Source organism: Talpa occidentalis, unplaced genomic scaffold, assembly GCF_014898055.3.
Source record: "Talpa occidentalis isolate TD23 unplaced genomic scaffold, MPIMG_talOcc4v2.1, whole genome shotgun sequence".
NCBI lineage: Eukaryota > Metazoa > Chordata > Mammalia > Eulipotyphla > Talpidae > Talpa > Talpa occidentalis.
Window position 1 is genome coordinate 45,335,166 of NW_026555331.1, and position 120,586 is coordinate 45,455,751.

The following is a 120,586-nucleotide window of genomic DNA, read 5'->3' on the forward strand; positions in this document are numbered from 1 at the left end:
ATACTTTAGCTCATTGTAAGTCTCAAATAGTGGTTACTTTACTATAATTTACTTCCCCAAGAAAACCTCCCGAGGAAGCACAATAGATGAAGAGTCACACTGAAGTTTCTTTCTCTGTCATAGAGAAGGCAGATTCCCAATACCCACATCAACCCAAGGAAGATTCCTCCTGAACAGCCAAGACTTTCTTTGATCAATTCATAGGACTAGGCCATAAATTTAGATTTAAAAGATTTCACTTCTGACCAAATGTCAAGAAACAAAAGAGCAATTTTTTAAATCAATTTCTCCAAGGATTTGTGTTGATTATTAAATTCCCATTGTTTATATTTTTTGTCAGTAAAAAAAAAAAAAACAAAACATAAAATACCAAACAAACATTTCATTTTGGGCAGTGACACATGAGAATAATACATTTTGTTTTTCACTCATAGTTTTTATGGACTGTCTTTACATAAGAGAAGAGTGCTTCACAAACCAGGCAGTGGCTATTCCCCAGTGGCTGGTGCAGAGACAAAGATAAATCTTCTCAAAGGAAAGTAAATGAAGTTAGTGGACCATTAGTTAATATTTTTGGAACATTTTATCCCAGTCATACAGAGAAGGGACTGAAAGATGAACATTTACTATCTGGCAAGATACATGAGGTAATCGTGCAAAGAAAAGCTTTTTGCTATATCGCATCTTTTTTTCAGTAGTTAACATGTTACTACTTAATTATATGAAAAGCTAAGCAAAAATTTCACCAGACATAAACACCTTAATTGAATCATAACTATCAAATTGCATCATAAGATATAAGTAAACAGGAGCATCATGTAGAGGCTGGCATCTGGGCATTATTTCCAGAGCCATAAATGGGGAAAGGAAGCTTCAAATTGACTGGATGAACAACAACAAATAATGGTCTCATTACTTGTAGTGTACATGGATGGAGTACTTTCCCTGACTCCTGCCTCTGAGATATAATGTTTATTCAATCCTCCCTAAATGACACTGCTAGCAAATTTGGGGTAACCCAATGATATTTCCAGGACCCCACAGGGCTTTTAGGGACTCAGTTTTTCTCTCTGGTCAAGGCTCTGTTTCCTTTTTGCCTGAGTGATACATGGTTTCAGAGTCCCAGGTCAAAGGTACATTTTCATCCACATCTACACATATTTCATGCACTTTTGAATTTGCAAACGCAAACTGAACATCCCAGAAACAGACACAGGAAACATGATGTGAGTTGTTCTACAAAGGTCAAAGGCTACTCAGCCAGCTCAGCAACTGAAGTTACCCCAGCAAGGCAGAGCCCTTTCTTTTCTCCCTCCCTCACTTCCTCCTTTTTCTTTCTTTCCATCCCTCCCTCCTTCCAAAAATACTCTCATCTAGTTTGTAGGAGCTAGAGACCAGTCTGGGAGAAGTCAGTTAGCATGTATTAGCAGTGACAAACAGGTTTCTAGAGTCTTAAGATCTGAGCACCTAAAATATCTTGTACCAGTTCCACCTAAATTAAAAAAAATCAAAAGTGCTCAAAAAAGGAGCAACACTGTGATCCCTTTATTATCACAGAAGTCAGCAGTTACTGCATGCTGTAGATTTCCTCTAATGCTTTCCACACATGGGACCACTTTCTTCCTTCTTCTTTTCTCTCATTTCCCTCTCTCTTCTCCAGTTATTTGCCTTTCCTGAGTTCCCACAGCTGCTGAAATCTCAAATTCCTGTGTATTACCCCTCCTCCACACACACACCAGTTTCCTCCCTACAAAATGTAAGTAATATCAACAATTTTACAAGAAGAAAGCGGCTTTAAAATGTGACAAGAACAAGCTACGAAAGAGCTAATATTTAAAAGAGAGTAAACTCATTACTGGAGGACTTTATATATCCCTATAAACTGCAGTCCTAGTGAAATGTTTTTATTCAATTTCTCGTGAAGAAATCTCAGTATTATCTGCCTGAGCAAAACTCGTATCTGTAGCAGCCATTGCTTGAATTCCTACCAAGAGGCTTAACTCTATGTTTTATTTTATTTTTTTTTTAAAGATTTATTTATTTTTGCACACAAGAGCTGGGATACAGGCCAGAGACCGGGGGGGGGGGTAGGGTGGGGGTGAGAGGATTCACCAGAGATAGAGTGGGGAGCAGAACAGGCAGACTGACAAAAATACACTGCTGAGGGGAGCAGCCGGCAAGTCAGGAGAGGTCTGCTGCGCCATATGGGTTTCTCCCTGGCCAGCCGGGGATCGAACTCATGCTGCAGAGGCTGCGGATTGTTTCATAGTGTGGTGCTTATCCCCTTGTGCCACCAGGGAGGCCCTTAACTCTATGCTTTAAATGTTAAAGTAAGGGTTTAACCTCAATCAGTATTTTCACTGAAGTGAAGAAGATAGTGAATACTCAGAGCAACTCATCAACCCTGTTACAAAAGACCTACAAAACCATATAAAACAATAGCAGATTAGTGAATGTGCCTATTGTCCTTCCCAGTTGGTTGGTATAAGCAATCCCTACTGGTCTTCAGTCTGACACATATACTTTCGTATTTTTATATTGTTTATCTTGGAAATTCCCTCAGGGACAATGAATTGGGTCTTTGTTTAATTCTCTGTAATGACTGGTATAATACCGACTAGGCACCAAATTTTTCTTGAAGGTCATCATTTTAATGGTACATGATCAGATTGATGGTGATAGTAAATATAGCAGAGGCTTAAGACAGAGCATGAAATATATAAATTCATGCCCCATCCTTATGGATCAAATGTTACCTCAATCAATAGACTACCCACATCCAAAATGAATCACATCTGTTCATTGTAAATGGCAGTCTGTGCTTTGGTTACATAAAAAAGGGTAGATGTTGTCAATACTGAGAACCTGGGTTCCGATTTATAAAGTACATGATCTGAGAAATCTCAACTCTTTCTTTTGTTAAATAGACTTGTGTGGTAGATAGAATAAAGAGACTTCAAAGATGTCCTTATCCTAATCCCCCATAACCATGGTTATTTTGCCTTGCACAGTGAACAGAACTTTGCAGTTGTGAATAAGGACGATAAAGGGGAAATTGTCCAGGTGGGTGCAATGTAATCACAAGGTTACTTAGAAAAAGAGGAAAGAGAGAAGCAGGAAAACATGATACACAGCCCATGAGCCCAAGATGGCATGTAATCCAGAGGCTGGAAAAGGTAAGGAAAGGCTCCAGAAGGAATACAGTCCTACAGAGTCATTATACACTTCTGAGCTCCAAAACTGTGAGAGAAAAAAACCTGTGTTGCTTTAAGCCTGTAAATTTGTAGCTATTTGCTCTACTATCAATAGGAAATGAATACAGTATGTCAATACCTTCCCTGCAAAGCTATGCAAGGATCAAATAAATTATAGTAATATTAGAGGTAATAGCAATGATTCACTTATTAGATCTGTAATACAATTTTTATAGCATAAAAAAATACTTTAAAAATATACCTTGAGGGCCTCCCTGGTGGCACAAGGGGATAAGCACCACACTATGAAGCAATCCACAGCCTCAGCAGCATGAGTTCGATCCCCAGCCGGCCAAGAGAAACCAACATGGTGCAGCAGACCTCTTCTGTCTCGCCCACTGCTCCCCTCAGCAGTGTATTTCAGTCAGTCTGCCTGTTCTGTTCCCCGCTCTGTCTCTGGTGAATCCTCTCACCTCTCCTCCACCCACATCTGGCCTACACCCCAGCTCTTGTATGCGTAAATAAATCTTTCAAAATATAATAAATACATAAATAAATAAATAAATAAATAAATATATACTTTGATCCTTTCAGGAATATTTTGACTCTTGAAGGCACATTTTGTTATTCCCTCCTGTTGATGAGAACTCTGAGGTTCACAGGCTACTCTGCACCTGTCTAGGTGACATAGCACAGAAATCTGTCTCTTGATAAAAATTTCATCTAATATCCATTACACTGGCATTTGGAACTGTCCTTCCCATCATGGCCTAAAAAGTGATTTGCAAACTATTTCCAGTAGAGTGCCTCAGCTGTGGTCAGTGTGCACAAGGCAAGTGAGTCCAGAAACATGTACTGAGCTCTGGAGCTACTTTTGAGGTCAAAGACCAGATCTTCTTGGTTATGTGCACCCCATATTCACTGCAGCATTGTTGATAATAACTAAGAACTGGAAACAACCTAACTGCCCACTGCAGGAGGTTGGATAAAGAAGATGTAGTATTCACAATGGAACACTAGTCAGTTATTAAAAAAATACATGAAATCCTGCCAATTCCAACTCCATGGATGGACCTAGAGGATAATATGCTTACTGAAATGAGTCAGCTGGGGAAAGGCAAACACCACATGATTACACTCATATGTGGAAGTTAAAGAAACAAAACAAACAAGTGAACTAAATAAAACAACAACAAAAAAAATCCCTTTACACTGTAAGACCTAATCAGTGGTTACCAGAAGGGGAGAGGGAAAGGGGATGGATAAAAGAGATCAAGTATATGGTGAAGGATAGAATTAGAATTTTAGTGCAGAATATAATGGAGCATATATACATGACACCTGAAACTCGTATGATTTTATAAACCAATGTTACTTTAAAAAAAAAAAAAAAGCCAGGTCTTCTTACGTTGCACATCAAACTTCTACTGAGGCAACTGGAGATCTGGAGTTTTGGAGTATATTCCTGTAAGGGAGTAAAGTTTTGCCGAAAATCATTGTATTTTATACCCTACTTAAAGTTCTACATCTTGTGTAATAGCCATAAACTCTTCTTATAATTATGGTAGCCTCTTAGATTTTATTTTTAGTTGCAATGGTTTAAGAAAGAAAATAAACCATCTTTCCCTTTGAAGTTCTTTTGTACAAACACAGAAGTTTCTCTTCTCTCTCCAAGTTTAATAGCCTTTATTCATTTGTTTCCAGGAATTCTTTATATAATATAAATTCATTCCCACAGCCTTGAGATAATCGCACTTCAGCCAATTCCCTTCCTTTGTAATGGTTTGCCAGTTCCCTATCCTTTTCTGAGGACACACATAATGAGTCACTTTTCATGTAAATTTACATGTGTCTCTAAAATGTTCAGAGAACTCTCAATTTTGCATTCCTTTGCTTATGATTCTAAGTGTTATTGTCAGGTTCCATTGATGTTTTGTATATGTTTAAAACTTCGTTAAAAAAATAAAAAAACTATTTTGAGGGCCTCCCTGGCTACCTGGTGGCGCAGGAGTTAAAAACAGCACTATCAAGCAACTGGCAGCCACTGTAGCATGAGTTTGATCCCCAGCCAGGGAGCTACCCACATGGCACAGCAGACCTCTCCCGTCTCACTCGCTGCTCCCCTCAGCAGTGTATTTCAGTGGATCTGCCTGTTTTGCTCCCCACTCCCTCTGGTGAATCCTCTCACCCCCCCCACACCACTGGCCTGTGCCTGAGTTCTTGTATGCATAAATAAATAAATCTTAAAAAAAAACTATTTTGAAATTCAAAGCTCATTGCGTTTTGTGTTAGGTTTTATTTTGAAAAAAGTCATATTTTCATTCTTCTCCTCCCCTCCTGCTTATATGCTGCACATTCATTGATTCAAAACAACTTATTTGTCAGCACTTTTATTGCTATAAATTTTTAATAAATTGATGATAAAAATGGTTGAACAAAGCAAATGGTATTTTTAATAACACACACACGTATTTTGGTTAGTCCTAGTGATAATATACTATTAGTGAAGTATGTTATAAGCACACTACTGTACTCCATTAATTCAAAGACAATTTTTTTCGTCATATTTTCCCTTCTCTCTAATTGAGATATGCCTTACAATTGATGCAGTAAGGAATGTAGTTTAATTAATAGTTTTTCTTTCTTGACTTAAAATAAATCTGCATCTTCAACTTAGTATTATCTTAGATTCAATTAAATGCAACATATAACAAGACTGTTGTATATGTTTTAAAGTTCTTTTAACCCTCTAAGTAATCTCATAATATAGGTACAATTATTCTGCACATTTCTTAGAAAAAGAAAATAGATTAAGGAAACTATGTCTTGCTTGTTAGCTACACCATGGTATGGTGGGGCAAAAGCTTTAATTTGTAACATTTGCTAATTTCCAGTGTCAATATACTCAGTCTGGTCATCTTCATGCTGTCAACATGAGGTCACTGAACATGGAATTAGGAAGATACACACAAAATTGGCTGCCGTGAGCAGGTGTGAGATGACTCCAGCACACTATTTATATAATCTATTTTCCCTGTGAAACTTTTCCAAATCCATATCTTTAATAATATTGATAAGCCAAACACTACAATAGTCAACTCTTTATGGGTCTTCTACACTTGCATGCCCTACTAGTTCCTCCAAATCAATGGATAAATAGTACCTTTCTTTTTATTGGTGATCTCCTTGAGAACCAGTATTTTTTTTTGAAAGATTTATCTTTTCATGTATACAAGAGCTGGGGCACAGGCCAGAGTTGCAGGGAGGTGAAAGGATTCACCAGAGACAGAGTGGGGAGCAGAACAGTTGGATCGACATAGACACACTGCTGAGGGGAGCAGCGGGCAACACAAGAGAGGTCTGCTCCACCGTGTGAGTTGCCTCCCTGGCCGGGGATCAGACTCACACCCCAGTAGCTGTGGACAGCCCCATAGTGCTGCCGCTTAATCCCTTGCGCCACCAGGGAGGCCTGAGAACCAGTATTAAATAGAGAAGGAAGGAAATCTAGATATCTGATAGTATGATGGTTAAGAACTGTGAAGGGTGTGAGACTTTATATTACTTACAAGCTAATAAATTAGTCTTCAAGAATTTCATGGATGTTGTCACAATATTCCTGACTCAGACTCAGAGAACTTTATTACTCATAACAAAAACAGTAGCCATCGTATTGACATTTTTTTCCCTTTTTGCAACAGCAGTCTGCGTCCTAATTCCTACTGAATGATGTCAAGAATCTGCATATAGAATGGTTGGCATTCCAGGAGAAGGGATCTGAGTTCTTCTCCTGCATTCCAGGAGAAGGGACTTGAGTTCAGGACACCAGAATGTTTTATAATGGGCAGTGACCTGACTGACTTTTGCCTTGGGGGGGGGGTGGGTCACACTATTCATCTTACAAATGGCAAGCAAACCTATGCTTTGTTCCAAAGGAAGCACCATCTCCATCTTCCAAGAATGTTCACTATACAATCATCCTTGAAGAGATAGCCTGCATAAAGATTCAAGGCCCTGCTCCTAAGATGTGTAAAACAATGAGAAAGCCACAGAGAAATTTCCCATGAGTATGAGACTGTCATCTGTGATGATTTATCACATTCATGGAAATAGGGATTCTGCTTCAGTCAACTCTTGGATCACTATTTCTGAAGTGCATGAGGTGCTGCTCTGAAGCAAACAGGTTAGGTATCCTTCCTACAAAAGAATAGCATCTGGTAATGGCCCATGGAGACATAGGAAAAAAAATTGTTTGTGAGACTGGAGTTTGAATCCCTATTACTCCCTTCTAGGCTGCAAATATTTGCCCTGTTGCCCTATGAAGTTTGTTGAATTCAAATTTAGAATTACCTGGGGCCTGATTAATACATTGCAATAATTGATTTTTGTTTGTTTTTTTGGGCTAGAGGGACACTAATGAAGTCACAGATTGGTTTGTTTAAGGTTCTTTTACCACGAAGGTGCAAATAAAGACACGATCAGCTATATGTAGTCTTATTTAATAAGACCAGAACAATCCAGAAGTTTATATCATGGGTGGGTCAGTGACTTATTCAGGAGTCAAAAAATTGAGACAAGTGGCTCCTATTTGGACTGATCTCGGGATGACAATCAGAATGAGTAAGGTCTTACTTAGTAATTATAATAAAGAGGAAAGAAAAGGAAAAAAAGGGTCATTGTGGGTGGATGATAGCCAGGGGTCTATAGAAAATGAGAAGAATGGTTATAAACAGCAGGTAAAAAATAAAACAAACAGGAATTGAAGGGGTCTTGCTTACAACATGTGTGGACGCTGTCCACTATCTGAGGTCACCAGCTTGTCCTAAGGGTGTTTGCTCTAACTATTGCCTTTCACAGACAGACTGCTTCTGGTGGGTCCCTGGTGGATCTTTGAGTTCCCCTAATGTAATAGCGTGATAATTATCTGGGGAATTCTGGATTGCTTCTTCAGTCACTGCTCTAATTGTTGCTTATAGAAGCCTTCTTCTGATGAGTCTCCTGGTTGAAGATGAAGAAATTTAAGCTGTGGGAAGGTGATCTTAATCTCTTGGTGACAGGACTTAGTGTAGTACATGAACCTATTGCAATATTTGATCACATCTGCTGGCAGCAAGGGAGAGAGAGGTCAGTCTTGGAAGTGAAATTTCTTTTTTTTTTTTAAGATTTATTTATCCATGCATACAAGAGCTGGGATGTAGGTCAGAGGTGTGGGGGAGTGAGAGGATTCACCAGAGACAGAGTGGGGAGCAGAACAGGAAGACTGACTGAAATACACTGCTGAGGGGAGTAGTGGGCAAGACAGGAGAGGTCTGCTGTGCCATGTGCATAGCTCCCTCGCTGGGGTTTGTACTCGTGCTGTAGATGCTGCGATAGCATCATAGTGCTGGACTTAACTCCTAGTGCCACCAGGGAGACCCTTGGAAGTGAATTTCTAACTGCATGGGTCATAGGTCCAGTGGGAACACATTTGACCAAGGGAGCATTTCTAAAATTTCTGTGTATTTTAATTTAAGAACACCATTGTTTCTGCCAACTTTTCCAGAAAATTGTGAGTAGGAAAGGAAATGTAGTTTGTAAGTAAAGAGTAAACCACTGAAAAATCCATTGAATGTATGCCTCATTCATTTAATCTAAGCCTTGGTTTGAAATCCTGGGTTGGGTATCAAATAGCTTTTTAGCAAATATACCGACTGTATCTTTTTCAGCATGGAAGTTCTTCAACCCATCCCAAATAGACATATAATAATGAAAACATATTCAAGTCCTTTGGAGAGGATGAAATAAATGCAGGGAAAAATCCACCTAAATATATTCAAAGGGCCCATGAAGATTTGGTTTCTGGCCATGACCCACCTTTACAGTTGTTCCAAGATTATGTTGGTGACTGGAACATCTCACTGACCTGAAAATAACCTCAGCTGTTTTTTTAGTGTTTCTGCACTAAGATTGATTTAAAATGATAACCAATTTTTCTGTATCATAATAAGTAACTTCATGAAGAAATTTGGCTAATGTCCTTTGAAATCATCTAGCACTATACAGTAGTGCCCTTGCAGAACCAGAAATTATCTGTGTGAATAGTACAACTAGATTTTTTCCATTCTCCCTTTTCAGAATGGCTATTGGGAGACCAAAGTCATCCTTGGTCAAGTATGCCATTTGGAAAGAAATCACAAAAGGCTAGGATTGTAATGAAAGTACCAATAAGAAAAAAGGAGTTTTTCCTGGCAGAAGAGAAGGTTTGGACTTAGATGAGCCTATGAGAGTTGGCATTAGTCAAGTGAAACTTTGTCTCTCAGGTCAGCCACCAAACTGACAGATGCTAATACAAAGCCTGCAAGGTATGCCTCCAAGTAGGCAGAAAGCCAGAGAGATCATCTTTGTATGAAGGTCAAGCTCTCAGGACAAAAAAATCAAGACAGACAAGAGAGAAGAAGAACCTTATCCAGTTTCATTGTTGACTTATAATAAAGTTTGCCTGAAAGATGACAGTAAAGTGAGAACCGTAAACTTAATAGTCTATGAGGCTATGTTGAAACACGGGATAATAGAATCTATGCCTGTATTCTACCTTTTGAATCTCCTTTTATGACGGACAAGTAAGACAGCACAACACAAATCAGACACACACAAATAAGCAAGAAGGATGAAAAGAAATGGGCCTGATTTCACAAAGGAAGCCACAGACATAGAATAAATAGCTGCGACACTCAATGTAAAAAGAGTGGCTTTTAGAGTTACTGTTGATTTTCTGTGTCATCAGGGATTCAAAAGCCACAAGTAGCAAGAGACAAGGGGCCTTTGTGGAATGGCCTCTGATTGAAGACTGGGGTCTGTATCAACACACAGGGCAGATCATGACTTTGTGGAGGTTCCGGGAAAATTCTGGAAATAAACGATGACCATCCAAATGAGAACTACCAGAGGCTATTTATTCAGAACTTGCAATAGTAATAGAGCCAGTCATCATCGTTTGCCTTGGGCAGAGACTCAAAGACAAATAGGGAAATGGGAAGATTTATAGTGAATAAAAAAATTAATTACTAAAAAGATAAGTTTAAATAAATAAACACATTAGATAATCTTTTTTTTTTTTTTTAGGGAGAAGTTATTTTATATTTCCCTTAAAGTATATTGGCCTGTAGTAACCTGTAAAATCTCTGTGTTTGTTCTGTATGGAAAGCACTCAAATGCTTACCATTTACAGATACAGGGGCCCTAATGACTATATTTCCAACTTTTCTTTCAGGTTTAAAGATATATGATACTTAGGAAATGGAACAGAATGTGTTTTGGGATGAAAAACAAGCAGATTGCAATTGCATTTTTGGAAAAGTGAAATTGAATGTCCCATCTTACGCATAAAAAGTTATCTGATAAAATATCAAAGAAGTATTAACAACAATTACTCTTAAAGGTAGGCTCAAATTATTCTCTTTGAATTATTCTCTTTGCTGTTGGTATTTTCTAAATACTGAGCTTGTAAAAAAAAAGCTATTTTTGTTAAAGAAAAAAATCTAAGGACTCAATGACCAAAATATTTATATTAACTCTCTATGTACAAAAGGCTTTGAACATCCAGTAGAGATTCAAAATACTAATCTACAATCACCCAGCTTCCCATTGGCAATCAAAGATATAAGTTCATCAGAATCATCTGGTGTTTCTGCCCAATCTCTTTTCCCCAAACTCAACTTTTTAGATGGAAAAGAACTACAGAGTTCAGCTTAAGATAAGGAAAATGTTCTGGAGATGGTTGTAGAGCAATGTAAATGAACTTAATGTCACGGAACTGTTAATTTAAAATGTTACTTTTATGTTATGTATATTTTACCACAATAGGAAAAAAAGAAGAATCCAACACTTGCCCTCTATTCAATTCTAATTAATCATTATATATTAATAATAAGCCATTATATATGAACAATCCATTATATATTAATCCAATTAATAATATTTCAATATTTGGAAGGGACAGAAAAAATGTTGAGCAAGCTCAAGAAAGATGCTAAATGCTATAAAGTCTTTTAATCCTTTATATGCTCTAGCTTCAAAGTTTCTATTATGAAATAAGGTTTTTATTGTTCATACTTTAGGTAAATACGTTTAAGAGATGTTCTATTCTAAAGGAGGGAATGAGGAAAGGAAAGTGATAGGGCTCCCCTATGCAAAAATGTTCTGGTTATTGTTACAGAAAGATTCCCTCTGTGGTGGAGATTTGTGTTCAGGAAGCTTATTGATGAGTTTGCTGAGAGGCAAACCTGTGTGCAAGCAAACACGACTGGGTTGAGGAGAAAACAGTGATGCAGTCACAACAGAGGCCTTATCCCCACCCTCTGCAGCTGTGATCTCCCTTTAGAGTGTCCCAAAGCAAAGCAGAAGGCCCCGCCTTTATTCCCCCTGTTCATCTTCTCTAGGAAATTGGTCGTCCTCAGGAAATGATCCAGGAGAAGGTAGCTTTCTCCACTAAGGGCAAGTCTTCGAATGGAACTTAGCTAAGAGGTATAGCTACTCATGCTCCCAGTCCTGAAGGGAGGATCTGTGTGGCACCACTTAGCATCCACTCAATCAGATTCTACAATCTTCTTGGGCTTTTCTAACTACATTATGAATTATTAATGCAAATCAGAATAGAACTAAGTAGTGTTAAGCAAGGAAATAAAAATTAAAGCTACTTTGCAATGAGACTGGAATTCAAGGAAAGTACTAGACTGCTTAGATGACAGGCCCTTGACCTGGAATATTCCTTAAAGGGCCAAAATTGTACTCCTGATGAGACTATCATGATTTATTATGACATTATCACTAAAATCTTTTCAAAGAAGCTCCAAAGAAAGCTTTACTCATTGTGTATTTTAGCCTAGTTCTCCCTCTCAACCCCCAAAAGTGAAAAAGGGAAAAAGAGAGAAGAAAAGAAAAACATCTAAGCCACTTCGTGTACTTTGTCCTAATGTTCAAGATACACAACAGTAAGTGTCCCTCCCTCACAAATACACAAAAATTAAAATGATGGATCATTTAAAAGAATCTTTCCATCACTTATATTATTGCTTATGTTTTCCCCAGGGAAAACATTAAAGAAGCAGGAGGCTTGGTAAGAAAACCATTAGATGCAGATATGAAATTACCTACCAGAGAGCTACTCCTCTGACACAGGAAAGAAAAATATTCTCTCTTCAGTTTCAGCTAATAAACCATCAGAGGGTTCTCCATTAATCAAGGGACTCATGGTCTCCTACTTGCTAGCCTATGGATGAAGTAGATTTTTTTTTCAACTTTTTTATCTTTAATATACATGCATCTATAAGTACACCTTCCATTTTTAGGCATTATCCATCGAATTTCCACTATGAATAATTGTTAGTGGGCAGAATAAAGGGCACCCCAGGATGTCCAAACCAGCAAGCTCTAACTGGGTTCTATCATTTGCTGCACAAAGATAAAACATACTCTAGTGCCTAAGACCTTAAATAGAAAAGAATTTTAATACAAATAGTGTGCAACAGAGAGATAATGATTGTGAAACAGAAGAGAGAAAATATAGTTAAAATAGTTTCTCCATGAAACACCCAAAGTTAGCCATTCCTTCATGGGTAAATGCCCAGCCAAACAGGAATGGCCCAAAGTGGGGCCACTGAGGCCCAAAAGCTTGCCACAAGTCTAAGGAACCTTCTGGTGGGACCCATAGGAAAAGGGCAGAAGGGGCCAGACCAGCCTGGAGGGAAAAGAGCAAAATAAAAGCACAAGTCAAGATAAAGGCTGCCATTGCCAACCTCTCCCCACAGGTCTCTCACCCCATCTGTCTCTTCCAAATGTCTCCTTCCATGTCCCCCAAGTTCAAGGCTGAGAAACAAGTGTGGCTCCTTCTCCACATGTCTCTCTGCTCCATGTGCTTCCTGCAGCTCTCCTAGTGTTTTTTCCTCTCCTTTTTTTTAAGCTTCTCCTCACTACTCAGTTCCACCCCTCCTTCCCTGGGACAGGGAACCTAAAATCTCCCCTTTCTATGGAGATTACGTTGTTAACATAGTAAGGACTTAGCCCTTCATTCACCCTTCACTATCAAGCATCATTAACTTTTTTAACGTATTCCTTTATCTCCACGCCCCCCATACAAGGAAAAAGTAAGGTGGAAATAATTTTTTCTTCAGCAAATTGAGGGTGAGATTTCAATGTCCTTTAGTCTGTTTCAAAAGTCAGAAGTTATTCCTTTTATTTTGAATGTGACCAATTCTTTTTGGCTTCTCCATTGTCAGCTTAGCAATTGGCTTTCTCAGATCTGCAAGGTCAATTCACATTATATAGCCTTTTCACATGCTCTTTGTCTTTGTGGGTTTATCCCTTTAGTGTAATTTTGGAGTGTTGGGAGGAAATACAAATGAATGATTGTTGTAATTGTACTAAGAATGACTGGATTGTCTACTTTAAAAAGCTAAATTCTATGGCATGTGAATTATATCTCAGTAAATTTTTAAAAATGAATGAATGTGTATGACAACCATCTTTGTCCCAAAATATGCCTCCTACTTTTAGAGATGAGGACAGTGAACCAGAGAAGCTTAAGTGAGAAGCCCAGGATTGTGATGGTTTTAAGTGATCACTATTTTCAAGTATAGTTTAACTATTCCTGCATGCATCTGAGTTATATCTGGTGTTGCAAGCTTGCAGCGGTGACAATGGCACAGTCTGGCTTGCCAGCCCTGACCCTGGGCACCTGATGTTTTAACCTATATCATTTCTGTAAGAGAAACACTGGCACTCTGAAAAATAAAGCATCCATGCAGGGATGAAATGACCTGCAGGACGTTGACTAAACCACCAGTTTAAAAATTCACAGATGTTGTTATTCACTTACTATATAATTTTTTTAAGATTTATTTATGCATGCATATAAGAGCTGGGGTACAGGCCAGAGGTGTGGGGGAGGGGGTAAGAGGATTCACTACAGACAGAGTGGGTAGCAGAACAGGCAGCGGCAGAGGCGGAGCCATGTGGGTCACCTCCCTGGCCGGGCATAGAACTCACGCTGCAGTGGCTGCAGATAGCTTCATAGTGCTGATGCTTAACCTCCTGTGCCACCGGGTAGGCCCCTGAACTTACACATAATTAATGCAGTTTATACCATATGGTAGTTTTAAAGATAGATGAAGTGTTTCAGAACAGTAATGGTGGAGACTCCAGGAGAGAAGCACTGTGGCTCTGCCTATACTTCCTTCTTTACCCAGCTCGCATGATCAATTTGATAATCACACAGAATTCTAAGTGACTTGAAAAACAAGAGAGATTAAGTGGTCTATGACTTTTCTTAACATAGCCAAAAATCAATAATGTGAGATTGCTTCCTGTTAACGTTTAGGGATTTAAATGTCTAACTTCCATTAGTATTAAGTGCTCTTTCCTGCTGATACCCATTTTTACACATTCTAAAGGTTGTTTATTTCATATTCATAATTAGTCTTTGACATAGCTGAGAGTATACAAGATGGCTATAACACCTTGCTGTGCAATTAAATGTTAATTAGCTGACATTAAATCAATATTTCCCCAAAATTTGTTCTTGATTTCCTGGACCTCCTAAACCTTACCCAGTATATATGTATCTAGTTTACTTCCCCCTGTTAAAGCATCAAAAGTTTGTCTTTCTCCTGGACTTTATAACTTTTTCAAAATTGTGGTATCTTGTGCCTCCAATTATTTGACTAATCACAGAGCCCTTAGAAACAGGTAAGATAGAAAAAGAGAGTACATTGGCCTCCCTGGCGGTGCAAGGGGATGAGCATAGCACTATGAGGCGATCGGCAGCCTCTGCAGAACGAGTTCAATCCCCAGCCAGCCAGGGAGAAACACATGGCAAAGTAGACCTCTCCTGTCTCGCCCACTGCTCTCCTTAGCAGTGTACTTTGGTCGATCTGCCTGTTCTGTTCCCCACTCTGTCTCTGGTGAATCCTCTCATCCCCCCATCCCCCACATCTCTGGCTGGTGCCCCAGTTCTTGTATGCATAAATAAATGAATCTTTAAAAAAATAAGAAAAAAAGAGTAAATTAAAACAGAGGACTCTGGGGGAAAATTTCAGACAAGCAGTAAACAGAGTTTCAGTATAAGTATGTCACAAATATTGCAGGGGATGTATTTATAAAAAAAAAAAACAACAAAAAAACCAACTATTTGTTGCCTATTTGAAATTCAAATTGAACTGGGTGTCCCATATCTTGTCATGCAACCCTGCACCTGGGAAACCTGGGGCGCTGTCTGGACCCTGGACTTTAAAGACCATCTGCCAGCACCTCTCCTCAGGGTGAGGAGAACTTGGCACAAAATGGACATACCCTCTTTAGAGACCATGTACTGGGTAACTGCAATCTTCAAATATCTCACTTTAACAGGCCTGAATGTACTTTCAGGTAACCAGGACAATCCTTTTGAGTACATTCCTAGGCTAAGTTATAGCCAAGGGGTGACCGATGGGAAAAGGCAGATAGAGATGAGATATGTGGCTAAGGTGTCCACACAAAACAGCATGCCAGTCCCATATGGATGGCAGAGCCCACGGTGAAAGGACATATCCAGAAAGAAAGCTAGGGCTTCCATTCGTACTTTTGCCTCAGGTGCCACAAACGCAAGGGATAGGCCTGCAGAGGAGACCCCAATATTGACACATTTTGTGTGCTTCTGGTTATCAGTTGGGAGGTGGGTACAATGAAGGAAGAATATAGAAGTTTCTGCTTAAAATGTCTAGTTTCTATTCAATAATTTCATTTGCTTCAAATCATCTGCTTTGGGGGAAAATTCCTTGTGGAAATTTTGAAAAAGAAACCAAAAAAAATCCATGCCACCATTAACAACAATAGCACTAAAAGTAAATCTAGTCTCTCTCTTTGTACTCTGCCTTTTAATGGATGATTCTGCTAAATGTACCCAGGTGCTCTGCTTAAGTGCTAGCTGTTCTCTGGAGATTCCTTAGAGTGCTAAAGCATAAGCTCGGATCATTTCAGAAGTAACAGAGCATGGGTTGTAAGTGCAAGTTCTGTTTGTCAGGAAAAAAATCAAGTAGAAGGAAGACATAAGATAAAAGCAGACTTTTGTGGAAATATGATATACTAGGTTATTTATGGTGCAACTATTGCTTATTTAACCTCATAGAGAAAATTGATATTTGCTTAAGACTTAGGAATGCATGAACACTCCTATGTTGGCACAGGCTAGAAAGGGATTTTTAAAATGACATAGTATCAGTTACTATTGCATTTGACTCTTGTAACAGGAAGCCAACTACACAGTGGCTTAAAAAAGTAAGGCATTACTTTTCTCCTGAAGAAGCTCCATGATGCTGATGAAGACTCTTTGTTTTTGCCCTTCTGCTCTGTCATTATTATTTTTGTTTAAAGATTTATTTATTTATGCATATAAGAGCTGGGGTACAAGCCAGAGATGCAGGGGGTGAGAAGATTCACCAGAGACAGAGTGGGGAGCAGAACAGGCAGACTGAATGAAATACACTGCCAAGGGGAGCAGCGGGCGAGACAGAAGAGGTCTGCTGCACCATGTGGGTTGCTCCCTGGCCAGCCGGGACCGAGCTCTTGCTGCAGAGGCTGCGGACTGCCTTATAGTGTGGTGCTTAACCCCATGCACCACCAGGGACACCCTGTTTTGTCATTATTGATTTGTGGCTTCTTCCTAGTGCTTGCAAGGTGGCTGCTGCTTCTTTAGGCCTGAAAGGGTAGGGTCAAGGCAAAACAATATTGCCAAGTCTGTCTTCTTTTACAATGATTTATTGGAGGTTCCAATTAGCATGCTTTGCTCAGATCATACTGGTTATTAATGTGTCAAGTAGCCACCACCAGCTGCAAGTGAGTCTAGCCTTTCAGCTGATCATTGCTACCCACAGAGCACTTGGGCTCTCTTAGAAGGGAAAATAAGAAAGCCGAATACTGAGTGTCTATTAACCTGCTCTGCCCAAAGATATGAAGACACATTATCAGTTTCTCAAAAAACATGACTTTTTCCCTTCCAACGAACATATCAACTTTATCATTTCAGAAAAAGTTAAACAGATATGAACAGAGTAAATAATATTTTTAACTGGCTGTTGTTTTCAAGCGGTATTTACTTTTCCTGCAAAGTAGGTTGAAAGATGTCTCTCCACCTGTTTACCTTTATACAACCCATTTGAACAGTAGTTAGTCAACATTACTTTACCACATTGTAAAATGTCCTGTCCATGCTAAAATTTACTTTACTTTAAAAAAATCATTTAAAAAAGTATATCATTGTTACCTTTGTTACAAACATTTGATTGTGAGTGGATACAATATGCCTTATTTTATTTTATTATTATTTTTTAAGATTTATTTTATTTATTTATGCATAGAACTGGGGTGTAGGCCAGAGGTGCAGGGGTTGAGAAGATTCACCAGAGAGTGGGGAGTAAAACAGGCAGATCTACTGAAATACACTGCTGAGGGGAGCAGTAGGCAAGACAGAAGAGGTTTGCTGCCCATGTGGGTTAGCTCCCTAGCCAGGGGATAGCATGCAACTCATACTGCAGTGACTGGTGATAGCTTCTTGAGAGCTATGACCCTGCACCACCAGGTACCCCCCCACCACAATATACCTTATTTTAAAATTTTAACCTGAAAAGTAAATTTATAATACTTACTTTTTTCAAAATTTTATTGTACATTAACCTTTTACAATACATATTTTTTTATTTTTAAACTTATAATACTTAATAAATGATGGTATAATTAAGGAATGAAAAGATGTCCAAAAGATACTTGCCCTCCTGGAGCTTATAAGCTACTAGGTTGTAACCTAATAGAGCTGGTGAAACAGATAAATCTATAGTTGTAGCAGGTGAGCCAGAGAGATGAGAGCCCAGATTGAGCGCCTCAAGAGAGGAGCCAAGTGCAGTGTAAATAGCAGAAACCAGAGAGGAGAGATCTCATCTGGCTGGGGCAAACAGAACAAATCCCACTGATAGGAAGAAGATGTTGTGGATGAGAATAGGAAGGAGCTACATATTACATAAAGTACAATGACACAGGTAGAAAACATGGAGTCACTGGAGATAAGTACAGATAATTTAAAACTATATTGATAAAAGTCTAGTGAGTGTTAAATAATACATACAATGCTGCAAGCTGAGGGTCAAGAGCATCTCCACATAATACAAAGAGAAACTTGTCTTACTTGACTTCATGCAATTAAGGTACAGCCTTAGAATATAACCAAAGTAACTTCATGGAAGACAAATACAAAAAATGCTTTGCAAATAGCATTAATGCTAACAATTCAAAGTGTAATGACAGGAATTTAAAAATGTCAGTTGAACAATGGAGATGAAACTTCAAAATGTACCTCCTGAAGATCCTTATAATTCTTTTTTTTTTTTAAGATTTGTCCATTCATGCATACAAGAGCAGGGGTACAGGCCAGAGGTGTGGAGGGTGAGAGGATTCACTAGAGACAGAGTGGGGAATAGAACAGGCAGACTGACTAAATACGCCGCTGAGGGGAGCAGCAGGCGAGCCAGGAGAGGTCTGCTGCTTCATGTGGGTTGGTCCCTGACTGGCTGGGGGATAGAACTCATCCTGCAGAGGCTGCTGCCGACAGCTACATAGACTGCGTCTTAATCCCTTGCGTCACCAGGGAGGCCCAGATTCTTATAATTCTTTGGTTAATTTAATGTAGTTCATTTCAAATATCTCACTCAATTCAGCTGAGTGTTCTCCATCCTGCACTTAAAACAGTCGCATTCTTTTTACACGAAACCCTTCCTAATTTGTCACTGAAAAAATCCACACAGTACATAATTTTCCAAGAGATTCTTTGTAGTTTTTAAAAAGATTTATTTATTTATGGGCCTCCCCTGGTGGCGCAGCGGGTGAGCGCTGGGTTGCGAGGCTGCCCGCAGCCTCTGCAGCGCCAGTTCGAACACCGGCCACCGGCGAGGGTCCCACCAAAAAAAAAAAAATATATATATATATATATTTATGCATACAAGAACTGGGTACAGGCCTGAGGTGGGGCGGGAGGGGGTGTGGGGGAAGTGAGAAGATTCACCAGAGACAGAGTGGGGAACAGAACAGGCAGAATCACTGAAAATACACTGCTGAGGGGAGTAGTGGATGTGTGCCAGCTCCCTGGCCCGCTGGGGATCGATCTCCAGCTGCAGAGGCTGCGGATCGAACTCGTGCTTCAGTGCTGTGCTCAACCCCTTGCGCCACCAAGGAGGCCCATGGCTTATTTTTGCACCTAGTTATGGAAGACATCATAGAGGTTTATTTCTGAAGAATATGAAGACTATAAAAGGGAAAAGAGCCATTGGCATTTCTAGATACCCTTCCTGTGTTTTCTACTTAAGTACAGAAGAGCATGTGCGCACGCAGGCAGAGAAAAGGCCTCTTGAATGCCTCAGAGAAAACTTTTGATATTATAAATAACTTGAGGGTGGAACGCAAAGGCCATCCCTGTTCCCAAGAAGCCTTCAAGGCCTCAGGGATCGATTCCAGTCTCTTCGCCGTCCTCCTCCTCCCTCCTCCCGTCCAAGCTCGGGTCTGTGCGGAGCGGCCCACCCCGCCCTCCTCGCCGGGCACCGCCCGCCCGCGCAGACGTGGCCGAGCGCACAGGTCGGCCGGGTCAGGTGGTTGGGTGACGCCCCGGGAAAGCGCTCCCCGCGGAGGGCGGGCGGCGTCGTGGCGCCCGACGCCTCCGGGGGAGGGGACTTCGCGGGATTCGCGGGCGGAGGCGAGGAGGAGCGCGGCGCGGCGCGGCGCGGCGCGGTGGGCGGGCGGCCCGAGCAGGCACGGGCGGCAGGCGGTGCGGACGCGGAGGACGCAGGCGGCGGGCGGGAGACATGGACCGCGGCGAGCAAGGTGAGGGCGCGGGGACCGCGGGCGCGCGGGTGCAGGCTGGGCTGGGCTGGGCTGGGCGCTGGCTCGGGCGCGGGCTGCGCGCGCCCCGGCGTCCTCGCAGGTGCAGCGAGTCACACTGGTCGCCACCCGAGTAGGTGCCGAGCCTTCGTGCCCGCGCCGGCAAGTTGCATTTCCACAATCCGATCTGGCATCCTGTGGCTCCCCAGCTGGAGGGAACAGCTCTGGTGGCTCACAGGGCCGCGCGCGCGCGCGTGTGTGTGTGTGTGTGTGTGTGTGTGTGTGTGTGTACCCGCGCGCGCGCACGTGAGAGAGAGAGAGAGAGAGAGAGAGAGAGAGAGAGAGAGAGAGAGAAAGCGAGAGCGAGCAGACAGACATGTGACTAGAACCAGGGTTCTATACTCTGGGTGAATTGCAAGAAGGGGTTCTGGAGAGCTGTATTGTAACTGATGGGGAGTGAGGACCTTGGCTAGTTTAGCCCCTCAAGATGGGAATGTGAACTTACCCCCAACCCCATACACACCCGCTACAATGTATTAAGACTTTTTGCCCTCTTCCAGTTAACGTCGTTAGGATTTCTGACAGCGTTTGATCTTATGGCGATGGTTACTTATGGCAGGTAATTGACATGCCAGGTGTCACCGCGTTGTGAACTGGCATGTATGGTTTTGGTGGGGAAGGGAGCTTTTTTTTAGTAAAGGGTCTTCTTTTGCCCATCACGGTAAACCCCACAGCACAAAACTCTTAGTCTAATTACTTAGGCTTTGGATACCCTCGTTTCTGAAAATAGTAATTTAAGTGAAATTACCTCCAGTAGGATAATGGTTTGAGATGTGGTAATAGTAGGGCAGGGTTTTCTGATTTCAATATTGCTGAACTGTAGATTTTTGCTGATAATAACCTAGTAACGTAACACAGATTACATGGCAGGCTTTTTAAAAAGATGCATAGATGCTGGGACTCCCTGGTGGCGAGAGGGGTTGTGTCTCAGCACTTGAAGCTATTAGCGGGGGAGCTAGCTCACAAGGCTGCAGCAGACCTCCCTTGTCTTGCCTGCTGTTCCCTTCAGCAGTGTATTTCATTCAGTCCGCCTGTTCTGCTCCCCACTCTGTCTCTGATGAATCCTCCCATGCCCTGTCACCTCTAGCCTACTCCCCAGCTCTTGTATTCTTGTATGCATAAATAAAAATAAAATAAATCTTTTTTAAAAACCCAGCAAACCAACTAACCAAACAAAAATCTCAACAATGTTAAGTAAATTTAAAAAGTGGGGATAGGCATTACTCCTGTTTTGATTCTAACACAACTATTTTTATTTTTATAACCTTCCAATGTTTGTCTTCATATGAATTTTTATGTAAATGTTCATATTTCATTTATACTATTTTACAATTTACTTTTGATAAATTGTAAGCTTATTCTTTAGACTCTTCCAGTATTTCCTTTCTCCTCATCCCTCAAATTAACCTCACAGGTTCTAACACGTGTGGTTTATATTGTAAACGGTATATACAATTTGTAGTATCTGTTTTACACACTCATACTACATTATACACACATGCGCATATATTGTCTAGATTTTAAACAGATGACTTGGTGATTTGCGCATAGTAGATATTCAAGTGTCTTGAGTGAGAAAATACATCTCAGGTCTTATATGTATTAGCATGTAAGACAACATTATTCTGTCTGGTTAATGGCCATGGGGCTGTTAAATTTGTGAAAATGCATATCTGTATAGGTCTTACAATGTCATATTTAACATAATGATGTTTCAGAATTATAAAAATGATGCTTGGTACTCGTCAAATCCCTGTTTGACTGAGTTGAATGGAATGATTAATTTTACTAGATTTTATATTCTAGCTTGGTTGGTAAGACTCATAATCATTAGTGCCTCTGTGGTCTTGCAGTTTGCTCATGCTCTTTGTGTGTCCTTTGTGGGACTAGTTTTTTTTTTTTTTTTTTTTTTTTTTGGTGGGGGAGAGTGTGTGTCTAAATCTCAGACACATTTTATAAATTCTTTGGCTTGTAAAGAGTCTTTTTCTGTCTTTAATATTCAGATGTTTTCTTTGGTCAAGGTGTTTGTTGGTCATGTTAGTCCTTGTTTTTTTGTTTGTATTTCCTCGAGGGCCAGGGAAATCCATCCTTTTTATGTGGAGTATCTGGAGACTGCTCAGAATGAAAGCTCAGTCACCTGCCTTGGAAGGTCAGCTGCCTGGATCTGCAGTTTTGCTGTGTTACAACCATATGGCCTTTACTTACACTTCTACTTCCAGATGCCTTTTCATGTGTGTACTCTCAGCACATAGTCAGTACTCAGAAATGTTTGTTGACTGCGTAAGTCAACTGCTTAAGTGGTGAAGAGCCCCTTCCGGCTGCCGGCACCTCTGATGTCCCTTCATGTTGCTCTCTTGCTTCCCTCTTTGGCCTGTTCGTTTTTCCTGTGTATTTTGAAGAAGCAGAAATCGGTGGTTAGGTGGAGAAAGTTTCTGATAAGGTGCCTTGGGCTTGGCGGGTAAGTTTACAGGTAAGTTTCTTTAATGTGTGTTGCATTTCCTACTTCAGAAGTGTAGTGTCCTGCTAAATAGTGCATATATTTTGTAAAAAAGCTTTCTGGCTATCTTCTTTGTGGCTGTCTGCTTGGCGGATAAGTTTACAGCTGAATCCTCAGTGAGTCCATGGTGAGATCCCTGGCTTAACAGAAACTTGAATTGTAAACCTGGATGTTCACTAGCAAACTGTTGACTGAAATAAGGCTGTAAAACTCTGTGATTGTCTTTTGAATTGTGATTTTCTGTAAAGTATTTAAAATCAAATCAGAACATTTCAAGATTTGTTTCCTTTTAAATATATGTGGTTTGTTGCATTTGTCTGTCCCTTAGGAAAAGAAAAACAACAAAATAAGGGCCTAATTTTACATCTTTACATTGAACCTCTTTCTTCTATAAAGTTGTCAAAATCTATCTTGGGCTACCAAATTTATTAAGTTATAAAGTTTTAAAATTAACAGATTCCCTTGTTTTCAACTACATATTCTGCTCTTCAGCATCAGACGCAGATTCTACTATTTTCTATTTCTATTCTACTGTTTTCTACTATTTTCCCCACCTTCTTCTGTAGCCATATTTTGTATACAGTACTCTGCTTATATTGAGAGCTCAGTGAATAGCAAATTACTTAAAATATACCTTCAACTGCATAGTATCTCTCAAGAGTTTTTGCCCTTTAAGCCCAGCCAGCACCTTTAATGTGTGTGGTATTTCCTACTTCAAAGTGTAGTGGCTTGCTAAATAGTGCATATTTTTTATAAAAAACTTTCTGGCTATCTTCTATGGGCTGAATAAATATTTATACTCAAGTACTCTCTTAGGTTAACAGTAATCTGTAGGTTGGCATTGTTGTATTGAAGTGATAGTCCCCTAGTCACTAGCTATTTTATCTATGTTTGAATTTAAAATAAAAAAGCAAACACCAAAACTTTGTCAATATAAGGGGGAGAAGAAAAGCTGCTGGGGCCAAAAGTGGGAAAAGGAGAGGGTGATAAGAAAACAGTGACACAATAATGTCACTATAATTTCAGCATTGTAATTATGTCTTAGCAATAACAAAAATGTGAGGTGTCAGTTAAGAGTAAAACAAATGGGTAACAATTTTGAGGGTCTACCCACAAATCAAATCATGGAGTGTGATCCATGCAGGTCTTTGGTGTCTTTGCTCAAGTTTTGCTTTCCATATGGTGCTAATGTCTTTGTTAGCTGCAAATCACTTCCTGCATTTATTTTTATGCAGCAGCAGCCTGCCTAGTCCCTAAGGGAAAAGCTGAGTGGTAGGAGGGCTTATGATCTTTTAGCAAGATCTCAAAACAGAATAATCTGTGCATACAATAAGAACAAACACACACACATAAACACACATGGTTCAGAATCAAAAGGACACAAAAATCCTGTGTTTCTGTGCTACTTATTCTTTACAAAGATTATTTTGTTTTCCTTCTGAGGTTAATTATTTATGTTTCAGTTGTTGACTGTTGTAAAATCTCTCTTTTGTGCCTCTCACAAATTTCATTGTAATTGGGTGGGTACCAGCTGTACAAAAACCATAATTTTAGCAATGTATTTTCATTGAGAAAAATGTCTGAAGGATCAGGGATTTAAATATTTAGTGGAAGTTAAAAGAAAGAATGTTTTAATAAAAGATACTTTTGATAACAGAATAATTATTCATTTAAGAAAAGTTAAAAAATGTAGATGAGAAAGAAAATAGAATCACTTATAATCCTACTTCGAAAAATCACTATTAAAATTAATCAGAAAAAAATCACTGTTGATTTATACCCATCTGTCCTTTCAAATGACAAAATAATCTGTTATTGAATTTCATTTTATAATGTGCTCTTTTTCAAACAATTCATTATACATAAAAAATACACTTCTCCAATATTATTTTGTCTAGGTTACCAGATAATCAATGCTTATGTTATAAAATTCAAATGACTAAATGGTTGTAAAATGTAAATTTCCATTTCATACCTGTCTCTTGGGTAGCAGTTTCCTTTGGCTGGAAATGCAATCACTGCTCACCGTCCACCCAGATTCTATGTATGTATACATAGACATATACTTAAATATATGTATGTATGGATATATTTTATAAACTGTAGCATATAAATTGTTTAGCACAAACTGTGTGTGCTAGAGATCATCCAACATAACATTCTATAGAGCTGCTTCATTTTAATGGCTGTTGATGTCCTCTGCTCAGTATCATCACATGTGAGATTTAGCTGCTACCTATGATGGACATTTTAGGTTTCCAGTTATATTTTGCTGTTAAAATAAAGCTGTAGCAGATGAATTGCATGCAAGTCATTTCATAAGTGTGCTGGTGTGTCTGTAGGAAGAATTCTTAGAAGAATGTGACTGTTCAGTTTTGATAGTGCTAAATCCTGCTCTGTTGAAGTGGCGCCAGTAAGCCTCCACCATCAGCGAGTGCATCTGCTTTCCTGCATCATGCAGCCAGGATGTTGTCATATATTTTCATCTTTGCTTATTTGTTGGTAAAGGGGGTTCTCAGCTAGATTTCTTACATATTTTTCTTAATATGAAGTGGTTGTGCTTCTTTGGATATGTTTAAGATCTGTATTTTATTTTATGTGAAATATCTGATACTGTACTTTGCCAAGTTTTCTGTCATATTTTTTCCTTCTTGATTTATAAACTATTGCTCTCTGTCCATGCTGTGAATTGCTTACATATATGCTTTTCCTGGTTGGTTGTTCCATTTTTGTCTTCATAGTGACTTCTTTCCAAGCAGAAATACTAATCGATGATTGCTTTCATTTATGGCTTCTAGCTTTTGAGTCATTCCTAGAAATGCCATCCTCACCTTGAGTTAATGACTTTATTTTTTTATGTTTACATTTTTCTCTCACCTGGAGTTTATTTTGATAAAAAGTGTGAGTTATGAATCTTGCCACCCTCAGCCCCACAATTGGCTACATTATTGCTCACCACCACTCACTCAATAGTGAATCTTTCCTTATGTAATATACTACTGCAGGGTAAATGGTTTTCAGGCTTCTCTGCCTTCTTGCCATTAGGATTGCCCTGCCTGATGGGGCACCTGATTTTGTTACATTGTTATAAGTTGTATTGTTTACTTCTATAGGCCATGGGTGCAGTATTGAGGTATTCCCCAAGAGAAACAGAAGCAGGAGAGAGGCTGGAGGCAGGAGGGGAGAGAGAAAGCCAGAGAAGCCCAGAGTGAAGACTTGCCACTGGCTTGGAGGCCTGCCGGCCTTCTGCCCCCGACCCCCCCCCCCATGCCTCTGCCTGCCATGTACCTGGTTGCTGCACTACATGTAAAAGCTAATTAAAAGCCAGAGAAAACCGCCGAGGGCTCCAGGACTCTCCTTTTCCCGGTTGGCTTGGATCATATAGATAACCCTGCTCAGTGGCCTTCCTGCCATTACAACTACTGTTGTCATAAACTAAATTCCTCGAATTTTTTTCCCAATCATCTATATGTTCATTCCAAGCAACTAAACTGTTTATGTTATTATAGCTTCATAATATATAAAAATGTCTGGAAGGGCTAATCTCTTCTAATTACTCTATCTTTTATATTAAGATTTTTTTTAGTTATTCTTGCCCAATTACGTCTTAAAAATGAACATTAGAATCAACATGCTTATATGAAAATTCAACATAAATCCTGTTGGTTTGGCTTCCTCCTGATTCCCTTTTGCTAACTTCCACCTGCACTGCTTTCTCAGTCTTTTATTATTATTATTTCTGTTTGAGAGCTATTTTATTTATGTTTCTTTATGAAAAGCTACAATATCTATCCATCATAGTCTAATATGGATATAGTTTTAAGTTTTGTTTTGGATAATGTTAGGTATAGGACTTTCAGCACATCATTATGAAGTATCTCTGAACTATAGTTTTTGATAACTGCATCTATTCACCATTTGATATTTATTTAACTCTTTCTCTGCAGGACTTTCTCTGCTTCCATATTACTTTAAGAGAAATTGCTTCAAGGTAAATTTACTGAAACAAGTTAATGGATGGAAATATGTTTAGACTTGTGTTACTTATTGTTGAATTGTTTTCTGGAAAACATAATTGTCATTGTCTTCTTGCATGACTGAAACTTAGTACACATTGAGACCTACTCTGCGTTTCCTCTCCCCCAGTCTCTTATAAACATCATTTTACTTTGTGTTTCTCTGAGTCTGGCTCCTTTAGTTGCCTCAATCCAATAACTTTAATAAATAAAATCAGGTAGTCCCTATCTTTTTTAACTGGCTTATTTCACTTTGCATAATACCCTAAGGTTCATCCATATCTCAGTACTACAGGAGTTTCTTTTTTTTCTTTTTAAAGATTTTATAATTTCTATTATATGTCTATACCACATTTTCTTTATGTACTCATCTTTCTTCAGACAGTTATGTTGCTACCACCTCTCGTTTGTTGTGAGCATGGGTGTCCAAATATCTCTTTAATATTCTGTTTTCAGTTCTTTTGGTGATATACCTATACCAGAGTGGGATTGCTGGTTCTTATGGTAGTTCTGTTTTTAATTTTTTGAGACATTTTTGTAGTGTTTTTCATAGTGGTGGATAGGGTACACAGTTCCCACCAGCAGTGTACAAATGTTTTAATATCTCCACATCTGTAGGGACATTTGTTATTTTCTGGTATTCTTGTTTGTTTGTTTGTTTTTGATAGTGGCCATCCTGACAGGTATGAATGAGGTGCTTTCTCATTGTGGTTTTGACTTGTATTTCCCAGATGATTAGTGATGTTGGATATCTTTCCATATGTTTTTTGCCCTTTGTGTGTTTTCATTGGAGAAATGTCTGTTCAAGCCCTTTGTCCATTCTAGATAGATTATTTGCTCTGGTTGGCAAGTTGGGCCTTTATTATATTTTCTAGTTAGTAAGCCTGGATATATGGTTTGCAAACATTTTCTCCCATTTTGTAGGTTCCCTTTTCACTGTTGATTGATTGCTGAGCAGATGTCATTGCCTCAAAAAAAAACCAAAAAACAAAAAACCCCCCCAAAACAACAGAATCACAAAATTTATTGCTGAAAAATTACTCTTTTTATTTAAAATATATTCATTTATTAGAGATGTGATAGATGTTATTAGCCATTTGTCTTTCCCCTTGAGATTGTTTGTTATTCACCCATTTTTGCCATTTGGGATCTGAGTGTGTTTTGGCTCTGTCTGCCTCATTAACACTTTGTGCTTTGTTGCAGGTATTTAGTTTAAAATTTTTTATTTCCATTTTGGGTATGATAGATCTTTTTATGCTATTTTTACCTAACAAAATGTAGCACTAAAAGCAAATATTTCTTGGTGACGGTTTTGAGAGTCACTTGTATGGTGCTGAGCAGCTTTCAATACTTCCTTCCCTCTGTCTTTGTTTCTTCTTTCTCTAGGCACTTTTGTTATGAGGACTAAAAATAGTGGTTTCAGGAAGGACTATTAATTCACATGCTTTGGCTTGTGGGCATGTGATATGTTTCATGTTATGGTTATGCAAATTAAATGTCAATTTTAAAATTAAATAAAATATGACCTTGATAAAGTTTTGCTTTGGAAATCTGCTTAGTAGGATCAAACTTTACCCATTGTACTCTGAGCTTTGCTGGAGGCATTGTGGTGTAGAAAAGGAGCTTATGGGTCCAGCAGTATGGCTATAGGGATAAAGATAGCATTTTTTTCCAACCTATAAGATCTGTACTTGAGTAGAGAGAAAGTGTCACTAGAAGAGGAGTCTGTTCTTATGTTTGTAGAACATTGGCATTCCTAGCACTAGTGTAGTGTGTATGTAGGAAGCACTCCATAAATATTTGTCTGGTTGCATATACCTTAATTGGAATGATATCTAGCATGGGTTGAGTCAAATTGAATTAGGTAGTACAAAGCTAAGAATTGGGCCTCCCTGGTGGCCTAGGGGTTAAGTCTCAGCGCTGTCACCAGTGTGGCCTCAGTTTGATTTCCTGCCAGGGAGCTAACCCACGTATGGCACAGCAGACTTCTCCTGTCTTGCGGGCTATGCCCCCTCAGCAGTGTATTTCAGTAGATCTGCCTGTTCTGCTCCCAACTCTGTCTCTGGTGAATCCTCTCACCCTCCTCTGGCCTCAACTCCAATTCTGTGCACAAATAAACAAATCTTGAAAAAATAGAAAAAGATAAGAATTAAGAAAAGATAATGGTTTGGCAGGAAGATAAGAATATATGTTCTAAATGTGCTTATGGTTTTATATATCATCACTGAAAATCTAGTCTGTAATTAGAAGCCAGATTGGTACTTCTGAAGTGTATTTGTAAGAATGAGTGTGGATATATATACACAGATAGAAGAAGTGACAGTATTTCTCAAGTTTTATTCTCCAAAGGCAGTTATATATAGGGGTAAAAAATAAGTTTTCTATGCTCTTCTGTCAACATTACTTGCTTTTAGTGTGTCTTGACCTTAGGGGGCATGAATGGCCTTGATAGATTTAGAAGTTGTTTTTTTCCGGTGCAATTGAGAATGGCCAGGGGTATATTGATAGTGGTGGAGAGTGTTTGCTACTAGTTAGCCAGAATGGAAACTCTGCCAAGAGGGAACAATGCAGTCGTTTTGACTGCAGCATTTACCAAAAGGAAGAACAATATTCCATTTTGGTGTCAGCTTTGCTGCATCACTTTACTAGAACTCAGAGTGACAGGGCTGGTGAGGATTCCCTGGCTTTGCAGAGCTCTCACTGACTCGTCTACAGACTGTCTCACCTCAACATGCAGTGCTGTGTGATGATCAACTGTGATATTTTCACTTTGTGTATATGCAAAAAGAAGCTGAATGATCACTTCTCTGTACATACTGCACTGGGTATGGACAGCGCCCTCAAAACTTTGTTTTCTAACAGTTGTCTCTCAGAGCCTGAAGTCTAATCTGAAGTCCAAGCAAATTTAAACTACATTTTCTCACCAGTTTAAATGGGTAGAACATTCATACTTTTTAAGAGATGTTTCCTTCTAGCGAGTTAAAACAAAATTAGAATAGGTAAAGACCCAACTTCAGCCCTGCATTATGATTACTTAAGTTTTCAAGGTGGGGTTTTAGTGCTCAGTACTCCTGCTGCTGCTACTGCTACTGCTAATAGTACTAGTAACATTTCCTGAGTGTTTTCCATACCAGTTTCTGTTCTAAATGTTTTTCATGTTTCATTTTTGAAAATCTTCTCCACAAACCCTGTGAGCAGTTGTTCACAATTTCCCTGCTTTACCAGTGAAGAAATAAGTGTGAAGGGATGGAGTTACTAATTTTTTTCCCTTGGGGCACACATACCTTGACACAGACAAACCATGGGCTTTAAATCTTCAACTTCTGGCTATAGAGTATATATCCTTATGTGACATGTTCTACTATCTAGTAATTACATACAGTCTCCCTGTTACTTCCAAAGTTGGTGTTCAAAATTGTTAGATGGGGTAGAAGTGCATCCATTTTTGTGCATCAGAATTGACTGCACATATTCAGCATAGAGAAAGTTGACCTTGGGTTCAAAATTTGGTTATAAGACATTGACTAAGACCCTCTTTCATACCTATAATGCCTCAAATATTTATAAATAATAAGTAAAAGTCTGAGACTCCCACTGATGCTCGATAGATACTAAATCTGAAACTGAATATTAGCTGTTTCTTTAAAATGCTAACTCAGGGGCCTCCCTGGTGGTGCAAGAAAGGGTTTAAGTCTCAGCATTGTGACGCTGTCGACAGCAACTGCAGCACTAGTTAGATCCCCTGCCAGGGAGGTGATCCACATGCGCATCAGACCTCTTCTGTCTCACATGCTGCTCCTCTCAACAGTGAATTTCAGTCAGTCTGCCTGTTTTGTTCCCTGCTCTGTCTTTGGTGAATCCTCTCACTGCCCCCCACCCAGTACCTCTGGCCTGTATCCCAGTTCTTGGATGCATAAATGAAATAAATCTTTAAAAAAGAAATGCTAACTCAGTGGTTCCCAATTCGAATTAAACGATTCATTTAGAGACAAATATGACATGATGTCTGTTCTCAGGCTCACCAGCCAGGCTGGAGAAACAAGCACACAACTGGACCACTGTAGTGAAGTGGATGTTGTAAGAGCTGCAGAACTGACTCAGGAGAAAGTGAGCCACTCTGACTCAGTCATCAGAAAAGGATTCTCACAGTAGATAACCTCTCAACTTGAACTTGAAGGCTAAGTAGGAATCTTTGTGAGTGTTGAAAGGAAGAAGGTTGAGGAGGGGAATATATGACAAAGTTTCAAGATGTGCACAGCTGCACATGAAAGAATACTAGAGTGACTAGGGTCATCCCTGGGGGAGTGAGTGGTCTTGTGTGCTAGGATCAGGAATTGGCACTGAATTCTGTAGGTGATAAACAGGTGGGCGTATGGGAGTTTAGTTTTAAAATATTATTTTAGCAGTTGAGTAGAACATAGTAGATGACCAACTGGGGGTTTGTCCCTCCATGCCAGATGAGGTAAGGAGGTTATGGAATTTGGGGTACTGGCTTCTTGAGATACTGCTGGGTAAGAGTTGGTCATGTGTCAGATGGGGGTTGGGAAGAGTCGAAAACAACTTTCAGATTGAATGGAAGAGGAACTGGCATAGAAAATATAGAAAGAAGAACAGATGTGAGGAGGGAAATTATGAATTTAGGTATGGATCTGTCACATTTAAAGTCTGTTCTGGTTATACAAAGCTGTGTAACAAACCACCCCAAAACTTAGTGGTTTTAAACAACAGAATCTAGCTGGTCATAGATCTGCAATTTGGGCAGGACTTGGAGGAGACAGCTTATTTCTGCTCCACTCAGCCTCAGCTGGTTGACTTGAACAAGGCCGAATCATCCCAAGGCTTACTCATGTGAGGGGTATTTGTACTGGAAAGACTCAGATAGGTGGGGCTCTTCGGGCTCCTGTCTATTTGCATGTTTTCTGTAGCATAAACAGCCAGTTTGATGATGTTTGCTTGACTGCCCAGGGTTGTTTTTGTGGAGACCATGCTGTTGATGCCACAGCACGAGGCCTTGGGATGCCGGGGCTGCTTACATGTCACTTCAAGACTTTCAATATGTGAGAGAAAAAGGAGGGAACTGTTTGACCTTTTGTGACCTAATTTTGAAGTCATGTGATGTCATTTCCTCCTCTTAAATTAGTTAGAAGTGTGTTACAGAGGCCAACCCATATTCACGGGGAATCAGACTCCACTTTGGGTGGAAAATGTTAATGAACGGGCACACACGTATTTATTTTTTATTTTTAATTTTTAAAAAAATATTTGTTGATTTCCTGAACTGGGGCAGATTAGATACACAACCAATTTTAAATTTACATTTAAAAATTTCAATTTTGAAGTGTTTGCCCCCCCACGCTGGCATACAACACTTGTCCTAAGGTAACAAGTATTTTTACTCAAGGTTGAAAATTGTTTATTCTGAACATGAAAATGTGAAATAAATATAAATTAAATATATGAAACTCATTACTTACAGTTTTCCCCTTGCACAGATACAAGAAAATGTACAAGTTAATATATATTAGTCACACCATAATCCTGGATCACCCTCACACCAAAACCAGATGTGCTTTTAATTTAATTTAATTTAATTTTAAAGATTTATTTATTCATGCATACATGAACCGGGTACAGGCCAAATGTGTGGGGTGAGAGGATTCACCAGAGACAGAGTGGGGAACAGAACAGGCAGACTGACTGAAATACTCTGCTGAGGGGAGCAGCAAGTGAGACAGGAGAGGTCTGCCGTGTGCCATGTGGGTATTTCCAAGGCCCACAGGGATCAAACCCGCACTACAGAGGCTGCAGACAGCTGCACATCACTGTGCTCAACTGCCTGCGCCACCAGGGAGGTCCTATACCTTTAATTTTAAATCTGTTATCAGAGACCAAGAGAAAGCCATTTCATCTTCTAATAAAACAAAACTCACATGTACCAAAAAGAGAAAGACAATAATAATAATAATAATAATAATAATAAATCCCTAGTACTGGCTGCTGTTCAGTACCCTAATTCGACATTGGCCAAAATGCCACTGATGAAAAATAAAATAGTGGTTGTGAATTACAGCAGTTATCTCCAAGATGCGTTGACCCTTTGGCATCAGAAAAGCAGATTTTTCCATTTACATGAATGCATACCTCATGTGCAAGAGTAGAAAAAGTGAATGTGCCAGCATAAAAAGAACTACCAATTTACTTAGACTCCCAGAGAACTGACTGTAATGGAGACTTCTTACAGGCTTTGGTAGAAACCAAACAATGGTGTGTTATTGGTTCAACTGGAGATGATTGAGTCCTAAAGTTCAAAGTAAAAATTTAGGGGGAAAATGGTGTTGTTTTAATTCTTGTCTTTAAAGCAAAAATAAGATGGATAAAATATAAAAAATACCAATCTGTTAGCATACTCCAAAGTCAGAGAGTGGTGCCATTAGGCTGGATAGAAAATGTCAAGATTTAGACTGTTGCTTCTCATAAGGACTCAATCCTGCCTAACCCTGTAAGAAATCTCGTTCAGCCATTTCTCTGGAAGTCTCAGTGAATTGGTAGTTCTTCAGTAACATGAACTACAGGATAAGGGATCCAAAGAATGCAGTCATCTTAGCAAAATACTATCAATAAAGTACTATTCTGGACAAACTGTATTTTATGAAAACAAAAGGAAAAGATGATGTAATAAGGACTATGTGCTTGTATTTCATCTACAGTTTTGGCATTCTGGAAGGACCTATATAAGGGAGGCAGAATTCAAATAAGACATTATATCAATCAAATGTCAATTTTTCACCATAACTTTCCAAAAGAGGTCTCCCCTCCATATATCTTTTAATAGCAAAGAAACATAAGCTGTGAACGTACTGTTCAGAAAATTAAAATATAGAATCTCTAATGACATTATTATGACCGAAATGTTTTGGAGATAGTGAATCATCAGGAAAAGGATTTTTAAACAATCATCTGCACTTCAAAAAATCTCTTCAGGTAGTAGGTCTGTCCCAATGTCATGACAATGACAACTAAAACTTCAGAGAAGGACCAGAGGGCCACTCAGCAGTGTGTCTTGCTGGTGATTGCGCTGTGTATTCTCTCTTGTACTGCCAGGTTCTCCTGTTCATGCTTTACAGCTGTCATTGCCACAGCTAGCTCAAAGATTATTTCTCCTAGCTTGTTCTGATGAGCTTCTGCTTCCATGTCTTGTCCTTTTGGGGTCTTCCAGTATCAGTGGTGAACATTACTGTCTTTGGAGTCATGGTGGACATCCTACTGCTAAAACAAAATTTTTGTGTTCCCTCCATGTGAGCAGCAGATGTGTATTTCACTTGTGACTCCTGGTCTCCTTTACACATTCCTTTTTTATCAGGAACAGTAATCTCCACATCGGTGTTCAGGGAGCCACCGTCAGGCGCTTTGCAGATGAGACCCATCTTGTGCCTGAGGTGTGACCCACTGGAAGAAGCTCACTCTTGGCATTCATGTGGTTGCTGACCTAATAGCCCAAGTTCATAGCCAGGAAAGCTGCCCACCGCACCAGCGAGTGTTGCCAAGGTGGGGCTGTGGCCCAAGCCAGGACCAGAACTACAGACTCCAGAGCCTTGCCACTACTGCCTCACCAGCCACTTCCTGCAAACATACTTCAAAGCCATCACCATGTCTTGTGTGGTACACATGGTTGGGTTCAGGAGTGAAATGCGATCTCTAAGAGAAAAATCTGGGAAGGATACACAGTTTTTGAGATTTCAGCACATGTGATATTTGAAGCTCTTAATTTGCTGAGAAGAGCCAGGTAAAAAAGCAAAGGGCTTCCCTGGTGGCCTAGGGGTTAAGTCTCAGCTCAATCACCCTATCACCACTAAGGCCTGAGTTTGATCCCTGGCCAGAGAGCTCTCCTGTCTTGCCTTCTGCTCCCCTTAGCAGTGTATTTCAGTAAATCTGTCTTCTCTGCTCCCCACTCTGTCTCTGGAATCCTCTCACCCCTGCACCTCTGGTATACACTCTTGTTTTTATACACAATCAATCAATTAAGCTTTAAAAAAAGAAAAAAAAAACAAATCTTTTTAAAAAATTAGCATATAGGGCCTCCCTGGTGGCGCAGCGGTTGAGCGCTGGGCTGCGAGGCTGCCCGCAGCCTCTGCAGCGCGGTTCATTCCCCTGCCGCCGGCGAGGGTCCCACAAAAAAAAAAAAAAAAAAAAATTAGAGTATAAAGAACATACAAAGTGAATGTTTTAGAACAGGAGAGAAAGGTGTGAGTTAAGAAATAGGGAGTTTGGGCCTCCCCTCGTGGTGCAGCGGTTGAGCACTGGGCTGCGAGGCTGCCCACAGCCTCTGCAGTGCCTGTTCTTCGATCCCCGGCCACCAGGCAAGGGTCCCACATGGTGCATAGACCTCTCCTGCCGCCCACTGCTCCCTTCAGCTCCCCTGAGCAGTGTACTTCGTCAGTCTGCCTGCTCTGCTCTCCCCTCTGGCTCTGGTGAATTCTCTCACCCTCCCGCGCTTCTGACTGTACCCAGTGCTTGTATAAATAAATAAATAAATCTTAAAATAAAAAAAAAAAAAGAAAAGAAAAAGAAATAGGGAGTTTGCGGCCTCCCTGGTGGTGCAAGGGATTAAGTCTCAGCACTAACAGCTACTGCAGCATGAGATCTATCCCCTGCCAGGGAGCTACCTACATAACGCAGCAGACCTTTCCTGACTCCTGCAGCTCCCCTCAGCAGTGTATTTCAGTCAATCTGCCTGTTCTGCTCCCCACTCTGTCTCTGGTGAATCCTCTTACCACCCCATACCCCCGCACCTCTGGCCTACACCCCAGCTCTTGTATGCATAAATAAATAAAAATACATCTTAAAAAAAAAAAAAGAAATAGGGAGTTTAACATCAAAGGCTGTGGACCAGCCAAATAGATTGAGGGGAAAATGTAGTTACTGGTTTCGATGAAGGGACTAATCAGAGATAATGCTGAGAGAGTCATATTTTGTGGATGGGATGGAGTCAAGGAGGAGGATGTTGGCAGATCCAGTGGGATTCCAGAGTGGATAGGGGACTGTGGGATGGTTAAAGCGGAGCAATACAAAAGGGGCGTCTGCTCTTTTGAGAAGAAGCTAAGTGGTGTTTTGGAGGGAAATTTGATTAAATGGTGGTGATTTGCATGCCTATGTTGAGGATTTTTTGTTTTTTAACATGGAAAAGGATGAGTAGTTTGACATTTGTGTGCTTGTTAAATGAGAGAAGAAACCAGAATCAGAGTAACTGGATTTGCTATTCCTATATATGCCACTGGTTTCAGTTGAAATGCTTTTAATGCTAAATGAATTTTAATAGTCATCTCTTAGAGTTTGACCTTCAAGGAGCTCAAGTCTATAAGCAGTAATTCACTTTAATGTGAATTAAAGAATAAGTGCTTGCAAAGAATAAGTGTGAATTAAAGAATAAGCCTTGCAAAGAATAAGTGCTTATTAAATATTTGTGGAATGAAAGTATTATACTTTTCCAGGATGATATGGGAGCTAGAGAAGCAAGTTAGCCTAGAGGTGACATTTGAACCAAGTTAGAGTAACAGATTTTTTTTTAGCCAGTAGGTTCTTAGAGCACATGTAAAGTTGGAGTCGTCAGCTTTGTCTTGGAGTGTCTCTGTTATGGGATTGATTTGTGCAGTGTCTGAATTATTGTATATTCTCATTCAGGTTTTCTTGAGATATGTTTTTTATTGCAGAGTGGCAGTCCTCTAACTGGAGAGTCTATCAGCTGCTTTCCTCTGGTCATTATTGAAAGAGAAATATACCTTCCAGTCACTTCTTCTGGTGATTAATAAGTGGATTGTTACTGCTTATTGCTTTAGAGGTTAGGTGAACATTTTGACTAGTAGTAAAGATAGCCTGATGGGTATCTCTTGGTTTAGGGGCATTTTGTTCTTTGCAAATTATGCTCAGAGATGGAGATTATTTTTGCAATTTTGTTTTTATTTAATTAACATAGGTTCACCTTGGGAATTATAGTTTATAATAATAAAATTTCACAAGCCAGTGGCAAACAGGATAGTCTTCTAATAAGCCAGTAAAGTAATAACACACTCCAAACCAGTAATAGATTAATTGTTCCAGACAAAGGGGAAATGAAAGAAATAAAGTTCAGATTTCATTGAGGTGTGCCTTTCTATAAGTGAATTCTCAGAGTCGACTTAACTAACCCAGAGCTAATGTGCAGCTACCGGTGTAAATTGCAAGTCCCTTGCTGCTTGATCGCAGTGCTAGCAGAATGAAAGTGCTAGTGTTGGTGGGCAAGATAATCTTCTATGGGGTCACTGCATGGTTTTTACCACTGCTGGCTAATAGTTTTGCTCATACAAGAACTAAGGCAGCAAGGTCTTTGGAGAACTGTTTGGATCAGCAAAGAGTAGTCTCACCCAAACTGGACACTCGTGGTAAAGATTCAGTAAACTCTTGGTATTTGACATTTAAATGCCTATGACATCATAGTTGCTCCTCTATATACTCATATTGATAAGCACTCAGAAGCACAATAATTATGATGATATCACCCTGACATCACCTCCCCAATGTAAACACATTCACCCATGGATCAAAATAACATTTAAATCACCAGTGGATTTATTTTTTTATTTTTATTTTTTTAAAAGATTTATTTATTTATTTATAGAAGCATTGGAAACAGTCAGAAGTGTGGGAGGGTGAGAGAATTCACCAGAGCCAGAGCGGGGAGCAGAACAGGCAGAAGGACCGAAGTATACTGCTGAGGGGAGCAGCGGGGCGGCAGGAGAGGTTTGCGCGCCATGTGGGACCCTCGCAAGTGGCCCAGGGATTGAACTGGCGCTGCAGAGGCTGAAGGCAGCTTCGCAGCCCAGTGCTCAACAGCTGCGCCACCAGGGGAGGCCCACCAATGGATTTAAAGTCATAACAAATCAATATAAAAAATGGGGCTGCCTCCCTGGTGGTGCAGGTGGTTGAGTGCAGTGCTATGAAGCTGTCCACAGCCTCTGCAGTGCAGGTTTGATCACGTCTGGCCACGGAGATACCCACATGGCGCAGCAGACCTCTCCTGTCTTGCCCGCTGCTCCCCTCAGTGTATTTCAGTCAGTCTGCCTGTTCTGTTCCCCACTCTATCTCTGGTGAATCCTCTCACCCTTCCACACATCTGGCCTGTACCCTGGTTCTTGTATAAATAAATAAATCTTTAAAAAAGGGTGGGGAGCTGTTGTTTTTTTCACAGCATTACAGTCCCTTCACAGTCTTACTTCTTAGCCCCAGGAGAGACTCCAGTCCTGGCACCCTCCTTGCTGTATCAGTCTGTCTGGGGCTGTGGTCACTGCAGAGGAAGTTGGGTGACATTTTCTTAGTTTGATTATTCTAATCATAATGGAGGCTGTAGCTGTTATATTTTAAAAATTGTGAGATCTGATGAAGCAACCAGTTTTCAAAGTGCAACAGGTAACTTTGATAATACCTTAATATCCAAAATGATGCATAAACTTAAAATGACACATCAGTTGTCCACTACCTGTGGTTTCTTTGTGCATGTTTCTCTGGGTTTCTGTTGTCCATCTTCACTTTTCCTTTCTCCTTCTGTTTTCCTATTTTTTCATTCACCTAATTTGCATTTCTGCTTTCTTTTAATCTTTCCCCATATAAAATGGAAACTCAAGAATTATATTGTTCCTTTTTTTGTGTTGATTTTTCTTAAAGGATTTCATGGATTTATTCAATATATTTTTATGCTTCCTATAAGTGATAATCTTTTTTTTTCTGTAGGAATAAAAGCATCCTGAAAATGGATTTTTGAGTTTGTTCATTTATTATTAATGTCGTTGCTACTGCAAAGTTAATTTAAGTTGCCTTTGTGTATGGGGAGGGGAGAGGGATATATAATTCAAAGATTAGGAAAAGCCTTTCAAATTATTAATTGGGAATTTTCAAAAATCATACTTTACAACCTTAACTGTTTAGGTCTCTTTGTATGAATTCTGGTTAAAGTAGAAACAGTGAAGCTTCTACAGCACGTTTTCCTTTTCTTGATTTAAGGTATCATAGTTTTTAAAACTTGATAGAAGCTGAAGAGGAAACCTCAGATTTTTTTCTCAATTAAATAGGCCTTTTCATTGTCTTTTACTGGAATAAACAGAGGTGGACTGCCTCTGTAGGAAGAACTGATTCCTCTGTTTTTCTGTTTTGTGGGGAGCAACTATGACTGTCATAAACTTCTACCAGTTATTATGTATTGCATAGTTAAAGCAGCTACACTTAATGTGTTAAGTGTTTTTCAATGTTTTGCAGTAATCTAGTATCTTTTTTGTTTTGCACAAGTTAAACAATTTTGAGAAACATATAAAAGGCAAGCAATAAAACATTTCTTTTAATAACCCTAGTGAAACAACCTAAGTGCCCATTGATGGATGAGTGGATAGAGAAGATGTGTTACATGTACACAATGGAATACCACTTAGCTATTAAAAAATAGGTGAAAATCTGCCATTTGCAACAACACGGATGGATCTAAAAGGATAGTATGCCAGAGAAATAAGTAGAAAGACAAACACCATCTAATTTCACTATGTACAGAAACAAGTGAACTAACAACCCAAATCAAAAACAAACTCAGACTACCAGAAAAAAAAGTGGTTTTTAGAACTAAGGGAAGGGGGGAGTGGAGTGAGTAAATGAGTACAGGGATCACTGGTATGGTGATGGATGAAAACTGGACTTTCAAGAGGAGAATACTGTAGTTTCTACAGATGTTGCAATATAAATCTGTACACCTGAAACCTATATAATGTTAAAACCACTATGACTGCAATTAAAAAAAATATATCATATTTCAGTAAGCATTCTCCTCCCACACTTATTTGTTAGTATCTACAGCATTCTTTGAATATACATGTTAATTAAGGAACAAAGGAACAAACAAATACATAGGAAGGAAAGAAAAAAAATTCAGGTGCTGATTAAATTTTCATTATATTTGTCCGCCCTCTGGCCGCTCCCCCCCCTGCCCACACCCGGTCAAGTCAATATTCAGGTTCTTAATCACAAGCATTTACTTGGAACAGGCTGCTTCCCTTGGCAGGCCTTCAGGATATCAGGTTTCCTCTGTTCAAAGGGAAGCCAAGACCTGCTGGTGTGGGATTTCTTTCACGTAAGAGATCATCTTTAAAGCCGAATTTGTCGGTGACAGTTTTGGATAGAAAACGCAGTTTTGGATAGTAAACGCAGTTTTAAAGGGTATAGGTGCTGAGAAGGAAGGGCGTTTTCACTGCAGCAATTCATATTTTATCTTGATACTTCAGTGCCTTAGGTTACCCGGCCCGAGTCCAAGTGGAGTTGCTTCTGCCCACGTGATTCTGTCTCTTACCTGGCTGCCTGGTTAGGCTCCTCCCCCAGGACACGCAGGCCCCGCCTCTCCGGAGTTGCTCTCTGCCTCTGGGTGGTTGGGAGGAGGGAAAGAAAAAGACCGGATTGACCTACTCCTGGGATGGGGGCGTGGCGCAGGGTGAGCAGATCTCCGTGTCTTTTCTCCAACTGTTAATGAGTATTCAGAAATGTCTGTTCTAGAAGGTGAATCTGAAACCCATAACCCAAGAAGGCAACTACTTGCCATAGTCGCAGCACTCTATTGTCGGAGGAACTGAGTGGTGCTGGGCTTCTGTTTATTTTAAAACTGCTTCTTCGTGAATGCTTAGACCTTCTCTTACAAATATTACACGAAGGCAGTTATATCATGTGCCTTGCTTTTACTTTAACTTGCTTCCCAACTCATTTAGGAATAGATATATTACAATGGCTACATTACAAAATGATCTTATAATATAGCTTACACATTTAGCTCTTTTTCTTAAGTTTTAAATCTCTTGGAGGTAAAGTGTTCTCTTTAGAGGTAAAGTGTGTTTCTCTTTACTACCTTGTTCTTTCCCATTAATGGCAAACTTTTTTTTAGTTGGATATTTCTATTATGTGAGGCCATAACAACACTTTTTGTTTCGTCTTATCTGGGTTAAGAATCCAAACCTTTAAAATGGATACAGCTAAAAATTTTGCCTTGTTACAGGCAGAAAAAAACGGCTTAATGATGAGAGATGAGAAGGAGAATTGTACTTGCTTTCAGGTTAAAAAAAGAAATTATTTTTCTCTGTACCATGGAGAAACATGACCCAGAAAACTGAATGGCATACAGCTGTTTCTTTGTAGCTCTGCAGTCCCTTGGAGTATGCGGTTTTGGTTGTATCAAAGTACAAGTAGGTTGTGATGACCTCACACTATCCAAGAGAATTAAACTTGAAACCAGTGTAGCTGGTGTTCCCAAAACCCAGGATTGAGAATATACCTGTAATCAGCCTTTTCTGTTCAGTGAAATTTGAAGAGAACTTGCTATAAAGAGTAAAACTTTTTCTTGATCTTTTATCGAAAAGTTAAGACTATCCAGCCTATTTGAGATGTTAGCTTTTAAAATTGTTGCATATATGTCAAGGGTGATACCATGTGCTTTTGGCATTAAATCAAATAAGCTCTCCCTTTTAAAAAAATTATGAGGAAAGTTTGTAATTCTTTGTTAATTTTTTTTTGAAGATTTATTTATTTATACAAGCACTGGGAACAGTCAGAAGTGCGGGAGGGTGAGAGAATTCACCAGAGCCAGAGCGGGGAGCAGAACAGGCAGAAGGAACGATGTACACTGCTGAGGGGAGCAGTGGGCATGGCAGGAGAGGTCTGCGTGCCATGTGGGACCCTCGCGGGTGGCCGGGGATCGAACAGGCGCTGCAGAGGCTGCGGGCAGCTTCGCAGCCCAGCGCTCAACCGCTGCGCCACCAGGGGAGGCCCTAATTGTCTACTTCTTAATTGCCATCTTTCGACTGAAAATTAAACATGGCTAATCCTAATTTTAGATATATAGATTTCTGTAAGCTTTATTTTAAAGTGGATTCTTGATTACACTTGAGTATTCATTTTATCTTTATAAATATTGGCAGTAATGGTCAATTTTACTTCTGATTATGTAGTAGGAAATCGAGTACAGGTGTGTCTGGTGTGTCCCTGTTATCTTCAAAGGAAAGGGTTAGAGGGAGAATGGCTACATATGTTCACTAAGATTTGCTACTTTGACTGCAGAGCTCTCTTTCTTTTTGCCTTTTCCAGGTTGGTCTAAGAAACAGTCCTAGCAAATGTAAGAATGGTAGGGGGCCTGGGGCAGCCTCGACCATGGCAGTGTTGTAGTGCTAAATAATCAACAAAACAGGATAACAAAGACTTTACAACAGTTTAGCTTTGCCAAAAACAATATCTGGATTACTCTATATCTTTTTCATCCTTTGGTAACTAGCTGTCCTTTCTTTTAGACTTAATGGTGATGTACTCTCTCCACAGGGGACACCAGTAAGGCCAACTGACCTTTGTTGAGAGGTCTAGAGTAAAATTCCTACAGGACTTATTTTTATTTTTTTTTAAAGATTTATTTATTTATTTATGCATACAAGAGCTGGAGTACAGGCCAGAGATGTCGGAGTGGGGGCGGTGAGAGGATTCACCAGAGACAGTGGGGAACAGAACAGGCAGATTGACCAAAGTACACTGCTGAGGGGAGCAGCTGGTGGGTCAGGAGAGGTCTGCTGCGCCATGTGGGTTGCTCTCTGGCTGGCCAGGGATTGAACTCATGCTGCAGAGGTTGCAGATTGCTTCATAGTGCGTTGCTGAACCCCTTGTGCCACCAGGGAGGACCTATAGGACTTATTTTTTAATGATTTTTGTGACCTTCAACTTTTTAACAGCTCATATAGGTATCTTCATTCTACCCTTGCCTTTTCCTCCATGTGACTACATGGTTAATATTTATCCTAGTCTCTTCTAGTGTCTGGAGTAGGAAAAAAAAGTTGCTTTTAACTTACAGGAGCAAAATATGAACACGCTCTTCTCGTTAAAAAGAGAAAGGGAGGAGGTAGTGAAAAAATATACATAGAGATAGTTGCTCAGAAATCTCAGTTAGTGTAAGTCAGTTCAGTCAGATCTTTTTTTTAGCAATGTGTGTATTGCTACAGACCTCTGTAAACCAACAGTTCTGAAGCTTTTGTGTGCCTCAGTGGGCTCCTTCAACCACAGACTGCTGTCCAAAATCCTACAAGTCTGAGGCGAGGCCTGAGAATTTGCATTTTTAGCAAACTCTGCTAATGATGCTCCTGCTGGATTAGGAACCACACTTTGGGAATGCTCATAGAACTGATTTTTTCGTGTGTGCCTTTTAATAAAAAGCAAATGCTGTCATACTATATTCTGTGTTTTCCATCATCTCAATGTCAAGGAGTGCTTTCTGTGCTAGTATCAATCATTTCATTTGTCTAGCTGCAGCACAGTATTGCAGAGGATGGCTGTGCTTGACTGAACGTCTATTAAGGGCCTTTTTGTTTTATAGTATTTTAAGAAAATTTGTAAACAATTACTTCACTGAACATTTTTGTACGTTAGTCCTCTGTACAATCTTTTTTATCAAGGGTAATGTGGAGAAGTGAAATGTAGTAAGCATGTAAAGTATATTTTTAGTTTTGTTTTGTCCTAATAGATAATGACACACTGACTCACCACATTCATGCCCAACCCTGGGTAATTTCTTTTTTTTTTTCTTTCTTTTTTTTAAGATTTATTTATTTTTTTTATACAAGCACTGGGTACAGTCAGAAGCGCGGGAGGGTGAGAGAATTCACCAGAGCCAGAGCGGGGAGCAGAGCAGGCAGACTGACGAAATACACTGCTGAGGGGAGCAGTGGGCACAGCAGAAGAGGTCTGCGCACCATGTGGGACCCTCGCTGGCCGGCCAGGGATCGAACCATCGCGGCAGAGACTGCGGGCAGCTTTGCAGCCCAGCGCTCAACCGCTGTGCCACCGGGGGGGGGGAGGCAATTTCTTTTTATTTTCATCCTGATCTGGGGCTAAACCAGAGTTGCAAGAAAAATTATAAACATGTGCTGATTTGGTCCTATACAAATTCAACCTGAAATGGGTTTGGGTTGCTGGCCAGTTGTTTTTTTTTTTTTCCATTTTTTTTGAGACTTCCTAAATATGATGATATTCATATGTATCTTTCTTTTTTTGGTGATACACACTTCCACACTTGGTGGATAAGAATTGTCCTCAGTATCCATGGCTCACTTAGGTAAAGTTTATAGATGATGTAGACCCAATGTATTTCTCTATGGGTATACTTCTCAGATCTGAGCTCTGACTCAGTGTGTTTATAACTGAACACAGCATTAATTGCACCTGTAACTTTCTATACCCATAATTCCTCCTGTTCTGTTGTGTCCTGGGCAGTGATAATGTGGTAGGTGAGTGGGACAGGTCTTAGGTATGACTGCACTCTAGGAGAATTGAAGCAGGGCAAGTGAGTGTTATATCCTGGAGCTACGTTCATGATGTTTGGGATTGGTAAAATTAAAATTAGGGGTGAGGAGTTCTTGATGGGTTTTCAATTCCTTGTTTTGCAGAGTCATTAAAACCAGTCCAAAAAAAAAAAAAAAAAAAAAGGTTTAATAGAGGTAGCGCCACAAAAGGCAGGGGAGGTATCAAGTTCCCCACTCCACTTAATGAGGGGAGGGGCTGAGTGCCCAGGTGAAGCTACAAACCAGGGAGGCCAGGTCCGCTCAGGGGGAGACACACAGAGGGAGATGCATGGAGGGGCCTGCTTGCTTCTCTGCTTGGGACTTGCACCACGGACTTGGGGAACATGAAAGGAGACGTGTGGCGTTGAGACCTGTGGACACACTTGGAAGAGAGAACGTGGGTGAGAGACAGTGGGAAGACTGACAATGGCATTTGTACTTTGATTTTTCTCCTTTTGTCCCAGACTTGCCTGACCCCTTCTACCCCCTTCCTGGTTCCCTGCTAGAAGGTGCCTGTAGGGTAAGGAAAAATGTCAGGCTTTTCTGCCCTCCCGCCATCAGGAGAGATGATGGATCCTTGCGGTCCTGAATGCATGCCTGATGGCGGGCACCTGGAGTAGGGTGTGGCATAGGTAGATGGGATTCACCTGGGCTTTTAAGGGCGGTGTCACGGGGACGCCAGCAGAAGCCGAAAGAGAAGCCGAGAAAGAAGTAGCAGAAGCTGAGAGAGAAGCAGAGATCCCCGGAGAGCCCAGATACAGTGAAGACTTGCTGGGGGCTGGGAGGCCTGCCAGCCTCCCGGCCCCCCAGCACCAATGCCTGCTGTGTACCTGGTAAATCCCAATAAAAGCCTGCAAAAAGCCACGAGGACACTGACTCCTCCTTTACCCGGTCTGCATGGGATCAGAAAACCTGCTCTGTGTCCAGTTCCTGCCCCTACAGTGCCCTAGACTTGGACCTTAGCAGCCCCTCTTCAGGCCAACCCTGTTGGGCTGGACATTTACCCACAAGGGCACGGGTAACTGGGTGTTTTATTGGGAAATTATTATCTTTTCTTTCTTGTCTCTCTGTGTACACCAATAAAGTTCTTCCACACTGAGTATGCTTGGTCTCTATGCACTTGGATGGCTGGACCCCTTTAAAGCATGCAGGTTTAGTGGTGCTGGGGACCCCTTGGTCTGCCTGCTAACTAACCAGCCACCATCTTTTTATAAATATGACACCTCTATCCACCCTAAAATCAGAAAAGCATTATCTTAGAATAAAAGGTGTTACTTTCAGTGTCAGAAAATATTTATTTTATTCCCCCTCCTTTTGCTTCAGACAAGTGAAAATTACATAACGTGGAGTTATCCCAGTATGTAGAAGAACAAGTCATTTTTTGAATAAAAGGTTTGATGTCTCATTAGTCTCCCTGAGTTTGTCACAAGGTTAGTGGTGCTGTCTGATAGCGACTGTTGTAGGGAGGGGTGGTCCTGTAATGTGCAGCTTTCCCCAAAGGCAAAAATTCTTGGGATTTTTTTTTTTAAAGATTTATTTATTTATACAAGTACTGGGTACAGTCAGAAGCGCGGGAGGGTGAGAGAATTCACCGAGCCAGAGCGGGGAGCAGAGCCGGGACCAGAGCAGGCAGAAGGACCAAAGTACACTGCTGAGGGGAGCAGCGGGCGGCAGGAGAGGTCTGCGCACCATTGAACCGGCACTGGAGAGGCTGCAGGCAGCTTCGCAACCCAGCGCTCAACCGCTGCGCCACCGGGGAGGCCCAATTCTTGGGATTTTTGTAGTCATTTCTTCCCACTCTTTTAGCATCTGTATTTTCACTGAGCTAGGTCATGAATAAAAAAATAGGCAAAGGGGTTCTTGCATTTCAGCAGCTCCTTGATGGTCTGACTTCTTTTGTAACACAAATGCTTTCCTGTGAAAATGTGTGCAGGGGTTCATGATGGTCCATGCCTGCTCACAGATCACTTGCCATCAACATCTTTACACATATTGGTCACTTTGGGCCACCGGCGGGCTTAAAGAAGATCACCATTGTATCTGAGCTTCTCGGGAGAATTTCCTTTTTTAATTTTTGTGCAGAAGAATTGGGGTGTAGGCAAGAGTGAGGGGGCCGGGGGGATGAAATGATTCACCAGAGACAGAGTGGGGAGCAGAATAGGCAGATCTACTGAAATACACTGCTGAGGGAAGCAGCAGGTGAGAAGGGAGATGTCTGCTGCACCATATGTGGGTAGCTCCCTGGCCAGGGATCCTACTCAGGCCTTAGGGGTGAGGGCGCTGAGTCTGAAGACACCCAAGAGGCCCCAGAGAATCTCCTTTTGAGCAAAGAAACCCTTTCTATTGAAATGAAATCCGAATATCTGTTAGCTACTTTTGTATTTCTGCTTTGGGATGTGAAAGTATCTTTACACATTTAGACAGCAAAATAAGAGCTAATTTTAATGCCAGGGCTTCCCAAATAGAGAGCGAAGCTTCAGGAGTATTTTCGCTAAGCCTGTGACAGTTGTGCAGTTTGAACCTCATGTGGTGTGGAAACAAATTAAAAAATAACCCACAGAGTTACTCATTACAATTTTAATTCTTTCTAAGCAATCAACATATAAAGTGCATATTAGGGCCTCCCTGGTGGTGCAGGGGTTAAGACGCAACCAATCTCCAGCCAGGGAGCAACTCACATGGCACAGCAGACCTCTCCTGGCTCGCTAGCTGCTCCCCCTCAGCAGTGTATTTCTGTTGATCTGCCTGTTCTGTTCCCTGCTCTGTCTCTGTGAATCCTCTCACCCCCACACCTCTGGCCTGTACCCCAGTTCTTCTACGCAAAAATAAATAAATCTTAAAAAAAAGGGGTGTCTTAGGTTTTAAATAGATACAGTACTCATTAGATTTTTTTTTTTCAGTTCTAATTTATCTGTTGCTGCTGAGGGGAATGAGATGACCTAAAAAATTGGAAAACCCTTAGGTTTGCTTGAAATGGGCATTGAGTGCCCTGTAAAAAGTGGACAATGAGTGCCATGTGAAAGGGAAATTCCAACACCTGCCTGCCCAGTGGCGGGCACTTCCTTTCTGGTTTTATTTCAGGGAATCTGATAAAAGGTTTCTTTGAAGGAAGGAAGGGCGGTGGGCTCTGAGTTTTGTATGCATCCCATGAACTTCTCCAAGAAGACCATTGTTCAGAAACCTACTAAATATTTAATGTACAGGGAGCTGAGGGCCTGCTGCAGTTGCTATGGAGAGGTGAGTGCTGTTCTCAGCTCCATGAGAAACACACAGGGCCCTTCAGAAGGGGAGCAGGAGAGAAAAAGGTCATTTAACCTCAGTCAGCTTGAAAAGCCCTGTTGGATCTGATAAGTATTGACCTCTTTCTTTATGGTTTCCCATATGGTAAGTAATGTCTGCTATTTTTAACTGTTAGGGTTTTTTTTTTTAAGTTGCTGCATTATTTCAGTCAGAATTTGGCTTATAATATCCTAATCTTCTATGTTGGTAAAAGTAAGATGTAATTTATTCATTAAGTGTAATATTATCATGAATTTTTTTGTTTCAGACAGAAGAACAAAATATGATTATATGCTTTTGCCTGACATGGGTTGCTTTTATTTGAAGAAGAATGAATACTTTATTGGTTTTTTTTTTAAAGCTGATTGCAGAATTTGTCATATATGGTTTAAATTTTGCAATCTTTTGCTTGGATTTCACCTTGCAGTTTAATCAGGAAATGAAGTAATGTGGCTTTTGCAATTGTTTAAAAATGTAATCTCTAAATTTCAGGAATGTTACATACATATAGTATTTTTTCAAAAAATGTTTTGCTTTTTTATTTGCTTTGGTGCCTAATTCAGTGGAATATACTAGAATCTTAAATGTTTAACAAAAGTGCTTTCATGTTGTAAATAAAACAATCCAATCCTTAGCATTTTTTTTTTTAATATTTATACTTTCTTGTCTTCAGACTAGGGTTATATGATACTTTGTAAATTCTGGAAATAATAATTTTCAGTTGATTGATCAGTTGATTGCCTTTAAAGTGGTGGGCATGTGCCAGCCATGCAGCTTTCAAAGACAAAGGAATGAATACATGGTTCTGGCACTTAAGGAAGGTACAGACAAGTGAAGGAAGCTAGGATATGAACTAGCTACAATAAATTACATGAGAATGATACTCTATGTAATTCGAGTGTGCAATACTTCAGAGTGATTTCCTGCTAAATTTTCATGAGTTCTGGTAATAGAAATGTATGAAAATGTATGTTACCAAGGAACCAAATTTTTAAGTTGGGAATGTATGTGAGTATGTAAGTGAATTTGAGGATTGTCTTCCTAACCTTGGAGCCTCTTGGAATTTGTAGCAACAGATGTAAGTAGAGGTGACTTGTCTTTTTATCCACAGCTTAGGGCTTAGACCTCTATGTGTGAGTCAAACTTCTGCTTGAAGGCGGGCTCCATTTGAGAAGGGACGTGGTTGAGATGACTTCTGAGTATTTCACATAAACTTGTGCATTGATCTCTTTTTCACTCTTATCCACTGTTGCCTTCATGAAGTTGTAGTAATTTAGAGATGGGCAATCTGAAGGTCCAAGAAGTGATTCCATTCCCCCTTGTCTTATGATTTGTGAATGTTGGAGTCACTATGCCACGCCAGATCAGTCTGATTCCCAAGTTCATGCTCTGTGACCATCAGCTCATCAGCTGGAGGAGGACATTGCTGCTGACCTGGAGGGTGGTGTTCTGTTGACTCCTAAGCTACTTGCTTCCCTAGGAATTTGTGCACTTCTCTGCACACAAGTATGTAAGCCAGCATGCATGCAAGGGCTTTGCTCTTGCTGGATGCTGGGAACAACAGATAGTAGAGGTGTCATCCAGATGCTGTTTCTATCAGTTATTCCTCCTGTCCCACTCTCTTGTAACTGGTTATCAGAAGCAGGAAAGGTTAGGGAAGGTTGAGTTCTGCTGAGGACAAGTGTGTGTTTGCTTTCTTTTTTCTTCCTTTCAGTCTCCCTATTTTCCAAATGTGGTCCCTGAGAAGCAGGCTTCTCTGTGATTAATCAAGTCTTTATTACTGGGTCCAGCCCAGCCCTAATTAATATCCAGCAGCATTATTTCCTAGCTTCTTTCTGTACACAGGTGTGGGGTGAGTGAGACTCCTTCCATTGTTTATGCCAAACTGATATCAGTGAGAGAGAGAGACCTGATGTCTTAGGGGAGCTTATGGCTCATGTGGATATAGACCCGTGAGTTTTTTCACTACCACTAAGACAGGATAGCCCCACTATTCAAGTAGCCCAGGCAATTTGAATTAAGAGAAAGGAGTAAGTAGTTTTGGTGAGGGAAAGTCCAAAGCATTTTCATAAAGATAAGCCATATTCTTTGGATCTCAACTTTGTGGGTTTTGATAGGTGGACCTAGAGAAAAACATTATAAAATGAAAATTGGCTTAGTATCAATTACTGCATAATGTATTATCCTAAAACCTAGTAATTTAAAAAAAAGCATGCAAACATTTACCATCTTACAGTTCCTGTAGGTTAGGAGTCTGACACTGGTTACCAACCCAGTTCTGGCTCAGGGTCTCCCATGAGGTTGCAGTAAAGCTGTTGGCTGGGGCTTTACTGATGTCAAAGCTTGACTTGGGTAATCTTCGGCCAGAGGGATAAGTTTCTTTTTCCATAGGGCCTCCACAAGGCTGCCCACAGCATGGCTTCCCTCAGAACAAGTGATCCTAGAAAAGGATAATCCAGGGCCTCCCCGGTGGTGCAGCGGGTTAAGCGCAGCACTGTGGAGCTGTCTGCAGCCTCTGCAGTGTGCATCCGATTCCCGGCGAGCCAGGGAGATACCCACATGGCGTGGCAGACCTCTCCTGCCTCACCTGCTGCTGCCCTCATCAGTGTCTTTGGTTCATCTGCATGTTCTGCTCCCCTCTGTCTCTGGTGAATCCTCTCACCTTCCCACACTCTGGCCTGTACCCCAGTTCTTGTATAAATAAAAATAAATCTTAAAGAAAAAAGGGGAATCCAGAGTATTCTGTAAGTCACATGGACCATTCCTGCTGTCTTTGGGGCTATATGGGGTGAGACAGCCAGCAATCACTGGGACCAGCTTGAGACCATCTTGTGGGTCACCATAGAGATACCCAGTGTGTAATGTGTGTGTGGAAGAGGTATAGAAATTAGGGGACAAGGAATGATGGTTGGAAGGTAAAATTGATGTTGATATGATGTGCGTTCCATGGGCTATGAATGTGATGTGAAATTAAGCTTTTAGCAGCTTAGTCTAGAAGGTGACTTAATATTTGTACATAAGGCGGAAAGCAATGTGCATACAGAGCTACAAATAAGTTTGCAAGTTCAGAGATGACCTGCTCACTGGCAGAGCGCAGAGTTGGTTGTGCAGGGGAGTTGGGGTGGTTGGTGTTTGAAGGAAATGGTCCCAAGTGTTGCTCATGTTGAGGTGGGTTGGTTCACATCCATGCCATAGATGCTGTGGAAGGTACTGGAAAACACCATACACATATGCACGTGTGCGCGCACACACATACACACCCCGGTTGTCTTTTCAGATGCCTCTGCTGGTTTATTCTTCCTGCCAGATGGCAGACTTTGCAACAAATACTGGAAATGAAGGTTAAATTTGAGGTGACCTCTCTAGTTGCTTTGTTTGTATTGATCCCTCACACTTTTTGTGTTTTTGAGTGGTGCATGCATGGAGGATGATAGAAATGTAAGTTTCCCAGAGTATAATGCAGCTAACCATTTTCTTTGCCTTGTATTGTTTAGGGTTTGTTACCACATGCAGCCAGTTCATAAAAATAATGCCCCTGCGGGAATTGTATCTGTGTGTTGTTTATCCAAGTGGGCTGCCTGTTTGAGTGGCCAGCACTGTGGGTGTTTTCAGTAGCTGCAAGCAAGCCTTAACCATTGTTACTTCCAGTGGATTACTTTTCAGAAATTCCTTAATCTCTTTCAGGCCATTAAAAGCTTAGTGACTAATGAGCAAACCCACTAAATACTACCTTATGTCTGAAAAGAGTTAATGTTCCTGGAGAAAGCAAGCTGTTTTCTCTAGTTAGTAAGGTGGAGTCGGGTGTTCCCAGTGGTTCAGGTTATAATAAGCACCCAATGAGTAAGGAATGATGTTATTCTGGAGACAGTTGTAAAGTAATTAGAATGTTACCTCATTTTAATTACAAGCTTCTAACTATAATCTAGCTTCCCAACCATCTGGCAAGGCACAGGTACTTTTTCTTGTGGGTCAGCCTCCATCCACTCCTATTCTGAGGGTGAACTGAGGAGAACCAAGACTTGGGCTTTAGCAAGGCCTCACATTCCCTGCACTAAACAAAGGAAAAGCATTTACAGAGGCCAGGGTTTGTGTGCCACAGCTGGAGGAGTGTTGAAAAAGCTCTGGGGCTTTAGAATAAAACAAAGGCGTGTTCTGTTGTGATGAGAACATGAATAGGCTTCTCTTTTCCAGTCAGATATGAAATTGGACTTGTTTAATGGTAACACAGAGCCTGCTCGTTGAGCTGTTCACACACTTCTCTTGTGGCAGAAGAGTGGAGAAAGTGTAGGGGCAGGAAAAAGACTGAGTGGGAAGAGCTAGACTGGGGAAGCCACCTCAGTGACTGTGTGAGTCAGGTGTGTACCCCTGAGCTTCCTGTTCCTCACATGTAAATGCTCCGAACACCTGTCCAGATGCTTGGGAGGATAGGAAAAAGCTATTGTGTTTGAGTGTACTTTATAAGCTGTGAGGCCCTATCTAGATACAAAATGTTCATCATTGCTTGTTATTTTACTAACAATAGCTGTGTCTTTCTCATGAAAGAAGATTTGCCTCTGTCCTTTAAGGTGCATATGTCCTGGGCCTCCCTGGTGGTGCAAGGGGTTAAGATGCAGCACTCTGAAGCTATCTGCAGCCACTGCAGCATGAGTTCGATCCTTGGCCAGAGAGGTGACCCACTTGGCACAGCAGACTCTCCTGTCTCACCTGCTGTTCCCCTCAGCAGTGTATTTAAGTACATCTGCTGTTCTGCTCCTCTCTCTGTCTATGGTGAAACCTCTCACATCCCACCCCCTGCATCTTTGGCCTACACCCCAAACTCTTGTATGCATAAATAAATAAATCTTTAAAAAAAATAAGGTGCATATGCCCAATGGTGGGTAGTTACTGTACTAATCCAGATGGCCCATAAATTCTGCACTGTCAAAAAATTAACAAGGATGTAAAATAATGGCCATTCATTAAAAAATAAATTTAAAAAATGTAAAAAAACCAAAACCCCAAAATGCTATGGAAACCTAAAAAAAATCTACATTATCTACTGCACAGTCATCTTGTTTTTTGATGGGGTAATAAAGGCTTAAGAAAAGTTGTATTTATTATACAATACCTTACAGATAATTTATACACTAACGTACATATAAATCTCCAAGAGGAGACTGATTTTCAGTCTTTCCTAAAATTTCCAAAGGTGAAAGGATGTTTTTTGGCTTTGGGAATACTAAAATGCCTTGCATCTAAATACACCTGCAAATACTTCTTTTATGTATGTTTGTAAACTTTTGTTTTCTAGGTCTGCACAGTCTTTGGATAACATGAATATATTAGAATTTAAAATGTTCGAAAAGTTTGCAAGCAAGTTTGAAGCCCCCCACCCCCGTTTTTTTCCCCCCATAAAAACAGTCCCCTGGATGCTAATGGGCATGGGATTTCTGTTTGAGATGATAAAATTAGATTGATGTGATGTGATGGTTTCACAACTGTGACTATAGTTAAAAGAAACTTAAAGGGTGGTTTTTATCATATGTAAATTATATCTACTAAAGCTGCTATTAAAAACTCACAACACTGTCATCATAAATATTATCTACTAAAATTCTATCGTTATCTCCCTCTCCACTAGGGTCTTGGACAGAACATTCAGTACATACGGGTGACTCAATGTTGTGTAATACAGTAGAAATAATTCACAGAAAGGATAAATGAGGGTGGCGTTGGAGCTAAAACTCCAGGGGACTGTGCAGCAACTGGGTGGGCTCCTCCGAGCGGGCTGGTGCTGGTGCAGAGGCAGGTCTTGCAGGAAGGGACTCTCGGGGCAGGAAGTGAAAGTGCTGGTGATATATGCCAGGGGTGGCTCGGGAGGAAGAAGATGTGCCACTAGTAGGTGAAGATGGGGTGGGAGGACCCTCATCTGGGTCCTGGGTGCAGGTTAAACATGAGTCTTCTATTTTTATTTTTCAAAGATTTATTTATTTATGCTTACAAGAGCTGCAGTACAAGCCAGAACTGTGGGGCTGGGGTGGTGCGAGGATTCACCAGAGACAGAGTGGGGAACAGAACAGGCAGACTTACTGAAATATATTGCTGAAGGGAGCAGCGGGTGAGCAGGTGAGGTCTGCTGTGCCAGGTGGGTCACCTCCCTGCTGCGGTAGTTACGGACAGCTTCTCAGTGCTGAAGGTTAACCCCTTGCACCACCAGGGAGGCCCCATGAGTCTTCTATTTTAAAGTTGGGAATTTCTGCATTTTATTTTAATTTTTTATTTTTTTTGTGGGACCCTTGCCGGTGGCCAGGGGTTGAACTTGCGCTGCAGAGGCTGCGGGCAGCCTCACAACCCAGTGCTCAACTGCTGAGCCACCAGGGGAGGTCCTTTTATTTTTTAAAGATTTACTTATTTATACAAGAACCAGGGTACAGGCCAGATGTGCAGGAGGATGAGAGGATTCACCAGAGACAAAGCAGGAAACAGAACAGGCAGACTAATGAAATACACTGCGGGGGGAGCAGGGGGGCAAGACAGGAGAGGTCTGCAGCGCCATGTGGGACCCTTGCCGGCCGGTTGGGATCGAACCGGTGCTGCAGAGGCTGCGGACAGCTTCACAGTGTGGCGCTCAACCACCTGCACCACCAGGGGAGGCCCCAATTTCTGCATTTTATTATCCCAATTCTGCTCATCCTGGCCTTCTAAGTTAGGAAACTCTGATGAAAGAATAGGTTTAGACCAGAAGATAGCTGCCTTTTGGGGAAGTCGAGGAGGAGGGGGATATGGTGAGTTATAAGTTCTTAATTTTCAGAGTGTCTTTGTGCTTGGGTAGCCAGGTGGAGTCCAATCAGATACCCAGACAAGAAACAGGTGAGGCGAGAAGACTGAACCCAGACCTAGATCTGGGAACCTACCAAAGATCTCCTTACAAGTTTAGGTGTTGTGGTTTCAGTAGCCTTTTGGGGGTTAGTTTTCACTCGTTTATTTTTATTTTTGACAAATCTTGATGAATATATTTTCAGTTGCCTAGATGCATGTCGTCTTGTACTGGTGTGCAGTATATCGATTAATGTCTTAGATTTATAACTGCAAAGCATGAATCGCTGATATTTGTCCCAACATCTGCAGAAGCTTTACGAAACCACATTTTCCTCCTCAAAGTAGTGTGTTCAGGTTCTCTTCCTTTTGGGTTTCAAGGGTAATCATGAATCTGTTACTTTTGGTCTCTTATTGTCAAAGACAGACATCTTTTTAACATAGTCTTCTACTGAAAAATATTTAATTTCTGAAGGACTGAGCTGCTCACTCCTTCAAAGGATATTAACTAGCACCTTATTTAAATTGGGTTTCTATGAGAGTCCAGCATCTAAGAACTTCTGAGCAGTTTATTTGCATACCTGTGAAAAATAATTTGTGCTCAAGGCAAAGGAATTTAAACTAAAAAGGGGCATAGCATGAATATGAAACTCTGTCACCCTTGATCCATTTCCCCGAGACAACTGTCCTGCTCAAGGTCCTTTCCAGAAATGTTCATGCAAACTGATAGGTATAACTATTAAAAAAGTACAAATGGGAACATGTCTGATACATTACTCACAGTATTCTCTACCTTGATTGTTTTAAATAACATTTGTTTTCTGGATAGATATTTTTAAAAAAGCATTATTGAAACACTATAATTTGCCATGGTTACCACATAAATTTATCATAAAATTTACTTGTTTTAAGTCTCTACCACAGTGATTTTTAGTAAACTTAGAGAATTGTGCAGCTATCACCACAATCCAATTTTAGAACATTTCCATCACACCAGTCACTGAATTTTCACCCGCAGGCAACCACTAATCTACTTTGTCTTTGTGGACTGATTTTACCCTTTTTAACAGCAACCAGCGATCCATTTTGTGGAAGTATAAAATGTGTTCAGCTGGCCTGTAAGCAAATTTAGTTTTTTTGCTGATGTTTTGTATTACAGTCTTCCTACTTCCTTTTAAACAATTTGACAAAACTGAAAATTTGCCTTTTACCAGATTTGGTAAAAGTATAAGGAAATTTTAGTAAAGGTTGCTTATGGATTTTCCAGTTGCTAGCTATAGGACTAGAAGAATAATTTGAGGGCCTGAGTAATTAAATTTGCATTTTAATAGAAGCTGCCTGAGGTTGTCCTTGATTAGGGGATGCCCAGTCAATAATGTGTATTTTGTGCATGTGGGAAGTGGAACTAAGTATTTACATGTGATTGGAGCTGAGAAGAATTTGTTATTTTGGGTTTTCCTCCTTCAGCTTTTTTACACTTTTTTACAATATATTAGGAAATATATTTCAAACTGTGTGACAGGATTTGTTAGTGGGTTGTGGATTCTGTTTTTTTTTTTTTAATGAGCTGAATCATACTAAAATGCCTTGCATGTTTTTAGGGTAAGTAAAGTATCAGGCTCTTCTGCCCTCCCATCATTAGGATTGATGATGGATCCCTGTGGTCCTGAATGCATGCCTGATGGCGGACACTTGGAGTAGGGTATGGGCATAGTAGGTGGGTACACCTGGCCTGAGACTGGGCTTATAAGGGCCATGTCACGGGGATACCAGGAGAGCAAAATAGAGTGAAAGGAGCAGAGAAACCAAGGCCACGAGAGAAAGTTGGGGAGCCCAGAAAGAGCCGGGGGCTGGGAGGCCTGCCCCTGTACCCCTGCCTGTCGTGTACCTGGTAAGCCCAATAAAAACCTGCAAAAGCCTCTGAGGGCTCCAGGATGACTCCTTACCCAGTCTGCTTGGGTCATAGAGATCCTGCTCTGGTCCTTCCTGCCCCTACAATGTTGCAATGGTGAGCACTGTTTTCTGAAAATCCAGTTTTAATTATAAATGTGTATGTGTGGTTACGATGCAAAAACAACAGAAATGTGAAAAGACAGTGAGGAGTTTGAATATCTCAGTTTCAGTCTGGAGAACAAACAGATGATATTCAGGCTCCGCTTCATCTCTAAGAACTCTTCCTAGGACAGGGTAGTGTGTACATCTATGGCAAGGCAGTTCTTTGAGATAAAAACGTGTTGACTATTATTGTCTGTGAAAGTGAGCCAGCTTGTCTGGGAGAGTGGAAGAAGCAAATGAAAATCTTCACAGCAACTTTCTGTGTGACGTCTTTTCTGTGTCAAAATAATTAGTTATTTCCAAACTTATAAAGAGGAAATTCTGGATGGATTTGAGCCTGTTTATCAATTATTTTATGCTGGCTTTTTCCTTTTTTTTTTGGATGGCAACATGTATACATGTAGATTAAGGAAGACTTTAGGACAATTAAAACCACTGTATCTTGTGGTTGGAAGTAACTTAAAGTTACTATGCATGTGCACCTTTCTGTAATATCTCTGTTGGATAGTTCTATATCCTAAATTTGTATCTGTCTACTAAAGGGGATCACTAACTCTCCAGATTTTCCAGTTCTTTAGCTCCCTCATGTTGAGGACTTAACATGATTTCCAATATGTCAGGTTTCTGGATTGGGTATCTGTCTTATCAATAGCTGCATAACAAATTTCCTTAAAGTTTATCAGCTTAAAACAATTATGTCAGGAATTTTGAAGCAGCTTATCTGGATGGTCTGGTTCAGAGTTTCTCATAAATTTGCAATCAAGTTGATACTTGGGGCTGTAGGTATCTGAAGGCTGAGTAGATCAAAGGATCCTATTTGCAGATGGCTTATTCACACAGCTGTTGGCAGATGGGCTCAGTGCCTCATGTGGACCTCTCCATACTTGAGTGTCTTTCTGACAAAGACTCCCTCTTGAATTAAGAGAGGGGGGGGAAAGCAGATGCCTGAATGTCTTTTATGACTTAACCTTGGAAGTCATATGTCATCATGTCTGTATTTTAATGGTCACATAGACCAACTTTGATACAATGTGGGAGGGTCTGCTCTAGTCTGAATACTAGGAGGTGGAGCCCTTGGGGCCATTGTGGAGGCTGTTACCATCATGACTGAGTGGATAATGGTTGCACCTTTCTGAGGGATCTAAGTAGAAGAGCATAAGTGCCCTTGACTGAAGATGATGAGTTGGGTTTGTTTGTTTGTGTTTGGTTTAATATACTTTAGAACAAATTTGAATTTGTTGACATAGCTGTCCCCAAGTTACTCACTAAAGTACACTAGTTGAAAATGTGATGCCAGGGCCTCCCCTGGTGGTGCAGGCAGTTGAGTGCAGTGCTGTGAAGCTGTCTGCAGCCTCTGCAGCGCCTGTTCAATCCTGGCTGGCCGGTGAGGGTCCCAGATGGTGCGACAGACCTCTCCTGTCTTGCCCGCTGCTCCCCTCAGCAGTGTGTTTCAGTTGGTCTGCCTGTTCTGTTCCCGCTCTGTCTCTGGTGAATCCTCTCACACTCCCGCAGATCTGGCCTGTACCTTGGTTCTTGTATAAATAAATAAATCTTAAAAAAGAAAAGAAAAGAAAAGAAAATGTAATGCCAGGGCCAGATACTAACTCATCCGTAATAAGGGGGGAAAGGTATAGTACTCAAAGGAGATAGAAACATTGCACCAAAAAGTAGCTTTGCTACTTACTGAAATTCTCTTAGGATTTTGATGCACATGGTGGATTAAGTGTGTCATACTCTTAGGCTTTCTTCTTATTAAGCAATGGGTGGAAAAATTATTCTGTGATTGAAGTAAAGAAAGGGATCCTTTAGCATGTTGGCCCTGGTTAGAAGAGAAATAGCCATCATCCTGGAGGCACTGTTTCTCAAAGGTTTTTCAGCACACCTGCAGCATCAGCATCATCTGGGGGCTTATTGGAAATGCATATTCTCAGGCCTCACTTCAAACATGCTGGCTCTAAATTTCTTGAGCCCAGCAATCTGTTTTATTTTTTTATTTTAAAGATTTATTTATTTATTTATACAAGAACCAGGGTACAGTCCAGATGCACGGGAGGGTGAGAGGATTCACCAGAGACAGAGTGGGGAACAGAGCAGGCAGACTGACAAAATACACTGCTGAGGGGAGTAGTGGGCGTGACAGGAGAGGTCTGCTGCACCATGTGGGATCCTCACTGGCTGGCCGAGATCGAACTGGAGCTGTAGAGGCTGCGGACAGCTTCACAGCGCTGCGCTCAACAGCCTGCACCAACAGGGGAGGTCCCCCAGCAATCTCTTTTAAAAGGTGACTTCCAGGTGATTCTGATAACCTCTAAAATTAGATGACTACTGTAGGTCTCACTACCAGCTCTGTCCCCTGCGGTCAACCTTCTGTCTTCCATCTGTGCCTGGGCTGCCTCCCAGCTAGAGTTCTTTGTTTCTCTGGCATGGAGAACGTAAATATTTGCTGTTTTGTAGCACTGTTCTAGGTACATTGGGTAGCTTTATTCTTAGAGAAAAGTGTCCCCTTCTGTGGGGGTGAGGATATAAACTCTTTAGCAGTGACTTAGTGACTCTTGCTACAAAAGTCAGTGCAAGGAGCTGGAACTCTGGAAAACTCAGAAGTTTGCCCTAGGAATGGCAGACATTGAGGGATTAGGAGACATATTGGTCTTTTGAAGACAGAGGAAGAAGATTCTGTTACAAGGCCAGCTGAGTGATACCGTGGGACCCCCAAGCCTGCCAGCTCTCAAGACAAAACATACTCTAGTGGGTAAGACCGTCAATGGAAAAGAACTTTAATTATAATTAGTGTGCAATAAAGAGAAGAGAAAGAATATGTTAAAATAGTTTCCAAATGAAGCACCCAAAGTTAGCCATTCCCTCATGGGCAGATCCCCAGCCAAACAGGATAGGCTCAAAGTGGGACCCCTGAGGTCCAAAAGCTTGCCACACATTTAAGGTATCTTCTGGTGGGGACCCATAGGAAAGTGGCAGAAGGGGCCAGGCAAGTCTGGAAGGAAAAGAGCAAAATCAAAACACAAGATAAAGGCTGCCATTGTTAACCACCCACAGGTCTCTCACCCATGTCTCTTTCAAGTGTTTCCTTCCATGTTTCCCAAGTCCCTGGCACAAGTCCAAGACTGAGAAGCAAGTGAGGCTTATTCACATGTCTCTCTGCTCCCATGTGCCTCCTCCAGCTCTCCTTTTTGATCTTCTGCCTTACTTCTCCCTCCATCTTCTCCAGCTTCTTGCTGCTTAGGTTTACCCTGGGGTGGGGTGGGGGGGGGTCAGGGAACCTGGAACTTCCCCCTTCTCAGGGGATTACCTTGTTACAATTCCACCTGGATATTAGGTAATGTCAGATTAGCACTTAACAGGGAGATGTATTCCTAAGTGTACCAATTAGTATTTCAGGGCATACATTGTGCTAGGTATCTTGCTGTGAAATAAGTATTTTATGGTTAGTAAAGTTGATTCATCAGAATAATGGCTTGTTAAAACCTAGGAGAACTATAACAAACAGGATTGGATCATTGATTCAAATGGCCATCTCATTTCTCATCAGTGAGCCATTTTGGATTTGTCATTGGGTCTTCTGTATTGGTTCTTTTTCATTATCCCTCCATGAAGCTTTCTTCTTCAGCCCCCCTCTCTTTTCTGTCTACATTCTCTTGAAATGATCTACCCAGGACCATGGCTTTTAGGATCATTCACTCTTTGATTCCTAAAACTGTAACTCCATTCCCACCACCATCTTGAATGATTTTTAGAAATTTTATTTGTGTGTGGGAAGGAAAATTGAATTCTGTGGAAGAAAAAAATTATACTGAGGACTTGGGAAAAGTGTAGGGAAATTTGGGATAACCTACATTTGTCCTAGATTTTTCTTTGAAAAATTTTTTTAGCCTTTAGATTGAATGATCATTTCTTTTGAATGGCGAAAACAGTTTAAATGTCATCAAATGGTTCCTTTTTTCATTAACAGAATCATGAAATGAAATTTATTTTCATCCTTTAGTTGATATTATAATTAACTGATGAATCTTGTAAGGAAGGGGTAGATGTCAGGATTTATATTCTTGGTAATTTGTGTTAAGGATGTTGAGGCTGGAGAGCTCTGAATCTTACTGTTAGTTGATACCACAGAACGTTACTTCAATTTATAAACTTGTAACTTTTCCACCTTTAGTATCTTGTGACTTTATCTATAGTCCTTTTTGGTTTAAGAGGGTAACTGATTCCTACTGTGGGTGAGAAATGCACCCTGGAGGGAACAGCACTTGTAACTCCTGGAGGTTAAGTAGCTCTTTAGAATGCTTTTCACCTTTTTGTCCACATCCTCACCAATATTTGTTTCCATTCTTTTTGATAATGGTGAGGGAGGTTTGGTGAAGGGTGAGTAAAGCACGTGCAAATATGAAGGAATAAAAATGTAAACCCATACTTACATAGATATGTAAACAACAGAAATAATTAAAAACAAATTTTAGGGGCCTCCCTGGTGGCACAAGGGGTTAAGCACCACACTATGATGCCATCTATAGCCTCTGCAGCATGAATTCGATCCATGGACAACCAGGGAGAAACCCACATGGTGAGGCAGACCTCTCCTGTCTTGCCCCCTGTTCCCCTCAGCAGTGTATTTCAGTCAATCTGCCTGTCCTGTTCCCCACTCTGTCCCTGGTGGATCCTCTCACACCCCGCCCCGCCCCCATCTCTGGCCTGTGCCCTAGCTATTGTATGTATAAATAAATAAATCTTAAAAAAAAAAAAAACAACAAATTTTAAAAAATACCTGCTCACCAGCTGGGATGGTAGGAATGTGGAATAAGATGGAATTTGTTGGTAGAAACCAAGGGGAACTGAATAGTAAACTTGATCCTAAGAGCAGCAAAGATCCTTTGTAAAGTTTTACACTTTTGTAGTGACATCATTTGACCTTGGCAACCAGGCATTTTAGAATGAGTTAGAAGTTTTTAATACTGATTTTTCTGTGCTTTTCTTTGTCTCACTTCCCTTTCTGCTCCTTCCCACCCATGTCAAACTGTACACCTTTTCCAAGCCTATGTTGAGCATCTGTGTCATCTTCCCCTCAGCAGATGCCCTGGCCTCCTTCCCCACCAATCTGAGCCAATCAGATATGAAAGCCTCAGCTTCTTACTTTTAAAGTCTAATTGCTTTTTCTCTTCAGAGTATGAGGTGTGTGGGGTGGCCAGTGATCCTCTTTATCCAAGGTTAACATTTAGAAATACAGCAAGGGCATTGGGATTTGAGGGGTTTGGGGAAACTGCTGCCCCCTCCATCCCTCTCAGTTGCTAAAGCAGGTGAAAGCAGCTGTATAAACTGGAATACAAATGATGTTTCTTTAACTTAGGGAAAAATGAAACAATACTAAAAACATAAAGATAGATTACAAGAGCAAAGGTAAGTTGTGATCACTTAACTCTAACCCAACAAACAAGTTTGTGTGGACATCTCTGTTTCCAGTGCACATGGATTTGTTCATACCAGAGCCAGAACAGATTTTTAATGCTTATATGTGATTTTCAATATAAATTTAGTGGATATATAGTTTTTGTTATAATGTAGTTTAACATAATTTTAATATAAATCATATGCTTAATGGTTAAACATTTGTTCATTGTGTGGTTGTGATTTTTAAAACTTTAGCAATTAGAATTTAAAAATTGTTCTTTTTCTAAGAGTTCATGTTATGAGGCAAGCATAAATGAGTGGTAAGAACAACTGAGAACTTTCCTTACTAATAAACTCATGTATATTTAATATAAATAAGAAGAGGGGAATGAGCTAATGTCAAGCTGAGCTCTTACATTTATTTATTTATTTAAAGATTTATTTATTTATGCATTCAGGAACTGGGATGTAGGCCAGAGGTAGGGGGTGAGAAAATTCACCAGAGACAGAGTGGGGAGCAGAACAGGCAGATCTACTGAAGTACGCTACTGAGGGGAGCAGCGGGCGAGACAGGAGAGGTCTGCTGTGCCATGTGGATAGCTCCCTGGCTGGGGATTGAACTCATGTTGCAGTGGCTGGTGATAGCTTGTTAGTGCTGAGACTTTAACCCCTGCGCCACCCGGGAGGCCCCTGAACTCTTGCATTTATTTTTTATTTTTTAAAGATTTATTTATTTATAAGCACTGGGTACAGTCAGAAGTGCTGGAAGGTGAGAGAATTCACCAGAGCCAGAGCGGGGAGCAGAACACGCAGGCCGATGAAGTACACTGCTGAGGGGAGCAGCGGGCGGCAGGAGAAGTCTGCACGCCATGTGGGACCCTCGCAGGTGGCCGGGGATCGAACCGGCACTGCAGAGGCTGCGGGCAGTTATGCAGCCCAGCACGCTCAACCGCTGCGCCACCAGGGGAGGCCCTGAACTCTTGCATTTAAATACTTGAAAATAAGTGATGCAACATATCAACCAAAATCTACCTGCTGGTTTCAAGACACTCAAAGAAATTTCAAAGGTTTAACAATTCTATAATTCATATTTGGTGTAGTTGAAATATAGCATTAGAAGAGATGAGGTTGTTCCGATAGTGTTTGACTTTCCCTTATCCTCAATAACCAGATGGAACAGTGATCTGGAGAAATTTAGAAAACCTGGAACATGTTGAGAAGTCAGTGTTTTTAAAATTACTGCAAATTTTTATGGAAAAGGTAAAACATTGAATACTAAATTATTATATTTTCATGTAAGATAGATTGAAGAAATGGAATGTACCTGAAATTCAGAGTCAGATATTTTACTTATTAAGAACAGAATTTACCATTATAAGGCATGACTTGTTTCTTCTGTGCTTAATAAGTAAATGTCAGAATAAAAGCTAAATTTAGAAAAACTTCATTTTATGAATCCTTAAGCTAATGTGTAAAAGTGAACAAGTTCCAAATCAAAGAATAAAGACTGGAATATTGTAGGACTTCATTAATGAGATAATTGCTTCTTTTGTTTATGCCGAAATAAGACTATAGAACAATGGACAGCTGGCAACTGAAGATAACCTTTGGCATTTTCAACATCTATCTGATTTTCATGAACTCCTGTTTGTAATAGTAAAAACATCATCAACAACAAAAAAATCAAACAGTAGAGGCGTCAAAGTGGAAAACAAAAACATCCCTACTTACTTGATATCCTAATCCCGTTTCTGAGTGATAACAGCCCTTACTGTTTTGATCTGTATTTTTATATGACCTATCATTGTGTACATTTGGTTATTTAGAAATCACAAATAGGATCTGTATTTGTCAGATTACAGGATGACTCCTGTGACAACCTCAACATTTCAGTGGGCTTTCATAATAAAATTTTAATTCTCACTCACATAAGGGTCTGGTGTTTGGTACCCTTGGTTGGGTGTTGCTCCTCGGCAGATTTGCATTAAGTGGAAACTCAGGGACTCAGACTCACTTCCATCTGGTATCTTTACTCCCCCCATATGGGTGTGAGAGAGAGAACATCAGTGATCACAACGGAGGTTTTTATGAGCCTGGCCTGAAAGTGACAAGCATCGATTTTGCACATGTTCTATTGACTGACCTTTGTCATGTGCTCCATATAACTGTAGGGAAGGCTGGGAAATGTCTGTCTATGTGCCCTGGAGGGAAGAAACATGTGATTTGATCAATGAATAGAGCTCCCTCCCATAGCACTTTGCTTTTTCCTTTTTAACAGTGTAATGGGACATGTTTCTTACTGATATTTATAGAAATCTTGTTTTAAAAATGGAATCAGACTGTTCCATTCTATAGCACCGTCCTAATGGACACTTTAGTTCCTTCATTATAATAAACGGCTATAAAGAATATTCTCACATATGACATAAATAGTGTAATAGGATAGACTCATAGAATGCTGCATTATAAAAAGTCTGTTCACATTTTTGTAGATATCATCAAGTAACAGCAAAAAGTTTGGTTTACTTCAATTAAATCTTCAGTAGTAAATGCGAGTGCCTATTGTCCCAATGTTTGCAAACTTTGCTCTTAGAGTTTCTCTTTTCTTGCTGGTTTAAGTGGCTTCTTTTTATATTCAGGAAATTAGCCCTTTGCCTGTAACATGATACAAATACTGCCTCAGTTTGTTACTGGACTGTTGGCTTTGTTATGGTAGGTGTTTACAAATAGAAGTTTTAAAACTATTTGGATTTCTAGGTCTTTTCTTTTTTTTTTTTTTTAAATAGAGGCATGTTTTATTTATTTATTTGTTTGTTTGTTTTATTTATACATGCACTGGGTACAGTCAGAAGCGCGGGAGGGTGAGAGAATTCACCAGAGCTAGAGCAGGGAGCAGAGCAGGCAGAAGGACCGAGGTACACTGCTGAGGGGAGCAGCGGGCGGCAGGAGAGGTCTGCGCGCCATGTGGGACCCTCCTCCGGTGGCCGGGGAGCAGCCGGGGATCGAACCGGCGCCGCAGAGGCCGCGAGCAGCTTCGCAACCCAGTGCTCAACTGCTGCGCCACCGGGGAGGCCCGATTTCTAGGTCTTTTCTTTCATGGCTAGTGAGTTCTCTGTCACTTAAAAAATCCTTTTCATTCCAAGATTAATTTTAAAAGATGAAGAAATCCACCTGTAATTTGTTTTGAAAATGGAAGAATTGTGCAATCAAACATGTTTTCCATCTGGAATAATTTTGAGTGTAAGGACTTATTGTGAGGTAGGGATTTATGATATATGTTTTCCTAATAGAAACTTCCCAGCAACAGTTGTGAATCAACTGTTATTTCTTTGCTCCTGCAGCTGGCTATCTCTATATAGCCCAATAATTTATCTTAAATTATTGATGATAGTCCTTTAATGAATGTATATAGGATTATAGGAATGTATTTTCAGCAAAGTGCAATTGATTTGAATGCATTGTGTGCCCAGGACTGCCCTGGTTCTACCTTCAGAATTAGAGCAAAACAATTAGAGTTCTATGCTCTATACTATAATGCATATCTTCTGAGTTTATAAGTAATTGCATTTTGTGATGATGTGAAGTTTGTCAATTTTTGTCAAAAATTTCATTTCCCAATTCATGCATTTATAAAATGATTGTCACATTATCAAAATAAATGAAAACTAAGTCAAAGTGCAATAAGCAAGAAGAATGAGATTTCAGAAACAATGAAATCATCAAGCTGGGAATGAGAACTGGTGTAATGAGCTGTTTCAGGTTTATCAGACGATTCCTTAAATGTACGGTTAGCAATTAAGTTGAAAATCGTTCCTAAATTCAGTTTTCTTGTGATTAAAATTTGATGTGCTATCTTAAATGAAAATGTTTTAAAGAATTTGAAAGCTAAATTAGAAACTTTTATTTTCAAAAGCAGAAACATTATTTCATTGTTATAGTCAGAGAAATAATGACTAAAATTTGGGATGAAAAGAGGATGTTTGTAAAAAAAAACTTTCAAAATAAAATCAAAGAAAAAAATCCTTTCCCTTTGGAAGAGAATAAGACCTGAAATAATAAATGTGGCATTTAATATAGACCATTTCCCCATTCTCAAAATAGTCTAAAATTGATTGTCTCATGCTTGACTATAAATTTGTATTTAGGTTTTTAGAAATTAGAGCAAAATGGAACAAATTACTTGAAACTCAAATGTTTAATGATGCAAACATGAGTGCAATTAAAAGAATTTTTACAGACTCCATAAATAAGAGTGTGGACATTTGATTTTATCAAATGTGCAGAATTCAGCTTATCTGTGATTGTGTTACTGTATTGAATATATACCACATACTGCCCAGAATGAATCCATACAATGGAGAATTCTCATTTCCTTCAGACATGCTGGCATGGAATGTGGATGGTGATTCTGGGATAGGACTTAATAATTAAATTGATAGAGCTTATGGCCATTAGTGGTTTTTATAGAACTTTGCTATATTACCTTATAACCTAATGACATTTGATAGCTTATCTTTAAAAATTTGTACTTTGATTGCTGCATTGTCATATTGCATATTTAAATTTTAACCAATTTGGCAGTCTTTATGACCTTAAACTAAAATTGGATGTGGTTGAAAATTGTAATATTGGGATGATAATGGAGGTGAACAATTATAAAAATACTGATTCTTATTGATTCTAAAATCAAGATACTCTATCTGATTTTAGTGGTATCTAAGATTAGATGAAATGTAATTTTTTTTAGCTTAATAAGTCAAAAGCTTTGAAATTTTTTTAAAATAAATTTTATTTTTATATTCCCCATGCAATTGCAACCCCCTTATTTTTGACCCCAATCCCTCCCCTCCCCGCCCCCCACTCCCCATAGAGTGTCTCTGGTTCATAGTTGTTTGTTGATTTTGATTTTCACTTTCTTATAGTTATTCTTTTTCCTGGTCCCTTATTTAAGTTTTCTAGATTTCTGCTATGAGTGAGACCATCCAGTATTTTTCTTTTTCTTTCTGGCTTATTTTGCTGAGCATGATCCCTTCCAGCGCCATCCATGTTGCTGCAAATTGCATGTGTTTATCTTTTTTGAATGCTGAGTAATATTCCATGGTGTATATGTACCACATCTTCTTGATCCAGTCATCTATTTTGGGCATGGTTGTTTCCAAAAAGCTTTGAAATTTTTTTATCACCACTTGGAAAAAAAAATCTTTCTTCCAGTTATTCTAGGTGTGTACCTTCATCTCTGCTTGAGATCGGTACCTCCTCTTCAGATTCTTGTTCCTCAGTCTGCCTCTTTCTTGAATCTTTACTATTTATTTACTTGTTGATAAATGATCACTTCTGAGTCCAGAAGTTCTTAACTCAGTTGCACTTGAATCACTAGAGGAACTTTTAAAAAATGACTGATGTCTGGTCAGGTTGCAAACCAGTGCCTTAGTCTATGAAACATGCCCATACCCTTTCTCTTGCAAATTCTCCGAAGAAAAGGCAGCCCTCATGGTCTTCACTTCCTCCCTCTTCTCCTTCTTTGGCTCATATGATTAGCTTTGTTCTTTCACCACTTGCCTGATGACATTACCAGTTACCACCTACTTGCCTCTGATTTTTTCCTTATTTTACTGGATATTTCTGTTGTAATGGACACTGTTGCCCATTCCTTTTTTTGAAGGATTTATTTTTGCATACAAGAACTGGGGTACAGGCCAGAGGTGTCGGGGTGGGGGGGCGGTGGTGAGAAGATTCACCAGAGACAGAGTGGGAAACACAACAGGTGGACTGACTGAAATGTACTGCTGAGGGGAGCAGCATGTGAGTCAGGAGCAGCTGTGCCATGTATTCACCTCCCTGGCTGGATTGAGCTTCATAGTGCTGCTTCTTAACCCCTTGCACCCCCAGGGAGGCCCCTGCCCATTCCTTTTCTTGAAACTATTTCCCATTCATTTCAGTTGTTGAATTTTCCCTGTGATGCTCATAACTCCTTGATCTGATACTTAAAGACAGTAGCATCCCTGCTGATCTGCATAGTCCCCTTCAGAGGGCTTGTTTGTTCTCAAGCTTCTAGCCACTTCTCTATGCAAACATTAATAAACCTGCTTCCTTGACTGCCCATCAGTATCAGAATCTTATTTCCATTCTCCAACACAGCATATCTAACTTGGATAGCTCAGGAACATGACCAAATGGATTAAACTTTTTTCTAAACCTGTTTAATCTCCTGTATTCTCTTTCTGAAATGGTGATGCCATTACCTACCCATTTTTCTCTGCTAGACATATGAGAGTTATCTTTCTCCCTTTTTTCTACCTCTGTATACAGTCATCTAATACAATCAGTAAATTTGATGTCTTAATTATTTCTCAGGATCTATCTTCTTCTCTATTCCCAGGGCCCTCCCTGGCTCAGGGGCTCATCCTCACTAGGATATTGCAGTGGGTTTCCCAGTAACTGTTCTCCCTTTTCCTCTGAAGCTGTTCCTCCACAGACTCCAGAGGGACTCATCTAAATTGTTGTTCTGAACTGTCATCTCTCTACCTTTATCTCCTGTTCTCCCATTCCCTTTGTCCTTTTCTTGAATCATGGAGAGTGACAATGAATAAAACTAAAGGGAGGATATATGTGGGTATGAGAGAATTCAGCTTGTAAACACTCACCAACACTCAGTAGCACTATGGCAAAGAGATAGCTGGTTACCTTGACAAATGGTACCCCCTGCCCAGGGGGCCTTTACAGTGTTATGACCGCCCTGTGCTTGCTATGTTTGCCTTCATTCTAATTCTGTGCTAATCTGCTCCTGGCCTGCTCTTCACTGGCCTGTATGGAAACGTCTGAAATCTCAGTCTGTTAGTGAAGTTTCCCCAAACCTTGTGTTCTAATCTAGCTCATTCTCTTAGTCTTTAGAGCTGTCCTGTCCTTGTATATCACCATTCAGTCAGCCAGTGCTGCTTCTGTTTCACTCCCTTACTTCTCCTGTGCCTCACAGCTTGGTTAAATCTCATTTTCTGCTTTGTTTTAAGATGCAGTGGATTGAAAAGGAAGTTATGTTATGAGACCTGAATTCCCGAAATTCCTTTGAATTTCAGTCAAATAATTTGCTTCTTTTTTTGTTTTCTCATTTATAAAATGGTAATGATGATAAAACATCAGTACCCAGTGAATTTTTTTTCCTGAAGCCTGTGTGAGATAGTGTATTGAAAGCATTGGGAAAATACGTAAAGTAGAACTAATATGATAAATATACCTTTAGTATTAATAGTAATATTAATAACTGAAAAAACCTTTCACTGTCTTACTACCCATAGCTTTAGGAAATCATTTAGAAATTTATGAAAATTTTCTGAATGAATAAAGAAAAGGATAAAGCCAAACTGGAGCTCTGTCAACCAGGCTGCCTGTGTGAAAAGGAGACAAAAGGTGATCAACCAATGCAGGTTTAGTCTTCAAGGCAACCTGGCTAGATCTGGGCTTGGTTTGTTTTGGAATTAAGTTCTGGCATTTGTGCTGAGAGTAAATCCCAGTAGGAACTCTATCCATGCAACAAATGTAGCATTTAGGAGGAGATAAATATATTACATTTTTCACATGGCTCCTAAGGTTTCAGAGGATTAATTTGGTCTGTTTGGAGCTGGCTACTTTTTTATACAGTGTGTTTGTTAGTTTTGTAATATGGTGTTCCTGGGGATTAATGGCTGTATGTACTAAGAGTAAATTAAAGACTTCCTGAAAGCTTGTTATAAAAACAATCATTCTGAATCCCCAGTCTGTGTGACCATGATCTTTGAATTGAATTGTGTGGCTTCTTATTGCCCATGGAGAGGAGGGTCCTGCACTGGGCCTCCCATCACATCTTGCCTCTTTCCCATCTGTTGTAAAATGGTGGTGACTTTGCTCTGCTCGCCTTAGCTAATTCTTAGTATTAAAGTGATTATTTGGTCTTAGTGAGAGATCGTGAAGTGTTGGTTTTAGACATCTTGGTAATGATCTTGTACCTGGCTGATACCTTCACACATTTGTATGGGTAGAGGAAGAGAAAATCAATGTAAATAAATTGGAATGTTTGAAATGTAGATCTTCTGCTTTAAATACCCCAAAAATACTATCTCTGTATTGTAGGATGTATGGTAATTGAAGAAGACCTGCTTACTGAGAAGTATTTGTTTTAGATTTTTTACTTGAAATGCATATAATAAACATTGTTTTACACTGTTTACTGATGAGGGTCAAATGATAAAAGTGCAAGGCATAAGATTAAATTTGTTCACATCTATGCATATAGTGTATTTAGGTCCTGTCAATAACTTCTGCAGAATCAACCTGTAATTCAGTTCATCCATTATTTTTAAAAATACTAATTTAATTCCAACATGAGGTATTTTCTCATTTTGACAATCTTTAATTTCTTTCTATATATATTGAAATTTAACACTTCACTTGTTAAATTTATTCTTTCTAATGCTCTTATAAATGGATTTTTTTCTTAATTTGATTTCAGATTATTCGTTTCAATTACATAGATATGTAATTTTTGTATATTGATTTTATTTCCTGCAAATGTACTACTTTTGATTTTTAATGTTTTTTAAGTAGATTTCTTAGTTGTTTTGTATATGAGATCATATAATCTGCACATAGATTGTTTTACAATATTTCCAAAATGAATTTTTTATTTCATTTTCTTGCCTGAGTGTCCCTGCTGGAACTTCCAGTACAATGTCGAGTAGGTATGGTGAGAACAGATATTCTGTCTTATTCCTGACCTACGAGGAAATTATTCAGTCTTTGGTCATTAAGTAAAATGTTGGCTGTCATTTGACATAGATGTCCTTTATCAGGTTAAGTTTCTTTACAGCCCTAGTTTGTTGAGTGTTTTTATCAATGCGAGGTAATAAATCTTGTCAAATACCTTTTCTGCATCTCTTGTGTCTATTGTAATGATCATATTTTTAGTCCTTTATGCTATTGATGTGATATATTGCATTGCTTGCTGTTTGGATGATAAACCAATCATGCATTCCCAGGATAAATCCTATGTGCTCATGTAATATATATATATATATATATATATATATATATATATATATATATATAAAGATTTATTTATTCATGCATACAAGAACTGGGGTACAGACCAGATATGCAGGATGGTGAGAGGATTCACCAGAGATAGAGCAGGGAACAGAAGAGGCAGACTGACTGAAATACACTGCTGAGGGGAGCAGTGAGCAGGACAGGAGAGGTCTGCCAGGCTATGTGGGTATCTCTCCGGCCGGCCAGGATCGAACCGACGCTGCAGAGGCTGCTGACAGCTTCACAAGCTGCGCTCAACCACCTGCGCCACCAGGGAGGCCCTATATTAATCCCTTTTGTATATTGCTGAATATGGCTTGCTAGTATTTTGTTGAGGATTTCTGTATGTATATTCATTAGAGATACTGGTCTGTAGTTGTCTTGTCTTGTGATATTTTTGTCTGATTTTAGCATCAGCATAACATGGGTTTCATAGAATTAGTCACATCTTGTTTATATGTATTTTTGAAATGAACTTGTTTGAGGTCATTTCAAATTTTCTCCTTATTTGTGAGTCAATTTCAGGATGTTGTATCTTTCTAGGTGTTTGTCCATTTCACCTAAGTTGTCCACTTTGTTGATGTATAGTTGTTCATAATATTCCTTTTTATTCTGTATGGTTGCTATAATTTATTCCTCATTTTATTTCTCCTTGAATTTTAAAGATTTATATTTTAGAAATTTTTGCCCAAAGATCTAACTAAATTTTAAGGACCACACAGTATTTGATAATTTACCCACATAGGACCATTAACATTTATAAATCATAGAGTGCTCTTTTATATATTGATATGTTTTTGGTGATAAATGTTTCTGAGGGTAAATTCATAGCAGTGAATTTGTTAAAATTTTCAACGTTCAAATTCATCTACATTTCCTTTCTGATTCTGACTTGGTGTGAAGTTCTGTTCTTAACCATTATCCACTGTTGCTTCCCATCTATTAGTCTTGAAGAAACAGATATACTTGGTTTACCTTAAATGATGGATTTCTTATTCATTAAAAATTAGAGAAAAATAGGATCAGCCTCCTAATCAGGTTATGCTATTGAAACATAGCAGTACAGTCCCTGAATTAGTTTATTGGTCTATTTTCCACAGGTAGATTGATAGACAATCCAGAAACTGTCTACTTAGAGATGGAATTTCTTCCTTGCTCTCTGCTATGACATCTTACCATCTGGTCCTTCTATCTTCTTTGCTGCAAAAACAACTTGATCTTTTTCTTTGCTTACTGGAACCTTGAGAGTTATGCTCTCTCATGACTCAGCATGTTGTCATCTTTATGCCATTGTTCCTTCTGCTGAGTACCCTCAGTACTCCCATTACTGAGTACTGACTTTTGCTATCTCTGTTTCAGCTCCTATTCAGAGAAAGATCAGATTGGTTGGTCTGGTTACTGTTCATTGTAGTCTACTCAGATGGGTTAGGATTTCCTGTCTCTTTTCAGTCTACAGATTGGCTGCTTTTTTGATTTGGGTTAAGCTCCTTGATCAATTGGATGTGGCTCAAAAGTGGGAACAAGTGGTAGAAACTAGGGCACCCTCTGTGTTTAAAAAATGTTAAAAGCTTGAATGGGTACATGTGATAGGAGTTTTGAAAAACCAGAAGGGGCATTGTAAATAACATGTGCTTTATTTGGCCTGATTTGCAAAAGTGCAATACACTTTGCAATTGTTCTGTAGGAAACAGACATACCCACAAATCCCAGATGCCATTGGTGGCTTCCATTAACTCATGATTCAGACATGATTAATCATTCAGGGCAGTATGGCAAGTCCTGTAGATGGCAGAGATAAAAACTTTGGAGTGGACCGTGTTATTCTTCTAAATTAAGGAAAGTATTTGAGAAAAGACAGCATTTTAGAGTCCTTGGAGAATGGAGTCTCTGGCACAGTCACTGTGATATTAATAGATGGTGTTGTGTGTGGCATAGGGCAAGGCATTCCCTGAAGAAGGCATATGTGAACAAGGACAAGATAACAGGATGTGAAAGGGAATACTGGCTTCCTGGATTTATGAGTCTGATTTGCAGGATGAAAGATTTGGAAAAGGTCAGTTAGTATTCACAGTCACTTTTCCAAAGATTTGGAAAAGGTCGGTTAGTATTCACAGGAGTGCTTGGACTTCATTTGATCATCAATGGGGAGCTATTGAAAGATAAGAGCTCAGCTTGACATTCATGCAGCAAATATTTATTTAGACTGTTCTAGGCAATTTGGGATTTATCAGTGAACAAACAAAAAAAAGGAAAGAAAAAGATTTCTGCACCTGTATAAATTTCTATTTCTGTATAATTTATATTCTAGTGGGGGACAGCAGTCAATAGCCGATATGCAGTTAGTGACTTATACAGTATGACAGGTAATATATGCTATTGAAAAATAAAGCAAAGAGTGGCATCTGCTTAGGTGAGTATGGGGGGGGGTTAATAAAGCACACTGTGATTTAAAATAGGTGGTCAAGATCTAGCAGTTCATTTGGGGGAACAGTACAGGAAGCCATGTTCTGTGGTGTTGAATGGCGTGGAGGGAGTGGAGAGTGGGGGCAAGAATTACTTGTGTGAACTGATTTGATGTTTTAGTTTTGGAAGTGGAATTTCTTTCCCACTTGGTTGAAGTCGTTGGACTTCAGCAAAGAAAGAAATCTAGCAGTTAATTAGCCTGATAACCTCTATTTTTTAGATATAGGAGATAAAACATTTCAAGTATTGTTATTGCCAGAACTGCAGTGTTTCTTTAAATGTATCCTTGAACTACTCATTTCAGAATAGTTTGGTATACAAGTTAAAAATGTAGATACCAGGATGCTGCCCTAGACCTGAACTTGGAGGTAAAGCCAGATAATGGTCAAGAACACAGGCTTGAGCTGGTCTGTTCAGGTTCAAATCCTGACTCTGCCTTTTAGTTGGCTGTGTAGGTTTGGGCAAGATATGTAACCGTTCTGTGCCTCATTTCCTCATTTGTAAGATAGGAATGATAATATTTCATAGAGTTGTGATGATTAGTTAATTAATGTGATTAGCTAATTAATGTGTTAGAGTGATGCTTGTTACATTATAAGCATTTAGTGTTAGATACACTTGTTTTTACTGAATCATAATAGCTACTAGTGATGCTAGTAATCTTCACTTTTTTTTTTATGTTTTTATTTATTTATTTGTTTGTTTGTTTTTTTGTTTATACAAGCACTGGGTACAGTCAGAGCACGGGAGGGTGAGAGAATTCATCAGAGCCAGAGCAGGGAGCAGAGCAGGCAGAAGGACCGAAGTACACTGCTGAGGGGAGCAGCGGGCGGCAGGAGAGGTCTGCGCGCCATGCGGGACCCTCCTCCGGTGGCCGGGGAGCAGCCGGGGATCGAACCGGCACCGCAGAGGCCAAGGGCAGCTTCGCAACCCAGCGCTCTACCGCTGCGCCATTAAGTCACCCTGGGTGGTTGATTTGTCCATGTGTTGTAGGATGCATTGTTAATACTTCCAAAGCTATGATAATAATACGTGGTGATTTTGTTAGGGCGTAGACCAGTTCATATTTTAATTTCCCAGACAGAATTTTGTTTTTAACAACAACTTATTGTTTACTGGGTGTGTGTGCTAAGTGTGTTTAAGGCTGTTTGCAACAACCTTGAGGAGCCATAGGTAGATATTCACCCAGTGTTACAGAAGACTGAAAAGTCTGCTGATGAAGAAACTTGCTGGAGATGAGCCAGCCAGGAACTGTGGAACTGTCTCTGATATGCAGCTCTACCTCACTCCAGAGAACTTGCTCCTTCTACTTCCTTCTAGGATGTCTGCTCAGCTTTTTAATCTTGCAAAAGTGTACTTTACAGTTAGATGCATTGGTGCAAATTCCCCAGCAATTCTGGAGAGAAGCCTCTTTGGGCATACTTTATTCAGAGTATGTTCTCAATGAACTTCATACTGTATCATTGAGAACTTACTAAATATTTGCCTTTAAAAGATAGGCTAGAAAAAGTCTTTTCTGTTCACAAGTTTCCAGCCTTACAACTCATTACTGAGGTTTTTTTCTGCGCTGCTGTAGAACTGGCACACCCTATTTGCCAGCCAGCCTCCAGTGATCCTGGTATTCATTGTCTTCCCTAGTGTGTGGCATATGGCAGAAATATGTGATGTCACTTATCAGACTAGGTTATAAAAGACTCTGCCTTTTATCTTGGTGTCTCCTCCTCCTTGTCTCTCTTTCTCACTTGATTAGTCATGCTGGGGCAAGCCAACTTCCCTGGAAGACTCCTGCTAACAGCTGCATGAGAGAGCGTCACAATGTTTCCTCCAGCCCCAATCAAGTCTTCAGAGTTGCAGCCCTGGTCAGTGACTAGCCTGCAATTTCATGAGAAAGTTAGAACCACTTTGGGATTATTTGTTAAGCATCCTTAGATAACTAATACACACTGCAGTTTTTACTGTGAACATCTGAGTTACTGTATCCCTCATTCCTAACATCCTGGAGCTCTTCAGCGGTCACACACACACATATTTCAGTTGGTTGTCGGAATGATTCTTTTATTATAATTATTTGTTATCTACATCATTTCAGTTCCACCCTTTCTCCCCCTCTAAATATGTCACTGATGGGGTCCCTGCAAAGACATTTAATAGTAAATATATTACTGTAGTACAGTACAGCACTCAAGGACCATTGGCTGGCTAGGCAACTGGAAGTCACCGACTTTGATTTCTCAAATGCCATGAGGTGAGAGCCAGCCTTTCAGCCAGCCCAAATAATGTCCACTCAGAGTTCCTTAGCGAGTCCGATTTCTCTTTCTGTGGCAACACTCTCTTGTTTTTAGTGGAAGTGCTGGGGACATCCCATGTATTCCTGCTTCCCTCCCTCCTTTGCTTGTTTTTAGGCATAAACTCTATGTAGGGAGCTCAGTTTGAGTAGTGTCTCCCTGGTGGCCTAGGGGTTAAATCTCAGGGCTAACATGGTGCAGCAGACCTTTCCTGTCTCGCCTGCTGCTCCCCTCAGCAGTGTAGATCTGCTCCCCTCAGTAGATCTGCCTGTTCTGCTCCCTACTGTCTCTGGTGAATCCTCTCATCTCCTGCACCTATGGCCTACACCCCAGTTGTTCTACACTAAATAAATAAATAAATAAACAAACAAACAAATAAATAAATAAATGTCAGAAAAGGAAGAGAAAAATTGTCAGGACTTGGACCAGCTTACTGAAGCAATCATCTTCCTACCTTGGTTCTGGTCTCTCCCAGCTCTGTCTGTTGTCCTTCTGTCCCCTGTCATTGTTGCCCTTGATGTCCAGTTCTCCAGAGGATTATCATTCTCAATCATACCCTCCCCTGGAGAATGGACATTAACTTATCATTTATTGTTTACACAATTTAATGGGATAATGAGGCCACACCTGCTGCTTGAGAAATCCCTACAAAGGACAGGGAGCTACCAATATTGATTGTGTCATCGGGCAGTGATGGTGTGCTTTCTGGCTGGTCTGTTTTCCCCAGATTTTGCCAAGAAAAAAAAAAAACTTTAAGGACCTAGTGCAGGCCTTTAACTTGGTGTTCTCCTTCTTGTATTAAAGACATACTTGTTTCTGTTTAGTTTGAGAAAGGTATCAGAACACTAGCTAGTTTTGTGAGCCATCCTCACCTGCAGCGGAAGATTCTTTCAAAATAATACTCTCCAGCATCTGTAGGTGGGAAGCAGACACTCCAACCACTGTGATTTATATTTAACTATAGCTGCTAAGTTGATTACCTGCTTTGCATTAATAATAGAAATTGATAATTAAATCACAGTTTCCTTTTTTATGAGCTCAGACCTGCCTATGGGACTGCTTTCTCTGGTGGATCTTCAGTTACTTAAGCCTCAATAATAGCCCAAGCAGATGAATTTTAGTGTCCTGAGTATTTTCCCTAGCAGAGTGACAGAGGAGGTGAAGTGTTCTTGTAAATAAAATCAATGCATTATTTTTAAAAAGCAGTTAAAGATTTATAGAGATTGACCAAGTAGTACAGAGTTCCCATATATCCCCCTCTTCCAGTTTCCCTCATTATCAGCATTTTGTATTTTTGTGGTCCATTTGTTATAATTGACACATTATTATTAACTAAAGTACATAGATTTCATTAGGGTTCATGCTTTGTTGTATATACATTTTAAGGGATTTTGATAAGTGCGGTGTCATGTATCTTACATTACAGTATCATTCAAGATAGTTTAACTGCCTTAAGAATCTTCTGTGCTCTGCGTATTTATCCCTTTTTGTCCCTGAACCCCTGACAACCATGAGTCATTTTTCTGTCTCCATAGATTTGACTTTTTACAGAATATACTTGGAAACATACACTATATAGCCTTTCAGACTGGTTGCTTTTACTTAGTATGCATTTAAGGTTCTTCCATGTCATTCATGACTTAACTGATTTTAGTGCTGAATAATCCATGTACTAGTATAGTTACTCACTGTTGATTGACATCTTTGGCATCTTTTACGAATAAAACTGTGGTAAACACCCACATGCAGGTTTGTGTGAATGTAAGCCTTCAACCCATTTGCGTAAACACCTCAGTGTGTGATTGTAGGAAATAGGTCACTGACTCGGTGATGCACTGTTCTCCAGTGGCTATCCCTTTGCTTACAGTGGCTTTGCTATTCAGACAGCCAAACCAGCAACCTCCCCTGGGGTTTTTATTGGAAATTTTTTTCTGAAAAATCTGGACACAAATGTCTTGAGAACATTTACTATGTTTAAGAACAAATATTCCATAATCATGGCTGCTGTGCTCCTGTCTTTGTTGCTCCATTTTAACTCCCTGTTTTAGTTTGTTGCTAATTTACTTTGAAGTGTGAATGACTATCTGAGTTTTTATAATTTTTTGATCCTTTTAGATTTTTTTTTATTGTGGTAAAATAAATTTATAACACAAAACTTGTGATTTAAACTATTTTAAGTGTAAATTCATTGGCATTACAGACATACATCACAGTAATACGTAGTTACATTCACATCTTTGTACAACTATCACCACTGTTTCAAAAAAATTTTCCATATAGTGATATGATTGCTTTTAGAAAGGGATTTTAAAAAGTCATCTGAAACTCTATTTGACAAAATATTTTTATCAGTCAGCTTACTCTAAATTCTGCTAAAGTAGATCCTAAAGACCCTAGAATCTCAGTGAATGTCAACAAAAATCTCTATGTCCCTCATGTTTATTGGATATAATTTTCATTTGGCTAAAGTTGAGTCACATGGCTACCCCTAACTGCAAGTGGGGGCTGGGAAATGTCATTTAACTGTGTGTGTAGGTCTAAGAGGAAAGTGGTTTGGTGATTACTTGGCAGTCTTGGCCACATTAAGTAAAATCATTAAATCATATACATAGTTTTTATCTTAATCTTTTAAAGACAGCATCACAGTAACTGTATGATTTTATAGTTCTGCATACTTGTCAGGAGCACATTTTTCTACTCCATGCCCCCTTCCCATTGCAGCGTGAATTATCCTATTCTTTTACCACTGAAAGAAATTACCCGAATAGGTAAAAATTTTTGTGGTTTGTTAAATAATCTGTTTGATCATGATGTTTTATAAAACTGAGAAAGGTCAATAAGGATCCTTAACAGTGATAAGTTGTTATTATAGTCACACTTTTAAAATGCTAGTCTTGTTCTAGAAGACAGAAAGACTTTCTTGAAGGCTTCCAGCCATCAATTTGGTTTCAAGATAATGGGATCCTCTTGAGTTTACTTGTAGCAGCAATGTTCGATTATCTTTAAAAAGGAAATTATGTGAAATTTGTAATGGGAAATAATAGAGTAGCAGGTTCAGATAGAAATGTTATGCATGTTGGCTTGAGACTATTTCTTAATGTTTAGGAAAAAATGGGCAGTTTCATCCTATGTATTTTTTCTCATGGTCAGTGCAGTGGATACACTAAATTAATATATGATCATTTAAAAGCAAGCTCATTTGCCTGAGTGGTGATTTGGTGGCAGAGTATTATGTACCTGATGTTCACTAGAAAGTCTCTTTCTTTAAGGAAAAGTGTTTCATATGAGTCTAGTAGCTGAAATAACTGCGGAAGCATTGTAGAAATTTTTCCAAATTAAAATTGAGGCCACCAATTCATTTATTCCTTTTAGGGTTCTGAGGTTCCACTAGTTAATTGTGTTTATGCATGCCCACAGAACTCTATTTAAACTCAGTCAGCAAATTGGAAACATTGGATGAAAGCTCTTGGATGAAAGCTCTTTGTCTTCCAATAATCTTGCCAACAAAGACCACTGTGCTCTTAAATTCATTGTTAATTCTCGTAGACAGAATGACTTGCTTTCATTTACCCTTGCTGGAGCCACGGTTCCAGACTCTGTTTATATAAGTAATTATCCTATTGAAAAGGCAAGGCAGGTGTATGCCATGTCATGATAAAACTAGTTTTTGTCTCTTGTCTGAACTCGCTTGCTAGGTGTACTTTCTGAGAAGCAAGGAAACAGAAACAAGCACCAAAAATGCAAAATCCCTTTGGCTACAAAATCTGCTTCTTATTGTCAAAAATACATATTCAGAAAGTGCTAAGGCCATCTAGAATGACAAGTATTTAGAGTTTGCTCAATCTTTTATCCTAAGGCAAACTTAGCAACTGTTATCTAAAGCAAGAATCTGGGGTTGTCTGTCTAAAAGGCAGACTCTTTGGCCCACCTCACACCTACTAAGTCAAAGTCTGTAGTTGAACAATAGCTCCCAGGTGGTCTGTGAACATACTAGAGTTTGAGAAGCACTGGTTGGAGAACTTATACCTGAGCCTGTAATCATGAAAACCACTAATTTTATTGAGGAAGGACCATGTAACTTTAACTCAAACTGTTACTAAGTGAAATCTCTGTACATTTTAGTTAATTATCTAGGGAATGACAAATATCAAACTATCTTTCTATTATTTCTGGTTTGCTAATGAACCTATTCTGTCTCAGAACGTATGTTGGGATCACATCCTGGATAAGAGAAGACCCTATTGAAATAGTGAGACCTTTGTGTACATTTTAGAATCCATTCTCTCTTGTGATAAAGAATTCAGGCATTCTTGAGATTTCTCTCTTGTGATAAAGAATTTCAGGCATTCTGACTTTTCCAGTTAAAGGCTCAACCAGAAAATATGTTTGGACATAAGTTGAGGAGGGAAATGAAGTCTTATTAAATTATAACTCTTGCTGTTTAACATTTCAGAAAAAAATTCCTTAAAGAAAAAAAAATGCTTCTGGCTAGTGTATGCACACACGTACTTACATATGCATATGTATCGATATATATATTTATGTATATATGTAGTATCTTAAGGAATTGGCTCACATAATTATATGGAGGCTAATAAGACCTAAGAGCTGTCAGCAGGCTAGAGACACATAACTAGAGATCGTATAGTTCTAGTCAATTCCAAAGACCTGAGACCCAGGAAAGCTGGTGATGTAAATTCTAGGCTGAGTCCAAATTCGAATCCAATGGTAAAAGACTGATAATCTCAGCTTCAATACAGTAAGCAGAGAAAGTGAATTCCCCTTTCTGCCTACAACAATGCGCATGAGGCCCAACCGCATTGGAAAGGGCAAACTGCTTAACTCAGTCTACGGACTCCGATGTTAGTCTCATCAAAAACACCCTCACACAACTAGAATATTGTTTAACCAGATATGTAGACACCTGTGACCCAGTCGGGTGGGCTTCTAAAATTAACCATCACATATGGACTCTTGGGTTTCTATTTTCAATGTTTTATAATTCACTGCTTTTCTTAATCATTTTGGTGGTGAAACTGTCCTTTATTTGGCCAGCTTGAGCCTCCTGACCTTTAAAGTTGACTGAAGTATTGTTGTGACATGTTTATAGTGGCTGATTTCAGTGGCCTGCCTCTCCTGTTGGGAATTCACATTATCTGTGAATTCAGAACCCTACAAATAAATTTTTGTGTTATAGAGCTTGTACATCCCTTAGTGCCTTCTAAAATTAGGTAACAATTTATCCATATATATTTGAGTGATATGTTAGTAGGCAGGTGGGAACTTAATATTCTTTATGGTCATTTATCTGTATCTCCATTTGCTATAAAATGTATCATCTATTGGTTTATTACTCTAATATGTACTTTACTGTCAGGACTAAGTTAGCTTCTGATCTGCTCATGGTCTCCCTCTGCTGACATTGCAGTGCTTGCACATTGTTCTGGGATATAACATGGATTTCTTTCTGCCCACTTCAATTATACAATCATGGATCGTACAACTTATTTTTAGAACCTGCTTTGTTTAATGAATGCATCAAGAATAGAATTATATATAAAATATATCTCTATGGCATGTTAATAATTATATAATTTTCTCTTATCCCTGTGTATAACATTCATATGTGACTTGTTAAATAGAGCTTGATAAGTTGGTACAAATTTGACAGGTACATCTATAGGGTAAAGAGATTTTAATTCAGCAGAATTATCCAGGCCAGGTTTAAAGACATGTTTAAGAAACAGGAAAATCAAGTATAAACGACACATGGTGGAGTCGTTTTGGGAAATGGTTGGAAAGTAGATGCTGGGGGATTTGTTTTATTGAAATGATAGACTCCAATTCCAAACATAGATGAAGCAGAACAGAAATTTATTTGTTTAGGGCCTCCCTTGGTGGTGCAGTGGTTGAGTGCTGGGTTGCGAAGCTGCCCGCAGCCTCTGCAGCTCCGGTTCGATCCCCGGCTGCTCCCCGGCCACCGGAGGAGGGTCCCACATGGCGTGCAGACCTCTTCTGCCGCCCGCTGCTCCCCTCAGCAGTGTACTTCGTCATTCTGCCTGTTCTGTTCCCTGCTCTGGCTCTGGTGAATTCTCTCACCCTCCCGTGCTTCTAACTATACCCAGTGCTTGTATAAATAAATAAAATAAATCTTAAAAAAAAAAAAAAGATCCAGGAGGTGCACACCTCAGATTCAAGTTCATAGTAAAAAAAAAAAAAAGAAATGTATTTGTTTAATAACTGGGAAGCCCAAGGTAGCTGGATTAAGGGGCTCACATGCTGCTGTTCCATCCTTTCTTTGGTTCTCTTGTTTGTTGACATGGGGGAAAATGGCCCCCTCACCCCTCCAAACTGACGTCTAAAAACTCAGTACAGGGTGAGTCCCTTCTACTCCTCATGGAATAAGCATCAGGAAGGCCTATATTGTGCTGTTGGGGTCAGATGTCTACCCTTAGGCCAAGTACCTCTAAACACAGTGATGGGGTGAGGGGGTCTGCATGGGCCAAATCCGATGCACAAGTCTGTGCCTAAATCCAAGGAATGGGGAGGAACTTTAGTGGACCCTTGCTTCCCAGGGCAGGTGAAGTGGGAGTCCTCAAGGAAAAAAGTAAATAAAATAGCAGATGTCTGCCACGCTATCATTGGGCCGGTCTGTACCAGAACACTCAGGTAAGCAGGTGTAAAGCAGGGTATGGCCAGTGAGCTGGATGGACAGATCTTGGTGGTAGCTTCTTAGGAACAGAAATACTTTGAAATGCTTCCTCTGAGGTCAGGTCTTTGTGACTAAGGATAGAGAATTTAGAGAAAGGAATACCTTGAGGAAAATTGGTGCATTCAGTCTTAGGCATACAGATTTTTAATTACTTTTGGAACACCTATACGGAAATAATTGTCCAGCACAAGGGGACCACATCTTTCTTGAGTTTTCCTTTCTTGAAAATGCCAGTGATACCAGGGGTTCCCTCCCTCCTGCCTGAACTGGCTCAGTAGGGCTCTCTAAGCCCCTTCTTTCTTAGCTTCTATCCTTCTGTGTTCAATTGGTGCACCATTTTCAGAGTCATCATTATAAAACTTTTTATCCTGTCTTGGTTCAAATACCTTCTGTGGGCTTTTGGCACATTATATTAAGTATAAAGTTTGTCACTCAAGTGTTTAAGGCCTGCCCCCAAACTTTATTTCCATTTTTCATATCTCACAATTTCCTTCTACTTGGTATGTAAACTTTGATTCAACTAAATTTTTGCTATTCCATGAGCAAAGCCCATGCTTATTATACCTCTTGTTTTCTGGTTTCACTTTTCCTACATGCTCCAGTGTCTGGCTAGGGTCTGACTTAAGAGCAAACTACAGTTGGCTCAGAGGCAGGGTGGCATGATCATTTCAGATTTTACTTAAATTTAAATCTTTATAAACAAGGCATGTAATGTCTGCATGAGCCCTTATTTGCTATCTTCATTCCACATTGATTAGAACCAAAATTTCAGAGTAGATAATAAAGAATACAGTGCTAGCCCTGGCTGGGTGGAGGTGGAGGCACAGAAGGACTGGCAGACAGGCCTGACACAATCTTTGTGAGCTTGGAGAAGCTAGACTTTCTCAGAGAAGAGAGGACTTCCCAGAAGAGGTGGCTTGCTGCCTGAGTCATGAAACATGCTTGATTTTAGCAAACAGAAATCAGATGGCATTTTAGGCAGAGTGTGTAGCATGAATGATAATGCTGAAGGTCAAGGGCATGGATTTTGATGGACAGTAAAATGTGTGGAGGTGGTGGTGGCTCAATTTCTAAGTGTCAATATTAGTGTCCCCTTAGCTGCTGTAATAGATTTCTTTAGACTGCCTGGCATAAATAACAGACATTAATTTCTCATAGTTCTGGAGACTGGAAAGTTCAAGGTCAAGATGATAATTGATTCCTCATGAGAGTCCTACTCCTGGTTGGAAGATTGCTATTATGGTGTGTTCTCACAAGATGGAGGGAGAACTTGAGTTAGTTCTCTTCCTTTTACATGGACATCGTGGGCCCCCCACCCTCATGCCCTCATCTGAACCTAACTACTACCCAAGACCCAACCTTCTAATACTATCACATTAAGGACTAGGAATTCAACATACAAGTTTTTTTTTTTTTTTAAGATTTATTTATTTATGCGTACAAGAACTAGAGTACAGGCCAGAGGCGTGGGGGGTGAGAGGATTCACTGGAGACAGTGGGGAACAGAACAGGCAGATTGACTGAAATACACTGCTGAGGGGAGCAGTGGCTGAGTCAGGAGAGGTCTGCTGCGCCATGTAGGTGGCTCCCAGGCCGGGGATCAAACTCATGGTGCAGTGGCTGCAGATTGCTTCATAGGTTGCATCTTAACCCCTTGCACCACCTGGGAGGCCCTCAACATCCAAGTTTTGAAGGCACACAAACATGCAGTGCATAACACCTTCTGATACTTGTTCTGGGAAGAAGAATGAGTATGGAGGAAGAATGAGTATGGAGAAATTTTTTCTTACCAGTTATGGAGTGACCAGATTCAGAGTGTTGCAATACACTCCCCATTAACCACACTCAGGTCCTGAGACATAACTATGATGCCTATCCAATCGAGATAAGTGATACCATGAATTTCAAGAAAGTGGACAATTCATTCTTACAAATAGTAATTAAAAAGAAACCATTGATTCTGTATTTAAATCAGACATGACAGCTGTTATATTTGCCCCAATGTTGATACCTTCTAGGAAAAAAAATACGGATTGTTGTTCCTTGATAAAAATGTTGTTGGAAAACTTAAGCCATAGTTTCTTTTTTTTTTTTTTTTTAAAGATTTATTTATTTATTTATACAAGCACTGGGTACAGTCAGAAGCGCGGGAGGGTGAGAGAATTCACCAGAGCCAGAGTGGGGAGCAGAGCAGGCAGAAGGACCGAAGTACACTGCTGAGGGGAGCAGCGGGTGGCAGGAGAGGTCTGCGCGCCATGTGGGACCCTCATCCGGTGGCCGGGGAGCAGCCGGGGATTGAACCGGCGCTGCAGAGGCTGCGGGCAGCTTCGCAACCCAGCGCTCAACCGCTGCGCCACCGGGGAGGCCCCATAGTTTCTTGATAAAAATATGTTGTTGAAAAACTTAAGCCAGAGTACAGTGTGAGACTAACAGAAAAAAATATATATAAGTTGAGATGAATAGTGGCCATTTTGGTGCCTGTGTACTTTATATATTAGACAGTTTTTTTAATGTTTAAAATATTTTAGGTTTCTTATTTCTAATGCAGAGGGCGTATATTTAGTTCCCTTTTTATTGGCAGATTTGAAAAGTTAGAACATGCCCCTTTTTGGTTTTGTTATGCAGACAGACCATTGTCCACCTAAGGGAATGATCACCTTTATTTTTTTCTCCTTCATATTAGATGAGTCATACCTGTAAAGAGAGCCGGAACTTCAGTTCCGTCCCCTGAGCAATCACCACAGATAGCATTAAAAGGGCCTGCAAAGACATTGGTATCAAAGGAGACAAATTTGGTAACATAGAAATTTTGTTTTATAATCTACCTGGGGCTTGGTCACTCTGCACGGTGTGCTGTATAAAGGGAAACACTTGTCCTGGGTGTTTACACACAGTTTTATTGCAAGCACCTGCCGAGGCAGGATTTGAACAAAAAAGGTGCAGGGATACCTGGGATATTACCTTCAGAGCTGATTCTTCTCTTTGCAGTACTTATAACTAAAACATCATCTTTCAAAGAAAGGAAAAGAAAGAAGGGATGGCAGATCAACATTTCTGAAGTCAGATTGAAATTTCTGTTACACTAAGCCAGACACTATTTTTGATAAAGTAATAATGGAAATATAACTTTCTTTCTATACCAAGTTATAATTAGAAAGCAGATGGCTAAACCAGGAAGCTAGGCTCTCAGAACTCGCCTGTAATCTAGGGTAGAAAAAGCATCCCCCAGATGGCATTTGCTGGGGATTACTGATTGGTAATCCTTCTGTGTCCTAGAAGATTGTTCGCCCCAGTATAGTTTTGGTCAGCTGACTGGTTAAAAAAAAAAAAAAAGTTTCTTGTAATTCTGCCAGTGTCTGACTGTGCTTGAACTGTTTGTACATCTGGATGATATCACAGAACCTGGCCCTTCTTGTTGATTGAGGAAAGAAAGTTCTGCTCCTCTGCCTGCTAGTTCCTGGTTAACCAAAGCTGAGAGCAGGTGGCGAATAAGGTTGTCGAGGATAAGTCATTTCTTCTCCGGGCCTGCTTGTCAGGTGGGTGTGAAGGCTTTGAGAAGGAAGTGCTATACCTGGATCAGGAAGCCAGTGTCTCTTTAAACCCAGGGCTGGTTTCTTCAACCATTTTCACGCTGCTGCTGTGTATGAAGCTGTTCAGAGCCACACTTAATTGAGGACGATCAGGCGGTCATAAAACCATGTGCTGAGCATTTGTCTGGAATGGATTGTAGAGAGATGGATTTTTATGAGGACTACCAGTCCCCGTTTGACTTTGATACAGGAGTGAACAAAAACTATCTCTACTTGTCTCCTAGTGGAAATTTGTCTCCACCTGGATCACCTACTCTTCAGAAATTTGGTAACTACTAATTTTCTAAAGTTAAGCTTACTGTCATAAAACCTGGGTACAATTGGAGATTTTTCCTGGCTTTCAAATTAAAAAAATTTCATGTAAAGAAGTACCAAAATATTGAATATTGTTCTGTTGAACCTAATTAAAGGAGCTGTTAGATTCCAAGTAGATGGCTTATTAAATACTTAGAATGTATATGTGTGGGAACTTACTTTTAAAGTGAGTACTATTTATATGAGCATATGAACTGAATCATTTTGAGTTCATTGAACTGATATATAAGAAAACAGGAGGAAATCTGAGGCCTTTGTTTCTGGTCATCTGTGTGAGTTTTGTAGACCCTCCTGATTTTGTATTTGCAAAATAAAGGCTAAAGCATCTGGAGTACTGGCTAAATTCAAGGTCCTAAGAGAAATTTGAAGTTGCTCTGCCTCTGGAAGCAGTCATTCCTTTACACGTGCTATGAGGGGCTATTCTGCTGTCCAGAGCTACATCACGGAGGATGTAGTTCATCAGGTAACACATAGCTGGAGGCAGTCTTAACTGTCAGGCCATTTCCTTTATTTTTCAGACTGTTAAATGACCTCCTCTATAACTTGCCAGATATGTAAGCAGGTTTTCCTAGAAGTTAATTTTTTCCTTATTAATGAACAATAGGCACATTTTATCCTTTTAAGTTAAAATATTAAGTTAAATCATATTGCATGAAACCTAGTTTTAAGTATTTTAGGTTGTCTCTCTGCTGACGGTAGGGAGCTAGCTCAGCAACATTCCTCTCTGTTGCGGTCCTCAGCCACCTCTGCAGGCTTGGTTTGGACTTCCAGGAAGGAAAAACGTTGAAAAGAAAAAGGCTAGAGCTGCTGTCCAGAAGTTGGAGGCTGGTGAGCTCTGTCAGATGTCTCTTGGGGACATCAGGTTGCAGGAAGCCCTCTTCTTTGCTCTCCTTCCTTCTCTGCGGCCCACCTTGGACTTCTATCACATAGTGGGTCTGGCCTGGCCTGTACCAGGTCCCTAAAAGCGTGACCGCATCCATCTTAACTACTAAGTCCTGTGTGTAGGAAATGCATCAGGAGACACACACACAGTGGAAACGTTGCAGCTTGATGACATAAAACTGAAGTAACAAGGAAGCTGGAGCTGCAGTCACATGACTTCAGGTAGAGTTTGGTGACCTGTGGGCAAGGATTCAAGAGGAGGATTAATGCTGTTTGTTTTAGGTCTCTTCCACTCCCCTTCTACTTCTGATTCATTCGTCTCATTTTTCTCAGATACAATCATGACTGCCTTTGCATGTTTTCTGTTAAAGCAAAAGCAGTGATAGGGTTAGGTGTGTCTAGGCAAATTACTAATTGCCTTCCCATTTCCTAGTAGCAGGGTGTGGGAATCTGGGCTCATGGGATTAAAGGCTATCAAAAAGCAAGTGAATCAACAGCAACTGAAAATAAACTCATACTCACTAGCTCTGATGTAGTTGTTTGCTTTAATTGAAAAGTGGGAAAGCATTGAAACAGAGACCACCATAAGACACATCTAGCAAGACACAGTGATTCTAAAATAACCAAATGTCATTGGGGATCTGGAACAGTAATCACATCTTTGTGCCTGGGAGCTCTCAGGGCAATTGAAGCCTGCAAATCTGTTTGAACATCAAGTGTGAGGATAGATGGAGGGAATACAATGTACTTGGTTGCACATCTGTGTCTGAGCTCTTAGAACATAGACATTTTAAATCCATTTAAAAGTTCATGTGGCTTTTGGCCACTGTGCATTTTCTTAATCAGCAGACAACTGGTCCACAAAAAGGACTGCTGTTCAAAGGAATCCTGTTCAGGTTTGGGAACACTGATCTGAAAACATATTCTTTGATATTTATCCAAAGTGCCATCATGGGGCAAATAAAAAAGTTATGAGATATAATCTATGGGCAGAATGTTCCTGAGAAGTAATCTTAGTGAAAGACAGGATGAGGGCCAGTGGCTCAGATCTGTTATCAAGAACTTTTAAACTCTTTTGATATGAGCTGTCCACATTCAGAAATGCCTTACACTTTTTGACCCATAACCCTCATAAACAGAATTATCAAACACGGAGCAGAATTTATGAAACAGAATTAACCCTTATGTGGTTTTGTGAACTAGAACTAGCCCTCACTATGTGTGATATACTCTGATACTCTAAAATGTTCGTTTGGTACTGCTAAATCCCAAGCTGTGGGATTTCACAGCCCATAGTTTGAAAAACACTGATTTAGAATATATTTCAGAATTGGACATAGAAGCTTCTGGAAATGTTAGTCTTTTTTTTTTTTTTTTTTTTTATTATTCATTGCTTTACCCCAGCACCTGCAATACTGTTTGACATCTATGCCTCAGCGGGTATTCATAGAATGAGTCGTACATATTCTATCAAGAAAAAGTTGAAAGGTTGAAAAAAAGTATGGGACGTAGTTTATTTTACTTTTTGATGTAGTGAGAGCCTTGGGCAGGGAAGGGTGGTATCAGGAGATGGAGTAGGTGGATTCCATATTGTCCAGAGTAATAAGCTTTCCTAGGAGGTTGAACGTCATAGAAGGATTTAAGGCAAGGCAGTGCGGGGGTGGGGTGGGGGTGTCAGTTACTTTCGAAAGTTCATCTGGGGCCAGGGTGGTGACTGGATTAAAGTGGACAGAGCTCAAGTAGCTTTGAGGGCAAGAATCTAAACAAGAACTGGTGGGAACCTGAACTGAGGCAGGAATATTGGGGTTGGAGGTGAGGGGGAAGCAAATGCCTGGGCGGCAGATGGAGCCAAGCCTCAGAGAGCTAAGGAAAAAATAGCCAACACACAGGGAGTGGTATGGGAGTTGTTGGGGGAGCAGAGATAATCAGGCTGATGTTCACTGCTGGATGCCTTGGAGATGCCAAAGGAGATTATGATAAGAAACTGTCCTTAGCTGAAGGGGCAGGGGAAGGAGCAGATGCTGGATTACAGGAGGTTGAAGAATGGTAAGTAAGGAATGAGACAATTTGTGGAAGAGGGAAGGAGAAAGTTGGCATGAGTTGCAGGACACAGGAAAGTGGGGAAAACATATATCCTTGTTTAACATCAATATGTACCATACTTTGTTAATAGAGAGCTAGGTGGTATTGCTTTTTTTTTTTTTTTTTTTATTAATAAGTAACGAGTTTGAAGCGCAGGTTCCTCGGGCTGTCATAGCCAAGTGTCACAAACTGAATAGCTCAAAGCCCAACGTTAGGGTTTCAACTAGGCCGTGCTCTTTCTGACACCTGTAGGGACATCCTTGCCTCCTCTAGCTTCTGTTGGTTGGGTGGTGAGCCTTCCCGTTCCTTGGAAAGCATTGTATCACTCCACTTTCTGCCTCTGTCCTGGCACCGCATTCCCTGTGTGGTCTGTTTTTTGGTGATGTTCTCCTTTCTGGCTTTCATGTCCAAATTTCCTTCTTTTTGTAAGGAAATTTGTATACCCGTCATTGGATTATGTGTATTAGACCTCAATAATTATTAGTCATAGTTTCCCCCTTCTCTGTCTTTCCATCACATTCTGGGGGGGGGGGCATTAAAATGAATGATGAAATAAGAATTTTTGGATTATTTACAGTTTTTTATTTCATCTTTTTAAATTTTTTTTAAAATTTATTTTTATATTCCTCATACAAATTGCAACCCCCTTATTTTGACCCCATTTCCTCTTTTCCCCACCCTACCCCCCATAGTGTGTCTCTGGTTTATAGTTGTTTGTTGATTTTGATTTTTTCTTTCTTATAGTTATTCTTTTTCCTGGTCCCTTATTTAGGTTTTCTAGATTCCTGCTCTGAGTGAGACCATCCAGTATTTTTCATTTTCTTTCTGGCTTATTTCGCTGAGCATGATCCCTTCCAGCTCCATCCATGTTACTGCAAATTGCATGTGTTTATCTTTTTTGATTGCTGAGTACTATTCCATGGTGTATATGTACCACATCTTCTTGATCCAGTCATCTATTTTTGGGCATTTGGGTTGGATTATTTACAGTTTTTAGTAATCTGTAGTTTAAAATGTTCCTGTTCCCCAATATTCATGTAATGAATGAGAAATTAGTATCTTTTCTCCAGCCAGACTCTTACCTTGGCAATTAATACTATACTCTTCTGAAGATTTAGGAAACAGGATAATGTCTAGAGTAACAATTTTGGTGAAATTTGACTTCCCAGGACTATGGAAGGTGCTGTTGAAAGTGCGGAAGAAACTAACTTTTTGACTTTGTATAGAGTCTTATTTATTCTATCTTTTGAGACTGACCTTTGTACCCTCCTTTTTTTACTTTGTAAATCAGTGATTTGGAGTCTAATTCTTTAAAATAAGACCATCTGGGTTCAAAATTCTCAAGTTTTTTCTTACTGATTTTCGTGAAACCAACCATAATGCATCTTTCACTTCTCATGTTGATGATTTGCTGCCACCTACAGGATAATGTGAAAAAAGTAGAACAAGTACTTTCTGTCTTAGATTTTGAATATACAATCTTAGGGTCATTTTGGAGGTCTCGAAGCCAACTGTAGACTTCGAGATTTCATGACTCCTTTTTCTGTGGCACTTGTTTTCTCTGGTATCCTAACTGGATAGTTGAATAGTATCACAATCCCATTAGGTTTTTTTTTGGAATTGGGCATTTTAGAAAAGCATTGTTAGTTATCAGTTACTGCATTTTCTACTCTAAGTAGATTAGCAAAATAGTGTTGTCAATAAGCAGAAAGTGTTAAGGTATGTTCTAGCACCTGTGGGTTTTTTTGTGGGGGGGCTCTGGGGGATGGTTCTTGTTCTAATTGGGGATCTTCTAGAGTTCTGAGCAGCAAAATGTTAAAATAACAACTTTATGATTGTACGGTCCTTACTCTAATTTCTTATATCATTGCTTCCTGTATGCTCTTCTATACTCAGTCTCATACTCCTGCATCACATAATCTGGTATAGGGATAAATTTGCAGGCATCATGAATCCTCAGTGGTTTCTGATAGTACATATTACAGCACCTCGTTCACAGTTTGATTTGGCTAGAGTTGAGGTAAGAGGTGCCAGATAACAGGGAATGAATGGATTCAGTAAGGTCTGTGTACTAAGTTATGGGATTGAATTTTGTCTTGAAAATAACAGAATACTAAAGAATTTTAAGCTGGGGGCGGGTGGTGACGTGATGAGATTTCTGTCATAGAAATAGCACTTAAGCAGTTTTTTGGAACATATTTTAGAGGGGACCATCAGAGGTATTTATTCATAGATCTTTCCCACTATGGATTGTTCCTATCATGTATTGTCTCTGTTTTGAAGGGCTTAAGTCATGTATTTGCCACTCCAGTGTGTGGTTTTTGAATGTTTTTGTTTATATTGCTTTAATGCCTTTAGCAATTCTATAAACACCTCACAGGTAGGCATTACTTTGGTACTGTTATGCTAGTAATGATTGTTATAATTATGAACTACCATTATGCAGTTAACATACACTAGATTCTAATGTTTTTTTTTTTACCTTTTACATATATTTGTACACATTATGTGATTGATTTATATACTTCTCTTAGGTTTGCCATGGTGTTGGCTGCTTGTTGAACTGTGTGGTTATTCTTTCTTCTTCCTCTCTGCCTGGCCATTAAGTCCCTCATCTGCTGCCTGGCATCTTGCTTTGGGCAAGATGCCACATCGCTGCTATGGCTGAACCTAGTACTTCTCAGAAATGGATGTGGGGTGGCTGGGAACAGCTGCTATGGTTTTAATGCTCACTGGCAGCAAGAGGTGAAGAGCAGGAAGAGGAGGCGCCATTTATCTTGTTTTCTTTGTCAAAAAAAATCTATTGAAAGAGGAGATTGAAAACCCTAATCTGTGACATGGGAGTGGATGGGCAGAATAGTGACTAGGGTCAGGTGAGTGTGTCCATAGGTACATATCTTGGGTGTAAAAAAGAAAAGAAAGCTCTGTAATAAAGATCAATAATACTGTGGTATGTTAAAGTAAAAATTCAGGAAATCTATGATGAGCAAATTATTAAAATTTTAAATAAAGACACAATCACGAATAGTGCTATGCCAACCAAGCATATTGGGACTTAAGGCAAATTAAAAATCAGCAGTATGAGCTTATTTTATTTTATTTTTTTTTAATAGAGGCATGTTTTATTTATTTATTTGTTTGTTTGTTTGTTTTGTTTATACATGCACTGGGTACAGTCAGAAGCGCGGGAGGGTGAGAGAATTCACCAGAGCCAGAGCGGGGAGCAGAGCAGGCAGAAGGACCGAAGTACATTGCTGAGGGGAGCAGCGGGTGGCAGGAGAGGTCTGCGCGCCATGTGGGACCCTCCTCTGGTGGCCGGGGAGCAGCTGGGGATCGAACCGGCGCCGCAGAGGCTGCGGGCAGCTTCGCAACCCAGCGCTCAACCGCTGCGCCACCAGGGAGGCCCAGTATGAGCTTATTTTAAATTTTGGTATTTTGTTCACTGTGGATTCTTTGAATAAAGTTTGACTTTTAAAAAGTATTGCATAAGATATTATGCAATGGAATTTCATATGGAGTGTTTTTCTGTGCCCCTTTAAATTTTGCACCCAATGTTTGGAGCCCTAGCTTTGTGTATGGTTGGTTAGCCAAAAAAAAAAAACAGGGAGAGATGCTGAGAGGCAGCTTCCTTTCTGAAAAAAGGTGAGTTCTTCCTGGTGGGCCAGTAGTCATGGGCTCTTTTCCAGGGGAATGGATGTGACATGGTTGCTCTTAAATAACATGAGAAATCTGCATGGGTGTTGGTGATTTCCCTGATTGTACACATTAGAATTTTAAAAGGGTACCTGAATGAGATATATATATATATATATATATATATATATATATATATTTTTTTTTTTTGTTTTGGGTTTTTTGTTTTGTTTAAAATTTTTTACTTTTTATATCACTGTTCATTTTTAAACAATATTTGCTTCCCCTCACCCCCTCAGGTGTAGTCCCCATAGAATTCCCTTCACCGATGTACCCGTGCAACATCACCTCAGTCCCCTGTGCTCCTCCTTCCCTCCCTCCCATCCCTCTCCCTCTTCCTCCCCTGCAATCTGTTTTTGCTTTGTTGTGTTTTATATCATTATTACTTTTTTAATACATATATATTTTTAAAGATTTATTTGTTTATGCATACAAAAGCTGGGGTACAGGCCAGAGATTTAGGGGGTAAGAAAATTCACCAGAGACAGAGTGGGGAATAGAACAGACAGACTGACTGAAATACACTGCTGAAGGGAGCAGCTCGTGGGGCAGGAGAGGTCTGCACCGTGTAGGTTGCTCCCTGGCTGGCTGGGAATCAAACTCGTGCTGCAGAGGCTTCGAATTGCTTCATAGTGTGTTGCTTAACCCCTTGGGCCACCAGGGAGGCCCTAATAAATTTTTTAAAACTAAAAATTGTTTCCTACCTTCATTAACTAATGGAAAGCAATAGAATAAAATGTCCTTAGGCATTTAGTTTGTTCATTGATGTTGTTGAATATTGGATATGATTACCCGAGGAAGCTGAAGATATTTGCTAACACCTCTCCTTGACTAGTGCAAATTATTAGTCCTGCTAATTTCCTAGTTTAGTACTTAAAGCCTTGGCAAGATCCCATTCTTGGCCTCTTACCTCTTCGGCTTTGTAATAACTATATTGTGACAGTTAATGAACAGAAGTTGAGCAAATGCATTGTTTTCTAATTCATATTTTGATCATTTGGTGTCTTTTAGTGATTCACTCATACTTTTGTCCTTTATTGGGAGAAGTAAATCATTTGAAGGTGCAGAAAGGTGACATGCACATTGTGGACTTGGGTAGTGAGTTTCACCATCGAGCAGAAGTGTCACAGCTCTGGGGTCTCAGCAGTAGTGTTACAACAAAGGTTTATTCATGGCTTCAACCACTGTGGAGGGGTGTGTGTGTGTGTGTGTGTGTGTGTGTGTGTGGGAGAGAGAGAGAGAGAGAGAGAGAGAGAGAAAGAAAGGTGGATTGTAGGAGTACTTGAGATGAATATCCAAGGAACTCAGCAGGGAGCATGCTTTTATAGGCAAAAGAGACTGAGGGCTATGTCAGCTTCATGCAAATGGAAATTTTCAGTCAGTGCAATTCTGATTGGTGGAAGTTTGTCAAGCAGTGATTGGCCAGATTTCAGCCCCGTGTGTGCCTTGCCAGTGTGGTTTCATTTCTTCTCAGCTGTGGAAGGGTCTGCACCTGCCCCAGCACACTGGGATGCCTGGGCCCTGACTCTGTACAGCCTCCTGGCTCTGATTGTCACCCAGGCTCAGGGTGGGTCCATGTTCATTTTTTCTTCTTTCATTTCATGTCACTTCATTCTAATTGACTTTATTCTGGGGTATTGGAGGAACCTTTACCTTGCCTAATTTACAGATTTTTTTTTTTTAATTCCCAATAAGGTCTACTCAGAACAGGCCCAGTACCTGAGGAAGGAGAAGATGTTGCTGCTACCATCAGTACTTCAGAGACCCTGTCCGAGGAGGAGCAAGAAGATCTAAGAAGAGAACTTGCAAAGGTAAAGTAGCTTTTTTTTTTTTTTTTTTTTTTTAATGGAACTTCAAGTTTTGCACTCATATTGTTTGTGTTTCTAAACTACATGGTGACAATAGTCAATTCAGGTGAGAGGAAGCAACGGTGTTCCTTAGAGTTCTTGAGTAGGGGAGAGGACGTAAAAAAGCATCACATCAGTTCTTATATGAGGAAAGGTAAATGTAAAGTCGAGATGAAAAGTAGGGTGTGATCCTAGGGATTTACCCAAAGGACACAAAAACATCAATTCCAAAGAGCACCTGCACCCCTATGTTTATAAAGCAGCACTGTTTACAATAGCTAAGCTTTGGAAACAACCCAAATGCCCAAAAATAGATGACTGGATCAAGAAGATGTGGTACATATACACCATGGAATATTACTCAGCATTCAAAAAAGATAAACACATGCAATTTGCAGCAACATGGATGGCGCTGGAAGGGATCATGCTCAGCGAAATAAGCCAGAAAGAAAAATAAAAATACCAGATGGTCTTACTCATAGCAGGAATCTAGAAAACTTAAATAAGGGACCAGGAAAAAGAATAACTATAAGAAAGTAAAAATCAAAATCAACAAACTATGAACCAGAGACACTCTATGGGGGGTGGGGGGCGGGGAGAGGAGGGATTGGGGTCAAAATAAGGGGGTTGCAATTGTATGGGGAATATAAAAATAAAATTTATAATAAAAAAAAGAAAAAGTGGGGTGTGAAGTAGGAGATGGATAGGAGTACCTGACAGTATCTTTTCAGGGACCTCACTAAGCCCATGCACTTGGCTTTTCAGCTGCATTATTGACTTTGTCTGCCCTTCATTCTTGGGGCTATAGGCACCTCTTTGAACCTTCTTTCCCTCCCTCTTGCCCTCTGTTGCTTTCTTAAAAGTAACCATTTTAAAGTGTACAACTCACTGGCACTTAGCACATAATATTGTGCAGCTATCAGCTCTGACCACTCCAACATTTTTATCACTTCCAAAGGAGTCCCTATACTCATTAAGCTGCCATTCCTTCATCTCTCCTCTTTCTCTAGCAACAACTAATCTGCTGTCTTTATCTAGTTCATATATATGGAATCATACAATGTATCTGGCTTTTTTTATTTAGCAAAACGTTTTTGAGCATTTGTAGCATTTATTGGCACCTTACTGCTATCTATGGTTGAATAATATTCCATTGTATGTGTCTATCATATTTTGTTTATCCATTCATCCGTTGATGGACATTTGGATGTTTTTCACCTTTTGACTTTATAGATTCAGAGCTCAGAAATATTTGCATGAAGGTATTTGTTTGAATACCCAGTTTCAAGTCCTTTGGATATATATCTGGAAGTAGAATTGCTGCGTTATGTGGTAATTCAATATTTAACTTTTAGGGGGAACTGCCCAACTGTTTTCCAAGCAGAACATCATTTCACATCTCCATCAGCAATATTTTTACAGCCAACATTTGTTACTTTTTGTCTTTTTTTTATAGCCATCCTAGTGAGGGCTGTCTTTTTGTGGTTTTGAGTTGTATTTCCCTAATGACTAATGATATTGAGCATCTTTTCATATGCATACTAGCCATTTGTATACTTTCTTTGGAGAAATGTCTATTCAGGTTCTTTGCTCAGTTTCTTAAAAAATGAACTCTTTTTGTTAGTGAGTTGTGTAAGGGTTCTTTGTATATTCTGGATAATATATCCTTATCAGATACATGATTTGCAAATATTTTTTCTCATTCCATACACTGCCTTCTCTTTTTTCAATTATCTTAATGTACAAAAGTTCTAAATTTTTATAAAGTCCAATTTATTTTTTCTTGCTTGTTCTTTTGATGTTATATCTAAGAGTCCATTTCTAAAACTTGGATCATGAAGAACTACCCTAATGTTTTCTTCTAAGACTTTGAATTCTTAGATTTAAGCCTTTGATCCATTTTGAGTTAAATATGTTTAGATGGTCTGTGGTAGGAATCCAACTTTTTTTTTTTCATGTGACTATTTAGTTTTTCCAGCACATTTCTTGAAGAGACTGTCTTCAACAAATGCTCTTGGCATCCTTGTCAGAAATCGGTTGACCATAGATATGTGGGTTTATTTCTGGACTCTCAATGCTGTTAACATAAATCTATTCTCCTTCTGAGATTACCGCACTGTTTTGATCACTATAGCAAATATGGTATAGTAGGTTTGAAGTTGGGAAGTATGAGTTCTTCATTTAAAAACATTTTTTAAAGTTGTTACTTAGGATTCCTTGCAACTTCATACAAATTTAGAATCAGTTTTCCACCCACAAAAAAAAAAAAAAAATGCCAATGGGCTTTTGCTAGGGCTTTCACTGAATCCGAAGATTTGGAGATTTGTTAATATTCTTAACAATATTAACTCTTCCAATACTTGAACATGGAATATCTTTCCTTTTCTTTAGATCCTTTTTCTTGTAGCAGTGTTTTGTAGTTCTCATTGCACTTGTCTTTTATCTCCTTAGTTGCATTTATTCCTAAGTATTTTATTCTTTTCATGTGATTATAAATGAAATTCTCTTAATTTCCTTTCTGGATTGTTCATTGCTATTACACCAATGAATTTTGCATGTTAGGCTTGTATCCTGCAGGTTTGCTAAATTAGTGCTATTAGAATTTTCATTATATAATATCTATCATCTGCAACTGAAGGTAGTTTTACTCTTCCTTTCCATTTTAGATGCATTTAAATTATTTTCTTCCCTATTGCTCTAACTGAAATATCCAGTATGATGTTAAATAGCAGTGGTGACAATGGGTATCTTTGTTTTGTTCCTCAACTTAGTTGGCAAGCTTTCAGTCTTTTTGGCATTGAGAATGATTTTAACTTTCATTTTCCAGAAAGGCACTTACTGCATATTGAAGGAATTCCCTTCCATTCCTAGTTTGTTCAATGTTTTTATCATGAAAAGGTGTTGGGTCTTATCATATGTTTTTCTGTACCTTGTTGAGGTGATCATGCTTTTGTTTCCCTTCATTCTCCTAACATGGTATATTACATCGATTTTCATGTTAATCATCTTTCATCGCTGGGATAAATCTCACTTAGGCATGATGTATAATCCTTTGACTATGCTGCTGGATTTGGTTTGCTAGTATTTTTGCATTTATGTGCTTGAGAGAGATTGGCCTGCTGTTTTCTTTCTCTGGCTTTTGTGTGTGGGTCTCTTAGGAATTTGGAAGTATTCCATTCTCTTGTATTTAGTGGAAGAGCTTGAAGAGTATTGGCATTAATTCTTTGAATGTTTGGTTAGAAATTTACCAATGAAGCCATCTGGCCTTGACTTTGTTGGGAGATTTTTGATTACTGATTTAATATTTTTAATATGTTACAGTTTTATTTAGATTTTCTATTTCTTCTAGGGCCACTGTTGGTCAGTTGTGAGTTTCTAGGAACATGTCCATTTTATCTGGTCTGTTTAGTTTGTTGGCATACAGTGTTCATAGTATTTCTTATAATCCTTTTTGTTTGTATAAGGTTGGTATTAATGTCACTATTTCATTTCTGGTTCTAGTTATTTGCATTTTTTCCCTCTGTCAGTCTAGCTGGAGTTTTGTCAATTTTGTTGCTATTTAAAAAACTAGCTGTCAGCTTCATTGATTTTTCTCCATTGCTTTTCTATTCTTTGTTTCCCTGTGTCTTTCATTATTTCCTTCTTTTTTCAGTTGTTAGTTTGCTATTTTTGTAGTTCCTTAAGGTATAGAGTTAGGTTATTAATTTGAGGTCTTTTTTAGTATTAGCATTTACAGGTGTAAATTTCCCTCTATGCTTACTTTCATCACTTTCCATAAATTTTAATGTTATGTTTTTATTTCTCAAAGCTTTTCTTTAATTTGTGATTTTTCTTTGGCCCATTGATGGTTTAAGTGTGTATTGTTTACTTTTTACAAATTTATTAATTTTCATGTTTCCCCTTTATTTTGGTTTCTACATTCATTCCATTGTGACTGCAGAAGCTGCTTTATACAATATTAAACTTACCGAGAATTGTTTTGTTGCTTAACATTTGCTTCTTCTTGGAGAATTTTCAATGTACATTTGAGAAGAATGTATATTCTCCTGTTTTGTGGTGGTGTGTCTGTTAGATCCTGTTGGTTTATAGTGCTATTTTAGTCCTCTCTTTACTTGATGACCTTCTACCTGTTCTGTCCACTTCTTTACATACAGTTTTTATAAATGTGGTGAGTATAAGATGGATAAGGCTGGTTGGTGATAGTCCTGTAGAGAGTAAGAATGAAAAACACTTATTTTAATGCATGCATACTGTTATTACTTTAGAAACAAAATTTTTTTCAAGTTATATTTTTTTCAAAGTTACATGTTTTATACTGCTATTATATAGCAGTATAATGCTGAAGAAAATTAAAATCACTGAGAGTGAAAGTTTTAGTTTCCAAACTTTTTAATGTATGTATCCCTCTGACATATTTTTATATTGTAAGAAGATATTAAAATATACATTTATTAATTTTCCCCATGTAACTAAATTTGAATGCTTTTTTCATGCCAATAAGTAATTTTTATAATCTTAAATTTCTTTTTAAAATTGAGTTAACATTTGTTTACAAAACTGTAGAGATTCCAGGAATATGTTTTCCACCTCAGCACTGCCTGTATCTCACCATGTCCACCAAATGTCCAGTCACCAATTTATTTTCCCACCAGCAGGCACACCCTTGGCAACACTTTTTGACTGCTTGATATTAGCCATTCTAACCGGTATCCATCTACCAGTCACCATCTACCACCAAACAATCAGCCCACTGTACCCATCTCTTCCATCCTCTTCCCCTCTGGTAACCACCATTTTGTTGTCAGAGACTGGGGTTTTCATGTTTTGTTTGTTCGTTTGCTTTTTTCTCCCTTTATAATCCATCAGTGATTGAAATCACACAGCATTTGTCTCTCTCCTTCTGACTTATTTCACTTCGCATATTCTCCTCAAAGTCCATCCATATTGTCACCATGGCAAGATTTCACCTTTTTTAAAGGCCGAGTGGTATTTCATTGTGCAGAGATACCACATCTTCTTTACCCATTCATTCATTGTGACATTTGGTTTGTTGCCACATGTTGTGATTAGTGCTGCAATGATTAAAGGAGTGCATATGTATTTTCAAATTAGTGCTTTTATATTCTTTGGGTAAATACCTAGAAATAGAATTACTGGATCATCTGATAGTTCTATTTTTAATTATTGGAGGGACCTTCATATTATTTTCATCAGTGACTGCACCGATTTATATTCCTACCAACCAGCACATCATCGCCAACACTTACTACTTCTTGACTTCTTGATCTTAGCCATTCTTACTCATTTGAGGTGAAATCTCATTGTGGTTTTAATTTGTATTTCCCTAATGAAAAGCAATGTATTGATAGAACATCTTTTCATGTGTCTGTTCATCATCTGCTTGTCTTGTTTTGTAAAGGACCTATGCGCCCCACCCCCCTTTAAAAAAAAAAAGGTTAAGTTTCTTTGTTGCTTAGCTGTATGAATTGCTTATATATTTTGGATATTAGCCCTTGTCTGATACATGTCTTGCAAATATCATCTGCAGACAATAATGCTCTCTTTTTGCTTTAACAATGGTTTCTTTTGCTGTGTAGAAGCTTTGTAGTTTGATATTGTTCCATTTGTTTATGCTCTTTTATTTCTCTTGCTGTTTGAGACTACAGTCTCATCTTCACTTATTGCATAGCCCAGTTTTAACTGCTGCAAACTCATTTTAAATTAATGGACATAACACTTATAAAAATTTTGGATTGTTTCTATAATATGCAGTTATGAGCAATATTTTGATGAACATACTTGTGTGTAATACTTTTTGTAATCTTTAGTTTCTTAGGCTAATACCTTAAAGTAGAATCTCTGAATCTAATGGTTTTTCAGGACACAAAGGCATTTACACGTATACCAACAAGATCAAAAAGCTACCAGCCAAAGATTTCTCACTGTATACGTGAGGGCATTTTTTACAAATCCTTGCCAGATCTCAGTTATTATTTAATTATCAATACTATTTTTAAAACAATAGTAACACCTAATATGTACAGATTACTTGCTAGCTGGCTGACCCTAAGCTGAGCTCTTTGCATGCATTATCTTATTAATCATCATAACAGTGTTATGAGGCAGAAGCTATTAAGATTTGATGGAGGAGGAAAAATAGTTTTAAATCTCTTAATAAATTATATCCTTTTATTTAACAAATGGTCAGATACATGCTATATAAATGTTTTCTTCCATCTGTGGGTTTTCTTTTTCACTTTCTTTTGTTTTTTTAAAAAGATTTATTCATTTATGTATGCAAGAGCTGGGGTGCAGGCCAGAGGTGCAGGGGGTGAGAGAATTCACCAGAAACAGAGTGGGGAACAGAACAGGCAGATTGACTGAAAGACACTGCTGCGGGGAGCAGCAGGCCAGTTAGGAGAGGTCTGCTGCACCGTGTGGGTATCTCCCTGGCTGTGGACAGCTTCGTAGGTTGTGTCTTAACCCTTGCACCACAGGGAGGCCCCCTTTTCACTTTCTTTATAATGTCCTTTGAAGTCCTTTGAGGTCCTGAAGTTTTGCACTTTGATGAGATTGAATTTGCTCTTTTTTTCTTTGGTGATTTGTGCTTTAGGTGTCATATGTAAAAAAAAACATTGTCTGGTACAAGTTTATGAAGATTAAGGCCACAAAGTAATGCATTGCAGCATTGAGTCTTGTATCTAGATCTTCATGCACCCTGATGCTATACACTTATCCTGTATTTATATAGTATTCTCACATTATCAGAAGTTTATTTTTTCAAAAACTCCATGAAAAATGGTGGGTATATTGTTAATTTACCTCAAATTTATGACATAATAATAACATAATAATAGGAACAATTAGATCTAATCAACTAATTTGCATTGAAAACAAATGCTAGTTTTTGTTTGGAAAGTTTTTGTAGAAGAGTCACTCTTTGAAATAGAAAAAAATTTACCTAAAATGGAGATTAAAAATCCCCTCCCTACTCATTAATTTTTTTACTTCTTTTTGAGATACAATTTATACACCACCAACTACATTTCTTTGTTTAAAGTGTACAACTTTTTGTGCAACTATCAACACTGACAAATCGTAAAGCATTTTCATCACTCCAAAAAGAAGCCCTTTCCCATCATATTCACTCCCATCATTCCCTCTCCTAAACCGCCGGCAATCACTACTTTATTTTTTGTCTCTCTGGATTTCTGTTTTGGGCATTTCATATAAATGAAATCCTACAACGTGAGGTCTTTTGGTGACTGGTTTCTTTCACTCAAGTGTGATATTTTCAAGGTTCACCCATGTTGTGGAAGATATCCGTGCTTTATTCCTTTTTGTAGCAGGATAATATTTCATTGTATCGATATATTTTGTTTGTCTGTTATCATTAGGTGATAAACATTTAGGTTGTTTCCCCCGTGGGGGCTGTTACTAATAAGGTTGCTGTGAACATCATATTCAGGTTTTTGTGTGAACATATGCTTTCAATTCTCTTGTCATAGCTGTAGAAATGGAATTTCTAGGTCATGTGGCAATTCTATCTTTAATTTTTTGAGAAACTGCCAAACTGTTTTTGCTGCCAGATTGCACCATTTTACATTGCACTAGCAATGCATGAGGGTTCAAAATGCTCTCCATGTCTGTCTGCTTGATTATAACCATCCTAGTGGGAGTCAAGTAGTATCTCATTTTTCTAATTACTAATGAATGATAGTGAATATCTTTTCATGATTATTGATTATTTATAGATCTTCTTTGTTGAGATGTCTATTTAAATCCTTTGTCCATTTTTAAATTGGATTGTTTTCTTATTGAGTGTAAATGTCCTTTAATTTTCTGGATACTAGACCCTTATCAGATATCTAATTTACAAATATTTCCCCCATTCTGCCTGTCAGTTGTATTTTCACTTTAATGATGGTGTCCTTTGAAGCACAGCAGTTGTAGATTTTGATGATGTCAAGTTATCTATTTTTTTTGTTTGTTTGCTTGACTTTGGGAAGCATATCTTAAGAAATATTGCCTAATCCAAAATTATAAAGGTTTATCCCTATGTTTTCTGCTAAGATTTTTAGAGTTTAGCTCTTATATTTCTGATATATTTTGAGTTAATTTTTATGTATGGTCTATTGAGTTAATTTTTATGTATGGTCTATATGGTCCACTTTCATTCTTTTGCATATGGCGACCCATTTATCTCAGGATCATTTGTGGGAAAAACTCTCTTCTTTCCCATTAGTTTGCCTTGACACCTTTATTGAAAAACCAATTGACTATAAATATATAGGTTTATTTCTGAGCTCTCAATTCTACTCCATTGATCTCTATGCCAAATACTACACAACCTTGATTATAGTATCTTTGTAGGAATCCCCACTCATTATTTATGATGTAAGTCAGAGATTCTTAATCATGTCTCCTATATGCTTTTAAGGTAACTCTATTTATTTATTTATATATGATATAAATATCATATTTATCAAATTGAGGACTTGTAGCTGTGGTGTGCTGAGCTCTGTATGTTAGCAACCCAATCAAAGCATCGATGAAGAATGCTCTTTTCATGTATTTACAGTGATCATTTTTTCCAGCTTTCATTAGGGAAATGAATACTTCAGAGAAGTGTCAAGGGAGGAAATCTTACCATATAATCTACCATTGTATTACTTGAAGATTTGGAGTTTGGGGTAAAGAGAGGTTTGAAATGCTAACAGTGTTCAATGAGAATTAGCTAGTAAACTGAGAAGTGGAATCAGAAAACCTGGTTTGAAATTCTGGTACTTACATTATTATTAGTTTGACTTAGGGCCAATAATTTCATTTACTTGATTTTTAACCTTATTCATTTATTTCTTTATTGTTCCTCTTCTCCTATTCCATATTGTCAATGTGCTTCTTAAAATTTGACTTCCAAAATTGCTACAACATACGAGGTCCTATCTAATAATTAGCACAGAGGATTCTTTCTATTCTTTACCTACATTCTGATTAATGCACTAAGCATTATGTTTTTTTTTAATTTTTGAAAGTTACATAACATTTAATTTGTCCTCCTTTTGTTGAATGCTATTTTTCTTTGCCTCCTATTCTCTGAAGATTAATTATCAGTTAAAAGAACTAACAACACTGTATGTTATCTTTGGCATCATAGAAGATATAGGTCAAGACTGAGAATGGGACTTTCAACCAACCAAGAGAAGGATCCATCTAAAGATCTTAAATATTAATGAACATACTTCAGAGACCCAGTTTTTCAACGTCTGGGGAAACTGTCTATTCCATATGAATCTGCCCTTTTCCTTCTGTTTTCTGATGTAGGCTTTCTCTCTACTTTTTCTTTTCTTTCTAGCTTTTGCTTACAGTTTTAGCCTCCTCAAGCATAGTTAAGCTTTCTACAGCTTCTCATCATCTCACTGTGCCTTACCTCAGGGCTTCTTTTTAACTTCTAATGTTTTCTCGGTTCCTCAACCTAGATTCCTGAGTGAGATGATAGTCATGCATGCCTTTTCACACCAGAGGCATCACTGGTTGTTGATTATTTGATTGGGGGAGGGGGTTGGGCAGAGAAAGGGCTATCCTTGGATTAGTGACCCACCCCTGTCCACCTATCTGAATTTGTTGTGTCAGCATCAGGGGTTCCACGTAGGCTTTTGCTGGGCTGTCTGTGGGGGACAGTTTGATTAATTTCTGGCTATAGCTTGGCAGTCACAGGAACTGACATTTCCAGTATAAACTCAGGAAATATCAAGAAATTTGGATTTGATTTGACTTGGTTGTGTATATTTTGAGTTGTGGGACATTCGAATGGAAATCTTCAGCAGAAAATGGTGGGCCAGAGGTCAGGAGTGTGGATGTTAGAACAACTGGAAAATTATCTGTATAGAGGTTTGAGCCTTAAGCCTCCTTGAGATAGCCGAGTAAGGAAGTATAGGGAGAAGGGAGGAAGTTGAGGATAGCTCAAGATGAAAATATAAAGAGGAGTTCTACAGGAGAGATCAGCACATAACCACTAGTATATTTAAATACATGTTGCTTTTAGAGACAGATAAATAGATCAAAAAATGCTTCAAAATGATTCTAGGTTTTTGAATGTGGTTTGGTACTAATAACCTTAATTTAATGATTCTTGCTATATTCTTACCCCAATTCCCTTCCTCATAGGTAGAAGAAGAAATCTTGACTCTTTCTCAGGTGTTAGCAGCAAAGAGAAGCATCTAGCAGAGATCAAGCGGAAACTTGGGATCAATTCACTACAGGAACTAAAACAGAACATTGCCAAAGGGTGGCAAGACGTGACAGCAACATCTGCGTATGTTCTCTTGATCATCCATTTCTCTAGGGACTGCAGAGGGCATTTTTGCCCCCTTTGTCTGGGGAGGGGAATAGAAAGGGAATGAGCACACTTTTGCAGCTTTTTTGCGCATTGCATAGGATACTTTTCCAATCCTAAAATGTACCTGCTTCTTTTCTAACTTCCAGGCTGTTCTAGGGAATAGAAATAAAGCAGCCTTATATATGACTTGAATAAATAAAATTTAAGTTCCAACATTTTGACTTGTTAGATAGTTACATGTACCATTGAGTTCTCAGAATAACCCAGTACAGTGGGTGGTGAGATAACCCCAGATAAGAAAATGGATTCAGTTAAGTTTTAGGTCAAAAACCTCTCCCAATGTGAAGGCAGGGTTTGAACTCAGGTATGATCAACTAAAGAGCCAGTCTTTTTTTTTTTTTTTTTTTTTTAAACCCTGCTCTTTACAGAGCATTGGACTCTTGGGTCGGTCACAGTCTTTTAGGTGGCAGAGTCTTTAGTCTTTTTGATCATACACATTTGGGTATGGCACCATTGTGATGCAATTTTGTTTCCTAGCATAAGGAGGAACATTAAGCTTCTAGCAACAGATTCCAAACAGTTCTCTGTCTTCTGTATTCAGTCCCAGCTGCTGAGCTGGTGAACAGCAGGGAGGCCTACAGCACCCTGATGTGACAGTATAGGGTACCCACCCTTGTCCTTCTACTTGCAACCTATATCAGTAAGCTGTGGGAGAACATGCAGAGAACTATTCTTTGACAATCTCACCATAAGCTGAATTTGTTTTTAGCGTTTGATTTTGATGGAAAATGTACAGTACATTCCTTTCTAGAATGTGGGAGCCTTAACCTCTTTGGTGTTATATTTTTTGTTTTTCCCTTTGCTAATACCTGGGTAGATAGGAAGAGGGGGTGGCAAATCATACCTTGTGTTATAGCAGATGCCCCATGTGAGTCATTTTAGATATTGTGGTGTTTATATACCCTGGTGAGAGTCTGTAAGTACTCATTTGGTAGCTGTATAGACATGCAGAATGTAAAAAAATTGAATAATAAAATGCACATGGGCCTTACTTTCGGTCCACTTTTAGGAGACAAAGTTGTAAAAGGCATGGAAAGAATTTGATTTCACTTTTGTTTTGATTGGCTTAAATGGAAAAGGAAAGAACAAGAGGTATCATTTCTTTGAGCCCCTGGCTCCTTCTTATTTTTGCTTCATGACTATTTTTAGTCTCCATCCTGATGTCTTTGGCTCTGCCTCTGTCTTCCTGGCTGTCTGAAGGTACTGCAGAAGATTGTGCCTGAAATGATGTTCAGGTATAAAATGATGTGGCAATGCTAACTTGGTGGATGATAAAGAATTTTAGATGTACTAATATTTTTGTTTTTGAGAGTTCTCCAAAGTGGTGATTACAGCACTTTAAATAGGTGATTACAGCACTATTAAGAATAGGTTAGCTTACTTTTCTTTGACCTATTCCTTTATATTTTAATACAGCTATAGAAGACATCGGAAACCTTATCTCAAGCTGGACAGAAGGCTTCAGCTGCTTTTTCATCTGTTGGATCGGTCATTACCAAAAAACTGGAAGACGTAAAGTATGTCCTTGTTTTTCCTAGTTCATTAAAGGAACTAAAACCACACTATGTTATTATATTGCACTGTTTGCTGACCTTGGCCCTGGTGATGCTGGATTCCTCTCTGATTGAGGGAGGGAGTGTACTCCTACCTGTATCAGAAGTGTTGCTGAAATTTGTTCTGACATAGTCTTCTAATGTTCAGACATAACATTCAACATGAGTGTCTTAAGAGTACGTTCAAGGTTATTGAAAAATTCTGGTAGTGAACTTTCATCCTTCTAGTCCTTCTTGATCACAAATGGTAAGTATGTCTCTTGTGGTTGTGAGTATGTGGTTGTGGGCTGAGTCTGTGTCTTATTGGTGATGCGTCCAGGACCATTGAAGTACCCACTTCAACTGAGACCTGCCTTCACTCACTTCTCTGTGGTACATTTTTACAAATCTTGGTGTGATTACAACATACTCATTTGTGAACTGATTTGTACTGATTTATAAGCCATATCTTTGTTCATGCTGAGGCCCAAATCTTGATTTTTGAGCAACTGCTATTTATTTTGCATTTTTAAAAATAATTTTAATTTGGGGGTTACATCTTTGCTCTTCCATATGTGTCCACGTGGTACTCTCCCTCCTCTAAACCACCTTTGCCAAAGTCCTTTGTCTTCCTCCACTTTTTATTTTGCTTTTTTATTTTAGATTAGTCTGTAGAATTTAATTCCACTTCATGGTGCTTTTGTGCCGCCACCCTCCCGCCCCCCATGTCTTATCTGACACCCCTGTGGATTAGGATAATACTGAAAGTGACAAACATGGTTTATATTGCCAGCACTTCTGTTGGCATGCAGACTTTGTGCTTTAAAAACAAAACTCTCAGATTGCATGCCTTTGCGTCTTTCGTGTGTTGAGAAATTTGGTTTTACAACCAGAATTTTGTTGTTTGAATAAGTTTGGTCAATCATTGTATTTCTCTGGTACCCAAATAACTTGCTCATTATGTTTGGGTTATCACCATTGTACACATAAAATAAACATGGTTTCTTAAATCTTTTTGCAATTACATGTATATCACCCAGGTGCTCTCATTATTTGGCTTGCCCTCTCAGCTGTGCGGCACTTCAGTGTCCAGTTAAAATCTTACCCGACTTGTAAAAAGTAGGTTATTTAATTGTTTCAGATTTACCAGAACTTCCTTTCTTTTTTAATGCTTGCTCTGGCTTTTTACAGATTTCAGGCCTTTTCACATTCCTTTAGGTAAGGAGAGTTGGAACTGTCACTGTAGCTTAGCAGTTGTCTTGAGACAAGTGTGCTTAGATTTTTATGCCATGTTGGCTGGTTGTGTTTGTCCTCTACCTACCTTTCTTGCGTTTTGACTATCTTTTTCTCTAATGCAATCCTATATTCAAGGGAGGGTTTCTGGTACACCATGAGTAATGGATAAATTAAAAGAAGAATTTGACACTATGGTTTAGGGGATATGGAAATGATTTTGACTTTTTAAATTTTTGTATTATATATTTTAGTAAAAAGAAGCCGCTTTACCATGGTATGCAGAATCCCTCCCTTTAATGTCTGACTTTGTTTGTTTGTTTTTGATGCTTCAATTTCTTTGGTGCTTTTGTAAGGATTTTGGAATTTTCTATCACCTGGGTTCCATTATGCAATTGTAATACTCTGCATATGTACTGCCTCAGGACCTTCATCTTCTGTATTGTTAGTTACTCAGAGAAATTTTTTGTGTATAGTAAAATATACCCAATATAAAATTTACATTACTCTGTACTTTTTAGGACATGTTTCACAATTTTATTATTTCTTTACTCTAGTTATATCTTTTAAATATGTAAGGAAATGTCATGGTTGCAGAAAAAAAAAAATAAAGTACATTAAGCTGAATAAGAAGTCATATTATATAGATGTCAGCCAAACTAGGCCCTAGATGGAAGCTTTGTAGTATTGAGCAAACCTCTCCTTTTTCTTCCATACAAACTGTGATTATTTAGTCATCAGAATAAACTAAGGTGGAAGAATGACTTCAGTCTGTAAGTGGGGAGGATAGTATAGTGGTCTCTGTCTCTGTTGTTGTTAATGCATATCGTCCTTTAAGCAAACACTTGCTAGTCTAGCTATTTGCCTTAAAGAAACAAGCAGGTACTTAGAGCTGAGGTCCTCCTGTCTTAGTTATACGTTGCCCTGGAAGTCAGAATAAATCACACAGAGCTAAGTAAACTCAAATTGTTGGACTTTTTAAAGTTAAAATTGTGTTTAACAAAAAAAGCAAAGAATCCCTGATGGGAGGTGATTCTTTGTCTCTGGTGTTTAATTATTATAAATGACTGAAGTGCTCTAGGCACATTTTTTTACCTGAAGTTATTTGAGTTGTGTGAACATGTATGCAGTCACATAGACTGTTCTGCTGCCATTAGAACGCCTGCTGTCTAAAGGATATAACTATAAACCAGACATAGTACTTCTTTGGAAAGAACTTAAAATCTTCCGTGGACTGGGAATGAGTTTGGATTGGAAGTGCCCAGTTAGTAACTAATTATAAAACAATGTTCAGTAAAACAATGTTCAATATGATATAAACAAAAATATGAAAATATGTAAGGACTCTGGAGGAATTTGTTTGATCAGTGCATATCACTGTTTCTCTATATCTTTAAAAAGACTAAAAATATGTACATAAGGATGGCTCAGTATTAATTCACCAGAGTTTTTCTACTCTTTCCTAACTCCATAGAGTGAATTTTTTCATTTCATTTAAAATACAACTGCAATTATATGCAATCTACCATTTTCTTTTTTTTTAGGAACTTGTCATTTATTAAAAACAAACATTTAAGGGAAACTTCTGGCAATGCTTTTAAATAGGACAAAAATAATAAGCACATTTTAATGCAATCTACCATTTTCTTTTTAAAGATTTATTTAGTTATGCACACAAGAACTGGGGAACAGGCCAGGGGGATGGAGGGTGAGAGGATTCACCAGAGACAGAGTGGGGAGCAGAAGAGGCAGACTGACTAGGAAATAGATGAAAAAATACAGAAACATACAAGTAAAATCCATCTCTTTTAGATCAGTGAGTTACAGAACAGATACTGGCAATGTGCCCCCCAACAACTGTCCCAGAAGCGTGAACTTGGACAGTCGATCTTCAGTGTTTTGATCCCACAGCAAGACCCTTTCTCCCACAGAGGCAGATAAAGCAAGCCCCACTTGCTGTGAAATAATTAGTTAATCTTCTGTTCTGAGTCCACCCTTATCCAGCAAACCTATGGCAGTGATTTCCCTCTCTGATGGAATTGTGGATCATTTGTTGACATGTATTTTAGACTTAGTAACAGTTTTTATTTTATTTGGTCAACTAATAAATTAGTACTTGGGATGTAGATATAGATATTTGCTTTATAGTTTGATGGGTGAATAAGGAAGAAGAAAGGGAGTGAGGCTGAGAGAGATTTATATATTTATGCATACAAGACCTGGGGTACAGGCCAGAGGTGTGGTGGGTGAGAGGATCCACCAGAGACGGGGGAGGGAACAGAACAGGCAGATTGATGGAAATACACTGCTGAGGGGAGCAGTGGGCGAGTCAGGAGAGGTCTGCTGCTCCATGTGGGTTGTTCACAGGCCGGCTGGCCTGGGGGAATCGAACTCGTGCTACAGAGGCTGCAGACAGCTTCACAGGTTGCGTCTTAACCCCTTGTACCACCAGGGAGGCCCGAGATTTGTTTTTGATGTCCTAAGAATTAGGTGTCTATGCCAGGTTGGGGATCAAACATGGGATGTGTTAATGAGCACTAAACTGGGAGATCCTCTGGGGACAACCAGCTTTTGCCCAAGATAGTGTGTTCATATCCACCTCTCTTGTTTGCTTATTTTCTACACATATATGGTAAGCATTGACTTATGCCTTTAATTTTTGAGAGAAACTTTAAAAGAGCCTTCTCATTTCACTTGGTGTCAGTGTTAGGTATAAACTATAGTAGTATTAATAGCTCACTATCACAATTCAGTAACATTATTAGTCAAATATTTTGATATATTTAAGAAGTACTACTTTGATTTTATTTCCAAAGGAAGTTTTTCCTTTTTACATGGGTGTTTCTTCATGTAAACCTCTAGATACTTTATATTTGTTTTGGACTTACTAAGGTATTTCCAAACAATTCTGTTACGCTGAAAATTTCCACCACTGAATGGAAAAGAAAGGATCTCATTCCTCTCATCAGAGAGTACTTTCGTATTTTCCTTCTCTATCCCCTGATAATTCCAAATGTCTTTACAATTCATTTTTTCAACTTTTATCATCTCAAGACTTGTTTTATGTGGATAATCCTAAATTACATTGTGCCCTGGATGCTGAATTTACAGTCAATTTGATGCACCTAGAATTCTCTATTCTTTTTATTCTGCATTTGTTCTGTTCCCCTTTAACTAGTTTGTGTGCTGGCTGCAGGGTCACAGGACCCACCAAATGCCAGCTGGAGGAAATGATCTTGTACATGGGTGCTTCGGGACTGTAACTAGAATTAGCTGTGCATTGGGCCTCCCCTGGTGGCGCAGGCTGCCCGCAGCCTCTGCAGCACCGATTCGTTCCCCAGCCACCAGCGAGGGTCCCACAAAAAAAAAAAAAAAAAAAAGAATTAGCTGTGCATTTCTGAAATGTGTCCTTACTTTGCCCACCTGTTTCTTCATTTTGTTGAAGCTATGAATTCAGTCTGCAAGCAGTTTGTCACATGTTTGGCCATTATTCACCTTCTTTTGCCAGAATCTGGTCATTTCTGCCAAAATGAATGTTCTAGTTAAGTCTATGAGAACTATAAAGTTAACTGACAAAAAAGGGCACTATGTTGCACAGAAACAAATTGTTTTGGAATCCAAGGAGAAACATTCCAAATCTTGCTTTTTCTTAAGCAGGCTGGGACCTACTCATGCTAGCCCAGCTGATTGGAAAACTTAGAAACCAAGGTTGCTTTTAGAAACTAAGCATCAGGTTCCTTTCCTACCTGGCTCCTTCCCCTCATGATCATTTCCTCTTCATTTCTCTGCCTCTCTCTGTGCTTAGATTCAGTCCTTTCTTTGGGAACTGACATCCTCTGCATTCTTGTAGCTTCCACTTTGACCCAAAATGTCTTCCTCAACATCAGGTGTACGTGACTTTCTAGTTTAAGTGTAACTAACCAGTGGCATAGTGTCCTAATTACAAAATCCCAGGATAAGACTCTGTTTTCTTAATTCTTTCTTTTTCCATTTAGTCCAAATAATTTGTAGAAGGTTATCTGTGGTGGGTGGAGCTCCTGACCTAGTTATCTATTTGATGTTGACAGAAGGTGGCTCTGGCAATGTGGCTACACAGCAGAGTTTGAGGAAGGGCAGGTGACGTTTGATTTCTGGTATTGTAAGCCAAGAAGGGTGATTTTTATTAATTTTTATTAATTTGTCCTGCAGTAGACTGCAGCATTCTGTAATAGACCAAGAAGAAACGAAAAGAACAAGTTTCTCTCAGAGTAGATTATGTTCTTGCACCTGAGATAGCTGCCACTATTATAGGAGAGAGAATGCACAAATCTCTTACTGTGTTATGTGCAGAATAAAGTATAAAAATGCCCAAATATTTGATTGATTATCTTGTCTACACAAGCTACTGGCATATTTTCATTTATAGCATTATCACATACCTCATGAATAAATTATACAAAAAGTAGATTTGAGGTGATATATTTGGAACTCTTTGTCATTTATAACCACTGTGTCTTTGAGAAAATTAAATCACAAACACGAAATATTATTCAGGATTAATACTTTGAACTGTCTTGCTTATCTAAAAATGCCATGTCAGTAATCAAAATATTATAAGTGTAGAAATAATATCAACTGGACACAGTGACTTTGTGAGCCCAAGAATTAAGGCATTTTCACCTTGTGAGGTGGCCTGTGTGAACCGGAACTGTATTGTCTGGAGTAAGAAGTTGGTGCAAGTAAAATGGGAGGACAAGTAATACTTGAATGACATTTAATAGCATTAGGTTTAACTGTGATGAAATATATGTACCTCTTAATGGAAAATAGATACTACTACTACTGAGACTGTAATGCAGCCCCAATAAGTAGTTACAGTCCCACCTACTTAAAGTTGTCAAGTAAGTAATTTATTTGGAGACCTTCCTGTTCTTACCAGGTAACAAATATGTGAGGGAAAGACAGCCACAGAGCCCTTCACTGGCCTTGCTTGTGCCTGTGTGTACATGTACATGTGTGCTTTATTTTTTGAGGGGAGGTGGTGAACATTGAATTTTTGAGTCCCAAAGACCCAAGTGACCTTGGGTAAATCATTTAACTTCTGACTCTTGATGCTAAATGCCTTACAGGTACGGGTGAAAGCACTTTATAGTTTTTAAAGTGCTGTAAAAATGCAAGGTTGAATTATTTAAAAAATCATAAATTGTTCTGTTAACTACTGGGATTAAATTGTCTCATGAATAAAAATAAATTATATTGGAATAACTTTGCTCCCCTCCATCTCAAAAAAGTAGATAATTCTTCATGGTGCCTAAAAGACGAAGCTGCTAGAAACCTAAAATTTAGTTGCCTTTTAAATAATGTGCAATTACCATTATACTAACTTCATTTCTATCTCTTTTTAATGCTGCCTCTTAGTATACGCTCCATTCAACATTCAATTAGCATGCCTGCTATGAGGTAAAGTATTCGTTATTTAGATGTTTAACTTGAACTGTTCTAAGTAGGGAATCAGAATTCTACTGCAAACAAGCTACAAATTTAACATGATAGCAGTTTTCAGTTGCTCTTTCTGTATTGTTAGGATGAGTGCAAGAGATATTGTTTGATTTTTTTAAAAAAGGAATTATCACTTCTAAACAATTTTGTTGGCTTGTTTCACATCTGACATCTGTTTAACTAAAAAGGTTAATATTACTCATCTTAATAAACTTCCCCTTCATGGATATAGGTGTCCAACCACTTCTGCAATAATTTTAGTTACATTTACTGCCCCCCACCTTTTTTTCCATCCTATCTATCCCTTTTTCTATTTCCCTCCACGTTGTTAAATTTGGAGCCAACTGTGATTTAATTCTACTGTCCTTTCTCATCAGTAAGCACTTGCAAGTGGTTATGTTATTACCTCTCCTAACCCCTCTAGAGAGAGGATTTTCTTTTTTTAAAGTATGTGTTTTGCTTAAACTTCAGTGTACATCAGGACTACCTGCAGGAATTGTTAAAAGCCCCCTAATTGCTGACCCCCACCCCTCGAGTTTCTGATTAGTTAGGCTTAGGGTAGGATTGGCGAATCTGCATTTATGTTAACAGCTTCCCCACAGAGTACTGACACCCCTAGCCTGAGAATCACACCTTGGCCTGCCTGCCCATCACCGCTGTGGGAATAAGAAACCCTTTGTTTCCTTCTTCACCTTTCACTTCTTGGTGTAGTAGGAAAGATAGTATTGGGTGGATAGTATCAAAGCTTACGAAATCCATGTGTGAACAACATAGGCGCTGTGATCCTCCTTAATTAATATGGATGAATGTGAAGGCATGAAGGGAATTTCATGGGCTCTGATGTGGCAGCTTTGTGAAGTAGGCAGAGCTGTGCTTCTGTGGGCCTCCCTTCCTTCCATCCCCCCCGCCTCTCCCAGTTATGCTGCTCCTGGCAACTAGTTATGGAGTCCCATATGGTCTGCTTGTCTGATAATGAGTTCATGCAGGAGTCTTGCCAGATGATTTGTGAATTTAAACAAGAATTCTACAGCATAGAGTGTTAACCAAAATCAGACTGATCTAGTGGCAGCATTTTCTTGTACCATGGCTAGTTGGTTGGGGAAGTGACACATTGATGCTTGACCTGATGTTTCTTCTCCTCACATACATCCTGGACTAGGTATATATCATGTGAGTCTAAGATGGGCTTTGTTCATGGAATCAAAAGCATGGTGAAAACCTCAAAACAGAAATTGAGAATCATATATGACATATTTGTGTGCATACTGACATAGATATATACATAGAGAGAGATATTTTTTGCTGATTGAGAATTATGGCAAAGAAAAAGTCAACTAAGGAGGTTTACAAAATCATTAGGTGTTTTTTTTCCCCTCAGTATTTGTAATTTTACAATTTATTTTTCTTTTCTCTCTGCAGGAACTCCCCAACTTTCAAATCATTTGAAGAAAAGGTCGAAAACTTAAAGGCAAGTAGAGAGATGAACAGTTTTTGTGCTATCTTGCTGGTGCCTTAATTTTCTTTGGTTTGGGTATATCATTCATATTTTTTTCTAAACCAGAAAGAACTTTAATGACTTTATTCTTTATATTCTTAATGGATATTTCAGGTAATGTATACTTTTTAATTAGTATTTTTTGAATGTGTGTTATAGCATGGCAAATACTAAGAGCAGAAAGGAAATGCATGCTTTAAAAAACAATAGTACTCTAGAAGTTCATGTTGCCTTTTGTTTTAGTCACTTCAAAATTTTTGTAATTGGCCAAAGTTTAATATAAATTTTATTGTAGAAATTTAAAAATATATAGAAAAGCACCCAAAAAAAACCCAAATTGGTCCTACCCTGCAAACAGTGATAACGTATGTAAACATGTATACAAACATGTAGGCACCAAACTTTCCAGGAGCAAAGCGTTAGGAAGCTTACATTCTAACTGGGAAAAATGCATGTATTTCTCTCCTTTGTTGTTCTTCATTTTTTTGCATAAGTGTAGCTGGTGAACAATTTGATGGAATACAGTCTTAGCCAAATATAAAGACAATTCAATAGATATTTTAGAATAATAAACCTTAAAAAGTTATTCAAACAAATTTCTTGAAAAACAATATATTTGAAAAACAATATTATGGCAGAAAGGAAAAAAAGGAGGGGTAGAATTTACCAATCTGAGTATTTCAGCTGGAATACCACATACATTTTTCTATTAAATGCAGCAAACGACACAAAAGTACTAAACTCCTTATGCATACAATGTAGAGTTATATGTTCCGCACATATGTAATAATCACTGAGCTATTAGGTTCCCGATTTATTCTTCAAAGTAAATTTAGAATTACTTTATGCAGACTCAGCTAAATTTATGTTTCATGATGTCTTTTCCTTTTTGAACCTTTTTAAAAGTCTAAAGTAGGGGGAACCAAGCCTGCTGGTGGTGATTTTGGAGAAATCTTGAATTCGACTGCAAATGCTAGTGCCACTGCCACGGAGCCTCTTCCAGAACAGACTCAGGAGAGCCTGTGAGATTCCTACCTTTGTTCTGCTACCCACTGCCAGATGCTGCAAGCGAGATCCAAGTACATCTTGTCAACATTCATTGCTATGAATTTCTACCAGATGTGCTTTTATTTAGCTTTACATATTCCCTTTGACCAAATAGTTTGTGGGTTGAACAAAATAAAAATATCTTCACCTCTGTTCCTGGGAAACACTCTTTAATGCATACTCAAGGTCCTTTCTTTAGGTAATACCATTATAAAAATTGTGTAGTGCTGGGGAACTCTGATTAGAATGATCCAAGAAACTGCAGGTGACTATAATTGCTTTCCTACTTTCAAAAACTGTCCTGGATTTGGGATACAGGTTAATCATCTTTATCTGCTATATAATTTTCTTTTTTTCCCCTCTTTTAACTTCCGGAGATTTGACTCAATTAAAATTATTCCTAAAATTTTCTGAATCCTGTTATTAAAAGTTTTGGCATAATTTTCCTTATCTTCAGGGGAGGAACTACCAGCTACAAAAAATATTTTTGAATAAGCATTGTTTTAGTAAAGTATCTTCTGTGTTGGGTGTCTGAAGACAGCAGAGAGTTAAATAAATCAGCTCTATATACAGTTTGCTTTAGTTTTGTAAGTGACTATATGCACAGTTCATTCAAACTGAGGTGATGTGAGAGTGGAACCATTTCCTACTTGTTTATCACCATTTGTGACAGTTACCACTTCAGTGTATTGGTTATTATGCCATTTCAACTTAGTTTTCATCAACTTGAAATTTTAGTTTCAGAGTAAATTAACAACATACTGAATCAAGTGTATAGTGTTATTAGTAGGGTGAAATGTGAACATTCTCATCAAATTGTTCAGCTCAAAAGTCTCAAAGTTTCTTAAATCTAGGTAGCTGTAAAAATGCTAAAACCAATCACATTAGGGTAAACATGGTTGTCTTCATTTAATCCATTCAGCACAATATAAAATAAGAAGCACAGTTACATGACTAATAAAACTTGAAAAATTTTTATACTGTGGGGTTGCTGATAACTCCTGAGGATTTAATGCATTAACAAAAATCAGCTGACCATTTTCTACTTGTTTTCAGTGTGTTAGAAATTATAAAATGATACTGTAGACATTGTCCCCTACTTTGAAAACTGAATGTCAGGGCTGAATGAACCAAAGCTTCTATGTAGAGGCCAAGGTACTCTGAATTTTAATAGCTGCTTACTCATCACCAATAATTTTTTCTTATGCTGTGTATGGTTATGGCCTACAATGTTGTATTTGTTATTTATCAGGTTGTGATTGTTTTATTATTGTGTATGCCAAATGTTAATTGCCATGCTTGGTGTGACATAAAGCATTTTTTAACAGCATGACTAGATTTACTTCAGGATAAATTATCTTATGAAAACCAAATTTCAAAAGCCACAAGTGTTGTTATAAAATAACATGTTGCCATTATTGATTGCTAGAGCTTTTGTTAGCACTTTAGATGCAACTGAAACTATGCTTTATTACATGTGAAAAGCTTAATAAATTCTGTATATCAGCAGTATAGGTCTCAATATTTATTATGACACCAGTGATGGCTTGGAAACAGCTGTTGTATTAAACAGTCAACTGGTGTCTACACTTTTAAAAAGACATTTATGTAACCATCCTATAAGTCATTGCTTAATGGTATCTTACTTATTGTAAGTTATTTCCTTAAAGAGGCTTTAGGGTGAAGGACTGACCTGCGAGAATGCATGTGTAGAAATTTGTCATTTTATAGAAATATTATGGTTACTCGCATAACTGTTAAATTATTTTTCTACCAACATGCCCTTCATTTTATCACATCTTTTCATCACATTGTTTTTGGTTGGCCTGCCCTGTTACTATTTTTTTCAAGATAACAAAATGAAGTTAAGATGGCAATTTCTTTAGTTGAGTGAAATATCCTAAAATCTCTTTACTATATGGGGAGAAATGATAGACATAGCCGTGGAAAGTGGGATGGGTGTGTGTGGGTGTTGGTTATAGTTTTCTAGACATCTGCCTACACTTAAACTAAAAGATGATTTAATATATTGCAAACTACTTTGCCTCTTAAAAGAAGTAATGAATAGTAGAGGGAGGATGAATTTAGAAAAATAAACAGATAAAAAAATTTAGAAATATTATTCAAACTGGTCTTTGTGGAGGAGTCAATATTATCAATTCACAGGTAAGAAATTTAGAATATAGTAATTACTAAGGATACTGGAGACAGAGATTCTTGTGACTCAATCCTTTGTACTTTGTTTTTGACACTGTAAGAAAACAGCAACTTAAAAGTGACATCTCAAATATTTAAGGATTCAGAAACTGAAAGAAGAAATTAGTTCCTGAAATTTTCCATAGGAATGGCCTTAATTTATGGAGTTTGTGAAAAATAAAGCAAGAATTCTTATGCTTACAATAGAGGCCAAAGTAATCAGTGGAATAGAAATCATGTTAGTAACTCAAAGCAACTACTGAAATAGAGAAAAAACATTTAATTTGGAACAACTATTTCTGGATTTGTTAAGAAATATACATCATTTTTTGGTATAGTATTTAAAAACAATAAAAATTTATAATTTGGGTATGGGTTCTTTTGTATTATTACCTGTCTGTTGAGGAAAGGGTGAGACCATTATACAGTCTCTCTGGAGACCCTCATATCCTGGATATGGAAGTAAACCATAAGCAGCTATGGAATTAATGTATCAAACAAAACTGACAGTGCTACATGCAGACCCCCTAAAGGCATTTGTAAGTGCATATTTGCTTATGTCTTCCAGCGAAGATGTTGCAGTAGGCCCTATGTCACTTTTTTTTTAACTTTAAAGACCGACATGAAAAATTTATTTCCCATAGTAAAGAGACATTTGACCAGTAGTGACTGTCTCATAATTAGACTAATTATCGGGACTATATGGGTTACATGTGCGATAAAGATCACTTAAGTAAATCTGCATGCTTTAATTTCAGAATTTCCATATTTTGATTCTAAAATTGAATCAAAAAACTCACTTTTAGTTTCTAAGCCTCCAGAAGGCAGGTTCTGCATGTGCTTATCATCTGCCAGAATTAAATACTTAATGCTATTTGGCAACTAAAGTACTTAACAATTCTCATATGTAATGTTGATATTACTTTGGCAACTAAAATACTTAACAATTCTCATATGTAATGTTGATATTAACTGGTTAGTCGCGTGATTAATTTGGTGGTTTTTCTAGCACATAGTAAGTGCTTATGATCTTTCACTCTCCATTTGAACTTGTTTTAAAGTTGAAAATAGTCTATCACTGGCGTTATCCATTTTTCTAGACTGCCAGGCATGCTTAAGAGGAATGTATTTTTAATAACCTCCAGGTCACCTCTATCTGGCCACTAAAAGCCACTATTTATGGAGCTTGCAATAAGTGTTGGTCTTTTAACATTCATTTTCTTTAATTCTTTACTCAAGGATGTGACGGTGTCACTGTTTTATAGATGAAGATTACAGCCAGTAGACATGGAACCCGTAGTTGAACTATTTTTCACTCACTGTCCTTGCCATCACTAAGATTTTTACAAAGTCTGTGATGATTAGCAAGAAATGGGGGAGAAAAGAGGCTTGTAATTTTAATACAGCAAGAAGGAAGGATGGCTCAAGGGGTGGAGTGGGACCAGAATCCCTAAAGTGCTGAGATATTAGAGCTGATGTTACACTTGTGTTGGTATAGGCATGGGCAAAGTATGCTGACATCTTAGGGGTTTGCCCAGTCCTTATGTTAGCTTCTGATGGGCTACCAAGAAAACTAAGCACAATATGGAAGTGACTTGATACCAACTTATACATGAAAAACTTGAGGATTTGTTTCAAAATACGTGTCACAGCCTCAAAGAATTTATCATCTGGTTAAGGTAGAACATGAATATAATACTTCTGTCTAATTTTAAAGGTGGAGCCTTAGAAACCCCATTTGTTCTGTAGATACTGATTTAGTTATGTTTAAAACACTATTCCTTAAAAGTGCACAGGGGCTATAGCTTTATTTTAAAAGTAAAGAAACCAAATCAACAACATTGATTTGTTTGGAGTAGGTGAGGGTTCCTCAGGAATAGAACTAAGGGTTTTTAAGGCCACTGATCAAAAATTTACCACACTTTTTGTTGAAGGGAAGAAGTAACAAGTCATAAAAAGCGCAAATTTTTTTTTTTAATTTATTAATGCATACAAGAACTGGGGTATAGGCCAGCGGTGTGTGTGTAGGGGTGGTGGTGGTGGTGAAACGATTCACCAGAGAATGGGGAACAACAGGCAGATCTACAGAAATACACTGCTGAGGGGAGAAGTGGGTGAGTCAGGAGAGGTCTGCTGTGCCATGTGGGTAGCCCTGGCTGGCTGGGGATCAAACTCATGTTGCAGTGGCTGTGGACAGCTTCATAGGTTGTGTCTTAACCCCTTGCACCACCAGGGAGGCCGCAAAACTTTTAGCCAAGATTTCATTAAGGGTTAGAGTGCCAAGAGGGAGAATTCACCTGGAGCTGAATTTAAGCCCCCTACTTACTTTTTAAGAATAAATTGGTTAGGTAATCCTAAATCGTGATTTATACGCGTATGAGCCATATCAAGGTTAGTGTACTAGCATTCTTTGTACTGCCTGTGCAACTGAAAAACATCAGGAAGATTTAAAATCCAGTCAGAGGCATCATTAAGGGCTGTGGTTAAACAAAAATTTCTATGAAGGTACTTGCAAATGAATTGTAAGGTGCTTGCCAATCCCCTCCCCCAGTCCCCCACGACCCCCCATAACTGCGATTAATATAAATAAACTGAGTAGAGTATGGGTTAACAATTAGGAAACACTTTCCCAAAAATGTCGTTAGGGCAAATTCTGGGAGTTGGGGTTTGGGGTAAGGAGGGAGAAAATCAAGAGGGTAATGGCTTCTGGTGGTGCGTATTTAGGCACATCCCTAAATTTTTAGAAGAGAATGTGGCT

General features: G+C 39.1%; 1 protein-coding gene and 1 pseudogene across 1 annotated transcript; one reads left to right on the forward strand and one right to left on the reverse strand.

Annotated features, from left to right (window-relative positions):
- The first annotated feature begins 19,990 nt into the window (after window positions 1–19,990).
- Window positions 19,991–118,192, forward strand: TPD52 (tumor protein D52). The gene is given in 9 exon segments (XM_054692170.1): window positions 19,991–20,063; window positions 94,297–94,412; window positions 104,616–104,652; window positions 104,655–104,767; window positions 106,270–106,364; window positions 107,571–107,597; window positions 113,010–113,051; window positions 114,510–114,558; window positions 115,492–118,192. Coding segments are annotated over 9 exon segments (618 nt in total). The 5' UTR covers window positions 19,991–20,044; the 3' UTR covers window positions 115,612–118,192.
- LOC119240506 (transmembrane emp24 domain-containing protein 2-like) lies at window positions 33,552–34,057 on the reverse strand (annotated as a pseudogene).
- Window positions 118,193–120,586: the final 2,394 nt, after the last annotated feature.